The sequence below is a fragment of the Salvelinus namaycush genome, chromosome 22 (genome assembly GCF_016432855.1).
Source record: "Salvelinus namaycush isolate Seneca chromosome 22, SaNama_1.0, whole genome shotgun sequence".
In the NCBI taxonomy this organism is placed as follows: domain Eukaryota; kingdom Metazoa; phylum Chordata; class Actinopteri; order Salmoniformes; family Salmonidae; genus Salvelinus; species Salvelinus namaycush.
The window spans coordinates 24,092,583-24,236,761 of NC_052328.1; the positions used below are offsets into that span (position 1 = coordinate 24,092,583).

The 144,179-nt window shown below is 43.0% G+C and overlaps 2 protein-coding genes across 2 annotated transcripts in view; both read left to right on the plus strand.

Annotated features, from left to right (window-relative positions):
- The window catches only part of LOC120017943 (alpha-actinin-2), a 19,173-nt gene extending 12,203 nt beyond the window's left edge, over nt 1–6,970 (plus strand). The window contains exons 12-21 of the mRNA XM_038960902.1: nt 1–79; nt 1,237–1,345; nt 3,423–3,563; nt 3,901–4,083; nt 4,187–4,321; nt 4,509–4,688; nt 4,846–4,992; nt 5,727–5,792; nt 5,962–6,120; nt 6,318–6,970. The exon at nt 1–79 is cut by the window's left edge and continues 72 nt beyond it. Of these exons, the coding sequence (XP_038816830.1) occupies nt 1–79; nt 1,237–1,345; nt 3,423–3,563; nt 3,901–4,083; nt 4,187–4,321; nt 4,509–4,688; nt 4,846–4,992; nt 5,727–5,792; nt 5,962–6,120; nt 6,318–6,476 (1,358 nt within the window). The 3' untranslated portion in view covers nt 6,477–6,970. The remainder of the gene's footprint in view (nt 80–1,236; nt 1,346–3,422; nt 3,564–3,900; nt 4,084–4,186; nt 4,322–4,508; nt 4,689–4,845; nt 4,993–5,726; nt 5,793–5,961; nt 6,121–6,317) is intronic.
- A 17,820-nt stretch (nt 6,971–24,790) lies between these two features.
- Nucleotides 24,791–104,940, plus strand: LOC120017944 (ryanodine receptor 2-like). Its single transcript, XM_038960903.1, has 103 exons — nt 24,791–24,838; nt 28,464–28,583; nt 28,687–28,791; nt 28,883–28,975; nt 29,143–29,221; nt 29,381–29,493; nt 29,765–29,888; nt 30,036–30,132; nt 30,260–30,334; nt 30,609–30,765; nt 30,889–31,053; nt 31,232–31,353; nt 31,576–31,759; nt 31,909–32,044; nt 32,207–32,302; nt 32,541–32,659; nt 32,762–32,895; nt 39,707–39,948; nt 40,204–40,396; nt 40,595–40,799; nt 40,959–41,063; nt 41,228–41,331; nt 41,417–41,500; nt 41,586–41,745; nt 42,529–42,676; nt 42,876–43,084; nt 43,259–43,433; nt 43,531–43,739; nt 46,139–46,461; nt 46,606–46,720; nt 47,935–48,095; nt 48,266–48,425; nt 48,650–48,736; nt 48,954–49,180; nt 49,402–49,841; nt 49,884–50,293; nt 50,440–50,640; nt 52,552–52,657; nt 55,806–55,949; nt 56,085–56,361; nt 56,602–56,716; nt 56,809–56,941; nt 57,110–57,213; nt 57,361–57,496; nt 57,610–57,790; nt 58,096–58,204; nt 58,564–58,684; nt 58,975–59,144; nt 59,653–59,873; nt 60,059–60,149; nt 60,262–60,402; nt 60,716–60,879; nt 61,317–61,395; nt 61,589–61,675; nt 61,830–61,967; nt 62,256–62,333; nt 62,421–62,496; nt 62,780–62,903; nt 64,418–64,583; nt 64,703–64,720; nt 65,327–65,448; nt 65,671–65,720; nt 66,789–66,849; nt 67,242–67,471; nt 68,406–68,487; nt 68,708–68,838; nt 69,074–69,394; nt 69,743–69,983; nt 71,480–71,567; nt 71,651–71,743; nt 71,916–72,083; nt 73,460–73,522; nt 74,046–74,225; nt 74,388–74,497; nt 77,910–78,006; nt 80,299–80,408; nt 81,143–81,194; nt 81,319–81,360; nt 81,692–81,791; nt 81,964–82,043; nt 82,607–82,683; nt 88,219–88,292; nt 88,478–88,558; nt 88,668–88,756; nt 88,902–89,030; nt 89,398–89,502; nt 89,696–89,777; nt 89,877–91,207; nt 91,441–91,508; nt 91,716–91,848; nt 92,000–92,086; nt 92,201–92,428; nt 92,946–93,076; nt 93,382–93,424; nt 93,618–93,754; nt 95,636–95,696; nt 95,884–96,030; nt 96,136–96,270; nt 96,814–96,970; nt 97,200–97,264; nt 101,040–101,140; nt 103,899–103,950; nt 104,063–104,940. The coding sequence occupies exons 1-103, from the start codon at nt 24,791–24,793 to the stop codon at nt 104,156–104,158; spliced, it is 14,934 nt and encodes a 4,977-aa protein (XP_038816831.1). The 3' UTR covers nt 104,159–104,940.
- The last annotated feature ends 39,239 nt before the right edge of the window (nt 104,941–144,179 follow it).

A 144,179-nucleotide genomic window follows, 5' to 3' on the forward strand; every position in this document is an offset into this window, starting at 1 on the left:
AACACGAGTCGTTTGAGAGTGACCTGGCTGCTCATCAGGACAGGGTGGAGCAGATCGCTGCCATCGCACAGGAGCTCAAGTATGGATCCTTCCTTTAATCTTCAGGCTAGGCGTCCCGCTAGCGGGACAACTTCCGGTGAACCTGGAGGGCGCACAATTCAAATAAATAATCATAAAAATGATGGATATTAAACATTTAGGTACATACAAGTGTCTTATATCGGTTGAAAGCTTAAATTATTGTTAGTTTAACTGCACTGTCCGATTTACAGTAGGATTTACAGCGAAAGCATGCCATGCGATTGTTTGAGGACGGCGCCCCGCATCAAAATATTTTTCCACCGGCACAGGTTTCATAAATTCACAAATAGCGATTACATATTCACTTACTTTTTGAACATCATCCTCTGATTTGTCATCCAAAGGGTCCCAGCTATAACATGTAGTCCCTTCTTTATATCCCAAAAAGTCAGTTTAGTTGGCGCCATCGATTTGAGTAATCCACTCGTTCAACATGCCAAGATAGGAATCGGAAATCTACCCCTAACCTTTGTTTCAACAAGTCAAAATACATTTCTATTTAATCCTCAGATACCCTAAAATGTAATCAAACTATAATATTTCATACGGAAAGTAATATGTTCAATAGGAAACCAATATTAGCAGGTGCGTGTTCTCTTCATGGCGCGCTCACACACGGATTTCCAAGACTGTGTCCCTGTAGTTAAACTCAGTATTCTTACTCGTTTTGGAAGAAACAAGCCTGAAGCCTTGAACATTGAGTGCTGACACCTAGTGGAAGCCATAGGAATTGCATACTGGGAGCTAGATTTAATTATTTCCCTATACGTTCCATTGTAAGAGCATGGGCTCTCAAAAAAAAAGAATTCTGGTTGGTTTTTCTTTGGATTTTCTCCCACCATATCTATGGTGTTATAGTCGCCTACATTATTTTAACATTTCTACAAACTTCAAAGTGTCTTCTTTCCAATGGTGCCAATTATATGCATATCCTGGCTTCAGGGCCTGAGCAACAGGCAGTTTACTTTGGGCATGTCAGTCAGGCGGAAATTGAGAAAAAAGGACCCTCTAACCCTCCTAACCATCATCCCAACCAAGTCCTATTCCTAAAATCATGGCTTTGACAAGGACTACGACTGGAATTCTTCTTAAATAATACCAAACAGTCTGAAGTTGCTCTTCATTGACCTGTATGCTTCCTGTGGTGTTGTGCAGTGAGCTGGACTATTATGATGTGGCTGCTGTCAACCAGAGGTGCCAGAGAATCTGTGACCTGTGGGATCAACTTGGTACACTGACCCAGAAGAGGAGAGAGGCTCTGGAGGTGAGTGAAGGGGGTTGAAGTTTGGGACATGACATGTTATATTCCCAGCTAAGGTAAACTGGCTAAGCTGCTGTGCCAAGTGAAAAGTAAGCCAGCACAGTACAGCTTGGTAGTGTGGGAATAAGAACCAGTTCCATCAATCCAGAAGAGAGCTGAAGAGGTAAGGCCATGAATGACGTTACCTTGGGGTGGGGTGGATTGTTCACAGGACAACTTAACCCATAATAATTCTAAATCTCATGTATATTATATTGAGATAGCTACGGGTGAGATATGAATACACAGCTGATTGAGGAGGGTGGGGTAATGTGTCCACTTAGTCTACTGATGGCACATTTGCAGTGCCTTCAGAAAGTATTCACACCCCTTGACTTTTCCCACATGAAGTTGTGTTACAGCCTGAATTTAAATGATATTATATTGAGATTTATGGTCACTGGCCTAAACACACAATAACCCATAATGTCAAAGTGGAATTGTGTTTTTAGAACTGCTTACAAATAAATAAAACATGACAAGCTGTAATGTCTTGAGTCAATAAGTATTAAACCACTTTGTTGTGGCAATCCTAAATAAGTTCAGGAGTAAATCATTTTCTTATCAAGTCACATAATAAGTTGCATGAACTCGGTTTGTGTGCAATAATAGTGTTTAACAGGATTTTTGAATAACTACCTCATCTCTGTACCCCACATATTCAATTATCTGTAAGGTCCCTCAGTTGAGCAGTGAATTTCAAACACAGATTAAACCACAAAGACTAGGCCGGTTTTCCAATGTCTCGCATAGAAGGGAACCTATTGGTAGATGGTTAAAAATGTAAATAGCAGATATTGAATATCCCTTTGAGCATGGTGAAGTTATTAATTACACTTGGGATGGTGTATCAATACTCCCAGTCATTGCAAAGATACAGCCTTCCTTCCTAACTCAGTTGCCATAAGGCCAATGGTGACTGTAAAACAGTTACAGAGTTTAATGGCTGAGGATGAATCAACAATATTGTAGTAACACAATATTAACCTAATTGACAGAGGGAAAAGAAGGAAACCAGTACAGAATAAAAACATTCCAAAACATGCATCCTGTTTACAACAAGGCGCTAAAGTAATACTGCAAAAATTGTGTCAAAGCAATTCACTTTTTGTTCTGAATACAAAGTGTTATATGTTTGTAGCAAATCCAATCCAATCCATTCCTAAGTACCACTCGTTAAGGACTGGGTAGTATTTCAGGATAAAAAAGAAATGGAATAGAGATGAGCACAGGCAAAATCCTAGAGGAAAACCTGGTTCAGTCTGCTTTCCACCAGACACTGGGAGATGAATTCACCTTTCAGCAGGACAATAACCTAAAACACAAGGCCGAATCTACACTGGAGTTGCTTACCAAGAAGACAGTGAATGTTCCTGAGCGGCTGAGATACAGTTTTGACTTAAATCTACTTGAAAATCTATGGCAAGACGTGAAAATGGTTGTCTAACAATGATCGACAACACATTTGACAGAGCTTGAAGAATTTTATAAAATAATGGACAAATGTTGCAAAAGCTAGGTGTGGATGGTTCTTAGAGACTTATGTAAATTAGGTATTTCTGTATTGCATTTTCAATAAAACATGTTTTCACTTTGTCATTATGGGGTATTGTGTGTAGATGGGTGAATTCAGGCTGTAACACAACAAAATGTGGAATAAATCAAGGGGTATGAATAATTTCTGAAGGCACTGTATGTAGATATGGTTACCGGTCCAGCATCTGGCTGGCAGGATGCCCACAGTCCTTTTCCTCTGATCCACACTGGGCACTCATGACCTACAAATGTGTCAAGAAAAACAGCCAGGCCTGGGATTAGGGTGACTGACATGGGCTGCTGTCTGCCCCCTCTACCTGCCCAAAGGAAGGGGTCTAATATGGATTAGACCCCTTCCTTTGGGCAGGGAGACCACCTTGCCAATTCAGCGGTCAATTGGGTCATGTCAATGTGATGCATCCTGGGATTAGCAGTCCAAACAGGCAATGTTGATGAATTGTCAATGAGATTAATGACAAGTGTTTTTTTCTCTCCTATTTTCCAGAGGACAGAGAAGTTGCTGGAAACCATTGATCAGTTGTTCCTGGAGTTTGCCAAGAGATCAGCACCCTTCAACAACTGGATGGAAGGGGCCATGGAGGATCTGCAGGACATGTTTATTGTACACACTATCGATGAGGTTCAGGTACATCATTTTTATTTATTTAACTAGGCAAGTCAGTTAAGAACAAATTCTTATTTTCAATGACGGTCTAGGAACAGTGGGTTAACAGGCTTGTTCTGTGGCAGAACAACATATTTTGACCTTGTCAGCTTGGGGATTCGATCTTGCAACCTTTCGGTTACTAGTCCAACGCTCTAACCACTAGGCTACCTGCCACCCCATAATGCTCGCTATAAGTATTTTAATCATTCTATGGTTGTTACAACTGTTACGTCATTTTGACACAGTGCCCTTTACTTGCCATGTTTTTGTAAGTACAAGCCAACATGGCAACTTCTCCTCTCCTCCTTCCCTGCAGAGCCTGATCTCTTCCCATGAGCAGTTCAAGGCCACCCTCCCAGAGGCAGACGGAGAGAGACAGGCCGTCCTGGGGATCCACATGGAGGTGCAGAAGATCTCCCAGAGCTATGGCATCAAGGCCAACCTCATCAACCCCTACAGCACCATCACCACCGAGGAAGTCCTCGCCAAGTGGGACAGGGTAGGACCTCTAAATTCACATACGTACACTTGAGACACGGATGCATATACTCAGTGACTTTCTGTCAGGTTGATGTATGTGTTGTCGTCATGTTGCTGACCAGGTGAAGAAGCTGGTTCCCCAGAGAGAAGGCTCCCTCCAGGAAGAGCTAGCCCGGCAGCATGCTAGCGAGAGGCTGAGACGGCAGTTTGCTGTCCAGGCTAACCTCATCGGACCATGGATACAGACAAGGATGGAGGTCAGAGAGTCAGCCATCTGTTTATTGTCTAGGGCAGGGGTCTCTAACACTGTTCCTGGAGAGCTACTCTCTGGTTGTAACCTACAGGATGGTAGCTCTTCAGGAACAGGGTTGGAGAGCCCTGGTCTAGGGGTATCTTTGGAACTGGAACAAAAACCTGAATTGCTCATATGTGTGGTTCTGACAGGAGATTGGCCGCTGCTCCCTGGAGGTGGGTGGTACCCTGGAGGACCAGATGACCCAGCTGAAGCAGTTTGAGCACGTCATCGTCACCTACAAGCCCAACATCGACAAGCTGGAGGGAGACCACCAGCTCATCCAGGAGTCTCTGGTGTTTGACAACAAGCACACCAACTACACTATGGAGGTACTGCAGAGCACCACAGAGAGACGGTCTCTGCATGCAGTCTATTAAGATTAGATGTGGTCATGGGGATAATGATGATGGATGTCTTTGAGATTTCATTGGCAGCTGGTTAATCTGCCTGTCTGTGTCTATATCTGTCTTGTCATCATGGTAACAGCACATCCGTGTGGGCTGGGAGCTCCTCCTCACCACCATCGCCCGCACCATCAACGAGATCGAGACCCAGATCCTGACCCGTGATGCCAAGGGCATCAGCCAGGAACAGATGCACGAGTTCCGCTCTTCCTTCAACCACTTTGATCGGGTACAGTGCTCCTTCCGCTTCCTGTACTCCCGGTTCTCTGATTCATATATTAACATTTAACCTGAATGGCATAATGTATAGGTCTATAAAAAAAACTAAGTATTTTGATACATGTTATAGACACTTGCATGTGTGTGAGAGAGAGACACTTCTGAGTGTGACTAACACCCCCTCTAACACCTGGCCCCAGGAGAACACAGGCAAACTGCGTTGTGAGGAGTTCAAGGCCTGTCTGATCAGCCTGGGTCATGTGGGCAATGACCATCAGGTACTCAACCCTACTGACCTCTAACCTTTCATGATCCCTGACTGCCCTCTCGCTGATGACTTGGGCTTCTTCCCTCCCTTCTAGAGTAGACCACACCTGCTGCTACCTCTCATATTTTTTTAGTTGTATCGATATTTTGACAGTTGGGCTCTACAGCATGACAATGTTGGTGGCAGCAGCTTTGGCCTATTATGACAGTTCATTTAGAATTGACTACTAAAGTATTTATTGTCTCTCTCTCCATGTCTTCTAATGTTACTGTCTTTGTCACTGTGTCCATCTGTCTGGTTGTGTCTATGTGTCCATTTCTCTGTGTTAGCTTTGGCCTTCTCCCATTCCTGATCTCCACTGCTCTGCCATCCACCTTCTCTTGGTCTCCCTTCTCCTCCCTGTCCCATCCCTTCTCCTCCCTGTGCTGTGACCCACTCCCAACCTCCACCCTACGACCCTTGACCTCTGACTACAGAAGAAACACGGGGCGATGGACACTGATGACTTTAGAGCCTGTCTGATCTCCATGGGTTATGATTTGGTAGGAGTCTCAATATGCTCATGCAGAATTACAGTATGGAAACAATGCATAATAATACCAAGAGCTATTGATAATATACTGTATGTGTAATGACGCAATGACGAATAAAGATATGTGTTCTTTTCTCTGATTTCTCTCTCCCTGATCTCTGTCTCTCTTTGACTGTCAGGGTGAAGTGGAATTTGCCCGCATCATGATGCTGGTAGATCCCAGTGCCACTGGCATGGTGTCTTTCCAATCCTTTATCGATTTTATGACCAGAGAAACCACTGACACAGACACAGCCGACCAGGTCGTGGCATCCTTCAGGATCCTGGCAGCCGATAAGGTATGTGTGTGCGAGAGAAAGAGAAAGTGAATGGGAGTGTGGAAATTGAGTGGACCATGTCAATCACACAGAAGGGGTGAATTCAGTATAACAGTAAACAGGCATATTATTCTGTCAGATTAGGAAAATTTGGTAGAGCGGACTTCTCTAAATGAGCCCGTTCTCTCCCCCTACCCCTTCTCCTCCCCCCTCCACAGCCCTACATCCTGGTTGAGGAGCTGAGGAGGGAGCTCCCCCCTGATCAGGCAGAGTACTGCATCTTGAGGATGGCCCCCTACAGTGGTCCAGGGGGACCCGTGGGGGCTCTAGACTACACTGCCTTCTCCACTGCCCTCTACGGAGAGAGTGACCTCTAACTCTGCAAGATGACCCCCAAGATTGACCTTTTGACTCCAGCCAAAACTTCTGGATGAAATCCCCTTTAATCCACTGTAAAAGCAAGGATTATGATTATTTAAATGTTGGGATATCTGTTTGCTGATTTGAGAGAATAGATCTGGACTATTTTAGCAAAAGCTTGATTGAAATGACAGTAAAGTATGCCATTTAAGTATCATAATAGGTTCTATGATAGCACACTGATAACAGTGTAAGGTTATCAAGTGTGCCTCTCATACTCCATTCTAAAAAGTATTGACACACATGTTGTTTATGTCAACAAAATGTACTTGTGATATAATCATAGCACATGGTGCCTGCTCTATGCTAACTTTTCTCGCAAGTTACCCAATATAAATGAAGAACAATTTGGCTAAAGGCTATGAGTGATTGATTGAACAATACGTTACACAGTTCACACAAAATATATACATCTCAAACCCAAAGCTAAGAGCCTCTTCACACACTTACTAGACATTTTTCGTAAACATGTCGGCTACACGTTACTCAAATGTAAACCTCTGGAGGTAGTGCACAACACTCTCTCAACAGCTGCCCCCCTTGAAGCAGTGTAAACAGAATTGTCTTGTTAATTGAGCCAACACACCTACAGTATAAATGGTAATAGTAGAGCAATGTTTTTCAAACAGTTGAAATGTATAGACATTTTCCTAATATTTGAGACTGAATATTGCAGTAACAGCCAGTTACATTCTGAAACTGTTGCAGTAGCTGTCGGCTGCACTGAGCCAGGTAAAACTATGGAAGCCCATCCTCACCACCAAAAACATGTCAAATGATGGCTATGTTTTTTTTTTTTTTTTTGTAACATTGTGTGGTGATTTCAGAGGTGGCTCCACAGGTCCCAGAGTGGTGGGAGAAAATTGTTTTCCTAGGGCCCGTTTTTCATGATCTGGCAGTAGGCTAACCTAACCAACTCTGTACCCTAGTTGTAGCATTTGACATAGTAATAAATCAGCTGTACAAAAAAAAGGTTTTATATGGGCTATGATGGCATCAGATAATTTTTCTAATCAAGTCATATGTGTTTTTTAAAAGCCCCTGGAAAACTCCTGGCCCTAGGGAGGATGGAAACATTAAAACCCTTTACACAGACAAAGAAAGAACAACTGCGATTGGACAAAAACAGACAAAAAATGAACAGATCTGAGCTCGCTGTATGCAGGATTGCATCATTTAGGCCTTTGCATCTGTAATTAAAAAGATACTCATACTGAATGTCATCACTATTGTGTTGATTCATTAATTCCAGTCAATACTTGTTTTTTTTTAAAGGCATAGGTAGCCTAGCCACCCGAAGTGTGAATATAAACCAAATATGATCACATTCACATTTTCCTAAAATGTGGGATATTTTGGGCTATAAATACATGTCTTATGCTATAAAATCATGATGTTAAGTTTTCCCTGGCCAGGCCCAGATAGGATCAGAGCACAAAGGCTGTTTCTCTAGGCTACCTGCAGCTGTCGTTGTTATCTGTAGGCTACAGTTGAACAGACGAAAGCACAGACTAATTGTGCATGTTGGCAAATCACGATTCATACAATTAAATACAATTGGTGGCGTTATGGGCTTCCATATAAAACAGCTCATCACGGTAAATTATCTTATACCCACGTTTTCAGTCGCAATTATTTGCTTCTAACATGTAATGATTTGCATGATTTTTTTATCAAAATTAAGCCTGGTTTGTTGTAATACTGTAAGGTAGTCCTTCTGTACTTTTATATTCGTGTGAGAAGGTTAATCGTTTGTTTTTGATAGGCTAACGTTACACTACTTGAAGACATGCCATTATAGCAACGCCGTGACTTTGTCTTGAAGCTAAAATGTAATGAGTGTAGCCTACAGACGAGAAAATAAACGCCTTTAATTTTTGAATTATTCAAGATTGTAATATTGTAATGACCTGACTAGATCATAAATGAACAATTGTCCAGACAGAGGCTTGAGTTTGCGAATTGACGGTTTATTAAACCAACTTTACACAGGCTACTGTTCGGGCCGTAGCACACGCCAAATAAATGACAGATAACCCACAAGCCAATCGTGACCTTCTCTTGTGAAGCCCAGACGTAAGAGAGAGAACAAAGGCGAAACCTGGTCTTAACTTCCAATGCTCCATCCCCCTGCCCAACCCCCCTCCACGCCACTCCGCCAACGGCCAGGATGCCCGGCATCAGAACATTCCAGGCATTCCCGTGATTGGCAGATAGCAGGTTGATTGACATGTCGGACCCCGCGAACACTGGGTACTGGTCAGTACAACACAACCACCTACTAGCCTAACACATAACACACAGCTGTCTGTGCGGGTCGCTACACAGCCCCCCCACCACAAAGTCCCTCGTCCCCGAGGGAACAAACAAAGTCTCTGAAGCGACCCGGAGGTCTCCTTTGCCTGCGTGGCCGTGATGGTCGCAGAGTGCCCCTCTGGGAACCAGGCGATGAAGGCAGGGATATGGGGGACAAGGAAGCGGGAACGGGTAATACAGTCCGTGGCTCTGGGGAACCACGCGGTGACACAGGGGGGGAGACAGGGGGAGTGGGCTGTCTGGAGCCTTGTCTGCGGCACCTGGGGGTGGGTGCCTGGAGAATGGCATTGCCAGAGAGGGGAATTGTGGGGGTTCCTGGGGTTTGGGGAGAAGAGGCCCCTCTGTATGGGGCTAACCTGCTAACCTAGTGCGGGTCTTGTGCATACCCAGCCTCTCACACATGGTGGCGAACACACGGGACTCAAAGTTTCTGCCCTGGTCGCTGTGGATGGACTCTGCAGCTCCAAACCTGCTGAACATCCCCGCTGTCAGGGCGTCGACGATGGTCTCTGCCTCCTGGTCAGGCAGAGCATAGGCCTCGGGCCATTTTGTGAAATAGTCCATGGCCGTGAGCACCCAGCGGTTTCCACTGTCTGTGGTGGGGAACGGCCCAACTACATCCACTCCCACCCTCTCCATGGGAGCCCCCACTGGGAACTGTTGGAGCTGAGCATGAGAGCGGCCTGGGGGGCCCTTTCTCGCTGTGCAGTTGTCACAGCGGCGACAAAAGTCCTCCACATCCCTCTTGTGCTGCCCCCAGTAGAAGCCCTGACGGAGACGGCGCAGTGTTTTTGTGACCCCAAAGTGTCCAGTCCCCACCCCGCCATGAGTACTCTGGAGCACAGCCTCCCGCAATGCTTTTGGGACCACCACCTGCCACCTCTCCTCTCCCGTAGCTGACTCCTTCCATGCCCGCTGTAGCACGCCATCAGCCAGCCGCAGTCTCTCAAACTTTGACCACAACCCTTTGGTCGCGAGTGAGAGCGCTGTCACCTCTTCCCATGGTGGCCTCACCTGCGCCTCTACCCACTGTAGCACTGGCTGTAGGTCTGTGTCCCGTCCCTGCTGCTGCCGCCATTCAGCCACGTCGACAGTCTGCAGCTCACAGCAGACAGGCCCGCTCGCCCGACACACTGTGGCACAGACCCCCTCTGCACACAGCTCTCTCTCCCGTCCCTCTCTCCGTTCACAGTGGCGGCAGCCGTCTGCAGTACAGGGCCGACGGGACATGGCGTCGGCGTTGGAGTGGCGTGCCCCTGCCCTGTGCACCACCGTGAAGTCATACGGCTGAAGCTCCTCCAACCAGCGTGCCACCTGCCCCTCTGGCTCTCTGAAAGACATGAGCCACTGGAGAACAGAGTGGTCAGTCCTTACAGTAAAGGGCAGACCACCCAGGTAGTACTTGAAGTGTTTGACGGAAGCCACAACAGCCAAGAGCTCCCGCCGGGTGACACAGTAGCAGCGCTCATGTTTGTCAAATGTTTTGCTGAAGTACGCCACCACTCTCTCCCCCTCTGGCCCCACCTGGGCCAGCACCCCACCCATGCCCACATTGCTCGCGTCTGTGTCCAGGATAAAGGGCAAGGTGAGGTCAGGGGGGGCGAGCACGGGGGCCTCGATCAGTGCACGTTTGAGGGTGTTGAACGCCTCCTCACACTCCACTGTCCAAGTGAAAGCCTTGTCCTTCGACAGCAGGCGGTTCAGTGGAGCAGCAACGCTTGAGAAGCCCCGTACAAACCTCCTGTAGTACGAGGCCAGGCCCAGGAAGCTCTTCAGCTGACGCTGGTCGGTGGGGGTGGGCCAGTCTCTGACAGCCCCTACCTTGTCCTCCATGGTGCTGATCCCCTCCTTCCCCACTCGGTGGCCCAAGAAGGACACCTCTCTCCTCATGAAGTGGCACTTCTCGGGGTGGAGCTTCAGACCTGCGGCAGCCACCCTCTCCAGCACACGCCGTAGCGCCCCCAGGGCTGACTGGAAGGAGCTGCCATGGGCCAGGATGTCATCGAGGTATACCAGACACTGCTGTCTGGGGATGCCATCCAGCACCCTGTCCATCAAACGCTCAAAAGTAGCTGGAGCGTTGCACAGGCCAAAGCACAGGACCTTGAACTGCCAGTGTCCTCTGTTAGTGGAGAATGCAGTTTTGGCTCTGGCCTCTGGGGAGAGGGGCACCTGCCAGTAGCCACTGCGGAGGTCTAGTGAGGAGAACCAGGAGGACCCCCTAACCAGGTCCAGCGACTCATCGATACGTGGTATGGGGTATGAGTCCTTCCTGGTTACCTCATTCAGCCGCCTGTAGTCCGCACAGAACCTCAGCTTGCCCCCCTTCTTCGGAACCATGACGACTGGCGCCGCCCAGGGGCTGTCTGAGGGCTCAATGAAGTCTGCCCGCTGCATCTCCAACACAGCCTTGTCTGCCGCCTCCTGGCGTGCCAGCGGGATACGGCGGGGACGCATCTTGATGGGTCGATCTCATGCTGCACCAGATGAGTCTGACCCACCTCTTCCTCACTCAGCGCAAAGCTGTCTCTGAATTCAAACAGCAACTGCCACAACCGTTCCTGCTGCTCGGGGTCAAGACCAACACAGTTCCTCCCCCATATCTCCCTCACTGCAGACAGTGTCCTCTCCTCTCCCATCTGGGGTAGCTGGGCTGGGGGGGCGCGGCCTGGGCTCACAGAGGGCTGTGTCATGGAGGTAGCTGGGGGAATGTAACACACCGCCGTAGGTGACAGGGGGGCTGGGGAAAAGTCACACACAGCTGTGGGGGAGGGGGGGCAGCCATGAGTCTCTGCTGCTTTAACTGTTGGAGTAAAGGGTTTGTTGGGTTGAGTGAATGTGACATTAGGGGGGGCCATGGTGACTTCCGGCCCTCCCTGGAAGCTCAGTGTGCCCCTATTTAGGTCTAACTGGCAGCCTGTGCTCCTAAGAAAGTCCAACCCCAGGATACAAGGGTCCTGCACAGCCGCCACCCACACAGGATGACGCACAGTCCTGCCCCCTACTGTCAGAGTCATTATTCCCTTCCCTTTCATGGGTGCCAGCTCACCTGTGACTGTGCGGAGCTGCACAGTTGTAGGCTCACACTGAGTCCAACCTGGCACAATATCTGGCCTCACCAGGGTTACTGTGGACCCAGTGTCCACCAGGGCGGAGCAGGGCACCCCCTCCACAGTGACAGGGACATGACAAAAGTCCCCAACACAGGTCCGGCCCACCACAACAACAGGCTCCATCCGCTTGCTCTCGTCTGCTTCTGGGGGAAGTGGAGCCTTGCTTCCCCGTCTGTGCCGATGGGCTCCTCCTGAAGATGATGGTGGTTGGGATAGAAAGCCAGGGGTCCGCACTACCCGGTCTATGCGGACCCCGAGCCGTTTCCCTGAGCTCTGGGGGACATGGGACAATTTCGGCGCAGATGGCCTGGCTGGCCACAACCCCAGCAGACCCTGGGACCAGGGTGTGTGTTTCGTGCCGCCTGTAGCGACACAGCACGAATGAGTTCTGTCATTTCAGCCACCCATGCAGGCTTTTCCGGCTCCGGGCTGCTCTGCCCCCCAGCTCGCACAGAGGGTGTGTCTCCCTGCACCCCCACCAAAGCCCCAGCTGAAGCCCCAACCCACACCAGCTCCCTCTCCAAAGCCATCTCCAAGGCTATCTGCAATGACTCAGGATGAGCCAGCTGGGTCTGTATGCGCAGCTCCGTAGGAGAGAGCGCCTGTATGAACTGGTCCCGTGCTAGCTCGCTCTGCACGGAGGGGGGCATGTGAGCATATGCCCGCCGAGAGAGGCTCTCAATGTCATTAGCTAGCACCCGTAGAGGCTCTCCAGGCTGCCTGCGTCTATTACTCAGTTCGGAGCGCAGTAGCCCGGGCTGTACACACTGTCCATAGCGCCTCCTCAGTGCTCCCACTAAAGCACCATAATCATGTCTGTCCTCGGGGCTAATCAATATCAAACAGGCCAGAGCTTCATCCGTGAGGCATAAAGCCAACTGCAGTGCCCTTTCTTCATCCGACCACCCCCTAAAATGAGCTAACAGTTCAAACTGAGCATGAAAAGCTTCCCAATCCGCCTTACCGGAATACTTCGGGGTCTTAACAGATACGGACGCAGCCGGGAACTGGGCGCCGCCATGTTTGTTTACATCCTGAGCCCCAGATTCCTCGTCCCGCCGCGTCGACGTCACCACTTCGGCCCGCCCACCAGAATCCGCGCGAAACACAGTCGACGAGGCGCTCATGCCCGCTTCAGCCGCCATCACTCTAGCGTCCTCCCTCAAGCGGCCTCTGCGCTCCGACGCCCTGGCGATCTCCTCAGCCAGAACCTCCGACGTCCATGCACACGCACCTCCTTGGCCATAATCGTCCCCTACCTCCACCTTCACTTTCGGATTCCCTCGAAGCATTTTCAACCCCCGTTCTCACCTACGGTAGCTAGCCACATAAGTCAGCTAGCTAGCTGGCTAACTTTTATCAACGTTTTTACTTCTGACACCAATGTAATGACCTGACTAGATCATAAATGAACAATTGTCCAGACAGAGGCTTGAGTTTGCGAATTGACGGTTTATTAAACCAACTTTACACAGGCTACTGTTCGGGCCGTAGCACACGCCAAATAAATGACAGATAACCCACAAGCCAATTGTGACCTTCTCTTGTGAAGCCCAGACGTAAGAGAGAGAACAAAGGCGAAACCTGGTCTTAACTTCCAATGCTCCATCCCCCTGCCCAACCCCCCTCCACGCCACTCCGCCAACGGCCAGGATGCCCGGCATCAGAACATTCCAGGCATTCCCGTGATTGGCAGATAGCAGGTTGATTGACATGTCGGACCCCGCGAACACTGGGTACTGGTCAGTACAACACAACCACCTACTAGCCTAACACATAACACACAGCTGTCTGTGCGGGTCGCTACAATATGATTTGGTTGCATTATTCAATAGTGCAATATGTTTTACAAGAAAGGTTTCTGTCATTGTTGAATAGTTTGTGCTTACCGGCTAATGGATACCGTGATATTTAAGGTCAATTTGAGCTGCGGTCTCGGACCAAGAATGTTCCGTTGCCAGCCACAAAAAAAGGTAAGCAAAGATTATTGATATAATGACAAGACACTTGTCTCTCCTCCCTAACAATGAGAGTTTTTGTCCAGTGGCACATCGGGCTGTCTAGCTCCCGCCTATCCTTTCTTTGGATTGGTGCATACATCTAATTATTTTAATACTTAAAAAAATATTCGATGAGGGTTGTTGACGTCAACCACATGTACTCAATGGAGAGCGATGCTACGCTACTAGCTTTATTTCATGAATATGCATAGGCATCTCAAGACAACTCCAATATAAAGTGTTTTTTCTCAAAGTTACCATCACGTGTCCTACTTATCAATAGAGTAGTAACAAACTAAGCATGACGTAACTTCAATTTGATCAAATAAACCTCACTTAGCAAATAAGCCATACATTTTTTCCGACGCTCATTGACGTCCATACAAAAACTCATTGGTGGGTGAAAAAAACGCCACCTGCTGGAGGGAGACAGATTTTCAGCCGAGTTGGGCCTCTTTGCCTGCTCTCTGAGGTAAAGCAAGGATTTAATGTGAATTGAAAATTAGAATTCTCTTTGCCACACACCATTTTCTTATTTGCGGACAAAAGGAGTTTGGTCACACCAAAATGAATAGCTTTGCCTGTTTGATGATATTGCTTATTGCCTTAAACAATTCCTATCAAATTCCTACATACTTTGTATCAAACCTCAGTGGGTTTAGCCAACTGGATTTCCCAGTTGAAGATGGGGAGGGAGGAGATAATCACTGTACTAAATGTGTGACTGTTTGAGACACTGTAATGTTGACAAGAGTAGTATACTTTGCGCTTTGAAGTGAATCGATTATTCAATAAACCCTTATCACTTATGTTTATTTTACTTTACATATTAAGAGAGCACAGTTAAATACAACATTGTGTTTCTCTCTTTGGGGTAGAAGTGTGGAAACTAGACTTTTTGTAGGCCTAGACTGTAAAAGCCATATTTCCGTTTCTTACAGTTGATTAAAGTAGGCTACTGGTATAAGAAACTGAAAATTAAATTCACAATTCAAACATATGAATACAGATGTAGGATCTTAATTTGATCATCCAGTTGCAGGATAACTTTCCTGTGATGCTGGAAATGTCAAAAGTTTAAAACTTTAAATAAGCTTCCACTTTGACATTTCAGACTTGATTTTTACCTACGAAAGATGTATCAACCCCTACAAAAATGTAAATTCATTGTAATCCACATAATAAATCACATTTCCTTTTGCTGCAGGATTGTTTTCCTGCTGTAGCAGACTGGCTCAAATTAAGATCCTACATCTGTATAATCAAATAAAAATTGTCTGTAAAATCCGATGTGAATATGTCCTACATTTGATAAGATTGGCAGGGCAAGGGCTGTCAATGGTGGCATTCCTGTAGATAGGAGCTACTGTATGCTATGCAAATCAATCTAGGCCTAGATTTATGTGGTAGTGGAGTATGGGCCTGAGGGCACACACTTAGTGTGTTGTGAATTCTGTAATGAATGTATTGTAATGTTTTTTAAATTGTTTAACTGCCTTAATTTTTTACGGACCCCAGGAAGAGTAGCTGCCTTGGCAGCAGCTAATGGTGATCCATAATAAATACAAAATACAAAATACTGTATGAGTGTGATTATGAGCCCAAAGAGGGCCATCATCATCTGTGTAGTGGTGCACCATTTCCGCTACATACAAACTATTTAATGTTGCTAAATAAAGTTAGACATTAACTATAAAAATATGTGACCCACACTGAAAAACATTTTCTTCAGCGTTTATTGATGCGAATGTCGCGTACAGTCTAACGGTTGTCCTCCTCCTCTTCGGAAGAAGAGGAGGAGTAGGGATTGGACCAAAGCGCAGCGTTGTGATATGACAATTATATTTATTAAAGTAAAGACGAAACACGAAAATACTTCAACAAACTACAAAACAAATAAACGAACGTAGACAGACCTGAACTAGAGAACTTACATATACACGAAGAACTTACATATACAGACTACACAAATGAACAAACGAAACAGTCCCGTGTGGTGCACAGACACGGAAGACAACCACCCACAAACAAACAGTGTGAACAGCCTACCTTTATATGGTTCTCAATCAGAGGAAACGTTAAACACCTGTCCCTGATTGAGAACCATATAAGGCTAATTACCACTGACCTAAACATAGAAACACAAAACATAGAATGCCCACCCCAACTCACGCCCTGACCAACTAAACACATACAAAAACAAGAGAAAACAGGTCAGGAACGTGACATAACCTCCCCCTCAAGGTGCGAACTCCGGACGCACCACCAAAAGTCTAGGGGAGGGTCTGGGTGGGCATCTGTCCACGGTGGCGGCTCAGGCTCTGGGCGTGGTCCCCATCCCACCATAGTCAATCCCCGCTTTTGTAGCCTCCTTCCAATGACCACCCTCCAAATTAAACCCACCGGATTAAGGGGCAGCACCGGACTAAGGGGCAGCACCGGACTGAGGGGCAACACCGGATTGGATGGCGGATCCTGGCTGGCTGGCTCTGGCGGATCCTGGCTGGCTGGCTCTGGCAGGTCATGGCTGGATGACGGCTCTGGCTGGTCATGGCTGGATGACGGCTCTGGCTGGTCATGGCTGGATGACGGCTCTGGCTGGTCATGGCTGGCTGACGGCTCTGGCTGGTCATGGCTGGATGACGGCTCTGGCTGGTCATGGCTGGATGACGGCTCTGGCTGGTCATGGCTGGCTGACGGCTCTGGCTGGTCATGGCTGGCTGACGGCTCTGGCTGGTCATGGCTGGCTGACGGCTCTGGCTGGTCATGGCTGGCTGACGGCTCTGGCTGGTCATGGCTGGCTGACGGCTCTGGCTGGTCATGGCTGGCTGACGGCTCTGGCTGGTCATGGCTCTGGCTGGTCATGGCTCGCTGACGGCTCTGGCTGATCCTGTCTGGCGGAAGGCTCTGGCTGATCCTGTCTGGCGGAAGGCTCTGGCTGATCCTGTCTGGCGGAAGGCTCTGGCTGATCCTGTCTGGCGGAAGGCTCTAGCGGCTCCTGTCTGGCGGAAGGCTCTAGCGGCTCCTGTCTGGCGGACGGCTCTGAAGGATCATGGCAGACGGGCGGCTTTGCAGGCTCAGTACAGACGGGCGGCTTTGAAGGCTCAGTACAGACGGGCAGTTCATGCGGCGCTTGGCAGACGGACAGTTCAGACGGCGTTGGGCAGACGGGCAGTTCAGGCGCCGTTGGGCAGACGGGCAGTTCAGGCGCCGTTGGGCAGACGGGCAGTTCAGGCGCCGCTGGGCAGACGGGCAGTTCAGGCGCCGCTGGGCAGACGGGCAGTTCAGGCGCCGCTGGGCAGATGGCAGACTCTGGCCGGCTGAGACGCACTGTAGGCCTGGTGCGTGGTGCCGGAACTGGAGGTACCGGGCTAAGGACACGCACCTTCAGGCTAGTGCGGGGAACAACAACAGGGCACACTGGACTCTCAAGGCGTACTATAGGCCTGGTGCGTGGTACCGGCACTGGTGGTACCGGGCTGAGGGTACGCACATCAGGGCGAGTACGGGGAGAAGGAACAGTGCGTACAGGGCTCTGGAGACGCACAGGAGGCTTGGTGCGTGGTGCCGGAACTGGTGGTACTGGGCTGGAGACACGCACCACAGGGAGAGTGCGTGGAGGAGGAACAGGGCTCTGGAGACGCACTGGAAGCCTGGTGCGTGGTGTAGGCACTGGTGGTACTGGGCTGGAGCGGGGAGGTGGCGCCGGAAATACCGGACCGTGCAGGCGTACTGGCTCCCTTGAGCACTGAGCCTGCCCAACCTTACCTGGTTGTATGCTCCCCGTCGCCCGACCAGTGCGGGGAGGTGGAATAACCCGCACCGGGCTATGTAGGCGAACCGGGGACACCATGCGTAAGGCTGGTGCCATGTAAACCGACCCGAGGAGACGTACTGGTGGCCAGATATGTAGGGCCGGCTTCATGACATCCGGCTCAATACTCAATCTAGCCCTGCCAGTGCGGGGAGGTGGAATAACCCGCACCGGGCTATGCACACGTACAGGAGACACCATGCGCGCTACTGCGTAACACGGTGTCTGCCCGTACTCTCGCTCTCCACGGTAAGTACAGGGAGTAGGCGCAGGTCTCCTACCTGACTTCGCCACTCTCCCTCTTAGCTCCCCCCCAAGAAATTTTTGGGGTTTACTCACAGGCTTCCTACCGCGTCGTCGTGCTGCCTCCATTCGCCGGTATCCCTCCTCGCACTGCGCCAGAGAATCCCAGGCGGGCTCCGGCATTCGCCCTGGGTCGATCGCCCACCTGTCGATCTCCTCCCACGTAGTGTAGCCCAGATCCTTCTCCTGCTTCCGAGCTAGCTCCTCGAAACGCCGCCTCTCTGCTTTCGCTGCCTCCAGCTCAGCTTTGGGGGAGGAGGAGTAGGGATTGGACCAAAGCGCAGCGTTGTGATATGACATAATTATATTTATTAAAGTAAAGACGAAACACGAAAATACTTCAACAAACTACAAAACAAATAAACGAACGTAGACAGACCTGAACTAGAGAACTTACATATACACGAAGAACTTACATATACAGACTACACAAACGAACAAACGAAACAGTCCCGTGTGGTGCACAGACACAAACACGGAAGACAACCACCCACAAACAAACAGTGTGAACAGCCTACCTTTATATGGTTCTCAATCAGAGGAAACGTTAAACACCTGTCCCTGATTGAGAACCATATAAGGCTAATTACCACTGACCTAAACATAGAAACACAAAACATAGAATGCCCACCCCAACTCACGCCCTGACCAACTAAACACATACAAAAACAAGAGAAAACAGGTCAGGAACGTGACATAACCCCCCCCCTCAAGGTGCGAACTCCGGACGCACCACCAAAAGTCTGGGTGGGCATCTGTCCACGGTGGCGGCTCAGGCTCTGGGCGTGGTCCCCATCCCACCATAGTCAATCCCCGCTTTTGTAGCCTCCTTCCAATGACCACCCTCCAAATTAAACCCACCGGATTAAGGGGCAGCACCGGACTAAGGGGCAGCACCGGACTGAGGGGCAACACCGGATTGAGGGGCAACACCGGATTGAGGGGCAACACCGGATTGGATGGCGGATCCTGGCTGGCTGGCTCTGGCGGATCCTGGCTGGCTGGCTCTGGCAGGTCATGGCTGGATGACGGCTCTGGCTGGTCATGGCTGGATGACGGCTCTGGCTGGTCATGGCTGGATGACGGCTCTGGCTGGTCATGGCTGGATGACGGCTCTGGCTGGTCATGTTAACATATTAATATCTCAGACATATTCCCTGTAGCTCATTAAAATTGTTGTCAATATCTTCCTGCCTTTTGAGAAATTTTTGTTGTCAATAAAGTATTCAAGAAAAACTTTTCTTACCTGTATCTTGTCTATGTTTCCCAGGGGAGGGGTATGTTGCTTATGTGTGCATGCGCCCAGTGGAGTGCAGGTAGTAGTTTATGAATAAGCGTATACATTGTCGTGTTGCGATGGGGTGTTTACTTTGTAAGACACATATTCATTTTTTGAGTACTTTTGTGCCAACATGGCAATGTCCCACTAGGCACAAACATCAATTCAACGTCTATTCCACGTTGATTCAACGTAATTTCATTGAAATTACATGAAAACAACATTGATTCAATCATTGTGTGCCCATTGGGGTAGGACAAAAATTGTGATAACGTGGTCTAGTTACCTGACGCCACATGTTTATACAGTGTATGGGGATAGTAGGCCTATATTCCACAAGCACATGCTTTCTGACAAAGAGGAGTATTTAAATCAGTTAATTGGTTTCAGCTCTTCAGATGAGAAGGCCGGGAACAGACAGATGTATGGTACGATATGTCAAGTTTGGTCCAATTTATTTCGCTACAGGTTATTTGCAATGTCACACTGAGCCCAAGTGTCTTTCTTTGGAATACATTTTTTTTCTCCTTTAGTATTGAGCACACGAATGCAATCTGAATGACTAGAAATGTAAGTTTACATTAAGTAAAATATTGTGACTTGCTTCAGCTCTTTAAAAGTATTTTTGTGTTAGTTGAAGAAGTTTAAAATGTTTTACTCAAGTGAAGCAGTGAAATATATAGTTAAAGTTAAATATATGAAAATATCTGGTCTGATTACTTTGACAGACTACTATATCAACCTTGGTGTCTCACCTAACTATCTTAAGTTGAATCCACTAATGTAAGCTCTGCTAAATGACTAAAATGTAAAAATGTAACCTTATAATTTTTGGAGTGTTGGGCAGTTAGATCACATATTTCATCACAAGCAACTACACTCAGAATACTACACATTTAATCAAAAGGAATTAGAAAAGGGGCACTTACTCTGGTACAGTTTCATTGCCATGGCCATTCATACTGTACTGAATACTGAATATCCACTGTTAATGTGGATATATTCAATAACAACACATTTGTACTCTTTCTCTGCTGCTGATTAATTTCCTAGTATTTTTCTCACTTCCCCTATGTCAGATTGTTACAGTATTACTGCTGCTCTACTTACTGTATGGTTTGAAACTTAACGTATACATTTCTAATTATAATACACTAATTATTCTGTAATAATAACCAGCAACATACACAGTTAAATTATTCACTTTTTTTTTTTTTAAAGGTCAAACTGACACAATTATCCCAAATAAAATATCATCATGGCTGCCTCTGCATGCATGCAATACATCCTCCAGACTTATGCTGCAATCATTTCATCAGAGATTATATATCAGTCCCTCCGGGATTTTGCAGGGATTTTTGTTATATTTGCGGGCAGAAATGCTTGATTTTGCTGCTGCAATTCTGAAATTTTGCATGGCAATATGCAATGATTTTATCCAATTGTTGCGAAAATGTGCTGACGAGGGAAATAGTTTGTTGATGTGTGGCTTGATTGAACCATATATGATTGAACCATTATTTTTGTACTGCGGTGATGGGTCAGTTTTGTGCAATAATATTGAGATGATTTGACTGTTTTATGCAGAAATAGTGTAAGATTGGTAAAAATTTGCAAGCCCTCGCATTGAGATCGCAGAATCACAGAATCCTGGAGGCACTGATATATGATAATTCCGATTGATTCATACTATGACAAATCATCATTCTATGAACTCTATGGGTTTGGAGAGGCACTTCTCACTATCATGCCTGTTGGTTTGTGGTCTCTCTCTCTCTCCCTCTCTGCCTGTTTGTCTGTTCATGATAGCAACAAACAAAGTCTTAACACATGGAACACACCTTCATGACCCATAATTACTGTGATGAAGTTAAAGACCTTTAAAGCACTCAAATTATCCAGATAGTTTGCCAGGAGTGATGTGCAGGCAGTTTCCAAGAACCTTACTTACAGTCATTTGAACTTCTTTGAATAAAACTCGTGCCCTCTTTCTTTCTGTTCTTGACTGGTGGCACATTAATTAGACAGTGATTGTGCAATTAATTCTGTAGCTAGCAAGTATTATTGGCTTCAAAACATTCACTATCAGTTTTTCACACAGTCAGAACTACCCAGCGTTAGCGTTAGATGGCCATTGCTCTCTGTTCTATTGGTGAATGTGCAATCACTGGAGAACAAACTGGATGAGCTCCTGTTCGAGGCTATCCTATCAACGGGACCTGAAAAACTGTAATATATTATGTTTCTTGTGGCTGATCGAGGAAATGAATATACCAGTCAAAAGTTTGGACACACCTACTAATTCAAGGGTTTTTCTTTATTTTGACTATTGTCTACATTGTAGAATAGTAGTGAATACATCAGAACTATGAAATAACATATACATAATTATGTAGTAACCAAAAAAGTGTAAAACAAATCTAAATATATCTTATATTTGAGATTCTTCAAAGTAGCCACCCTTTGCCTTTATGACAGCTTTGCACACTCTTGGCGTTCTCTCAACCAGCTTCATGATGTAGTTACCTGGAATACATTTCAATTAACAGGTGTGCCTTGTTAAAAGATAATTTGTGGAATTTCTTTCCTTCTTAATGCGTTTGAGCTAATCAGTTGTGACGATGTCTCGCTGGTTTTGCTATGCATTGTCAAGACCGAATGGAAGACTCTGGTAAGACGAAGGGAGGAGGGGCGTGTCTCTTTGTTAACAACAGCTGGTGTGTGATCTCTAATGTTTATAAGGAAGTTTAAAGTTTTTGCTTACCTGATTTAGAATACGTCATAATAAGCTGCAGACCATACTATTTACCATGAGAATTTTCATCTATATTTTTCATAGCTGTCTGTTTAACACTACAAACTGATGCTGGCACTAAGACCACACTCAAAGAGCTTTATAGGACCATAAGCAAACAAGAAAATGTACATTCAGAGGTCGCATTTCTCATGGCCGGTGATTTTAATGCAGGGAAACTGAAATCCATTTTACTACATTTTTACAAGTATGTCACCTGGTGAACTAAACAAAACCTACAGGGGACAATGACACAACATCCCCAAAATGTCCAAAAAACGTCCTCTGGGACCAATCAGTAACTAGACAAAACTTCTAGGGGACCATGACACAACGTCTTTAGGCAACCATTTTGTGATGTGCCAGGGACGTTGTAACGACTCATTATTGCTTGCAGGGTATCGCCCGTGTCGTAGACAATCGGTTCAAATATAACGCTGACAAGAACTTGTGAAATCAATTAGGCTTTTAATACAAAGTATATCAAAGCCTGGAATGGCCCGCGGAACACACACACCACTTCCCAGCCCCGGCTCCAGCATTTATACACATACAACATATAGGTCCAACCCATATGCAAATAAGCATACTTCCCCTAATTCTTCCTGTCACCATTATCTTTTTAATTCAGTGCCTCAGTATGTTCTCTGGTATGTGTGCCCTTATTGGAATCGGCAGACTATGTGTCTCTTCTTATCATTAGTGTGTCCAGTTGCCCTAGGCGCATATTTCTCTGGTATGTGTGTCTCTTAATGAAATCAGCAGACTATATGTCTAGTGTGTCCAGTTGCCCTAGGCGCATATTTCTCTGGTATGTGTGTCTTTAGTGGAATCAGCAGACTATGTGTCTCTTCTCTTCATGTGGTCTGTTTTTTTAATGTTCAGCTGTCCTATGCCTTTATATGTTATCCATGTGTCTCATTTACTCCTACACCCGTAGCACATGTTTATAGCTATGAAATTATTTGAAAGGCTGGTCATGGTTCACATCAACACCATCATCCCAGACACCCTGGACCCCCTCCAATTCGTATACCGTCCCAACAGATCCACAGATGATGCAATCACTATTGCACTCCACATTGCCATCGCCCACCTGGACAAAAGGAATACCTATGTAACATGCTGACCAGACCGGACACGTCGCGTGCGCGAGCGTCGCAAAATAAATTTAGAAATCCATGTTATTCAATTATTGCTCCCACACTGCTCGCGCGCGCCAACGAGCGTCTGCGACGCCAAGGGCTAAATTAGAACTCATTCCTATTTCTGACGCAGATCGCGCTGCAAGTCCTGCCTCTCCCTTCTCCTCATTGGTTTATAGAAGTAGGTACCCACGTGCCATCTCCTCATTGGTTATACCCACGTGGGTGATAGAAAGACTGTTTTGCCGGTAGTCGTGGTAATACAATGAAAGTTTAGATGCGATCCCCATATAATTTAAACGATGAAAAAGCCTGGAAGGAGGAGAGATGACTAGAAATGATTCGGTTGGCTGTTTTATGTGTGGATTAATTGTCGGAGTAGAGATCCTTGTGCATTTCAGGTAAAATAACAACTCAATGTTTATATCCCAGGACAAATTAGCTAGCAACAGCAAGCTAGCTAAATAGGACAAATTAACGTTAGCTAGCAAGTGCAAGCTAACTAGCTAAATTACCATACATGTTTAATGCTTTTCGACCTGTCCCCAAATTAATGTCATTGGTTCAGAGTTTGTTTTGATATTTTAACCTGCGTGTCGTGATCGCGTTTGGTGTGGGGGGGCAAAATAAATTTATGCACGATAGCGCACGATGGCGCACGCGCGCAGCCGGTTTGGGCAAGGTGTAAGAATGCTGTTGAGCTCTCCCCGTAGATTTTGCGGTGACGTAGTGTCCCCATGAGTGACAGAACACTGAGCCAATCACTGAGCAACTAGAGAACATTACCAACTCTTACACTCTGTTTTTTCTGTTGGTTGCCCCACCACCACAGAAAGCACTGAGCTAGGCTGGAACACCTGCATTTTGAAGCTGCTTAACTCAAGAAAGCAAAAACGAGACCATATTTGTATGCGACTTTATTAACTCAAAAGTTTTTTGTATTTTTTTTTGTTTACATTGTTTGCAAACTGATATGTGACATGTATTAATTCCAAAATAACATGCAAAACAGGTAACAACAAAAAAAAAACGGTGGGGCTCAAACAGGTGAGGTCACCCTGAATGAAGGGTTGCTACTGATAACAATAAATCATTTTTACAATATTTAAAGTGGGAACTCTTGCTGTGGCAAGTCTTATTCATTAGGCCTACTCTGCACTATTCAATAAATCGTCTTGCCTCATGTGGTATATATAGGGCTACCTGTCCTATCACCTCCATTGGCTGCCTGTGAGATATTGTGCGCCTTGACAATGAGAGATGTGGGTGGCCAAACTATTGAGCAACAGTAAATTTAGCAGATTGCGCTTTTAATGCACGGAATTGCGCAGGTTGGTCGATGCACGTGCGTGGTCGTGGACAATGGTAGACTGTAGCCTATTTTTACCTGCCAAGCGCGCGCTGGGTCAAAAATGATAAAGCGCCATCCAATGAGCGTTGGTCAATCTCACAGATTATTTTTCAACTAGGCCTTCTACAGACAGTGAACTGCTTTACATATTCGGACATGGCTGAATCAGGAGAAAGCGAAGATGAAATCCAATTTCTACGTACGGTAAGTAGGCTAATGCTACGGAGTATTTAACTCTGGTGGTGGCATTTGCGGCAAAATTGGAAGAAGGTTGGGTTATGCAGGGCATCGATACGGTAGCCAGAAATTGAAACATTTACAGGTGTATAATAATCACTGGTACATTCGGCCACAATTATCAGGTGTAACGTTACATGCTTTTTTACTTGTTAACTTTTTCCCACGGTCACTCACTTGTTTGAAAACTTCTTAAACAAATAAGAAAAGCCAAACCTTTGTTTTCATGATAGAGTTTAGAGTAGAAACTGTTAATTTTTGGTCTATTTGAAAGTTACTAGGCTGTATTGAATGGCCATTACTTGTCTTTAAAACTAACTGTGTGTTGGCTACCATGACATGTTTTGTTTGCTAATGAAGCAAGAGTTCCAGAATTGTTACTCTCTATTGCTCTCCTCTCATTTGAGCGAATAACAACAACCATTTATTTCTTTTTTTTTGTCACTGACAAATTAATTGCTAACCTTTACTCCAAATTCAAACTCATTAACCTATTTTTGTAGAAATATATTAGTTTATTTATTTTTTCTGTGCAACTACTTGGGCTACAGTAAATTGAGCTTAAGCATTTGTTCTATTTTTAACTGTATTTTCAACCACAGAGAATGATGGAGGCCTATCATTCTCTGTGGTTGTGAGTCCTCTCATGGCTTGGTATCTCAGCTCTCTGATAAAGACATGTCACTAGTGGAGTGCTGGTTGATGCTGTGTGGGACAGTCACATGCTTCGGTTGACTGGTGAGGGCCGTGGTGACAGATACTGGTTCAGGCATTATGGTCTCTCAGACCATACTAAAAGTTTCTGAAACTAAGTAACTTTATGCAGTTCATTTTCAGTGTTTCCCCTATGATTTTTTTCAGCAGTGGTGGCAAAGTTGAGAGAACATTTGCCAAGGGGCTGAAAGAACATGTGCAGTTTAAAGCTAATTTCCTGCAATTCTACACATTTTGTCATGGCTTACGCGGTGTTCTTTCAGTGCCTTCAAAGTATTCCAACCCCTTGACTTTTTACACATTTTGTTGTGTTACAGCCTGAATTTAAAATAGATTAAATGGAGATTTTTTGTCACTGGCCTACACAATACCCCATAATGTCAAAGTTGAATTAGGTTTTTATAAATTTGTACAAATTCATTAAAAATGAAAAGCTGAAATGTCTTGAGTCAATAAGTATTCACCCCTTTGTTATGGCAAGCCTAAATAAGTTCATCATTAAAATGTGCTTAACAAGTCACATAATAAGTTGCATGGATTCACTCCCTGTGCAGTAATAGTGTTTAACATGATTTTTTAATTACTCCCTCATCTCTGTACCCCACATATACAATTATCTGTAACGTCTTCCAGTCGAGCAGTGAATTTCAAACAAAGATTCAACCACAAAGACCAGGGAGGTTTTCCAATTGTCACGTTCGTTCTCCTCCTCGTCTGAGGAGGTGCATGGATCGGACCAATACGCAGAGTGATATGAAAACATCTTCCCTTTTATTATATAACGAAGATGAACACGAAACGAAACACTTTTACAAACTATACAAAAAAACAACAAACGTGAAGCTACAAAACGAAAGTGCGCACACACACACGCTACTAACGTTTAGACATAGACAATTACCCACAACACCTAAAGCCTATGGCTGCCTTAAATATGGCTCCCAATCAGGGACAACAATAAACAGCTGTCTCTGATTGAGAACCAAACCAGGCAACCATAGACTTTCCTAAACACCTACACTGAACACAACCCCATACATTCTACAAAACCCCCCTAAACAATACACACACCCTAAACTAGACAAAACACACAAACATCCCCCATGTCACACCCTGACCTAACTAAACTAATAAAGAAAATCAATATAACAGAGGCCAGGGTGTGACACCAATGCCTCGCAAAGAAGGGCACCTATTGGTAGATGGGTACAAATAAAAAAGGCAGACATTGAATATACCTTTGAGCAGGGTGAAGTTATTAATTACAATTTGAATGGACTATCAATACACCCAGTCACCACAAAGAGACAGGCGTCCTTCCTAACATAGTTGCCGGAGAGGAAGGAAACTGCTCAGGGATTTCACCATGAGGCCAATGGTGACTTTAAAATGACTGTGATAGAAGAAAACTGAGGATGGATCAACAACATTGTAGTTACACCACAATATTAACCTAATTGACAGAGTGAAAAGAAGGAAGCCTGTACAGAATAAAAATATTCCAAAACATGCATCCTGTTTGCAACAAGGCACTAAAGTTATAATGCAAAAAATGTGGGAATGCAATTCACTTTTTGCCCTGAATACAAAGTTATATGTTTGGGGCAAATCCAATACAACAGATTACTGAGTACCACTCTCCATAATTTCAAGCATAGTGTTAGCTGCGTATGCTTGTAATTGTTGGGGAGTTTTTCAGGATAAAAAATAAATGGAATGGAGCTAAGCAACAGCAAAATCCTAGAGGAAAACCTGGTTCAGTCTTCTTTCCACCAGACACTGGGAAATGAATTCACCTTTCAGCAGGACAGTAACCTGAAACACAAGGCCAAATCTACATTGGAGTTGCTTACCAAGAAGACAGTGAATGTTCCTGAGTGTCTGAGTTACAGTTTTGACTTAAATCGACTTGAAAATCTGTGGCAAGACAGGAGAATGGTTGTCTAGCAATGATCAACAACCAATTTGACAGAGCTTGAAGAATTTAGAAAATAATAAATGGGCAAATGTTGCGCAATCCAGGTGTGGGAAAGCTCTAAGAGACTTAACCAGAAAAACTCACAGATGTAATCGCTGCCAAAGGTGCTTCAACAAATTATTGACTCAGGGGTGGGAATACTGTATTTCTGGTTTTAGTCATTTAAGTTTACACTGAACACATTTGACCAACTATTATATTTTTTTACAATGTTTTTTGGAGTGGTGGCAATAATTTAGAAGTGGTGGCCCGCTGCTGTTAAATTAATATGGGGAAAACTGATTTGGCTGTGGCCCTTATCTCTGTTCGTAAAGAACTTGTGATGGGCCATGTTAGCCTCTCTGCCCTGACCTGACTGACTCTGCAATGCATGATTGAGGTCAGGATCCAATTCAGACCCTTTGAAAGCTTATGGGATATTGACCTTTTTTTATTTATGGCCTGAGTGGAAATGGCATTCTTGACCTCAGCCAGCTCTGAGCCCTATTCCTTATTCAGTTAGGTCCCTAAGTGGTTCTACTGTGCAGCGGGACTGATAAAGTCCAGAGGTTGCTGATAGTAGGGTGGAATGGAGTGTGAGGCAGGGGTCAGACAACAGTGACACCTCAGTGGTGGCATCATGCCCTGGGCACTGAGAGGTGTTCCAGTCTGGCTGCTAGTCCCTCCTCTCTCCACAGTCTCTCAGCTCTCCTTATATGGCTGTGACCTGATTCCCTTGGAGTGCACTTTAAAAAGGAGTTAACCACTCACTGTTATACAATGTTGAAGTACTGTCTAAGTTCATTTTACAGCATGAAATTATTTCTGTCAGTTTCATTGAATGTTTTTCAGGTGAAAACAACTAGCTCACAATATTTATTAACAGCAATGTGGTATACTATGTGCCCCTGCCTCTGTCAGAATGATGAGGTGGTGCTGCAGTGCATCTTCACATCCCAACAGGAGCATCTGAAACTGTGCCTGGCTGCAGAGGGCTTTGGCTGCAGACTCTGCTGTCTGGAGTCCACCTCCAACTGCAAGGTATAGCTTCATCCCACAGCATGGTCTTTGGAATCAGAGAATGCCAGATCAGAGGATTGATAAGATTCTGATTAATCAGGAGTATGTGCACTGTGTTCCCCAGAATGTTCCTCCAGACCTGTCGGTGTGTTCCTTTGTGCTGGCCCAGTGTCTGTCTGTCAGAGCTCTGCAGGAGATGCTGGCTAACAGGGAGGACCAAGCAGCAGGGGTGAGCTAACAGCTTGGGTCTCATTCTAGCCTAACTATAATGGATTTCTGTGAAGTCATGGTTCATGGTTGTGTTCTAATAAGAGCTGTAGTTATGTTGTGTTGTGCAGGCTGGTCAGGGAGGTGGTCATCGCACCCTCCTCTACGGTCATGCTGTACTGCTCATACACTCCTACAGCAGGATGGTGAGCTTTCTCAACCAATCACAGTATCTGTCTGGAGAACTAAGACTTTTCATTTTGGTTGTGTAAATCCCATGAGGAAACCTGTGTGTTTGATTATGCCGTTTATTCCAGTCATAAGGGGTTGTTCAAGGTTTAAATGGACCTTTCTACGTTTTCTTCTTCTTCAGTATCTTTGCTGTTTGTCCACATCCCAGTCTTCGACAGATAAGCTAGCGTTTGATGTTGGTCTGCAGGATGATAAAACAGGTATTTCACATCATTTTAAAGATGTGTTCCAGTGCTTGGTGGAACATCAGAAAGTGCTTGTTTTGATGATGTTTAGATATCAATTCAGTAGGCCTATGAGTAGTATGCCCTTTGTTCTGGCAATCAACCACATTCCATACAAATTACCTGTGTGTCCAGGTGAGGCATGCTGGTGGACCATTCACCCTGCATCCAAGCAGAGGTCAGAGGGGGAGAAGGTCCGTGTCGGGGACGACCTCATCCTGGTCAGTGTGTCATCTGAGAGATACCTGGTGAGTGACCAGAGAAGTGCATGTAGAGATATAATGAGATGGCAGACAAGGCAGGTACCCTTCAAAGAGGAGATAAATAGCTAAAGTGCTAATGTTTGAATAAACTTCAATAGTGTCTGAAATAGACCCCAGAAAAATAGCAGCCACTTTATGGATGGTTTATTTAGAAACGGTTTCCATTATGTGAAATCCTTGTAAATCCTGATCTCTCTTGATTCTCCATAACTGTCATGATCTTGTTAAGGCTCTTGTCTTGGTTGTTTCCCTGCAGCATTTGTCCTATGGGAGTGTGATAGACAATACGAGTGAGAGTGGCAGCCTCATTGTGGACGCAGCCTTCCAGCAGACCCTCTGGAGGGTCGCCCCCATCTGTTCTGGGAGTGGAGTTGCTCAAGGCAGGTTGCCTCTTTCTGTCAATACAGAGAACACAACCTAAATGCACATTACAACCCTGCCATTTTGGGAGTGTACTGTATATTGGATATTATTACGTGTTATTTCTTGATTGTAATCCTTGACTTTCCTTTGTGTGCTAATCGTAGGGTATCTGAAGGGAGGGGACACGTTGAGGCTGCTGCATGGACACACAGACGAATGTCTGACTGTCCCATCTACAGACCAGGGGGAGGAGCTACGCAAGTAAGTCCCAGAGTCACACCCATACACACGACCAAGCATTTTGATTATTTAAATGCTCCCAATCATTCACTCATGCAAGCCTGTGCTCTCTCATCGCTCATTCTCTTGCTCTCTCTCATGTCCTTAGGGTGGTGCACTACGAGGGTGGAGCAGTGTCCAGTCATGCCCGCTCTCTCTGGAGGCTCGAGATCCTGCGTGTTGCGTAAGTCTCTCACATCTTTTTCCCATACCCTTCATACACTGATTTTCCAAATCCACCCCATAAGATGCAGGCATGTGTATCTGTGGTCGTTAAAGATACGCTCACTTGTATTTGGTCAGGTAGAGTGGTAACGGTAAGATAAGGCAAAAATAATTATATTATTTGAGTGAGGACAGCATTCCTCCCTCTCCTTACCGCTGCTGCCATAGCTCCATGCACTTACTGCATACTGACTGAGCTCTAACTGACTGAGCATAACAACTATTTCCAACAGCTGGAGTAGTAGCCACACACGCTGGGGTCAGCCATTCCGGCTCCGCCATGTCACCACAGGGAGGTACCTGAGTCTGACCGAGGAGAGAGGCCTTCACCTGGTGGACAGGGAGAGGGCTGACGTGAAGTCCACATCCTTCTGCTTCCGACCCTCCAAGGTCTGAGGTCAAATGCCAAATTCATAGTTTTTTTGCCTACCCCAAATACATAGACCAAATCTGATAACCAGCGGTGTCAATTGTTGATGGTGATCAGAATTACATTTCCACATCACTCTTTAGGAGAAGCTAGAATGTGGCCCAAAGAAGGACATTGATGGTATGGGTGCCTCAGAGATCAAGTATGGAGACTCCATGTGCTACGTCCAGCATGTGGACTCTGGTCTGTGGCTCACCTATCAAGCCATTGATGCCAAGTGTGCCCGCTTGGGAGCAGTGCAGCGCAAGGTAATATAATGTATTTTTCCAGTACTAATTTCTGCTGAACTTCATCACACTGTAGGCTTACTCAGTATTTGAGTCATTGCTTGGACATATGCGTAGCTTTTAGTTGTTTACTTTTTTTCTGTTAAATGTGTACTGTATTGTGTTTTATTGTCACATTGTCCTATGACCTTTTCTCCAGGCCATTATGCACAGTGAGGGTCACATGGATGACGGTCTGAGCCTGTCCCGTTCTCAGTGGGAGGAGTCCCACACGGCCAGACTCATCCGCAGCACCGTCCTCCTCTTCACAGGCTTCATCAGGTAGGCCATCACACAGCCCTCTAGGAACCTGGCTAACTGGGTTCCCCAAGTGAGGGATTTAGCTGAGGTAACAGTGTGATTGGTTGAGAGTGCAGAGTGTAAATGATGGAGCCATTGTGTAGTTTGTGGACATTTGGGCTCGTACTAGCAAGGCCTGGACAAAAAGTATTGGAAAATCTTGGAAATTTTCTATCTTCTCTCAATCTCCTCTCTTGTTTTTAGGAGACTTGATGGTCTCAGTCAGCGAGCGAACACCCCCTCCTTAAACCTGCCACTAGAGACAGTGGCCCTAAGTTTGCAGGATCTGATTGGCTACCTCCAGCCACCTGGGGAGGGGCTAGGACATGAGGCTAGGCAGAACAGTGTGCGAGCTCTGAAGAACAGACAGAATCTATTTCAAGAGGAGGTAATAGTGATTTCTTTAGCCTTGGGGCCCTTGAATCTATTGTCCCCAGAAGTGGCATGACAAAATACGTTTTCTGCATCTGTATGGTTCAAGGATGTTTTTGTTCGGAAATGTGCTATTTTATCTCTTGATATCTCTTTCTCTTTCAGGGGGTCATCGGTTTAGTTCTTGACTGTATTGACCGTTTACACCTATACAGCAGTGCCTCTCATTTTGCTGCAGCTGCTGGGAAGGAGGCAGGAGATGACTGGGAGAACATCCTCAACTCCTTCTATGAACTACTGGGTGAGAATGACCCACTCAGCATTAAATACTCTGTGTATAAGAACTTCATGCACTACCACCCCACATTCGACTGACTATAAAAATGATGCATGGGAAATCTGTATAGATCTACAAGTAAAAAGTCATACTTAGTTTCATCCTTTGTTTTCTATTCCCCTCCAGCTGCTCTTATCAGGGGAAATCGCAGGAACTGTGCCCAGTTCTCAGGCTCCCTGGACTGGCTGGTGAGCAGGCTGGAGGGACTGGAGGCCTCCACTGGTAAGTGCATCATTTTGGGGTTCTACTTTTACCCATGACCTCTTAGGACAAGAATGGTCCCTTTCAGAAAAACCCCATGATTTCACATGTGGAAAATCACATGATTTCACGTGAAAACATGTGTTTTTGGAACAATTCACATGTGATCACGTGAAATACATGTGGTTTTTCCGTAAAGGGGTGACACACATTAGATTTTACATGTAGATGCTGCGACTAAGTTGTGTCTGTTGTGTAGGTGTCCTGGAGGTTTTACACTGTGTCCTTGTAGAGAGTCCTGAGACTCTCAACTTTATAAGGGAAGGACACATTAAATCCATCATCTCTCTACTGGATAAGCATGGGCGGAACCACAAGGTACGTACACTCTCAGTACCTTTTCTCTGTTAAATAATTGTGTTTTATTGAAATATTAACCTGATTTCTTGACATATTAACCTGTGTATGGTTTTATCCCAGGTCCTGGATGTGCTGTGTTCTCTCTGTGTGTGTCATGGTATGGCAGTGCGTTCCAACCAGCATCTGATCTGTGATAACCTGCTACCAGAGCGAGACCTGCTTCTCCAGACTCGCCTCGTCAACCAGGTCACCAGGTACACAACCATTATTCACCCTCTGACTCACACTGACATTTCCATTCGTTAATACATACAGTTGAAGTCAGAAGTTTACATACACCTAGCCAAATACATTTAAACTCAGTTTTTCACAATTCCTGACATTTAATCCTAGTAAAAATTCCATGTCTTAGGTCAGTTAGGATCACCACTTTATTTTAAGAATGTGAAATCTCAGAAAAATAGTAGAGAGAATGATTTATCTCAGCTTTTATTTCTTTCATCACATTCCCAGTGGGTCAGAAGTTTACATACACTCAATTAGTATTTGGTACCATTGCCTTTAAATTGTTTAACTTGAGTCAAATGTTTTGGGTAGCCTTCCCACAATAAGAATTTTGGCCCATTCCTCCTGACAGAGCTGGTTTAAATGAGTCAGGTTTGTAGGCCTCCTTGCTCGCACACGCTTTTTCAGTTCTGCCCACAAATGTTCTATAGGATTAAGGTCAGGGCTTTGTAATGGCCACTCCAATACCTTGACTTTTTTATCCTTAAGCCATTTTGCCACAACTTTGGAAGTATGCTTGGGGTCATTTTCCTGTCTCATGATGCCATCTATTTTGTAAAGTGCATCAGTCCCTCCTGCAACAAAGCACCCCCACAACATGATGCTGCCACCTCCGTGCTTCACGGTTGGGATGGTGTTCTTCGGCTTGCAAGCATCCCCCTTTTTCCTCCAAACATAACGCTGGTCATTATGGCTAAACAGTTCTATTTTTGTTTCATCAGACCAGAGGACATTTCTCCAAAAGGTATGATCTTTGTCCTCATGTGCAGTTGCAAACCGTAGTCTGGCTTTTTTATGGCGGTTTTGGAGCAGTGTCTTCTTCCTTGCTGAGCGGCCTTTCAGGTTATGTCGATATAGGACTCGTTTTACTGTGGATATAGATACTTTTGTACCTGTTTCCTCCAGCATCTTCACGATGTCCTTTGCTGTTGTTCTGGGATTGATTTGCACTTTTCGCACCAAAGTACGTTCATCTCTAGGAGACAGAACGCTTCTCCTTCATGAGCGGTATGACGGCTGCGTGGTCCCATGGTGTTTATACTTGCGTACTTTGTTTGTACAGATGAACGTGGTACCTTCAGTTGTTTGGAAATTTTTCCCAAGGATGAACCAGACTTGTGGAGGTCTACAATTTTTCTTCTGAGGTATTGGTGGATTTTTTTTAATTTTCCCATGATGTCAAGCAAAGAGGCACAGAGTTTGAAGGTAGGCCTTGAAATACATCCACAGGTACACCTCCAATTGACTCAAATTATGTAAATTAGCCTATCAGAAGCTTCTAAAGCCATGACAATTATCTGGAATTTTCCAAGCTGTTTAAAGGCACAGTCAACTTAGTGCGTGTAAACTTCTGACCCACTTGAATTGTGATACTGTGAATTATAAGTGAAATAATCTGTCTGTAAACAATTGTTGGAAAAATTACTTGTGTCATGCACAAAGTAGATGTCCTAACCGACTTGCCTAAACTATAGTTTGTTAACAAGATATTTTTGGAGTGGTTGAAAAATGAGTTTTAATGACCAACCTAAGTGTATGTAAACTTCTGACTTCAACTGTACATTTTATTCCCAAGTATTGCCATTGTTATTTAAAGAGAAACAGCTTCTGTGAAAGTGTCACCAAAACACCTTAGTTCGTTACATGTAAATTGTGACTAGTAATTTGACAGGATCTCAGCTGTCAATGATTTATGGAGTTAGTGAAACCAAATCATGACATTCTGTTGATTAACCATTTATAATTCAGAAATGATAAGGGATGTTTTTGTGGTAGTAAACTACTTTTTATATTTTAATATATATATATATTTTTTTTAATTCCTTCTCACCACCCCTCTGTTTCTGTCAATTCACCATTACTTAGGAAACCACCTGGTGAAGATTTTCCCTTTCCCTTGATATTCTCGTTTTCCATTTCAACACTTGACTGCTCTTTATCTTCTGAGCTCTCAAAGGCAGATTCACGAGCAACGTCTCTGTCACTCCCACAGCTCTTTATATTTTCACCGCTCCCCTGCTTCTTCTCTCTGCTCTTAATGCTCCCACAGCACTTGTCAATCTTCCTCTCCTTAAATGTTGTCCTGCTTTGCTTGGTCCACCTATCTCCTCTCCTTCATTTTCATTACTTTTTCTCCATCCCTGCAAGGCTCAGATGCTCCCTCCATCTCTCTCACCATCACTTATTTCTCTAGAGGTCCCAGCCTCTTCTTCTCTCATCTCCTCTGCCATTTTCTCCATCTCCAACCTCCTTTTTTCTTCTTGTACCCTTTGATCGAGGGAACTCTACATCTCTTTCTGGAGATCATCCCTCTTCCTGCCCAACTCCCTCTTTATCTTCTTCTCCCTTTTTAGTTTCTCTCTCTCCATTTCTGCCCTCTGTCTCCCTGATCTCGGCAATAGTCTCCATTTCCATCATTCTCCTGTCTTCTCTCTGTCTCTTTTCCTCTACCTTCCTCTCTCGTTCTGTCACACTTTCCTCCTGTCCCACCAACTCCTTTCTCAGCTCGTCCACCATCTACAACCGTCAGGGAGCACTCACTCTCGTAGTGCTATTGCTTATATGTTTTCTAGTCTCTATAAAATTAGAATTACATTGTGATATTGCACTGGGTCATGTTGCCATAGACACTTTTATTCTACAGTTACTTTGTCAACAATCTCATGACGTCATTCTGACATAATGTTTGATAACCATGACTATAGTTCTGTGCAGCGGTGTACACGTCATACAAATATTTAAGGGATAATCAACAATGGTCTATGCGTTCTCTGGGACATAATGAATGACGTGGAGTGGAGCCAACCTTCCACGGAGTTGTATTATTTTCCAGAGAACGCATAGAGCCCAGAGTTGATTAGCCCTTTTATACCATAGCTATAATTGAACACATTTGCCACTAGCAATGTGTTCAATTGCAGGTAGAAATGTGTTCAACATCCACTGAAGTAGCTAACAAGTTTCTAGATAGTGACAGTTGTTGCCTTGGTTACCAAACAAACAGACCTGCTAGTTTAGCTAACCATCAATCAAATGGCAATAATGTTTTCAGTTTTACTTTTGCTTTCAAAAGCAGCATAGAACATGTATGAACTATAGCCATTGAATTGTGCCGTGCAAATATACTGTGCGTTATAGGGAAATAATGCACGCTCCATAATGCCTTCAAGCCAATCAGAAACGAGTATTCAACAATGCCATGTTATAAAATGATGATATTATATGGTACACATATCAGAGATGTCGTTAAAGTAATGATGACCATACCAATAAAACCAATGCCAGTGACCACATAATTACATCCTTCACCATCAAATATACAGAGAAGATGAGCATTTGATTGAAATTAGTTATCATATTTTTATGATCATTTCAATATGATAATATGAAACCACGTGGCTAAGGCAATAGAAAATGCCATCAGGAAGAGAGCAGAACTGCTGTTTTCCCGCGATTAGAAGAATTGTTGTACATTGAGTGCTTGTCAGAATGCATATTTCCCTCCCTATGGCACTCGTAACTTGAATGCACCTCGAGAGGAATATTTCTCTCATAGAACACACAACAAGCTGACTAGGTAAATAGATAAACTATTCTACAATGGGGTTGTCAGATTTATTTTATTCATTACTCGTTTTGTTTGCAGAGGAAAGGTAAATGTGGACTGTTGTAGCCACTTCAAAGTGCCTCAGCAGAAATATTAGTTAATGTTCTATATTTTTTTGCCATGGTGTCAATGATTTTGCAATGGCGCAGCGCCACAGCTAACTGACTGCAGCGGAAACACTGATTTTAGTATTATTTCATACCAGTGTTTGATAGTTAAATACTTTTTCAGTACCAAGTTAAATACTTTTTCAGTACCAACATGGAGCGTTTCGCTAAATATTTAGGAATGAGTGCTTACTCTATTACTCTTTGTTGCTCTGTACTGGATATTGCTAGGCTATGATAATCAGGATACATAGCTATCTTTATGGTTTCTGCTCTCTGTTGAAAGAACTGACAGAATGCCGTTTCAACTGATGTTCTCCTGAATTAGAATCTTCATTCTCTTGTGATGGCATGGTTCTTTCTAACATCATCAACTGTAATGTCATAATCAGTTGATATTGAGGTAGTGATTAAAACAGCTTTATGGCCAACAGTATCACATTTAAAATGTAAGAAATAACTATTTGTATTTCATCATCAATAAGACCTGGCTCAGTATACAGGAATAAGAAGTACTAGCCTACCACATTCCACTACACATCAACATTAAATCATTCTGATTTAAAAAATCTATCTAGTTTCATCTGACATGTTTTTATTTAAGCCCTCCACATCTGATTGCTTTTCGTCTTTAAAGTTTTCAATTGTTTTAATGTTTATTGAATAGGGCGCTAACAGTATCACCATTACCCCTTTATTCATCCCTCCTGAACAAAAAAACAAACAATTCCCTCTAGCAAAACAAACAAACAAAATAAGAAACAAACAAACGAATTAAACTAATATCTGTTAGACCAGTCACTATAAGACAAACAAGTGCTCCAGTGTCATAAGTCTTTTGTCCAGTTGCTGAAAGTAGTGAGGAACTTCAACAAGCATTTCTCAACGGCTGGCCATGAATTCCACCTGGCTACTCCAACCTCGGCCAACAGCTCCGCCCCCCCCGCAGCTACTCGCCCAAGCGTCCCCAGCTTCTCCTTTACCCAAATCCAGATAGCAGATGTTCTGAAAGAGCTGCAAAACCTGGACCCATACAAATCAGCTGGGCTTGACAATCTAGACCCTCTATTTCTGAAACTATCCGCCGCCATTGTCGCAACCCCTATTACCAGCCTGTTCAACCTCTCTTTCATATCGTCTGAGATCCCCAAGGATTGGAAAGCTGCCGCGGTCATCCCCCTCTTCAAAGGGGGAGACACCCTGGACCCAAACTGTTACAGACCGATATCCATCCTGCCCTGCCTATCTAAGGTCTTCGAAAGCCAAGTTAATAAACAGATCACTGACCATCTCGAATCCCACCGTACCTTCTCCGCTGTGCAGTCCGGTTTCCGAGCCGGTCACGGGTGCACCTCAGCCACGCTCAAGGTACTAAACGATATCATAACCGCCATCGATAAAAGACAGTACTGCAGACTCAGTAGCTTCGGTTTTTCTGATGACTGCCTTGCCTGGTTCACCAACTACTTTGCAGACAGAGTTCAGTGTGTCAAATCGGAGGGCATGTTGTCCAGTCCTCTGGCAGTCTCTATGGGGGTGCCACAGGGTTCAATTCTCGGGCCGACTCTTTTCTCTGTATATATCAATGATGTTGCTCTTGCTGCGGGCGATTCCCTGATCCACCTCTACGCAGACGACACCATTCTGTATACTTCTGGCCCTTCCTTGGACACTGGGCTATCTAACCTCCAAACGAGCTTCAATGCCATACAACACTCCTTCCGTGGCCTCCAACTGCTCTTAAACGCTAGTAAAACCAAATGCATGCTTTTCAACCGTTCGCTGCCTGCACCCGCCCACCCGACTAGCATCACCACCCTGGACAGTTCCGACCTAGAATATGTGGACATCTATAAATACCTAGGTGTCTGGCTAGACTGTAAACTCTCCTTCCAGACTCATATTAAACATCTCCAATCAAAAATCAAATCAAGAATCGGCTTTCTATTTCGCAACAAAGCCTCCTTCACTCACGCCGACAAACTTACCCTAGTAAAACTGACTATCCTACCGATCCTCGACTTCGGCGATGTCATCTACAAAATAGCTTCCAATACTCTACTCAGCAAACTAGATGCAGTTTATCATAGTGCCATCCGTTTTGTTACTTAAACACCTTATACCACCCACCACCTGTATGCTCTAGTCGGCTGGCCCTCGCTACATATTCGTCGCCAGACCCACTGGCTCCAGGTCATCTATAAGTCCATGCTAGGTAAAGCTCTGCCTTATCTCAGTTCACTGGTCACGATAACAACACCCACCCGTAGCACGCGCTCCAGCAGGTATATCTCACTGATCATCCCAAAAGCCAACACCTCATTTGGCCGCCTTTCCTTCCAGTTACATTTACATTTAAGTCATTTAGCAGACGCTCTTATCCAGAGCGACTTACAAATTGGTGCATTCACCTTATGATATCCAGTGGAACAACCACTTTACAATAGTGCATCTAACTCTTTTAAGGGGGGGGAGGGGGGGGTTAGAAGGATTACTTACTTATTATTATTACTTAGCCAGTTCTCTGCTGCCTGTGACTGGAACGAATTGCAAAAATCGCTGAAGTTGGAGACTTTTATTTCCCTCACCAACTTTAAACATCTGCTATCTGAGCAGCTAACCGATCGCTGCAGCTGTACATAGTCCATCTGTAAACAGCCCACCCAATTTACCTACCTCATCCCCTTACTGTTTTTATTTATTTACTTTTCTGCTCTTTTGCACACCAGTATCTCTACTTGCACATGATCATCTGATGATTTATCACTCCAGTGTTAATCTGCTAAATTGTAATTATTCGCTCCTATGGCCTATTTATTGCCTACCTCCTCATGCATTTTGCACACAATGTATATACACTCATTTTTCCCCCTACTGTGTTAATGACTTGTTTATTGTTTACTCCATGTGTAACTCTGTGTTGTTGTCTGTTCACACTGCTATGCTTTATCTTGGCCAGGTCGCAGTTGTAAATGAGAACTTGTTCTCAACTAGCCTACCTGGTTAAATAAAGGTGAAATAAAAATAAATAAATAAATAAAATCTCCCCTCTCCTCTTTACCAAAGCATGAGGCCCAACATCTTCCTGGCCCTGGGTGATGACTCGGCCCAGTACAGGAGGTGGTACTATGAGATGACTGTAGACCAGGTGGAGCCCTTCCTCACGGCTGAGCCCACTCACCTGCGTGTGGGCTGGGCCAACACTGAGGGTTACAACCCCTATCTCACGGGTGGAGAGGCCTGGGGGGGCAACGGGGTAGGAGATGACCTAAGCTCCTATGGCTTTGACGGGCTGTACCTCTGGTCAGGTGAGGGAACACTACGAGAAGGGAAGATTAATGAATGTTCGCTGGTGTTATTATGTGCTGGATAGGAGCAGTTTCATTGAAAAAGTCTTCACAATCATGAAGCAAATGCATCTGTCATTTCTGCCATGAACTTTTTGTGATTAGTTTATTATGTTTTATTACATACTCAGGTTACAGGGGAAAGCATTTCATACAGAATCTACGTCTGCCAACTATGAATGTAAAGTCTGGCACTCTATCTGTCCTGTACATCAGGCTGTGTTGGCCGGAGAGTGAGCTCTCCCTATCACCACCTTCTGAGGGAGGACGATGTGGTCAGCTGCTGCATTGACCTCGTTGCCCCCTGCATCTCCTTCCGGGTCAACGGGCAGCCGGTCCAGGGCATGCTGGAAAACTTCAACACTGACGGACTGCTCTTCCCAGTGGTCAGCTTCTCTGCTGGTGTCAAGTGAGAGTATTACCTATGTGTTGTTGGCATACTTTCCGTTCTTTCAATGCATCTACCTATATTTCTGGAGTGCTTTTCTGAAAACACAATTTCCCATTTCTCTATGAATGTGATCTGATTCTGTTTCAATGTCCAAGTAATAAATGTGTGGCTCTGTCTGATCAAATCTATCTGTCTGTCTGGACTGTGTGACCACAGGGTGCGTTTTCTGCTGGGTGGGAGACATGGAGAGTTCCGTTTCCTGCCCCCTCCAGGCTTCGCCCCGTGTTCCGAGGCTCTGCTCCCCAGGGTGAAGCTGAGGGTGGAGCCGTGTCAGGACTTCACCCAGGAGCAATACCTTCTGGGCCCCACTGTACCCCTCACCCCAGCAACCTTTACCCCTAGTCCAGTAGACATCAGCCAGGTACCAAATCCAGTAGTACTTTGACCTCTGTACTGTCTTTGCACATTTGTCCATGGCCTTTAAAGCATGTCGGTGCATACAACCTACTTTAGCTAAGTGAAAACAGACCTATCTTTCTTCCATCTTTTATCATATACCCCAACCCATGTGGTTCCTTAGGTGGTGTTGCCTGTTCAACTGGAGCATATTCGTGAGAGACTAGCAGAAAACACCCATGAGCTGTGGGTCATGGACAAGATTGACCTTGGATGGACCCATGGAGCTGTGAGTGATGCAACTACTGAATGGGTTATGGCCTTGTATCCAAATCCCTTACATACATTCCGGGTTTCTTGGTCTACTGATTGTATGGTTTCCATAGCAAGCTGCTCACAGCTGTTCATGTCAACAGTGTATATGTATTTTGACAGATGTGTATTGTGATGTAGGTTAGAGATGACAGTAAGAAGCAGGACCCCTGTCTGGTGGAGTTCTCCAGGCTCCCAGAACAGGAGCGGAACCACAGCCTTCAGATGTCCCAGGACACTCTCCGGTAAGCCTCCTCTGCCATTTACACATTCACATCAAAAGGACCTGTCAAGACACTTATTTTGTCTTTATTCTACTTCTTTGTGAAGGACTCTCGTTGCCCTTGGTTTGCATATTGGACTGGCAGATGGCCGTGCTGATGAGGGAGTGAGATACCTGAGGCTCTCCAACAAGTATGTAGCTCTACTCTTGAGACTCTTTATGAGTGAGTGTTCCTCCTGTTTTTTGTACTAAATTAACCTTTCCTCTCCTGTCTAGGTATGAGATGCCTAGTGGGTACAGACCAGCCCCGGTAGAACTGAGCCACATCATCCTGAGTCCTGCCCAGGAGGCGGTGGTGGAGCTGCTGGCTGAGAACGATCACAACGTGTGGGCCAGGGACCGGATCAGGCAGGGCTGGACCTACAGCTCACACCAGGTAGGCTTTGATACAAGGGTAGACCTAGCCAAACTACAGCAGCGGGATTAATTAAATATCTGCTTTACCAAGAGCCTTGAAATAGAAGTCCATAAAAATGTTAGCTGGTCTTTTGATAGTGGTAAGCCTGGTTTGTAGTTGTGGATGAGATGACCTTCCTGATATGTCTTGATGAAGGATTTGAAGTAGCAGACTAGTTTGGTCTGTACAGTGAGTGTACAAAACATTAAGAACACCTTCCTAATATTGAGTTGCACCACCTTTTGCCCTTAGTACAGCCTCAATTTGTCTGGGCATGGATTCTATAAGGTGTCGAAAGCAATCCACGGGGATGCTGGCCCATGTTGACTCCAATGCTTCCCACAATTGTGTCAAGTTGGCTGGATGTCCTTTGGGTGGTGGACTGTTGTTGATACACACAAGAAACTGTTATTTAAAAAACCCAGCAGCGTTGCAGTTCTTGACACACTCAAACCGGTGCGCCTGGCACCTACTACCATACCCCATTCAAAGGCACTTAAATATTTTGTTTTTCCCATTCACCCTCTGAATGGCACACATACACAATCCATGTCTCAATTGTCTCAAGGTTTGAAAATCATTCTTTAACCTGTCTCCTCCCCTTCATCTACACTGATTGAAGTGGATTTAACAAGTGACATCAATAAGGGATCATAGCTTTCTCCTGGATTCACCTGGTCAGTCTAATGTTTTGTACACTCAGTGTATGTGATAGTAATATAGCGGTAATGAGTGCTAATTCATTCTCTCTGTTTTTTCTAGGATGTGAAGGCCAAGCGGAGCCCCCACCTGGTGCCCTACAGCCTGCTGGATGAGAGGAGCAGACAATCTGGCAGAGACGGTGTGAGGGAGGCTGTGTGCACCCTGCTGGGCTACGGCTACAGTCTGGAGCCCCTGGACCAGGACAGAGGTATGGATGATTTCACGTTCCACTTTAGCAATCATTTTAATCATTATTATAATCTTGTGCACCTCTAATAATTATTCAAAGGTTATTTTAATGTGCTGTGTGGTGGAAAATTTGTCATGCTATCCCGTGTTTTACTGCTTAAACTATTGTCTCTTGTTATATGCTAGTATTTCTGTGCTGTTACTCCTTTGGATTTCAGCTGTGATGCCAGACCCATGTCACACAGCGGCTGAGAAGTTCAGGGTCTTCAGGGCAGACAAGTTGTATGCTGTGACCAGGGGGAAGTGGTACTTTGAGTTTGAGGCGGTGACGGAAGGGGACATGAGGGTAGGCTGGGCTCGTCCCCACTGCACACCGAATGGGGAACTAGGATCAGACATGCAGGCTTTTGTGTTTGACGGCTCCAAGGTGAGAAGACTGAAATGACTACTGGTGACATGCTGTCATCAATAATATTATTTAGGATACATAGATAAGCTCCCACCGTTAGAAGCGAGTCATGGATTGGACATTACACACAGCTAAGCGTGTAGCCATTGGTAAGTTTTCTTGCAATTGCTCACTTCTGTCTCTCACACACAGGCCCAGTGGTGTCACCAGGGAGGTGAGCCCCTGGGTCGGCCCTGGCAGAGTGGTGATGTGGTGGGCTGCATGGTTGACATGGGTGAATGCACCATGATGGTCACTCTCAATGGAGAGGTGCTTTTGAACGACCGCGGATCAGAGCTGGCTGCCAAGGACTTTGACATCAACCAGGGTTTGTTAATTTGGTCAATCTCTTCTACCTCATAAACACCAACTTGATGTGTTAACCTGATGGTTTTCCCTCCTTCCCCTGTTCCTGTCATTGCTAGGCTTCCTCCCTGTGTGTAGTCTCGGGGTGAACCAGAAGGCCAGGCTGAATCTGGGTCGTGACGTGGCCTCACTGTGTTACTTCACAGAGTGTGGCCTACAGGAAGGTTATAAGCCATTTGCTGTAAACATGGCCAGAGACCCAGCTCTGTGGATGAGCTGGAGACAACCACAGTTCATCCCTGTACAGACAGACCATGATAGCATACAGGTTAGTCACCACACATCCACAAGCCAACATGACCTGAACCAGGGGGTACACTACAAAGCAGGATCAATGAGTCAGCCAGCTAACTTTGGTAAACAACCAGAAATAACTATTGATTTGATTAGGGCTGACCCCATTTAGTCGACTGGTCGATTGTTTGGTCGATAGGCTGTTGGTCGACCCAGGTTTTTTTGTTGTTGAGCAGTCTAAAATATCAGTTTTTTATGGCACATGAGACACCTGTCTTATTCACGCCTGTCTCAGTGGACTTTAAAACTTCTTATGGATCAAATCCCGTTAGCGGGATCGATTTCACAACATCCGGTGAAATGGCAGAGCGCGAAATTCAAAAAAAATTATTTGAAATATTTAATTCATACATTCACAAGTGCAATACACCAAATTAAAGCTAAACTTCTTGTTGATCTAGCCACTGTGTCAGATTTCAAAAAGGCTTTACGGCGAAAGCAAACCATGCGATTATCTGAGGACAGCACCCCATCAAACAAACACATGACAATCATATTTCAACTCGCCAGGCGCGACACAAAACTCAGAAATAACGATATAATTCATGCCTTACCTTTGAAGAGCTTCTTCTGTTGGCACTCCAATATGTCCCATAAACATCACAAATGGTCCTTTTGTTCGATTAATTCCGTCGTTATATCCCCAAAAGGTCAATTTATTTGGCGCATTTGATTCAGAAAAACACTGGTTCCAACTCGCCCAGCATGACTACAAAATATCTAATAAGTTACCTGTAAACTTTGTCCAAACATTTCAAACAACTTTCCTAATCCAACTTTAAGTATTTTAAAAGTATTTAAAAAAAAATTTAAGACGGGATAAACTGTGTTCAATAGAGGATAAAATGAAAGTGGAGCGAGCTTCAGGTCACGCGCCCCAAACAAAAGAGTACACTTGGCTATACACCCAGAAAGGAAAGGGCTACTTCTTCACTACTCAAAGGAAAAACATCAACCAATTTCTAAAGACTGTTGACATCTGTTGGAAGCCATAGGAACTGCAAGCATATTTCTATTAAAACGGGCTTGACATAGGAAAACAATGGAAAACAGATTGACGTAAAAAATGTTTTTCCCCTGGATGGATTGTGCTCTGGGTTTCCCCTGCCAAATCAGTTATGTTATACTCACAGACATTATTCAAATAGTTTTAGGAACTTCAGAGTGTTTCCTATCCAAATCTACTAATGATATGCATATCCTAGCTTCTGGGCCTGAGTAGCAGGCAGTTTACTTTGGGCACGCTTTTCATCCGGACGTGAAAATACCGCCCCCTATCCCAGAGAGGTTTTAAACCTTGCGCAAATGGCCTACAGCTGTGTCTGTCTGGAGCTCACTGGAAGAGAAACTCTGAGGGCACAGAATATTTTATACAATGTTGCAAGTTTGCTAGCAGGAGCTTCAGGCCTGACCAAAGTTAATAGTTGATACAATGTTTCAAGTTCCGTGCAGACAGTCCATGCGTAGCCAATGTGATTCATAGCATGTTTATTTTTATCAGGATATTTTCAACCTGCAGGCTGCAATGTTTTTTTTTGTTGGCTTTATGTAGGCTATTTTTACATAGATGGCAATAGAAGTTACTTTTAGAATTTTGATTAACCACATGATAATGATGTTGAAATATGAAGACTATTATAAATGAAATGAAACTGTTCCACAAAAATGTTAATATAAAAGTCATAACTGGTACGCAGATCGGTAGAAATGGTAAGATAAATTGGCACTCCAAATGGAAAAGGTTGCCGTTCCCTGGTGTAGCTTATTAGGAGCGTAACAGCAGGAGCGTAACAGCAGAATCTGCAAAAGCCAGCAGCAGTGGGAGGAACAGGTTTTTTTTCTTCTGGTTAGGCTATCTTGATCTCTGGCTCCCTCGATTCATTTGTGTGTCTTAATTATTTAATCACAGTGTGCTTAAAGCATCAGACTTTCTCAGTAGCCTACATATAGTTGATTTTATTAAAACACATAGGGTTTGTCTATATAGGGAAAAATACACGTTTAAACATTTTGACCAATCGATTGGTTGAAAGAACAAATTACTCTAGGTCAACCAAGATTTTTGGGGGTTGGGGACAGCCCTAGATTTGATACCTACTTACTAAAGTTAAACTTAAATACTGTATGTGTTTGGTTTTTCAGTCAATTAGACCATGCCCATTTCAAGCTTATCTTTCTAAAAAATGTAAAGTTATTTCAGAATATTTATTCAAGTCATTGATCTTGCTTTGTAGTATACCCCTCAGTAATGTATGGGTCAATCTCTCGACTACAAGCATGTACAAGGGAGTTTAATCTTACCATTATATTTAGTAGCATAGGTCTTATTGTAGAAATGTGAGTATAATTCTATAAGTTGTCTTGTTTTACAAGGTGACAAGAATCCCTGGGTCCACTGAGAGCCCACCGTGCCTAAAGGTAACACAGAGGTCATTGGGGCCCCAGAGTTGTGGCAGTGACATGGGGTTCTACAGACTCAGTATGCCTATAGAGTGTGCTGAGGCCTTCTCCAGACCAGTAGGGGCTACTCTACCTATCAGCAGCAGTGTCTCCACAGCCAGGAAAGACCTGCAGGAGTTTGAGGTGGACTCTGACTTTGAGATGCTGCTGAAATCAGCTCATGTTTACACTGGCTCCAGGGATGAGCTTAACCACAAGGACTACAGCCATGATAAAACATCCAAACTCAAACAACGGTATGGAGAAGAGACCAGGCTATGACAAACAATACATATACTGTATAATGGTTTGGGAACATTTTCAGAGGGAAAAATGCTCGCATTTCATGGTGTTGATATGCATTTTTAAATAAAAGTAAATCTGTGTATGTGTGCTCCTAGGTTCATGTTGAAGAAACCCAAACCAGAGTTGAACAAAAGCCACTCATCTGCCCGTCTACTGCAGGAGGTTCATGCTGACAAAGATGACTATGACCATCTGGCCCAGTCCACTACGGTAATACTCTTCAACAATTTTTTACCCATTTCAGACAGAATATGTGGTATATTACCTGTACAAAAATATAAGGCAATGTTTATATGATTCCCTTTCAAACAGCCCCTTATGAACCACTTTCTTGCAGGTATACCCCTTTAATAATAATAACTTTATTTGTGTAGCGCTTTTCAATACAGGTAACAAAGTGATTCACATCATAAAATAATACAATAAAATAAAAAATACTAACAAAGAAACAAAAACAAAAGGAGAAAAAAAAGATATGTAATTAAAATCATACATTGAAATCCAGCATCTTCATAAAAGTGTCTTCAGCAGGGAGATTAAAAGAGGCACTGAATCTGCAAGCCTGATCTCCTCTGGCAGACCATTTCAAAGTCTAGGGGCCCTAATGGAAAATGACAGGTCTCCTTTAGTTTTCACACAGGCCTAGAGGTGTCACCAGGTTGGTGAGCCCCTGGGTTGGCCCTGGCATAGTGGTGAAGTGGTGGGCTATATGGTTGACATGAGAGAATGCATCATGTCATGGTTAACAGTGTCCTGGCTCGTAGGGAGATAACAGATCTGAGATTTAGGATGGAGCTAAACCAAGCCTAGCCTTAAACGTGATTAATAACATTTTAAAATATATTCTAAAAGTGACTGGTAGTATAGAGCAGCTAAAATAGGTGTGATATGGTTAAATTACCTGGTGCCTGTTAAAAGCCGAGCAGCAGCGTTTTGAACTAATTGCAGACGTTGGAGTGAGTTTTGACTGAGACAGGTATACAAAGAGTTACAGTAATCCTGGCGTGAGGAAATCAGTGACTGAGTGACTTTTATACATATCAGTGGGTAATTGGCAAATTGGGAGGGGTGGGGGGTGTTGTTAAACCATGGAGTCTGTTTGCATTTGAAATTAGGGAGGTGTTAAACAATGAAAGTGTTAATGAATTTACCTGCAGAAAGCAGAGAACCATTCACACAACCCCAATAGCTGTATTTTGGTAACCGTGTCTGTGAAAATGAAGGAATCATGACTAGGTCTTTAGGTGGGTATTATTTTTCCATGTTTTTTACCCCCTACCGCTTTCTGATGTACAAATGGTAAAAAGAAGCAGGCATGGTAAAATAGTTAGATTTTTGTCTGTGTATGGAAGGGGTAAAGATAGCAAAGTCAATCGAGGGCATTTGTTAAAGGAAAATCAGTAACTCCCTGTAATCTTCCACAGTACTATTACTCAGTGAGGGTGTTACCTGGTCAGGACCCATCCACTGTCTGGGTGGGCTGGGTCACCTCTGACTTCCACCAGCACCAGCTGACCTTTGACCTGGAAAAGATCCGCACAGTGACCGTCACCCTCGGAAATGACATGGGCAAGGTCCATGAGAGGTCGGTTCAATAAGGGACAAAGCAACATCATTTTGTGTCTACATTTTCTCTAGACATGTTTTGATCATAATGTTTAAAAAGTGTTTTACAATCACTGTATTATTATTACAATAATGCTTTCAGACTAAAGTTCGATTTTGACATTCCCACCTTGTATTTCTGTATGTCAGTGTGAAACGTAGTAACTGCTACATGGTGTGCGCCGGAGAGAGCACGGGCCTGGGGCAGAGCAGGAGGAGTGCAGGCCTGGCCATAGGCTGTCTGATAGACACCACCACTGGACTGTTAACATTCAGCTCCAACGGCATGGAGCTGGGGACCTTCTTTCAGGTAAAGTCAACTGTTAAAGGCAACTAACAATGTTGCAAAGACAATGTTGCTGTGACAAAGAGAAGAAGGCTCCGAAAGCAAATACATATTAGTCATTAGTATTTCATGTGAATTTGTGTTTTTCTCAATAGGTTGATTTATAAAGAGAAGTTCCTACCAGTTGGGATATGATAGAATGTGTCTCTGAGCTATTCTTATTAACTGACCAAACTGCTATCAACCAGGTGGAGCCCAGCACTAGGCTGTTTCCTGCAGTCTTTGCCAAGGCCAACAGCTCCAATGTGTTCCAGTTTGAGCTAGGGCGCGTAAAGGTAACCTAAATGTTTTATTCATTGGTCACACTGTGATGACTCTCTCAGTTTGTCCAATTTCAAATGTGTTGTTTACAATACTATACAATCCCCAATGCATGTCCATACTGTTTAAAAATATATACATGTATATATTACCATAATGGCCCTGCTACCGCATCCACAGGGCTACTTAACATTGTCATGAATGAAAAGCCTTGTGTTATTCTCTGTTCAGAACATGCTGCCCCTGTCAGCGGGTCTGTTCAGGAGCCAGAGGAGGAATGCTATGCCCCAGTGTCCCCCCAGGCTGCAGGTGCAGGTGCTGTCGCCCATCCTTTGGACCCGTGTACCAGACCACACCCTGAGGGTGCAGGCTGCCCACCCTGAAGACCGCCTCGGCTGGAGGGTCCAGTGCTTAGAGCCCCTGCAGGTCATGACCCTGCTCATCCCAGAGGAGAACAGGTCAGAGGTCAAAGGTCATATTTACTAATGCCTCAGAGCTTTCCAGGAGGAACGTATTGAGTCAGGAATGAATTTTCTGTCAAAGCAAAGACACATTGTAACATTGCACTTAAAAAGAAATAAAGTTGCACACTCTAAATATGCTCCCAACAATTTAATGGGTAAACCTGAGCTTTTTTTACATTGCATTTAGGTTATACTATTTATCTCTCCCCCTGTAGGTGTGTGGACATCCTGGAACTCTCTGAGTTAGGTGACCTTCTGTCTTTCCATCACCACACCCTGCTCCTCTACTCTGCCCTCTGTGCTCTGGGCAATACTCGTGTGGGCCACGCCCTCTGCAGCCACCTGGACCAATCACAGCTCCTCTATGCCATCCAGAGCCCCCGCCTCCCCGGGCCACTCCGCTCCGCCTTCTACCACCTCCTGGGCCAGGTGCACCTCAGCACCCACGCCACGGCCCGCCTCGCTATGAACCACGAGTACATCGTCCCCATGACGGAGCAGACCAGGGCCATCACCCTCTACCCCAGCCCCAGGGCTAGTCGAAGCCCCCAGTGGGTTCCCAGAATGGGCCTCAGCACCTCCCTCAGACCCCGGATGCACTTCACCTCCCCCTGCTTCATCAGAGGAGATGGCATGGGAGTCAATGGGGATACTTGTGGTGATGGCGTGGTTCCGACTGGGGAAGGCATCCATATAGACAGCCCAGAGATCCCACTGGAACTTCTGAAGGACCTGACAGGGAATATGCTGACTGAGGCTGTGTGGGCTGTGGGGCAGGGTGTGAGGGATCCTGAAGGGGGCAGCATTGAGCTGCTGCTGGTGCCCCTAATTCGGCTGTTCCACACCCTGCTGGTGATGGGGTTGTTTGGGGACGAGGATCTAGGGAAAGTGCTGACACTGATCGAGCCTGGGGTCTTCTCCCGACCTGCAGATTGTTCCCAAGAAGAGGAGCAGGAGGAGGAAGAGGAAGAGCAGGAGGATGAAAATGTGCCAGATAGTGATAGGGAAAGTGTGATGGAGAGGGAGGGGGATAAAAGGAGGAAAATTCCAAAGCTTCCAACAAAAGGACTGCTTCAGATGAAGCTACCAGAAGCTGTCAAACTTGAGGTACACTTTAGGAAGAAATACCTTGATTTTGGATATGATGTTTTCCTTTGTGGTACATGATCTGTCTTCTTTGTCAATAGAAAAATTGACTGACTTGACATGAGCTCACCCCCCTAACCTGGATGTTCCTGTCCCTCTCTGTCCAGATCTGCCACCTGTTCCAATACCTGTGTGACTGTCAGGTGCGTCACAGGGTGGAGGCGGTGGTGGCCTTCTCAGACACTTTTGTGGGGTACCTGCAGGAGAACCAGCGCTTCCGCTACAACGAGGTGATACAGGCTCTCCACATGTCTGCTGCCCTCACCGCCCGCAAGACCAAGGAGTTCCGCTCCCCGCCACAAGAACAGGTCGGGTCAGAGAGGAGACTGCTAAGGGAAATGTACACATCTGGTCTAAGTGGCTAGGATTATTGGAGGGATTAAATAACTTGAATATAAAATAGACACAGAGAGAGACTTTTTGTTCAAATCAAATCACATTTTATTTGTCACATGCGCTGAATACCGTGAAATGCTTACTTACAAGCCCTTAACCAACAATTCAGTTCAAGAAATAGAGTTAAGAAAATATTTACTAAATAAAATAAAAAGTAACACAATAAAATTACATATACAGGGGGTACCGGTACCGAGTCAATGTGTGGAGGTACAGGTTAGTTGAGGTAATTTGTACATGTAGGTAGGGGTAAAGTGACTATGCATAGATAATAAACAGTGAGGAGCAGCAGTGTAAAAACAAGGGGGGGGTGCTAATGTAAATAGTTGGGGTGGCCATTTGATTAATTGTTCAGCAGTCTTATAGCTTGGGGGTAGAAGCTGTTAAGTAGCCTTTTGGACCTAGACTTGCCGCACTTGCTGTGCGGTAGCAGAGAGAACAGTCTGACTGGGTGACTGGAGTCTGGAGTCTTTGACAAATGTTTTGGGACTTCTTCTGACACCGCCTAGTATAGAGGTCCTGGATGGCAGGAAGCTTGGCCCCAGTGATGTACTGGGCCATACGCACTACCCTCTGTAGCGCGTTACGGTCGGATGCCGAGCAGTTGCCATACCAGGCAGTGATGCAACCGGTCAGGATGCTCTCGATGGTGTAGTTGTAGAACCTTTTGAGGATCTGAGGACCCATGGAAAAGGTGTTGTTGTGCCCTCTTCGCGACTGTCTTGGTGTGTTTGGACCATGATAGTTTGTTGGTGATGTGGACACCAAGCAACTTGAAACTCTCGACCCGGTCCACTACAGGCCCCTCGATGTTAATGGGGGCCTGTTTAGCCCTCCTTTTCCTATAATCCACGATCAGCTCCTTTGTCTTGCTCACATTGAGGGAGAGGTTGTTTATCTGGCACCACACTGACAGGTCTCTGACCTCCTCCCTATAGGCTGTCTTATCGTTGTTGGTGATCAGGCCTACCACTGTTGTGTCGTCAGCAAACTTAATGATGGTGTTGGAGTCGTGCTTGGCCACGCAGTCGTGGGTGAACAGGGAGTACAGGAGGGGACTGAGCACGCACCCCTGAGTGGCTCCAGTGTTGAGGATCGGCATGGCAGGTGTGTTGTTGCCTACCCTCACCACCTGGGGGCGGCCCTTCTGGAAGTCCAGGAACCATTTGCAGAGGGAGGTGTTTAGTCCCAGGGTCCTTAGCTTATTGATGAACTTTGTGGGCACTATGGTGTTGAACACTGAGCTGTAGTCAATGAAGAGCATTCTCACATACAGTAGGTGTTCCTTTTGTCCAGGTAGGAAAGGGCAGTGTGGAGTGCGATTGAGATTGCGTTATCTGCAGATCTGTTAGAGCGGTATGTGAATTGGAGTGGGTCTAGGGTTTCCGGGATGATGGTGTTGATGTGAACCATGACCAACCTTTTCAAAGCACTTCATGGCTACTGACGTGAGTGCCACAGGGCAGTAATCATTTAGGCCGTTTACCTTCGCATTCTTGGGCACAGGGACTATGGTGGTCTGCTTGAAACATGTAGATATTACATACTCGGTCAGGGAGAGATTGAAAATGTCAGTGAAGACACTTGCCAGTCCTGGTAATCCGTCTGGCCCTGCGGCCTTGTGAATGTTGACCTGTTTAAAGGTCTTGCTCACGTCGGCTACGGAGCGCGTGATCACACAGTCGTCCAGAAGAGCTGGTGCTCTCATGCAGGGGGGCATTTGTAGTTCATAGTTGTATCTATGTCCATAAAGTGTAAAATTATATAATAAGATCTTTATCTACTGGAGCATTACTGTATCTCCTCTACTCCCATCCACGCAGATCAACATGTTACTGGGCTTCAGAGAGGAGCAGGGGGACTGTCCGTGTCCAGAGGACATCAGAGAGCAGCTGCTGGACTTCCACCAGGACCTCATGACTCACTGTGGTAGGTACCAGATCAATCTAGACTACTGTGCTTCTGTCCTCATGACTCATTGTGGTTGGTAACCAGATCAATCTAGACTACTGTACTCCTGTCCTCATGACTCACTGTGGTAGGTCATAGAGAATAACCTGAACAAGTGGGGTGTCATACAACAGCGTAAGCTTGTGTAAGAGAGCATACAGTTACTAACTTATCCTACTATGCTTTCTAGAGACTTTGAAAGGGCATGGGATGGTACCTGGAATGGTACGTCCTGGGTTTTTGTTTTTTTACATGTATTTCTCCAATGCCTTATACAATGATCTGTTGGTTGGCTTACTACAGTGGCAAGAAAAAGCATGTGAACCCTTTGGAATTACCTGGATTTCTGCATAAATTGGTCATAAAATTTGATCTGATCTTCATCTAAGTCACAACAATAGACAAAGGCAGTGTGAATAAATTATTAACACACAAATTCTTGGATTTTTCTTGTCTATATTGAATACATAATTTAAACTTTCACAGTGTAGGTTGGAAAAATTATGTGAACCCCTAGGCTAATGACTTCTCCAAAAGCTAATTGGAGTCAGGAGTCAGCTAACCTGGAGTCCAATCAATGAGACGAGATTGGAGATGTTGGTTAGAGCTGCCCTGCCCTATAAAAAACACTCACAACATTTTTGTTTGTTATTCATTTTTCTTATTCAGAAGAAGCATTGCCTGTTGTGAACCATGCCTTTAAGAAAAGAGATATCAAAAGACCTAGGATTAAGAATTGTTGACTTGCATAATGATGGAAATGGTTACAAAAGTATCTCTAAAAGCTTGATGTTCATCAGTCCACGGTAAGACAAATTATCTATAAATGGAGAAAGTTCAGCACTGTTGCTACTCTCCCTAGGAGTGACCGTCCTGCAAAGACGACTGCAAGAGCACAGTGCAGAATGCTAAATGAAGTTAAGAAGAATCCTAGAATGTCAGCTAAAGACTTACAGAAATCTCTGGGACATGCTAGCACCTCTGTTGACGAGTATACGATACGTAAAGCACTAAACAAGAATGATGATCATGGGAGGACACCACGGAAGAAGCCACTGCTGTCCAAAAAAAACATTGAGGTTCGCAAAAGAGCACCTGGATGTTCCACAGCGCTACTGGAAAAATATTCTGTGGACAGACGAAACTACAGTTGAGTTGTTTGGAAGGAACACACAACACTATGTGAGTAGAAAAAAAGGCACAGCACACCAACATCAAAACCTCATCCCAACTGTAAAGTATGGTGGCGGGAGCATCATGGTTTGGGGCTGCTTTGCTGCCGCAGGGCCTGGACAGCTTGCTATCATCGATGGAAAAATGTATTCCCAAGTTTATCAAGACATTTTGCAGGATAATGTAAGGCTATCTGTCTGGCAATTGAAGCTCAACAGAAGTTGGGTGATGCAACAGGACAATGACAAAAAACACAGAAGTAAATGAACAACAGTAGGCTTCAACAGAAGAAAATACGCCTTCTGGAGTGGCCCAGTCAGAGTCCTGATCTCAACCCGATTGAGATGATGTAGCATGACCTCAAAAGAGCGGTTAAATAACTTAACTAATACAGAGGAATGGCCCAAAATTCCTCCTGACCGTTGTGCAGGTTTGATCCACAACTACAAAAAATGTTTGGTTCACGTTATTGCTGCAAAAAGGAGGGTCAACCAGTTATTAAATCCAAAGGTTCACATACTTTTCCCACCCTGCACTGTGAATGTTTACACAGTGTGTTCAATAAAGACATGAAAACGTCTAATTGTTATTTCTTTTAATTTTCTTTTTGGGGGTGGATCAGCTTAATATTGCAGAAAGATTGTTGCTTCCATCAATGTAATTATCTGCATAATTTCCAATCCCCCATATATATATATATTACATCATTTAGCAGACGCTCTTATCCAGAGCGACTTACAAATTGGAAAGTTCATACATATTCATCCTGGTCCCCCCGTGGGAATTGAACCCTGGTCCCCCCGTGGGAATTGAACCCACAACCCTGGCGTTGCAAGCGCCATGCTCTACCAACTGAGCCACACAGGACCACGTGTAGACATACATACTTTTTTTTTGAATATACCTTTATTATTCCCCGCAAACCCTACCACCCTTCCCCCAATTGGAGTAAACTAATAAACAATAAGACTTAGGCTTCTACCTTCAGTATATACATCTTATACACATTTTACAGACACAATCTATTTTACAATAGTTATATTTTGTTTGTTTTTAGTCCTTCCTCTATTTCTGATATCCATCCAGTTCTATTTGTAACTGTGCTATTTCACAAAATTTCTGAACCTATATACATTTTACAGACCCTGTATGTTTTACATTGGTTATCTTGTTATTAGTCCCACCCTTCAGCTCCATTCAACCCCTCCCATCTATCTCAACACCATCCATTTTGGATTTCTATTTGACATGTATTTTTCAACTGTGCTGTGATGCTTGACAAAACTACTGAACCTTTCTATTCTCACAGCTTCTACAGATTGTAAATTAAAAATAAACATTTTTGCTAAAATAATTATTATATAATTGAGTGATTGACTATGACTTTTCAAATCACCCAGTATTGCTATCTGCAGCGTTAGTTCTAGGCAAATGTTGCAATTCTTCAGCCATTCCTGGACCTGTGACCAAAAACGAGCTACATATGGACAATATAAAAATAAATTATCTAATGACTCTGCCTCCTCACAGCAAAATCTGCAGAGCTGGGAAGATTGTATCCCCCATATATATAACATTCTATTGGTTACAAGAATTTAGTAATAATAATTTCAATGTAAAAATTTGAAGTTTTGAATCCGGCGTTGTTTTGCGTATCAATTCATAAACCATGTGCCATGGAATGGGTACATCGAAAATCTCTTCCCAACTATTTTGCAATTTATATGGTATGGCACAGCTGTCAGTTTTTTGGTCCTTAAATTAAATTGGTATATGTTTTTATTTATCAAACTTTTTATCACAACGAATAATTCTTTGTGTGTTATTAGTTTAAGCAGAGTGTGTTTGTCTATTGTTGTGACTTAGATGAAGATAACATTTTATGACAAATCTATGCAGAAATCCAGGTAATTCCAAAGGGTTCACATATTGTTTCTTGCCACTCTATGTGCAGGAATTGAAGTTGACCATGACACAGAGGTTGTGGAGGATTCCAATCGCTCCATCAAAGATCGTCTCTTCAGCTTGGTTGGGAGAGTAATCAGCTTGAAGAGGAGATCTGCAGATCCTGAAGAGGAAGACAGAGCACAGAATACCAGTAAGCCAAGCTCCACAACGGGGGATGGGGGGGGGGGGGGGGGGGTGGATCTTACGACACAACATTAAGGATGATTTTTTATATTGTCAAGCTAGAAGTAGGCTACTAACAGTGGTCTTTGTGTCTCCCCCATAGTGACTCTTCAGCAGCTCATCTCTGACACAGTGGTGCGCTGGGCCCAGGAGTGTGTGATAGAGAACCCAGCTCTGGTCAGGGCTATGTTCTCTCTGTTGCACCGGCAGTACGAGGGCTTGGGGGGCCAGATGGGCACTCCCCTCCACAAGGCCTACACCATCAGCCAGGTGTCAGTGGAGGACACCATGGCCTTGCTGGCCTCTCTGGTGCAGATTCGTTCTCTGCTCAGCGTCCGCATGGGCAAGGAGGAGGAGAGACTCATGATCCGGGGACTGGGGTACGAATGGAGAACTACTGCTAGTTCTCTGCTAGCTCTACTCTTGCCTCTACATAAATGCCAAGCTAACCCATGTCTTGATTCATAATACAAGCTCTGTTCTGTGGAAATGTTCAAATGTAATTGAATTTACTTCTAAAAATGTGATCGCAACATTGAGCCCAAAAACACATTCATAATATCTGTTCACCAATCTTCAGCCCTGGCGCTGAACCCCTCCATTGTTTATTTCCTGTGCAGAGACATAATGAACAATAAGGTGTTCTACCAGCACCCCAACCTGATGAGAGCTCTGGGAATGCATGAGACCGTCATGGAGGTGATGGTGAACGTCCTGGGGGAGGGAGAGTCCAAGGTGAGACTGATGTGATATGTATCGAAAAAGAATGAACGTGTCCATTGTGAGAAAAGTGAATTAAGTGTGAGTTGTTCTCTCTGCTTCTTTAGGAGATCACCTTTCCTAAGATGGTGGCCCATTGCTGTCGCTTCCTTTGTTACTTCTGTCGCATCAGTAGGCACAATCAGGGATCCATGTTCGAGCACCTCAGCTACCTGTTGGATAATAGCAGTGTTGGCCTAGGTGAGCTGTGGAAGACTATGATTACTATCAACAGTAACTTGAAATGCCATTCTCTCTGTATGTTTCCCAGTGTCAGCAACAGCAAATCAGCAACACTGTAAGCCTTATACTTATTATTCTTTTTAATTATCCCAGTGAGGATTTAAATATGTTTAGTACTCTCCTTAGCATCTCCGTCCATGCGTGGAGCAACCCCTCTGGACGTGGCCGCTGCCTCTGTGATGGACAACAACGAGCTGGCTCTGGCCCTGAGGGAACCAGACCTGGAAAAAGTGAGAAAGATCTGTCCCTCCTTCTTTATCTCCCTCAATCTTTTTTCTGTCCCTGACTGCATACAGTATGTTATCCTCTTTTGTCTGTTCAGCTCTCTCCTTTAACTTTATTCTCTCTCTCTCTCTGTCCTCTGTGTCTCTCTGTAGGTGGTGCAGTACTTGGCAGGCTGTGGTCTACAGAGTTGTCCCATGCTGGTGTCTAAAGGCTACCCTGACATTGGTTGGAACCCTGTGGAGGGGGAACGCTACCTGGACTTCCTACGCTTTGCTGTCTTTTGCAACGGTAACCTGTTACAACTGACTATACAGATACTCTAACTGTAGATGTAGTTCATGACTGATAACAGCTAGACTACAGAGTAGAAATTAGGCTAATAATCATTCGATTCCTGACAGGGGAGAGTGTGGAGGAGAATGCCTACTCGGTAGTGAGGCTGCTGATTCGCCGTCCGGAGTGTTTTGGCCCCGCCCTGCGAGGTGAGGGTGGCGATGGTCTCCTGGCAGCCATGGAGGAAGCCATCAGGATCTCAGAGGACCTGACTGGACCCTCCACGACCTACGAGTCCAACAGAACACTGTGAGTTAGAAAGGGAACACTGGAAGAACAAGTCTTTTGCCCTAGTAAACCAGTGATTTTTGGTTTTTCCTACTGGTCAGCCAGAAGATAGGCTTCCCCACACACAATTAGAAGACAAATACTATATATATATATATATATATATATACACTATATTGTGTGTACTGTAATTCTATGACCGTCCCCTCTTCAGCTTGATTCAATAAGGCATCTAGTTATGTCAACTGACCTTTAAACATGAGTAAAATCATTATGTTGCACAGCACCTGAGTCATGTAAACGCTTCTCTCTTCCCGCCCACATAGGAACGTGCTGCAGGATGAGGAGGATGACATAATCCACATGGGCCACTCCATCATGACCTTCTACTCCGCCCTCATCGACCTGCTGGGCCGCTGTGCCCCGGAGATGCACGTTAGTCTGTTTCACCTCCTGATGGGACCCTGTCAATAGTCCAATATACTAGTGCTCTAATGTAGGACTAGAAAAAGCTCCCCTGGGGCTACATTGATTGGCCATGCAGTGATTGACACTGCAGAATAATCCAAACCTTATGGGTTAATAAGCTTTATTTGTGTCTGTGTCATATGTGTACCTTTGGCAACTGTGTCATTTGTGTCATGTGTCTGTCATATGCTGCACATTACCTGACAGCTAGATCATTTGACGTTGGCTGTTTCTCTAAAGTCTTTGAAGACATTGGAATGAATGGCAAAGCTTAAGAATAAAAGACCAATAAAGCTGATCACTTTGACTTGATTATGTTTGTCCAGCTGATCCATGCTGGGAAGGGTGAGGCCATCCGTATCCGGGCCATCCTGAGGTCCCTCATCCCCATCCAGGACCTGGAGGGAGTCATCGGCATCCCCTTCCAAATCCCCTCTCTAGCAAAAGGTCAGTCCTCTGTGAGAAGTCACTATAGTCTTATGTGGTTGTCAACCCAATCTTTGCAGCTTGTACAGTACTGTTTACATTTTTTTTTACAGATACGTTTGTTCTAGTCTCATCCTCCCACTGGTGCTTTCTCTGTTATATGGTAGCAATTAGCCTGGGGTTAAGTTGGCTCAAGTTTTGAGACGGCTCGCCAAGCATGTATTACAGAACCACCATCATTTAAAATTAGCCAAAATATAATGTGGTGAAATGATTGTCCAAATCTCCTTCTGTGCTTGTCATTTATCCAGATGGCACCATAGTCGAACCAGACCCATCCACTGTGTTCTGCCCGGACCACAAGGCAGCCATGGTGCTGTTCCTGGACCGTGTGTACGGCATCGAGGACCAGAACTTCCTGCTCCACCTGTTGGAAGTGGGCTTCCTGCCAGACCTGCAGGCTGTGGCCTCTTTGGACACAGTGAGGGAGACATTGACCATACTGACACAGCACCACTGGAATGATCCACTGGACTTGAGGGACCTACAGGAATGCCCACTGGAGTGATTCACTATAACCCCATTGGAGTGTTCAGCCACTGCACATTGTGGGACACAGAGTGAGACTATCACATCACAAGGATTACCCTGTAACGCAAATGACCACCATTAATACATTCATGAGATTTGAGTTAGGGTTAGTGTTGGAGATCTAGGCTTTGTAGTGTCTACTAAAGAACACGGTGGGGCAGTGTTACCTTACTCACTGCATCTTTCCTCACTCACTCACCATTCACTCCCCCTTCCACTCATTCTTACTAGTCTTCAATGTCCTATCCCTCTCCATTTTTGAGTCTGTCAGACTTTTATGGATCAAATCCTTTTTTCTCTCTGTCTCTTTTGCCTCCCCTAGGCTAAAACTGCCCCTCTCTTTTTGGTCCTGACACTTCTGTAAACAAAATTTCACCTGGCTGCTCCTCTCCCTGCAGACTGATCTGAGTGCCACAGACATGGCCCTGGCACTGAACAGGTACCTGTGTACGGCTGTGCTGCCCCTGCTCACTAAGTGCTCCAGCCTGTTGTCTGGGACAGAGGGCCAGGGGCCGCTAGTGGATGCTCTCCTCCAGGCCGTCTACCGCCTGTCCAGGGCCCTCAGCCTCACCAAGGCCCAGAGAGACGCCATCGAGGACTGCATGCTGGCCATATGCAGGTGGGGACATGGAGGAACTAATATTATTATAGTCACTCCACACAGCTCACTTCTCTCCTCTATCACTTGCACACCTTCACACCATAAAGGCAGAACGGGAGCAGTTATTTAGAATCAGATATAATTCAAAGGGAATTGTCGGTGCATACTCTATTTCTGTGTATGTGTTCTGCTTGTGTCCTCAGTAAGCTCAGGCCGTCCATGATGCAACCTCTACTCCGACGGCTTGTTTTTGATGTGCCCCTTCTGACAAATCACACTAAAATACCACTCAAGGTTAGTTATATAATAGTAGTCACACACATACACAGGCCATGTAATGTATGTGTGTATTTGGACATATACGACATTTCTGAAGAAATTGACTTTCGCCACTCCCTCCTTCCAGCTGTTGACCAATCACTATGAGCAGAGCTGGAAGTACTACTGTCTGATTGGAGGTTTGGGGCACCTGGGCTCCGCCTCAGAGGAGGAGCTTCACCTCTGCAGGAAGCTGTTCTGGGGAGTGTTCAATGCTCTGTCCAGGAAGGTACAGTTGGACCAACTCTTCAGCCTGTCTCAAAACAACCATTTGATGTTAACAGAGCTAATGGGATGAGTGTAAGCAATAGCCTGCAATGGGAACTCCCAAAAGCCTATTTGAAGGATAAGTCATATTGTAATTGGATCCCTTCACATCTATAAACATCTATTGGATAGGGCATGGGGTTTGTTTTCAGACCAAGCGTTAATGCTACTGCCCACACTAACCCACCCAGTCTATGATTTATATTACGTATGTCTTTTCCTATGTAGCCCCAAGGCATGTGTTTGTTCATCTCCCTGTCTCCTCTCCTAAACAGCACTATGACACTGAGCTCTCCAAGCTGGCTCTGCAGTGTCTGGCAGCTGCAGCTGGAGCCCTCCCTCCTGACCACATGGACCCTGGCTGTGTAGCCTGGATTAAGAGACACCCCTCCATGGACGCACAGGGACACTTTGACCCCCAGCCTGTAGACACCTCCAAGTGAGCCTGTGGCTAGAACCTTAGTGATACCATTATTCATCTCCTCTCTTGTGGAAATGCTCTTTAAATGGATATATATATATAATAATTAAGTGGGTGCTTACATTTGTCCTATTTCACACATGTGAATTGGACATTTGCATATCTTACTTCTCCTGAGAGTGGGGTCAGAGCCAGGGATCAGCCATTATTGATGGCGACCCTGGAGCAATTAGGGTTAAGTGCCTTGCTCAAGAACACATCGACCGATTTTTCACCTAGTCGGCTTGGGGATTTGAACCAGCGACCTTTCGGTTACTGGCCCAGCGCTCCTAACTGCTAGGCTACCTGTCGCCCTCTATATATATTATAAAATATATATGTCCATTTAAAGAGCATTTTATATATTATATTGTTCTGATATGTGTTATAAAGTTATTATTTTTTCCCGTTATTAGTGTGTCAGTACCAGAGAAACTGGAATTTGTGGTGAATAAATATGCAGAACACACCCATGAGAAGTGGTCAATGGACAAGGTAACTGAGCTTTGAGTTTACTATGAGTATATTAGTTTTGAGTTTAAAATATGTACTGTACAAGAACTCTGTGGACACTGTCATTCTATGTAATGTGTGAACTGCTGTGTATGAAGAAGATTATGCTGTGTGTGTATAGGAATATCATACTGTATATGATTAATTATGTATGTTTATCTTTCCTATGTCTCAGTTTGCCAATGGCTGGGTCCATGGGGAGCTCTGTGAAAAGACCAAAGTACACCCTCTCCTGAAGCCTTACAGAGCTCTGGCTGAGAGGGTAGGTCTAAGCTACAACATACAGAGTACTGTTTGTTTTAGGATTTGATTGATATTTCGAATAAAATATCGATTTGTCTAATATTTGTCTGTCGTGAACATATTGCAGTTCAAAAGTTTTATCATCCTGCTACTGTCACATTGGTTTTCCTCAGGACAAAGAGGCGTATCGCTGGTCTGTAAAGGAGACCGTGCGAAGTATGTTGGCCTTTGGCTGGACCATAGCGAGAACTAAAGAGGGAGATGGCCTTGGCCTACTCACCTGCTCACGCCGCTTCTCCCAGGCTGGACAGGTAAAGTACTACAGTATTATAGGACCTGGATCCATAAGACCTCACACAGTACTGTTGGCATGATCTTGTTTAAGTCCTGCTCTGATATGAACCTGTTGACTTTTTTGCATTTCTTCCTTCCTTGCTTTCTTCTTTGAAACTGACCAGCTGTACTGTCCATATTGTTGTTGTAGATGTTGTTCCCATTTGTTATTGCTGTTGCTTTCATTCACACTGAATTTACTGAACTATTGCAATGGATGCATAAAAAGATGTAAATGAATGCATGTCTCTGTCTCTGAGGTTTAGCTGTCGTTTGAAGGAGCATCAACTTTCACCCCCAAGCCAATGGACATGAGCAGTGTGACACTCTCATGGGACCAGTGTGTAAGTCAGGACATAGACATACTGTATTCATATACAATTAGGATTGTTATTGACTGTATTGACTGATTGTTTTATACTTTCCTTCAGTCTGTGACTGAATTGCTGGCTGAGAACTACCATAACACCTGGTCCAGGAAGAAGAAGCAGGAAGTGGATGCTAAAGGTAGCATTTCATCACAAACCATGATGAATTAAGCTCTAACAGGGTTTTTGCCTCTACTATAGGTGATTTCGTGTACCTCTGGCAACTTGAAACCAGGCCAAAAAGTTACTCAGTGGTTCTAAAGCAAAGTGCTGTGCAGAATGATTCATCTACATAATGACTTTTCATCTCAAATAAATGCTTATGTGAAAAAGATTGGTCAATTCTCTTAAATGTGCTGGCTATCCTTTCTGAATTTCATATACGTTAATCTATTATACTTTGATCTAATTTGTTACTCCAGGGGGAGGGGGTCATTCTACGCTGGTGCCCTATGATACCCTCCCTACCAAGGAGAAAGCCAAACTGAGAGAGAAAGCCCAGGATGTCCTGAAGTTCTTCCAGCTGAACGGCTACACAGTGTGGAGGTGAGGAACTGGCTGTCAATGACTATGACAACTGATGCTAGTGGTCATTGTTCTGTAGCCCTTTACACTTGTACCTGTATACAGGTTGATAATGGCAGATTTGGACACTGTTGGAGCTAGAAACACAAGCATTTCGTTACACCTGCAATAACATCTGCTAAACACGTGTATGTGACCAATAAAATGTGATTTGATTTGATAAGCGCCTACATTGGAACACAGTGGATGTACAGTAACATGCTATACATGACATCAGAGCTCTGGGTCTGCACTTCACAGTGCTGAATGGGTTTTGACTGACAGCCGTTCTGAACTTGAGCACCGCAAGCATCGAGAAGTTGCCCCTATCCTTCCTGCTAATTGTGCAACTTTTGCAAAAATAATTGCTGTCATTTATTGTCAAAGATGAGACGTTGAGGATTATAATGCATTCCGCTTTGATGTCATACAAGCAAGCCAAACACCCGTGAATCTGAATGTGCACTTCATATTTCCATATCATAAACCTCATAATGTTTGATGTACAGTTTCAAGATGACATGACGTTATACCCTGGGTTGTTCTGACCATGAATGAGCCTATGTTTGTTGTATTGTGAAGAAAATCTCCTGCGGACCGCGCATCTGAATGCACTCATGACTCCATTCTATGCATATGAATTGCTTAGTGAAAGCCTAACACTATAAGGTCGTATTTTATAATTTAGCTATTCACGTTGGCAATAGAAGAAGCTTTCAAATTAGGCCCACCTGACCCAGATTGCAATTTATAATGGACCGTTTTTGGATTGCGTAAACAACAACACTAATTTTGTGAAGGTGGGGATGCAGAGTTATGTTCCAAAGAAAATAACTACAAGTGTTTCTGCTCTAGTTCCTCAACGGCACAGCTAGGAGTGCTAAGAAAAGCACCATATAGTTGAAGACTCTTCTTTGAGTCATAAAAGTGCAGCGAATTTACGTAGGAACTGTTCACACTTTGGAGAGGTGTGTGGCCACTTGGAAATACCAGTTAGACCTCGCACTCAAACCCTTGTCATTTTTTGGTCTTATGTTGCGCCTACCCCAAATTCTTCAAGAATATTCTTATGTTACTGAATGTATCCAGAGTATTTTCTGATTTTGTTGTCAACAAATGCAGCGAAAAGAACAGTAATGCACATGAAATCAACAGTGTAACGTTTGGATTCAGTCTTGTGTCAGGTGAACTGTTGTGTCCTCACCTTTTAGTCTAATCATTTTCCCATAATCTCCAAACTGTTACTTTTTAATTGCTACAATATGTATGCATATGCTATCCATATTGTTTCAATGTAGCCATATCCATATAGTCCAATTCCCACCAGTGTAAGGGTTTAATCATTGTCGTGCATCCTTAACCTAAAACGTTCATTAAATATCGAACTGTTATGTGCCTTACTCAGATGTATTCAGTAAACCTCTATTAGCCTCAGTGTCCAGACAATCTGTCTTCCTGACTTCTTGACGACATCACTGTGCTGCATCTCTGCACAGGGACAGAAAGGCAGCAGAGATGGACTCACCAGCCATAGCAAACCGTTTTGCCTACACTTTCCTACAGCAGCTCCTCTCATACACAGAGGAGACCCAAGAATACATGCAGGAGCTGGGTAAGGATGGTAGCCATACATCATCAGACATCTTTCCTTTTACAAGTGACGTCAGAAGTTTCACTCATCTCTTACAACACATAGCATGTAATTGGATATGTTGTGTTTTTCCTCAGAGCTTATGCAGGCAAGAGGTCAGATGCCAATAGAGGCTCCCCACCAACAGCAGGTTGACTTTTTCAGCAAGGTTTGTAAACGTAAAACCACTTTTATTTTCCAGTCCAACAACTGAGATGGGCATGTACTGTAGGTGGATGTGAAAGAACAGTTTCCACTCTGTTGTCCTGCTTGATTTGTCCCTGGCTATTATTCATTTCTTTACAACCACACACTGATATAGGCTAATTTGTTTTGTTGGGAGGTTGCCATGGGCAACTCAGTAAGTGAAAGCTATTGTGGCTCCAGGAATTGATACAGCCATTTTGGAAACCCATGTGGGCGTGTCGATTGCCATCAGACCGTTGATTAAGCCTCCCACGCTCCCTGTAAAGAGACAGAAAATAAAAGGGTCTAATTCCCACTGATGGGACCGCTGATTCATGCTGCAGCCAGCCATGTATCTCTGCAGTCTCCACACAGAGAACAATGCTAAGACATAGGAACAAATACAGCACAACAACTATGACTTTTCCATAGGAAATAACTCAAAACAGACACAATGGGTAAAAACAGGGTCAATTTACCAAACTACATTGATAAAGTGATATGAATAGTCCATATTGGTGTGCTGACACAAATAAATAGTGTGTTAGGTTTATTGGGTTAGATTTTCCTAAAAACACGTCTCCCACAGGTGGCGTTACCCCTTCTGGAGCAGTACCTGAAGAACCATCGCCTCTACTTCCTTTCCACCGCAGCCAGATCACGAGGCAACGGAGGTCATGCCTCCAATAAGGAGAAGGAGATGGTCACCAGGTATCGGTCATTAACATATTACAATAATAACATGTTAGCAGCATTTAGCTTTTAAGTGTTTTTGTCATAACTGTCTATGCACTTTAAAATGGGCATTTAAACCAACTTGGCTTTAAATGTGCCCAGGAACATAGAGGTGTCCTCTGTCTTCTCTACCTTTTACATTCTCATCATATTTCATATTCCTCTTCTCTCCATCCCTCTCTCTTGTCCCATCTTCAGCCTGTTCTGCAAATTGGGAGCTCTTGTCAGACAAAGGATCTCTCTGTTTGGTAAGGATGGTGTAAAGTTAACATGAAGCTTATTTACTCAAGATCTGTTTACATCTCATGTCCCTGTTCATGTTTTCATATTGCTACTGTTTGCGTTCATCTGCATATACAATAGAAAATGATTTGGGAAGGGTGTAACACGACTCAGGAGATGGGCGACACCTGGAGGGGGGTAGAGACTAGCACAAGACAGGTGAAACGGATCAGGGTGATGGTTTTATGTGGAATCATACTGCCCCACAGAACCCTTCCAGCCCTTCAATGGTTCTTTGCAGTTCAAAAAATGTTTCTTTCCTCTTTTAGTAATAATTATAATGTAGGGCCGGTGGCTTATTCAGATATTTTGGGGCATGTATTTTTATGCAACAATGAATGAGAGTGTCAGTTCAGTTTATCTAATCTATTGTGTTATGCTATTGCATGTTAAACATAACTATGGCCAGTGACGGTGTCTTGTGAAAGACTCACGTATGGCCTTGTGTAATTTGAGAACTGTTGACTAAGTCAGTAGTTCTCAATTCTCTCCTCAGGGACTCCCAGCTGTTCCAGAGCTAGCACACCTAATTCAACTTGTTAATACACACACCTATAAACACAACCTGTAATTGTAACTATTTAATATGGCTATTACAAAAGAATAAAAAACCTTGAATGGTTCAACAAAGAACCTTTGAGATTGAGCAAGGTTCTTTATTGAAGGTTATATAAAGAACCATAAAAATGGGTTCTATATAGCCCTAAAAAGGGTTGTAACTAGTGGAATCCTTTTTTGGTTCTTTTTTAGCACCATACATGGGTTCTTTGTAGCACCATACATGTTCCATTTAGAACCTTGAGCATGGTTCTTTATAGAACCTTCAAAAAAGGTTCCATATAGCACCAAAAAGGGTTCCGCTATGGTTACAAGCCAAATAAGCCTTATTTGGCACTATATAGAACCATTTGTTCTTAGTGTGTACAAAGACACATAACCTATCCGTCTCCACACACCTAAGCCCCAGATCCTATTAGCAGTTTATGAGATTGTGATCCCTATGATTTTGATTTCCCCTGTGTGTGTTTCCTCAGGGAGCGATGCACCTTCCATCGTCAGCTGTCTTCTCATACTGGCCCAGTCTCTTGATGTCAGGTAGATAACACCGTCTCACTGTTACCCAGATCGGCTGAGCTGTTGTCACTCAGGCACTTGATGTTATCTGATATCTGTTGGTATCGCTGTTGGTGGCAGGGCTGCATTGTAAGATTGCGATCTCAATGGAACTCACCTGCTTAGATAAAGGATTCAGTTGATAAATTAACAAATAGTGTTGCCAATAGCTAGAGGACTCATGTGTAGTAGTCTTTCTTTAGTGAGCAGATATATTTGATGAGGAAAAAGACTATATAAAAATGCTCTTCATTCATGTTTGCAAATTACACTCTTTGACATTATAAACAGTATATTGCTAATTTAGACCAGATGTTATATATGAGCCAATAATGGCATTCAATTCATTCAATAATATGGGTAACCTCCTTCAGGACTTTGATGAAGACTGCTCCAGAATCAGCCAGGGTCTCGCTACGGTCCTTCTTCGAGGCTGCAGCGGTGGACCTGGAGATGACCGTGGAGAACCTCTCTATGACCCAGAGCTGGACCCAGTCCAGAGGGGTGGCCCAGATCCTGGACTACACCAATACCACCCTGCTGCCGACTCTCACCTCCATTTTTGAACACCTCAGCCACAATCAGTATGGAGAGGACCTCTTGGGTATGTGTGGCTCTGTATCCTGGGAGGTAGAATAATATGTGTGGTGTTATTATGAGAGTTTGTCAGTTTGGGGAGGCCCTACATCAGAATAATCATTCATCCTCTCAAAGTTGAGTAAGGTATTTATGGTTACTGGTGGGATAAATGGATGTCTTGTGTATTTTCCAGGTTGATGTTTATTGGAATGAGTCTTGTGCTGGAGGCAGAACTGAGTGATTTCTACTACATAGGCCAGCTGGAAAATTGGCAATATTGTAAAAATTTATGAAAACGGAAATTAGCTTTTTGGTCTTAATTTAAGTTTAGGGTTAGGCATTAGGGTCAGCAGTGTGGTTAGGGTAAGGTTTAAAATCAGATTTTATGACTTTGTGGCTGTGCCAGCTAGTGACAACTGCAGAGCTGACTCCAGAACAAGATTCATGACGAAAAATGCTAATCTGCTGGCTGTATGAGTCACTCTCAAAACCCACAGTATCAATAGTGTAAATACAATCATCCAAGTCAATCTGTAATCACAACCTCTTGTCTTCCAACCACATTGTCCACAAGAGCCCATCTTCCATCATACCGTACATTGTCAATGTCCTCCATATGTCTGCTAGCGGGTGAGACGCCAGTGAGCAGCTGGATTTAAGACCTCTTAAATCATTCAGAGATGCCCTCCCCTCTCAGCCAGCTTCCATTCCTCATCTCATTAAATCTCAGTCATTTACATGGCGAGGTGGCACATTCTCTCTGCCAGTGATCACGATTGCTATTCACTAATTATTTATTACATTAATCAAATCTCACCCACTGTGAGCCCTCGTTGTCTCTACATATCAACTTCCCTCTAGCCTTCACACTGTAGCCACTAGCCAACACTCAGGAAGTTGTCTGGAAATCTTAAGCTTCAGAGGGATTTATACAGCGAGTCTCACCTTCTCCTTTACAGTGGACAGTGTCCAGGTGTCCTGTTATAAGATCCTCAACAGCCTCCACTCACTTGGCCTCAGCAAAAGTTTCTACGTGGAGGGGTACTTTTTGTCATTTAGCTTTGTGTGATGTAGCATTCCAGTATTTGACAGTTAATGTATATGTTTGTAAATGCTCCAGATTAATACAGTCGTAAAGTATGCACGACTTTGTACACATCAATATTCCTCTCTCTCCGTGGCTTAATATGGCTGTGTTGTCATGCACATGGTGTATTGTGTGGGAGACAGAGTGGTCAGCAATCTGTGCGTGTGTTTGTAGGCAGAGGCCGTCAGCAGGAGCGTGTCTGGCAGCGCTGTCAGGGGCTTTCCCTGTGTGTTTCCTGGAGCCAGCTCTGAATGAGGACAACCCGTACTCCATCTACAACACCATGAGCCCCAGAGAGCGAGAGGGTAACCGTACACACACCTACTACTCTGTTTAGTTACACTCTAAGAGAAAAAGTTGCTATCTAGAACCTAAAAGGGTTATTTGGCTGTCCCCATAGGGGAACCTTTTGAAGAAACCTTTTTGGTTCCAGGTAGAAGAACTCTTTTGGGTTTCTTGTAGAGCCCTTTCCACAAATAACCCTTTTTTTCTTGGAGTGTAGCTGAGGTGTTTGAATCTGTCCCTTCTCCTTTGTTTCAGATGTGGGAGTTCCGGACGAGGTGGAGGAGGTGTGTCCTCTCTTGCCATCTCTGCAGCAGCTTCTGGGGGAGGTGGAGGAGCTGGCAGGGGCAGGCTCAGGGGCACGCCAAGCCCAGTACAGCCATGTCACCGAGATCACCCTACCCTTGCTCTGCAGCTACGTGTCCCGTTGGTGGCAGCACGGTCCCGAGGGCCAGCTGGAGAGCCCGGTCTGCACCTCAGTCACCTCCCAGCATGCAAGCACACTGCTGGGCAACATCCTCCGCATCATCCACAACCACCTGGGAACAGGCCAGGGAGACTGGATGAAGCGCCTGGCAGGTAGCCCTATACTGCTCTCTTTTCCATCTGCATCTTCTGTCTACCCTAAGGATGATATATTAGTTGTCATCACAGCCCTGCACAGGATCCAGTTGTCTTCAGTCCATATGTTTGCCTCATAGCCTCAATCACTCACTATTACTCATTGTTTGTGGCACCATGAAACAGTGTTCATTTAAACACTTTCAGGCCTAATTTCCCAGTTGTTTCATCTAGACATGCCTTCCACTCATGTCATGATTGTATCAATCAGTTATCTCATTCTAAAGCACTAATTGTCAGTCTCTCTGAATAAAAGCGTCTGCTGAATGACTAAATTAATTAGACTAAATTAATCCTTCCTTTCAGTTTTCTCTCAGCCAATCATCTGCCAGGCCCACCCCCAGTTGCTGAGGAGCCACTTCCTGCCTCTGATGGAGAAACTGAAGAAGAGGGCAGAATCAGTGCTTCAGGAGGAGGAGCAGATAAAGGCTGAGGGGAGGGCCGATGCGTCTGAGGCGGAGCTACAGATTCAGGAGAAATTCATTGTGCTGGTGCGAGACCTCTACGCCTTTTACCCTGTCCTCATCCCATTCGTGGACTACAATAGGTAAGGCATCCTGCCCAGGGGATGGGGATATGGGAGGGAAAATTATAATGTTCACTGATCATTATTGAATACATAACAAACCAGTAATATATCAACATGTGACTAACAGTCAAGGTTATATTTTGACAACATGGAAAGTGGTGTTTTCTTATAATTTTTACATCTGAGATTCTGACAATATTATACTGAACAAAAATATAAACACAACATGCAACAATTTCAAAGATTTTACTGAGTTACAGTTCATGTAAGGAAATGAGTCAGTTAAAATAAATGAATTATGCCCTAATATATGGATTTCACATGACTGGAATACAGATATGCATCTACTGGTCACAGATACCTTAAAAAAAACAGGTAGGGGTGTGGATCAGAAAACCAGTCAGTATGTGGTGTGACCACCATTTGCCTCATGCAGCGCAACATCTCCTTCGCATAGAGTTAGTCAGGCTGTTTGTGGCCTGTGGAATGTTGTCCCACTCCTCTTCAATGGCTGTGCAAAGTTACGGGAACTGGAACACGCTGTCGTACACTTTGATCCAGAGCATCCCAAACATGCTCAATGGGTGACATGTCTGGTGAGTATGCAGGCCATGGAAGAACTGGGATATTTTCAGATTCCAGGAATTGTGTACAAATCCTTGTGATATGGGGCTGTGCATTATGCTGAAACATGAGGTGATGGCGGCGGATGAATGGCACAACAATGGGCCTCAGGATCGCGCCACAGTATCTCTGTGCATTCAAATTGCCATTGATAAAATGCAATTGTGTTTGTTGTCTGTAGCTTATGCCTGCACATACCATAACTCCACCGCCACCATGAGGTACTCTGTTCACATCGTTGACATCAGCAAACCCCTCGCCCACACAACGCCATACATGTGGTCTACGATTGTTAGGACGGTTGGACGTACTGCCAAATTCTCTAAAACAACGTTGGAGGCGGCTTATGGTATAGAAATTAACATTAGAGTCTCCGGCAACAGCTCTGGTGGACATTCCTGCATTCAGCACGCCAATTGCACGCTCCCTCAAAACTTGAGACATCTGTGGCATTATGCTGTGTGACAAAGCTTCACATTTTAGAGTCATTTTATTGTCCCCAGCACAAGGTGCACTTGTGCACTTGTGTCTGGATATCATAAGGTGAATGCACCAATTTGTAAGTCGCTCTGGATAAGAGCGTCTGCTAAATGACTTAAATGTAAATGTGTAATGATTTACGCTGTTTAATCAGCTTATTGATATGCTACACTTGTCAGGTGGATGGATTACCTTGGCAAAGGAGAAATGCTCACTACCAGGGATGTAAACAAATTTGTTTACAAAACTTGAGAGAAATAAGCTTTTTGTGCGTACGGAACATTTCTGGGATATTTTATTTCAGCTCATGAAACATGGAACCAACACTTTACATGTTGTGTTTATATTTTTGTTCAGTGTAGAATGTGTTGATGCATTTTGTTTACAGCTCTCACATATTGTTGTTTCAGAGCAAGTTGGCTACGGGAACCGAACCATGAGGCTGAGAAGATGTTCGGCATGGTGGCAGAGATCTTCATATTCTGGGCCAAGTCTCACGTGTGTGAAATAACAAAGATTTGGATGTTGCCTCACATCTTAATGATGTTCTCACTTGTAACCCGTCTGATTTGCTATTGCAGAACTTCAAATGGGAGGAACAGAACTATGTGGTCCAGAATGAGATCAACAACATGGCTTTCTTGGTCAATAATAACAATCACAAAATGTCCAAGGTGAGAACCTTACAGATTTGTTTCTTAACTACCACAAACAGCACTGGGTGTCCATTATGTGTGCTTTGTGGTTGCGTAAAACATATGAATAAATAATTTACATTCTAACCATGCAAAGTGAATGATTGAAGTATAAGTCAACTATGTATTTCTATTCATGGTTTTTAATGAGCAGGTGTCAGACCAGGAGAGGAGGAAGATGAAGCGGAAAGGGGATCGCTACTCCACACAGACCTCTCTCATCGTAGCCTCCCTGAAGAGATTGCTTCCTGTGGGACTGAGTGCGTGTTCCCCAGCAGACCGCGGCCTTATCACACTGGCCAAGAGCCGCTTCACTCAGGTATGGAATTTGGTATTTTATTAGGATCCCCAATAGCTGTTGCAAAAGCAGCAGCTACTCTTCCTGGGGTCCACACAAAACATGAAACATAATACAGAATGACATAATACAGAACATCAATAGACAAGAACAGCTCAGACAGAACTACATTAAAAAAAATGTGAAAGGCACACGTAGCCTACATATCAATCCTTTGTTTAATCCCAGTGGCAGGTCATTGGTAAAAATAGAAACGAGAGCTGCCCTGTGCTACACCACACTTTACATGTTTGACATTAGAGAAGCTTCTATTAAAGAAAACCCTTTGTTCTATTAGATAGATAGCATTGAATCCACGATATGGCAGAGGTTGAAAAGCCATAACACGGGCCTCCCGGGTGGCGCAGTGGTCTAGGGCACTGCATCGCAGTGCTAACTGCGCCACCAGAGTCTCTGGGTTCGCGCCCAGGCTCTGTCGCAGCCGGCCGCGACCGGGAGGTCCGTGGGGCGACGCACAATTGGCATAGCGTCGTCCGGGTTAGGGAGGGTTTGGCCGGTAGGGATATCCTTGTCTCATCGCGCTCCAGCGACTCCTGTGGCGGGCCGGGCGCAGTGCGTGCTAACCAAGGGGGCCAGGTACACGGTGTTTCCTCCGACACATTGGTGCGGCTGGCTTCCGGGTTGGAGGCGCGCTGTGTTAAGAAGCAGTTAGGATTGGTTGGGTTGTGCTTCGGAGGACGCATGGCTTTCGACCTTCGTCTCTCCCGAGCCCGTACGGGAGTTGTAACGATGAGACAAGATAGTAATTACTAGCGATTGGATACCACGAAAATTGGGGAGAAAATGGGATAAAATAAAAAAATAAAAATAAATAAATAAAAAGAAAAGCCATAACACATACGTGTTTATTCAACAACACGAGCCCGTACGGGAGTTGTAACGATGAGACAAGATAGTAATTACTAGCGATTGGATACCACGAAAATTGGGGAGAAAATGGGATAAAATAAAAAAATAAAAATAAATAAATAAAAAGAAAAGCCATAACACATACGTGTTTATTCAACAACACGTATGTGTTATGGCTTTTCAACCTCTGCCGTATTGTGGATTCAGAGCTATGTGTACTAAACACACACCGTCGTCTTTCACTGCACAGTGAACTACAATGGAATTTTTTGTTTCACCTTTATTTATACAGGTAAGTCAGTTAAGAACAAATTCTTATTTACAATGACGGCCTGTCAGGGACCGAGTGCAGCACGTAAATGACATGTCACCTGATACTGCTCAAAGATGTTTTGTCACTGTATGTCATGTAATGGCAATGTGCAAACCCCATGTTTTGTGTCTCCAATCTGCTATTGTTAATAATGACAGCTCACTGCTTTTCACAGAAGGACACAGAGGACGAGATTCGAGAGAGCATTCATAATGGCCTGCTACGTCTTCAGAGCAAAGTAATTGCAATCATAGTACATATGATTTAAACCCCATGGTTTTCCTTGTCGTACTCATAGCACACAGAATACACAGGAACCATAGGTCCAAACCATCTATTAACTTGCCCACATCTTATGTAGCTATTACAACGATTCTTATTTTGCCACTTCGATTCTCATATGACATAAATGAACTGAATATATCCATGTATAAAACACACATGATCAGCTCCAGTAATCTAACCCCACTAACTAGAACTGCCAATGATGTCTTTTGAGCATCATGTGAATTGAAAATTTCAAGTCATGCCCCCCCCGTCCTTGACTTTTCCTAAATAGTCTATTTAACACACTGATGTTGTCCTGCGGGGGGGCAGTGGATGGGGTCTTCCTGGGGCATACATTAACACTTCATTATAATTACATTTATAAAACATTTTTGCAGTGGAGCTGTTAAATGCATATATGGGAAAGACTGAATGTGTATGTGCCAAGTCCCAGCGACGCTTGTGCTAACAGTCTGCTCTCTGTGTTGTACCAGCGGGAGGCCCCAGGGGCTCGGTGGCAGGATGTCCTGTTCAGGGACTTCCCAGGCCCCACACGGGACACCTCTGACCCTCTGAGGACAGTAGAAAGGGTCCTGGACATTGCTTGCGTGCTTTACCACCTGGACCAGGTGGGCTTAGAGAATGCTGCTCTCTTACCCTATCATATGCTATTAGTAGAGCTTTTAGTAAAGCCTTGAATCACAGAAGTTAGCTACTCTCTGGCTCCCAAAGCTATTTAGACTTGGCTATGGTTGTGTAACAAAATACCTTTTGAAAAGTAGCTAAAAACGCTATTTGATTGTTATCTGAATCTGAACATTTGCCTTTGTCTGTAGGTAGAGCATCCCCAGAGGAAGAAGGCAGTGTGGCACAAGGTGTTATCCAAACAGAGGAAGAGAGCTGTGGTGGCCTGCCTTAGAATGGCTCCTCTCTACAACCTACCCAGGTATCCCAGAAACCTCAGCTAGTGGATGATTGGTGTCAGGTTTTATTACCTTTCTGAACCACCCATCCCGGTATCGGGATAATTGTCATCAGCAACGCTGAATAGCATAGCGCCACAGTCAAATAATATTGCTAAAAAATATTCATATTCATGAAATCACAAGTGCAATACTGCAAAACACAGCTTAGCCTTTTGTTAATCCACCTGTCGTCTCAGATTTTCGCTCGACAAAACATTAAGTACACTTAGCATCAGGTAACTTGGTCACGAAAATCAGAAAAGCAATCAAATTAATCATTTACCTTTGATGATCTTCGGATATTTTCACTCGGGAGACTCCCAGTTAGACAACAAATGTTCCTTTTGTTCCATAAAGATTATTTTTATATCCAAATACCTTTCGTTTTGCGCGTTATCCTCAGAAATCCACAGGAAAGAGCGGTCACGACAACGCAGACGAAAATTCCAGATAATATCCATAATGTCCACAGAAACATGTCAAACGTTTTTTATAATCAATCCTCAGGTTGTTTTTCAAATATCTATTCGATAATATATCAACCGGGAGTGTTGGTTTTTCAATAGGACCGGGATAAACAATGGCCGCCTTTCTCTGTTGCGCAAAACTCACTCTGAGAGCCCCCACCTATCCACTTACGCAATGTGATCGTTCTCGCTCATTTTTCAAAATAAAAGCCTGAAACTATGTCTAAAGGCTGTTGACACCTTAGGGAAGCCATAGAAAAAGGAATCTGGTTGATATCCCTTTAAATGGGTGATAGGGATGCATAAGAACAGAGAGGTTTCAAAAAAAGAGGCACTTCCTGATTGGATTTTCCTCAGGTTTTCGCTTGCAATATCAGTTCTGTTAAACTCACAGACAATATTTTGACAGTTTTGAAAACTTTAGAGTGTTTTCTATCCTAATCTGACAATTATATGCATATTCTAGTTTCGGGGGGTGAGAAATAGGCAGTTTCAAATGGGTATGTTTTTTAGCCAAAAACGAAAATACTGCCCCCTATACTTAAGAAGTTTTAATAGAAAAGACATGGCTGTTGATCTCATGTTTCCGATGCGTACAGGAACTGAGCACAGTTTCATTTACCAATAGACCACAGTAAACAGTGGTCCATTTGGTAAGTACAGTGAGAATATGAAACGGCAGAGCAGGATATTGTAGTAGTGTGGTGATTGGGATGCACTGTAAAACCCAGAGATGACCCACTGGGCACAAACTGTTTGAATCAACATTGTTTCAGTGTAATTTGTCAATGTATTGTGACGTGGAAACTATGTGTAAAATGCATTTGATTTGAAAAAAGTAATCAAAAGTAATCAACCCTCAACTGTTGTTTTGGTGGTGAAATTTCAACCACAAGATTGTTATCCTGGTAACCAAATTTCAACATAGACAAACCCTTTAGAAAATATGTCAGATCTTCAATGTTATATCCACTATCAGAAAAAAAACAATAGGCTGGACAGTACCTCCTACTGGACAATTGATTTACAGCTACCTTTTGGTCTCCCGTCCAGGGTTTTAACCAAGCCCAGTTTAGCTATGTTTGTCACTGGCTATTACCAATGTGCTATCGTGAGAATGATTGTAAAGAGATCTCCACTTAAGAACTAAATAGATTCATTGTTGTTATCAAAGTCATTCCAAAGAGTAGATTTAGCAGAGACAATCAAATGTGACCAGACTTTATCACTCAAATATCATCAATGATGCTATTTATGCCTACAGTATATAGCATCTGCAAAGTAATCAACAGCTATTGTTTCAATTCAACCCATAATTAAACTAAAAATAGACAATATAATAGGCCTAGTGTTTCAAGCTCTGGTTGATTTCAAATGTAATGATATTTTGTGATATTGAATTGTGTTTGGTTGTCAACGCAACCAAATATCAACATTTGAAGGAGATGTACAGTATATTTTGCTTGGATAGTTCCATCTGTGCCACTGACTTAGTCTGGCTTTAATTTCAGTTTGTCGGCAAATTAATAATTGATATGTTGGATTCACTTCTCCATCTCAACCAGAAATCTAAGCTAAACAATAGGACTAAATCAAATCAAACATGATTTAAAGTATGTTTAAGGTTTGATTTGATTTAGTCATATTCTTGATGGGATTCCAGCATATCAATTATTAAAAGTAATATTAAATTGTAATAATGAAAAGTGATATTGTGTTTGGGTGACAATGCAACCAAATATCAACATTAAAAGAGATGTATCTACTGCTTGAATAGTTCCATTTGAGCCACTGGCATAATCCCATTCTTTAACTTTTTTGAAATACCTTTTAAAAGCATATTAACTTGTTAACAAATTATATGTTGGATTCACATCTCCAACTCAACCAAAAAAGTTAAAGAATGGGATTATGCCAGTGGCTCAAATGGAATAATCCAACAATCTCTTTTAAATGTTGATATTTGATTGTGTTGTTAACCAAACAATTCAATATTACTTTGTAATACAATAAATATCCCTAAGCTAAGTCTATTTTACAAACTAATGTAACATTAGACCTTAAAATGAGTAACATCCATGGCCACATTTTGAGGTTACTGTAACTATTAATGTCTTATGTAATTATATAAAACATGAATGTTCAAGATAGCATGCATAGGTCATCGCAGGTCTCTGGAGATCTTCACAATTTCTACGTCTGTGCAGAATCTCCAACAGCATTGATCAGTTGCACCATGTACTTTTAATGTAATCTCAACCTTAATCCAGGTCATTTGGTTCTGCTATTAGTTGAAGCACAGTGATAAGACATTGATCTGTTGTGTAAATAAACAAATATATATCTGACATTGTATTTTGAACTTTCCTGTTCTTTTATATTGTTGAAAGTGCAGTGAAAGACATTTGGGTGACAACTAAACCAAAGATCTGACATTGTTTTCCATTGGAATTTTGTTGTGCTTTAAGATGGTTGAAAGCATAGTGATAACACATTGTAAATTCAACAACATTTTGGCTGTCTTCTTGAGTGGGTGAATATAGGTTGTAATCTCATTGATCAACGTCTCAACCAAATATTACCCAATTATCCACGTTGAAATGGCGTGGTGTTCTCAGTGGGAAGTCCATATAACCATACCCCTGTCAGGCAGGTTATATGAACACAGCAATGTTAGCATAGTAAAAGGCTTGTGGGTTTGTACAGTGATATAACTTCTAGATTTACATACAAGATTAACATATAAACTAGCAGCCCCAAGACAGTTCTCCACCATCTGTCCAATGTAAAGGGATCCTGAGTTAGATTAAATAAGAAGCCTTGAATTCATGAGTCTAATCACAACTCATTCCTATACGCTATTCCTTCCTGTGTCTCGATTCTCCCTCTCTCCCTCCCTCCCCCGCTTCACTTACCTCCTCTATAGGCACCGGGCTGTCAACCTCTTTCTACAGGGCTATGACAAGTCCTGGATATCTGCTGAGGATCACTCCTTTGAGGAAAAGTTGGTTGACGATTTGGCTGTAAGTGTCAGTGTGAGCATTCTCAACCGACAACAGTGTGAAAGTTTAATTCAACTCATTACTTCATCTTTGTACATCTCTTTCACACGGTCTTATTATAGCTATCCATTCATTCATGTTTTCTGGTGTTTCTGGTGTTTCATTACTACTTCATTCATTGTTTGATTGGACACATTTGCCATTGAGTTTTACCTAGTGATTATTTGTGAGGGCTCTTATATTTGGGTTGTCACTCTTACGTAAAAAAACACGTGATTTTCAACATTTAAAATCATGTTGTTTTTCTGTGAGGGAATTGTTACTCTGGGTTCAATTAGAACTTTGTTTCTCTCCATGGAAGTCGGATTGAGGGAAATAACATGGCAAAGCTCAATTCCCAGACACTTCCGGCACTCAGTGGGCTTAACAACTAAATAGAGTGCTAAAAAGGGTGTTAACTCTATCAGTCCCAAGGCCCCAGCAAAAATTGGCTTTTCATTTATCTGACTTTCATTTATCTGCATGTCCAGCCCTTATATTTAGCCTCACAATAAAGTGTTTTACCATTTTATTTTCAGGACAACCAGAGCACAAAACAATTTGACATTAACAGTTGCATTCATAAGTTTAAAGGTCCACCAAAGCAAAAAGCTAATAAAAAATGAATTTATATTAATGCTGTAAGTACAGACATGGTTTACTCAGTGGGAAATTAATATCCAACTAGTCAGGGATAACTGTGTGGAGTTTGGGGTTTGTGACAGCAACTACAGTGCATTCAGAAAGTATTCATACCCCTTGACTTATTCCACATTTTGATGTGTTACAGACGGAATTCAAATTGTATTAAATAAAACATTCTCACCCATCTACACACAATACCCCATATTGACAAAATGGTTATTGTCCTGCTGAAAGGTGAATTTGTATCCCAGTGTCTGTTGGAAAGCAGACTGAAAAAGGTTATCTAGGATTTATTCCATTTATTTTTATCCATATAAACTTCCTAGTCCTTACCGATGACAAGCATACCCATAACATGATTCACCATGCTAGAAAATATGAAGAGTGGTACTCAGTACTCAGTGTTGTGTTGGATTTGCCCCAAACACAACGCTTTGTATTCAGGATATAAAGTTCATTTCTTTTGTCACAATTCTGTAACCATTTAAAGTCATTGGCCTCATGGTGAAATCCCTAAGCGGTTTCCTTCCTCTCTGGCAACTGAGTTAGGAAGGACACTTCTATCTTTGTAGTGACTGGGTGTTATTGACACACCATCCAAAGTGTAATTAATAACTTCATGCTCAAAGAGATATTCAATGTCAGTTTTTTTTTACCCATCTACCAATAGATTCCCTTCTTTGCGAGGCATTGGAAAACCTCCCTGGTCTTTGTGGTTGAATCTGTGTTTGAAATTCACTGCTCGACTGAGGGGCCTTACAGATAATTGTATGTGTGGCGTACAGAAATTAGGTAGTCATTCAAAAATCATGTTATACACTATTGCTCACAGAGTCCATGCAACTTATTATATGACTTGTTAAGCTCATTTTACTCCTGAACTTATTTAGGCTTGCCATAACAAAGGGGATGAATACCTACTGACTCAAGACATTTCAGCTATTCATTTTTTATTAATTTATAAACATTTCTAAAAACATCATTTCACTTTGACATTATGGGTATTGTGTGTAGTTGGTCAAGTCCTAAATCACGTCAGCGTTACGGTGGGACTCATTGGGTTAAGGGATGGGTGACTGAATTTATGTATATGACATTGGGTCTGAGGGGGGGTCAGGCATGGGCGCCTATACTGTAGATAGACGGTCAGTGTGACGCACATGTACAGAGTGGGTGTTGTGGGTGTTGAGCCAAAAGGCTCCTTAACAGCTTATACCTCCAAGCCATGAGACTGCTGAACAATTAATCAAATGGCCACCCGGACTATTTGCATTGACACCCTCCCCTTTGTTTTTACACTGCTGTTTATTATCTACGCATAGTCATTTTACGCCTACCTATATGTACAAATTACCTCGACTAACCTGTACCCCCGCACACTGACTCGGTACCCCCTGAATATAGCCTCATTATTGATATTTTAGTGTGTTACTTTTTTTATTTTATTCTTTTTTACTTTAGTTGATTTAGTCAATATTTTCTTAACTCTATTTTCTTAAAACTGCATTGTTGGTTAAGGGCTTGTAAGTAAGCATTTCACAGTAAGGTCTCTACACCTGTATTCGGCGCTTGTGACAAATACAATTGTATTTGATTAGTGGTGTGTTTACGTTGCAGAGAGCTGGAAAGCAGGAGCGTTCTGAGAGAGAGGAGGAAGGAGAGGACGATGACGAACAGATTGATCCGCTCCTGCAGCTCATCACACTGTTCAGTCGGAGTGCTCTGACCGAGAGGTGTGTGTGTGTGTGCGTGTGTGTGTGTGTGTGCACATGCCAGTGTTATTCCTGTATTAAGGACAATCAGAGGTAAAACATCAGAATATTGGGCCTCCCAAGTGGGGCAGCAGTCTAAGACACTGCATCGCAGTGATTGAAGCATCACTACAGCCCGGGTTCGATCCCAGGCTGTGTCACAACCGGCTGTGACTGGGAGTCCCATAGGGCGGCGCACAATTGGCCCAGCGTCGTTCGTGTTAGGGGAGGTTTTTGCTGGGGGGGCTTTACTTGGCTCATCAAGCTCTAGCGACTCCTTGTGGCGGGCCAGGCACCTGTGGGTGTTTCCTCCGACACATTGGTGCGGCTGGCTTCTGGGTTAAGCCGAGCGGGTGTTAAGAAGCGCGGTTTTGCGTGTCATGTTTCGGAGGACGCATGACTCGACCTTCGCCTCTCCTGAGCCCGTTGGGGAGTTGCAGTGATGAGAAAAGATCTTAATTGGATATCACAAAATTGGGGAGAAAAAGGGAGTAAATAAAAAATAAACATCAGATTATTAAACTTTCTAGTTTTATTGAATTAGAAACATTTGCCTTATCTGTTTTTTATACGGGGCAATATAGTTTAATCAGCTGTGCAATGAGTCATTATCTTTTCCTATACTTAGTTGCAAAGGAAAGTTAATTGAAATGTTTATTCAAATTCTAAAGCAATTAGCCTTGCCTGCGCTGACATTTCTCTGCCACTTCCCATGTCCACAGTAAGCTTGGCGATGACAGTCTTTACATGTCCTATGCTGCCATAATGGCAAAGGTAAGACAGAGTATACAGTAGCAGTGTGTATTTCTATACTTGGGAATGTTCTTATTCATCACTGTTCATCTGAGATTCTCAACTTCTGCTCAATCCATCTTTCTGTCCAATCAAATCTCCCCAGAGTTGCTGTGGTGAAGAGGATGAGGAGGTGAAAAGCTTTGAAGTAAGTGACTCAATTCCGCCTTTCAATACAATCTCATGATGGAAATACAATCTCATTATGGAAAGATAGGCACTTACACTACAGAGGAAGAGAAGGTGAAAAGCTTTGAAGTAAGTGACTCATTTCTCTCCTATGTAGTATGTTTTTCTATATTTCATTTATTTTGATCATTTTTATCATGAGATTGTATTGGTTTATTAATGAGTTGATAATTAGTTCATTGAGTGGTCTGTTGCTTTGTTTGCAATTGGGTCATTCAGTCCAATATTGATTAACTGACTGACATCAGATTGATTTGATTATTTTGTTGGATGGATCTATGAATGATCAGGAGAAGGAGATGGAGAAACAGAAGCTGTTGTATCAGCAGGCCAGGCTGCATGACCGTGGAGCTGCTCAGATGGTCCTCCAGACTATCAGTGCTAGTAAAGGTAACCAGAGTACCAACTGTTTTTGAATGTGGCTTTTTAGATATCACTAAAGTATTCTAAGTTACCTATAATCCAAAATACAGTAATGTTTAAACATTGTAAGTAAATTGAAAAATGGCTTGATTGTTGCAATTTGTGACATTGAGTTGATGTAATTATTTATTTCACAAAGGTGACATGGGGTCCATGGTGGCCTCCACTCTGAAGCTTGGTATTTCTATTCTGAATGGAGGAAATACCACTGTTCAGCAGGTACGGGCAGTCTTTGATAACATAATTAGTTATCGGTTTTAGCTACAGATGAGGACACTTTGTTCTGAATGCTGGTTCAGGTAAACACCGTTCAGGCTAAGAATAAACTGTATTTGTTACTTTTCCACACTTTCTCCAAGCATTTTTTTCACTATATAAATGTAGGATCTTAATTTGAGCCAGTTTGTAACAGCAGGAAAATAATCCTCCAGCAATAAGAAATGTGAATTATTATGTGGATTATAATTAATGGCCATTTTTGTAGGGGTTGATACAAAAAAATGTAAGGGAAAATCTAGTCTGAAATTTCTAAATGGAAATTACAAACTTCAGAAACCTCAAATACACTACAAGTTTTACATCTCCTGCATTGCAGGACAGTTATCCTGCAACAGGGTGATCAAATTAAGATCCTGCATCTGTACTGCAAGTTACATGGCTGTTACATACATGGTACAACATCATGGTGATATTCACAACAAGAGGAATATCCTTTCTCTTTGTCATGCAATATGGTCTCCTCATCCTATATACAGCTAATTGTTTGATGTTTTGTTTCACAGAAAATGTTGGATTACCTGAAAGAGAAGAGGGACGTGGGTTTCTTCCAGAGTGTGGCAGGACTCATGCAGTCTTGTAGGTGGGTACATACGGGGCCGGCTCCAGGCATAAGTGACCTAAGCTGTTGAAGTCGAAAGTTTACATACACTTAGGTTGGAGTCATTAAAACTTGTTTTTTTTTAACCACCACACATTTCTTGTTAACAAACTATAGTTTTGGCAAGTCGGTTAGGACATCTACTTTGTGCATGACACAAGTAATTTTTCCAGCAATTGTTTACAGACAGATTATTTAACTTATAATTCACTGTATCACAATTCCAGTGGGTCAGAAGTTTACATGCACTAAGTTGACTGTGCCTTTAAACAGCTTGGAAAATTCCAGAAAATGATGTCATGGCTTTAGAAGCTTCTGATAGGCTAATTGACATCATTTGAGTCAATTGGAGGTGTACCTGTGGATGTATTTCAAGGCCTACCTTCAAACTCTGTGCCTCTTTGCTTGACATCATGGGAAAATCCAAAGAAATCAGCCAAGACCTCAGAAAAACAATTGTAGACCTCCACAAGTCTGGTTCATCCTTGGGAGCAATTTCCAAACGCCTGAAGGTACCACGTTCATCTGTACAAACAATAGTACGCAAGTATAAACACCATGGGACCACGCTGCCGTCATACTGTTCAGGAAGGAGATGCGTTCTGTCTCCTAGAGATGAACGTACTTTGGTGCGAAAAGTGCAAATCAATCCCAGAACAACAGCAAAGGACCTTGTAAGATGCTGAAGGAAACAGGTACAAAAGTATCTATATCCACAGTAAAACGAGTCCTATATCGACATAACCTGAAAGGCCACTCAGCAAGGAAGAAGCCACTGCTCCAAAACGACATAAAAAAGCCAGACTACGGTTTGCAACTGCACATGGGGATAAAGATCGTACTTTTTTGGAGAAATTTCCTCTGGTCTGTTGAAACAAAAATAGAATTGTTTGGCCATAATGACCATTGTTATGTTTGGAGGAAAAAGGGGGAGGCTTGAAAGCCGAAGAACACCATTCCAATCGTGAAACACGGGGGTGGCAGCATTATGTTGTGGGGGTGCTTTGCTGCAGGAGGGACTGGTGCACTTCACAAAATAGATGGCATCATGAGATTGGAAAATGATGTGGATATATTGAAGCAACATCTCAAGACATCAGTCAGGAAGGTAAAGCTTGGTCGCAAATGGGTCTTCCAAATGGACAATGACCCCAAGCATACTTCCAAAGTTGTGGCAAAATGGCTTAAGGACAACAAAGTCAAGGTATAGGAGTGGCCATCACAAAGCGCTGACCTCAATCCTATAGAACATTTCTGGGCAGGACTGAAAAAGTGTGTGCGACCAAGGAGGCGTACAAACCTGACTCAGTTACACCAGCTCTGTCAGGAGGTATGGGTCAAAATTCACCAAACTTATTGTGGGAAGCTTGTGGAAGGCTACCCGAAATGTTTGACCCAAGTTAAACAATTTAAAGGCAATGCTACCAAATACTAATTGAGTGTATGTAAACTTCTGACCCACTGGGAATGTGATGAATGACATAAAAGCTGAAATAAATCATTCTCTCTACTATTATTCTGACATTTCACGTTCTTAAAATCAAGTGGTGATCCTAAGTGACTTAAGACAAGGAATTTTTACTAGGATTACATGTCAGGACTTGTGAAAAACTGAGTTTAAATGTATTTGGCTAAGGTGTATGTAAACTTCTGACTTCAACTGTATATACTACTGGTCAAAAGTTTTAGAACACCTACTCATTCCAGGGTTTTTGTTGTTTTTTACTATTTTATATATTGTAGAATAATAGTGAAGATATCAAAACTATGAAATGACACATATGGAATCATGTAGTAACCAAAAAAGTGTTAAACAAATAACAACATATTTTATATTTGATATTCTTCAAATAGCCACCATTTGCCTTGATGAAAGCTTTGCACTCTTGGCATTCTCTCATCCATCTTCATGAGGTGAGGTGCATTCCATCTTCACCTGGAATGCATTTCAATTAACGGACTTGCTTTCTTAAAAGTTAATTTGTAGAATTTCTTTACTTCTTGATACGTTTGAGCCAATCAGTTTGGCTCAAATAAGCAAAGAGAAACAACAGTCCATCATTACTTTGAGACATGAAGGTCAGTCAATACGGAACATTACAAGATCTTTGAATGTTTCTTCAAGTTCAGTTGCAAAAAGGCAATGCAAATAGTCTGGGTAGCCATTTGATTAGATGTTCAGGAGTCTTATGGCTTGGGGGTAGAAGTTGTTTAGAAGCCTCTTGGACCTAGACTTGGCGCGCCGGTACCGCTTGCCGTGCGATAGCAGAGTGAACAGTCTATGACTAGGGTGGCTGGAGTCTTCGACAATTTTTAGGGCCTTCCTCTGATACTGCCTGGTATAGAGGTCCTGGATGGCAGGAAGCTTGGCCCAGGTGATGTACTGGGCCGTACGCACTACACTCTGTAGTGCCTTGTGGTCGGAGGCTGAGCAGTTGCCATACCAGGCAGTGATGCAACCCGTCAGGATGCTCTCTATGGTGCAGCTGTAAAACCTTTTGAGGATCTGAGGACCCATGACAAATATTTTCATCGTCTCCTGAGGGGGAATAGGTTTTGTCGTGCCCTCTTCACGACTGTCATGGTGTGCCTGGAAAGTTGGATCCGCCTGTAGTGTGGTTTTCCACTTTAAATTTGAGTGTGACTCCAAATCCAGACCTCCATGGGTTGATACATTTGATTTCCATTGATAATTTTTGTGTGATTTTGTTGTCAGCACATTCAACTATGTAAAGAAAAGTATTTAATAAGAATATTTCATTCATTCAGATCTAGGATGTGTTATTTTAGTGTTCCCTTTATTTTTTTGATACTACCAGTCAAAAGTTTTAGAACATTCAAAGGTTTTTCTTTATTTTGTTGCATTACAACCTGTAATTTAAATGGATTTTTATTTGGATTTCATGTAATGGACATACACAAAATAGTCCAAATTGGTGAAGTGAAGTTAAAAAAATATCTTGTTTCAAAAAATTAAAAACAAATAAAAAACAGAAAAGTGATGCGTGCATATCTATTCACCCCCTTTGCTATGAAGCCCCTAAATAAGATCTGGTGCAACCAATTACCTTCAGAAGTCACATAATTAGTTAAATAAAGTCCACCTGTGTGCAATCTAAGTGTCACATGATCTCAGTATATGTACACGTGTTCTGAAAGGCCCCAGATTCTGGGGGCACCACCAAGCAAGGGGCACCACCAAGCAAGCGGCACTATGAAGACCAAGGAGCTCTCCAAACAGGTCAGGGACAAAGTTGTGGAGAAGTACAGATCATGGTTGGGTTATAAAAAATACCTGAAACTTTGAACATCCCACAGGCACCATTAAATCCATTATTAAAACATGGAAAGAATATGGCACCACAACAAACCTGCCAAGAGAGGGCCGCCCACCAAAACTCACAGACCAGGCAAGGAGGGCATTAATCAGAGGGGCAACAAAGAGACCAAAGATAACCCTGAAGGAGCTGCAAAGCTCTACAGCGGAGATTGGCGTGTCTGCCCATAGGACCACTTTAAGCCGTACACTCCACAGAGTTGGGCTTTACGGAAGAGTGGCCAGAAAAAAGCCATTGCTTAAACAAAAAAATAAGCAAACACGTTTGGTGTTTGCCAAAAGGCGTATGGGAGACTCCCCAAACATATAGAAGAAGGTACTCTGGTCAGATGAGACTAAAATTGTGCTTTTTGGCCACCAAGGAAAGAGCTATCTGGTTCACACCCAATACCTCTCATCACACCAAGAATAACATCCCCACAGTGAAGCAGGGTGGTGGCAGCATCTTGCTGTGGGCATGTTTTTCATCGGCAGGGACTGGGAAACTGGTCAGAATTGAAGGAATGATGGATGGCGCTAAATACAGGGAAAATCTTGAGGGAAACCTGTTCAGTCTTCCAGAGATTTGAGACTGGGACGGATATTCACCTTCCAGCAGGACAATGGCCCTAAGCATACTGCTAATGCAACACTCGAGTGGTTTAAGGGGAAACATTTAAATGTCTTGGAATGGCTTAGTCAATGCCCAGACCTCAATCCAATTGAGAATCTGTGGTATTACTTAAAGATTGCTGTACACCAGCGGAACCCATCCATCTTGAAGGAGCTGGAGCAGTTTTGCCTTGAAGAATGGGCAAAAATCCCAGTGGCTAGATGTGCAAAGTTTATAGAGACATACCCCAAGAGACTTACAGCTGTAATTGCTGCAAAAGGTGGCTCTACAAAGTAGTATTGACTTTGGGGAGGTGAATAGTTATGCACGCTTAAGTTTTCAGTTTTTTTTGTCTTATTTCTTGTTTGTTTCACAATAAAAAATATTTTGCATCGCCATAAATCCATTTTAATTGCAGGTTGTAAGGCAACAAAATAGGAAGTATGCCAAGGTGGGTGAATACTTTCGCAAGCCATTGTATATACAGTGGGGCAAAAAAGTATTTAGTCAGCCACCAATTGTGCAAGTTCTCCCACTTAAAAAGATGAGAGAGTCCTGTAATTTTCATCATAGGTACACTTCAACTATGACAGACAAAATGAGGGGAAAAAATCCAGAAAATCACATTGTAGGATTTTTAATGAATTTATTTGCAAATTATGGTGGAAAATAAGTATTTGGTCACCTACAAACAAGCAAGATTTCTGGCTCTCACAGATTTCTGGCTCAAACAACTGATTGGCTCAAACGCATTAAGAAGGAAAGAAATTCCACAAATTAGCTTTTAAGAAGCCACACTTTTTACTTGAAATGCATTCCAGGTGACTACCTCATGAAGCTGGTTGAGAGAATGCCAAGAGTGTGCAAAGCTGTCATCAAGGCAAAGGGTGGCTACTTTGAAGAATCTCAAACATAAAATATATTTAGATTCTTTTAACACTTTTTTTGGTTACTACATTATTCCATATGTGTTATTTCATAGTTTTGATGTCTTCACTATTATTGTACAATGTAAAAATAAAGAAAAACCCTTGAATGAGTAGGTGTGTCCAAACTTTTGACTGATACTGTATAAATATCGTCAGTTTTTCTCTTATGTCAGCCACTGACAGTCACTCAATTAGCCATGTCAGCTAACAATTTTTTGATTTGATTGGTTGTTAGTCTTGCCAGCTATCTAAACTTGTAGTAATCAAGGCCGAAAACTGACCCGGGGCCCTGACCTCCAGGTGGCCCCCATTTGATTTGGTTAGTCATTCTCATTGAGATATCATATTAACATGGCATAAGTCATAGCGAAATGTGTAGAATTGCACAAAAAAATGCATGAAATGTGTTGTAAAATTGCAAAATGTTCTCTACGCCCCATGGCAAAATGTGTAGAACTGAAGCAAATGAACATAACATTTTCGGTGGCCACAAAAATGTTTTGCCGCAAGGTGTGGGACCCACAAAAGGCTAGGGCTGTCCCTGTGTACATGGTAACATAATCCTCAATATCATCTGTCACAGAGGCTATACTTGGTGAACATGACAGGACTGACATGCAGGCATCCCTTTACGTCTTTTGTTGTCTTTTCTGACTCAGTGTGCTGGATTTGAATGCGTTTGAGAGGCAGAACAAAGCCGAAGGATTAGGGATGGTCATCCAGGAGAGCTCAGGTACATTATGGAAATGAAAAATTCACTGACCGCTAAGATCTGACTGCTGAAGTGAGTTAAGATTGAATGTAAAGAACCTTGGCTCTGATACCGTACTCATGATCTTTCATTCTGTACATATCTATTCTCTCTCTCTCTCTCTCTCTCTCTCTCTCTCTCTCTCTCTCTCTCTCTCTCTCTCTCAGGGGAGAAGGTTATGCCTGATGAGAAGTTGACCTGTGATCTTTTTCGCTTCCTACAGCTCCTCTGTGAAGGACACAACTCAGGTGCTCACCCTTAACCGTTTTAACCAAAGTGCACTTCTCTCTGTGTGTTATGGCAGAGGCTTGTTATTGGGCTGTTAAAAACTGATTACGCTTGCAAATTGTCCCATAGATTTTCAGAATTATTTGAGAACACAAACAGGAAACAACACGACTGTGAACATCATTATATCCACTGTGGACTACCTTCTCAGAGTGCAGGTTAACAATTTGATCTACGAGACATTATCTGTATGATACATTTTGATTGATTTGGCCTGTAACCTGATTCAATATAATTTACAAGCCTTTTAAATATTTTGGTACTATCATGATTTGAATCTCTTTCCTACTAATATGTCTCCAGGAGTCGATAAGTGATTTCTACTGGTATTACTCTGGGAAGGATGTGATTGACGAACATGGCCAGCGTAACTTCTCCAAGGCCATCAATGTGGCCAAACAGGTCTTCAACTCTCTCACAGAGTACATCCAGGTTGGTTGAGCCTTAGGTGCTGATTCATCCCACTGGGCACACACTGTTGAATCAACATTGTTTCAACGTCCCTAGGTGCTGATTCATCCCACTGGGCACACACTGTTGAATCAACATTGTTTCAACGTCATTTCAAGGAAATTACGTTGAACCAATGTGGAATAGACGTTGAATTGACATCTATGCCCAGTGGGTGTCATTTTCTCCACTGAGAGGTTGACCCATTTCAAATGGTATTTCATGTATTTAACTATTGTGAATTATGTTATGTGTGTTTTTACAGTATGTGTGTTTGTCTCAGTTCTGGCTATTGACAGTTTACCCAGCTGGGAAGCTAACTGGCTCATTGTATTACTGTCCTCTCCAGGGGCCGTGTACTGGTAACCAGCAGAGTCTGGCCCACAGTCGTCTATGGGATGCAGTGGTGGGCTTTCTCCATGTCTTTGCTCACATGCAGATGAAGCTGTCTCAGGTCAGTGTGGTGTAGAACTCAAGAGGTGGAGGACCAGGGTCAATAAGACCCATGAATATTCCAGTCATGTAAAGAATGCGTGTAGAGCTTAACAAGCTTTCCCTTTTTCCCAATGGGCCGTTTCATTGTTTAGGTTTTACACTTAATCAAACTAGTTGTTACATGTTTTGTTTTGGTGTTTTGTCATTTATAGGATTCCAGCCAAATTGAAATTCTGAAAGAATTGATGGATTTGCAAAAGGACATGGTTGTTATGTTGTTGTCCATGTTAGAAGGTAAGATTCAAACTAGTTGAGTTGTTTACATGGTGAATATATTTGTGAATTGCAATAGACAAAGCTAAACTTGTGAACTCATCTCACTTTCTTCTCTAGGTAATGTGGTAAATGGAACAATTGGCAAGCAGATGGTGGACATGTTGGTGGAATCATCTAGCAATGTTGAGATGATCCTAAAGTTCTTCGACATGTTCCTCAAACTCAAAGACCTGACATCCTCTGACGCATTCAAAGAGTATGATCACGACGGCAAAGGTCGCATCTCCAAAAAGGACTTCCAGAAGGCCATGGAGGCCTACAAGCGCTACTCTCAATCCGAGACCCAGTTCCTCCTCTCCTGCACGGAGACGGATGAAAGCGAGCTCCTGGATTATGAGGCCTTCGTGGATCGCTTCCACGAGCCAGCCAAAGACATTGGCTTCAACATTGCTGTTCTCCTAACCAACCTGTCCGAGCACATGCCTCACGATTCACGTCTTGGTACCTTTCTGCAGCTTGCAGAGTGTGTTCTGAGCTACTTCCAGCCCTACCTGGGCCGTATTGAGATCCTTGGCAGTGGCAAGCGCATCGAGAGGGTCTACTTTGAGATCAGCGAGTCCAGCCGCACGCAGTGGGAGAAGCCTCAGGTCAAAGAGTCCAAGAGACAGTTCATATTTGACGTGGTCAATGAGGGCGACGGGAAAGAGAAGATGGAGATGTTTGTCAACTTCTGCGAAGACACCATCTTTGAGATGCAGCTGGCTGCCCAGATATCAGGGACAGACACTGGGGAGAGGACCGCAGGCAAAGAGGCTGAAGAAGAGGAAGAAAAAGACAGGGGGAAGAATGACGAGGAGGAGTTGGGAAGATCCAAAATGGGATTTTTCTCCATGTCCACAATATGGCTCATCGTCTTCGCTCTACCTTATGGCTTGATGATGCTGATGTCTATGCTCTCTGTGAAAAACCTGAAGAAGCATATTAAGAAGACAACTCTGAGGAATTTAGTCATGGTATTTGCTTCCTTCTTCCAGGCCATGATCATGGGTCTGGTCCACTTTGTCTGTTCTGTAGTTCGCTTCTTCTTATATGTACTGTACATTGTTTTTGTAAGTGGAGGACTCATAGAGGGGGCCAAGAAGATAAGGGTGTTCGACCTTTTTGGAGGCATCCTTGACCCCACACTCGATGAGGTCACAGGGGGGTCAGGGGGTTACAGGGAGAGGAGATACAGCACAAGGTCCTCCCGGGACGAGCTGAGGGGGCTGGGCCAGTCAACAGTTTCTTCCAGTGACACCAATGTCCTGTCAGACATTTTCGGTCTGCGAGTGAGGAGAGAAGGAGGTCAATACAGACTAATGACTCATGACTTAACAGCCAGTCTGACTGACCTGTTCAACACAGCCACTGGCCAACAATCCCCTGCTGAGCCCAATGGGAAACAACAGGTATTATTGCAGTATTTTTATGACTGTTGTCCTTCGTGAGCTAGATATGGCATGCTTGGTTTGTTGGTGCCGTAGAACCATACTGTATTTATTCCATAAAATCTTTCCCTTCAACATTTTGCTCAGTTTAGGTCGAAACCTGTTGACAGTTTGTCCAAACACTATAGTGTGTGATCGAGGTTAGTAATGTACTCTTGGGTCATGTTTAATGCATATCCTATTAATGGCTTCAGGTTGAGGGTGCCAGAGAAGAAGATGGTAAAGAAGGAGAAGAGAAAGAGTCTGAGTTGGAGAAAGCAGAGTGAGTATTTTTCAAATTCACCTTTAAAGACCTGATTACATTCTGACCGTAATCCTGACTCAGAATAACTACAGGCAAATTGAAACTAAGAAAATGACTGAATATTTTGTTGTGTTAGCGTAATTTGTTTCCATCACAGGATGGAAACAAATTAATATAATACAGTTTAGGTTGACTTTGAGCTGAAGTTTAAAACTGACTTTGCAGAAGGGAAGATTCTGAGAAGGAGGCGGCGAAGGCTAAACTGAGAGTTAGGATATGCTCCAGCAAACCTGAGGAGCCAGAGCCTCAGGAATCAGCCTTCTGGGAAATGATAACCACTCACCAGAAGAGACTGTTGGTTAGAAACTCTCTATCACACAGACATACACACACACACACACACACACACACACACACACACACACACACACACACACACACACACACACACACACACACAAACAAGTATTTTCTCCCTCCTCTGAATTTGACCATATCTCATTTCTCAGAATTACTTTGCGAGGAATTTCTACAACATGCGGATGCTGGCTTTGTTTGTTGCCTTCTCTATCAACTTCATTCTCCTTTTCTACAAGGTGAGTTACTGTGTGACTGCCAGTGCAAATATTTAAATTGACATTTCCGGCTGGTCTGTGAAATTGAATGATTGTCTCACTGTCCTTAACTGTCTCATTGTTACTGTGTCCCAGGTGTCATCACCCTCTTCTGTAACTGAGGAAGAGGAGAAGGTGGCAGTGCTTTACGACAGCTCAGGGGACCTGGATGAAGAAGGCACCTTGGTCAATGACAACACCTCAGGCATTATGCAGTTTGTCCTGGAGGAGAGCACTGGTTACATGGAGCCCTCTCTCCGCTTCCTGTCCATCGCTCACACCCTCATCTCTTTCTGCTGTATCATTGGCTACTACTGCTTGAAGGTACGACAGCTCACAGGGAACAGACAGCCAATCAGTCCACTGTGACAGTGCATACCAATGAGTGTTGCGGCAATCTACATTACATCATATTCTGTCTTTAGTTTATAGTAGCTAGTAATTAGATCCATTGAGGGCTACACATCTTTGGTTTTCCAGCACCAACTACACTCTTAGAAAAAAGGGGTCATAAAGGGTTCTTTGGCTGTCCCCATAAGAGAACACTTTTTGGTTGCAGGTAGACTCCTTTTGGGTTCCATGTAGAACCTTTTCTACAGAGGGTTCGACCTGGAATCCAAAAGGGTTTTCCTATGGGGAACGTTTTGGTTCCAGGTAGAAAAAAAGTTCAAGGGTTCTCCTGTGGGGTCAGCCGAGGTACCCTTTAAGGTTCTAGATAGCATATTTTTTCTAAGAGTGTAAGGAGCAAATGTAGTGCATTTGAAATGTGAACTTTATAAGTAATAGTGTTTTTTCTACTTACTGCATCACTTTGTTGTTTGTTGTTTGGCTGCTACTGTAGGTCCCGCTGGTTATTTTTAAGCGGGAGAAAGACGTGGCGAGGAAGATGGAGTTTGACGGCCTCTATGTCACTGAGCAGCCACCTGATGAGGACATCAAAGGCCAATGGGACAGGCTTGTCATCACCACACAGTCAGTCCTCTCATAGGGCCTTTATAGCTGCTTAATAAACCCTGTCTATCGGCTACTTTGGTTGAACTACAACACTTTAAAGTCCTACATTCCTCTGATCTACAGTTCCGTGTAGTTCAGTGAGGAGCAGGCTGAATTCTGTAATGACATACAGAACCAGTGTGTCAGTGCATCACTGTGCATGCTCAGATCTCTCTCATAGACTCTCATAGACCGTTACAACTTTTATTGTGGAACTCTTTTTGATTTATTCTACAAAACAAGAAGTTGTGTTTTATGATGCTCGATTATGTTTTTTGTTTCAGATCATTTCCCAGTAATTACTGGGATAAATTTGTGAAAAGGAAGGTAGGTACAGTAGCCCTATTCACCTCACATGATTCTCTGTGTATAGTTGCGTCAGCGTCTACACATATATCACAGCACAGTCTAGTGTAATAAAAAGAGACTGGAGATCTATGAACCATGTAATGGCTTAAGGAATTATTCTCTCTCCATAGCATTGCCGTTAAAGTCAATCACCCTCAACCTTTCTCTTCAGGTGATGGACAAGTATGGGAAGTTTTATGGTTGTGACCGCATCAGTGAGCTGCTGGGGCTGGATAAGGCTGCTCTCGACTTCAGCTCCGAGGGACAGGAGAGGAGAAGGCCCAGGAGAGAGGGAGCCTGGACTGCTCTGTGAGTGGATATGTGTGATCCCTTAAATCCATGTACTGTTTACTGTACTATACTGTTCTGTACTGTACATACCTCCTGTGTGAGGCTAGAGTCTAGGTCTATCAGTCACCAACTTACATCGCTGAACTAAGTCGGCTGTAGCCACACCCTTCACTAGCCAGGAATAGATAGACGGGTTGGTTGTTTAGCATCAAAACCGACGCGTGCATAATTGTGGGGCAAAACAGACAGGGTTGGCTTAGATTGTTGACAACATGTAAACTATATTTCGTCTCCAATGTTTATTGAAAACATAAATTTGCACAATGAGCACTTGTTGTCTCTCAAATACATTGTTTCAGTTGTTGGTTAGCTAGCTAGCAAATGTTTTGCCATATTAGCATAGATGTGATATGACTCAAAATATCTCCAAACAAGACATGGTATCAATAAGAAGATAAAACTATCTGAAACAAGCCACCTACGATTCCCCACATGGCAGCTTCTTGTCGTTGTTGCTAGCTATCTGACCGTTCAGAATCATAACACTACACGGACTTCTGCCTCAACAGTGCGCACCCATCATTTTCGTGACATTGCCAGCCAACCCATCTATAGAATCCCCACAAATGTTTGTCTCTAAATAGAATATGTCATTCAATGACAGTGTGAAAGGTACTTTACAAAGAAAACATGATCTTGTATTCAGCAGCACTTTGAGCACTATCGGCTAAAGCGACAGCACTGATGTCAGGCGTGGGTGTGTCTGTGTCTGTGTGTATCACTTACTTGAAGAAATGAGAATAAAACCGAATGTGCAGTACTTTACATTCTGAAGTGTCTTGACAGAAGGTGGCAGTAATGTGCAGTTTGAATCAGGTTGTATTGCAATAATCCAATGTGTTTTGTAAATGGTTATGACAAATTATAAAACGGGACGTGTGAGTCCTTTTGGTTACATATCTGAGTAATATGTGGTTATTCAAACTCAAGGAGTTCTATGTTCAGTACAATATACAGGTAACTGCCTAAATAAAGAAAACACTAACATAAAGGGCGTTGGGCCACCACGAGCCGCCAGAACAGCTTCAATGAACCTTGGCATATATTCTACAAGTGTCTAGAACTCTATTGGAGGTATGCGACACCATTATTTCACGAGAAATTCCATAATTTGGTGTTTTGTTGATGGTGATGAAGAACACTGTCTCAGGCGCCACTCCAGAATCTCCCATAAGTATTCAATTGGGTTGCGATCTAGTGACTGAGACATACACACACCCTTTAAACCCCTTATGCTCCTTTGAGACCCCTCTGATCTCTTCTAGCCATGGTAGCCAAAATAATGGGCAACTGGGTATTTTTATACATGACCCTAAGCATGATGGGATGTTAATTGCTTAATTAACTCAGGAACCACGTGTGTGGAAGCACCTGCTTTCAATATACTTTGTATCCCTCATTTACTCAAGTGTTCCTTTTATTATGGCAGTTACCCGCATGAAGAAAGCTAGTATAAGGGTTTGTGCTCAGGCTGGAATGAAAGGCGGCCGTTGCGTGGGAGAGAAAATATGTGTAGAGTTAATAAAGTACTCACTCTCAAAACCATGAAAAGGAATAACCCAAGGAGGCCGATATGCTCCATTCCTTTTGAATTTTTATATAGCACCTTGCACTTTCACTTTTTGTATTCTTTTGAGCATGAATTAAATCAGTGATATTATTTTTGCATTTCGGCCTCCTTGGGTTATTCCTTTTCATGGTTTTGAGAGTGAGTACTTTTTGAACTCTACAGTTACCTGTATGACTCTCTTATTTGTATTGAGGGTGTCCCCTTAACTGAAGAGACCAGACAGGGATGTATCCATGCCTAAGAAGACTGACTTGATATGTCTGTTTCAGATTAAACTCAATTGATGTCAAGTATCAGGTGTGGAAACTAGGAGTAGTGTTCACTGACAACGTAAGTAAAGCAGCCGTTTACTTTATCGTCCTACTGTGTTCTATATATGATGATGACTCATCCTTACATATGTGTTTTATAGTCATTGTTTTCCATAGATAATAATGTAGATCATATGATGATAGCTGCTATAGTGTCTGTGATGTACCCAAGCTGTCTTCCTGTCTTATCTCGTGTGTGTACACAGTCCTTCCTGTACCTGGCATGGTATATGACCATGTCTGTCCTGGGCCACTATAATAACTTCTTCTTCGCTGCTCACCTGTTGGATATTGCCATGGGCTTTAAGACCCTTAGAACCATCCTGACCTCTGTTACCCACAATGGCAAACAGGTACAGTATAGACAACTATAAAACCCTGTTGCCATGTGGGGTGGGGGGGGGTGGGGGGGGCTTTAGAGAATATTACATTTCCATAATGCTGTATATGTTTGTCAGTTGGTCCTGACTTTAGGGCTGCTGGCAGTGGTGGTGTATCTCTACACCGTGGTGGCCTTCAACTTCTTCCGCAAGTTCTACAACAAGAGTGAAGATGGAGTAGCTCTGGACATGAAATGTGACGACATGCTCACTGTGAGTTCAGCACATGTAGTAGCACATGCATGCAGACACACTGACACATAGTCTAAACTAGCCACGGAGTCTGAGAAGCCAAAGAGAAGGATTTCTGACAGTGATGCCCATAGTTGAGGTGAACATAGCCTTTGCCTTAATGCCCCTCTATATCCACCCTAGATTGATGGACACTTGGATTAAGATAACCCTCTCCAGCCTGAGCTGGGCTCTTTGTCTCACTGGGAATGAATTCTCCACTTTAATATGGTCTTGTCTGTTTTATTCCAATATGGATTTCACTGTCACTCACTCAGGACAGACAGACTTGTTATGCTTTAGAAATGCATTGCATTACAATACAATACACCAGACTTGAAGGTTCACCGGTAATGTTAGTATGGCACGTAGATATGTACATGCATGCAATATCTCAGCAACAACATGTTTGGTTAAAGAATAAGATTGCTCAACTCGTTCATAATATGAGTTGTGAATGCCCCATGGACTACCCCAGCAATGTTAAGTAGCAAAGTCAATTGGCTACTCCTCCTTGTTCTCCAGTGCTATATGTTCCACATGTATGTGGGCGTGAGAGCGGGGGGTGGCATCGGTGATGAGATTGAGGACCCGGCCGGGGACGAGTTTGAGGTGGTCAGGATCATCTTTGACATCACCTTCTTCTTCTTCGTCATCGTCATCCTCCTGGCCATCATTCAGGGTGAGACAGAATGTAGACGCTACACACACACACACACATTTTTCTCCATTGTTCACCAGTGAGTCAGATAGATTTGTCGGTCTTTATGAATATTTCATATGTGATTGAGAATAGAGCAATGCTAATGTATCGGTTTATCCCTCCAGTGTCTTAAAGTTCTCCTGTAACCTGTCAGTTAATCATGCACAAATACTTGTGACACCAACACTCAAGTCTGTGTTTCCTGTAGGTTTGATAATTGATGCCTTTGGGGAGCTCCGTGACCAGCAGGAGCAGGTGAAAGAGGACATGGAGGTGAGAAGTTTCGTGCTTTCTTTAAAGCATTCACACACACCTATGTAATTATTTGAAGAACCTACCGCACCTGTAATTCTCTCTTTCAAACATTTCCTAAAACATTATCTGTAAAAGTGACTTATCAAAGGAAGTTATCCTTACCCTACCATAGCGCACTTTTGGGTGCAGTAACAATATTGGTTTTGCCATATGGACTATCTTGAGGTCAACTCTAATCAGTGTGTAAATTGATGAGACTGTGGCTCATGTTTTAAGCGGATTCAGAGAGTGTTGTCAGAGCGTGTTATTCAATCAGTAGTCTTAATGAGGATACACTTATCTCTAATGAGATGGAGATAATTAGACCATGTTTTGAAAAAAAGGTTGTAAATTGCATATGCAGATAACCTGGGCTGTGGTTTATCAGAAAATACATATACATACATCTTTAAATTGAAGTAGATGGGAACCTTTTAGAGACAACACTCAGATGCATGTGCATGTGCACGTGCACACACCACTTTAAGGAATAATGTGTTCTGAAAGTCGGAGAGTGTATTTGCGGCATAATGAATTGATCTTGTGAAATGCAAATGTGGTCATTTCTTCATTTGATTACTAGGGCTGTCAAATGAAGAAAATAAATGTAGGCAAGTCCCGTGTGGCTCAGATGGTACAGCATGGCACTTGCAACACCAGAGTTGTGGGTTCGATTCCCATGGGGGACCAGTACAAACAAAAAAAATATGAAACTGTATCCACTCGCTACTATGTTGCTCTGGATAAGTGCGTCTCGTAAAATGTTAATTGTCAGATGGGCTATGATTAATCGCGTTGTTGAGAAGCACACTTTAACCTCAATGTCAATTTGTTTTTACATCACATTGTAGATTTTAGGTATATACAGTGCCTTCGGAAAGTATTCAGACCCCTTGACTTTTTCCACATTTTGTTACGTTAGAGCCTTGTACTAAAATTTATTAAATCGTTTTCCCCCTCATCAGTCTACACACAATACCCCATAATGATAAAGCAAAAACAGGTTTTTATAAATTTTTGTATTCAGACCCTTGACTCAGTATTTTATTGAAGCACCTTTGGCAGCAATTACAGAATCGAGTCTTCTTGGGTATGATGCTACAAGCTTGGCACACCTATATTTGGGGAGTTTCTCCCATTCTTCTCTGCAGATCCTCTAAAGCTTTGTCAAGTTGGATTGGGAGTGTCGCTGCACAGCTATTTTCAGATCTCTCCAGAGATGTTCGAACGGGCTCTGGCTGGGCCACTCAAGGACATTGAGACTTGTTCCGAAGCCACTCCTGCGTCGTCTTGGCTGTGTGCTTAGGGTCGTTGTCCTGTTGGAAGGTCTTGAACACTCTGGAGCAGGTTTTCATCAAGGATCTCTCTATACTTTGCTCTGTTCATCTCCCTCGATCCTGACTAGTCTCCCAGTCCTTGCCGCTGAAAAACATCCCCACAGCATGATGGTGCCACCACCATGCTTCACCGTAGGGATGGTGCCAGGTTTCCTCCAGACGCTACTCTTGGCATTCAGGCCAAAGAGTTTGATCTTGGTTTCATCAGAACAGAGAATCTTGTTTCTCATTGTCTGAGAGTCTTTAGGTGCCTTTTGGCAAACTCAAAACAGGCTGTCATGTGCCTTTTACTGAGGAGTGGCTTCCGTCTGGCCACTCTACCATAAAGGCCTGATTGGTGGAATGCTGCAGTGATGGTTGTCCTTCTCGAGGGTTCTCCCATCTCCACAGAGGAATTCTAGAGCTCTGTCAGAGTGACACCTCCCTGACCAAGGCCCTTCTCACCCGATTGCTCAGTTTGGCCGGGTGGCCAGCTCTAGGAAGAGCCTTGGTGGTTCCAAACTTCTTCCATTTAAACTTCTTCGGGATCAGTGTCCCTTCCACGGGACGGTTGAGCTAATGTAGGCTAATGCGATTAGCATTAGGTTGTAAGTAACAAGAACATTTCCCAGGACATAGACATATCTGATATTTGCAGAAAGCTTAAATTCTTGTTAATCTAACTGCACTGTCCAATTTACAGTAGCTATTACAGTGAAATAATACCATGCTAATGATTGAGGAGAGTGCACCATTTTGAACATGTAAATAAACATATTAGGCACATTTGGGCAGTCTTGATAGAAAATGTTGAACAAAAATGCAATGGTTCATTGGATCAATCTAAAACTTTGCACATACAGTGAGGCTAGTGGCCTAGTGGCCATCTAGTGGCCAAAATCTAAATTGCACCTGTGCTGGAATAATACATTATGGCATTTCTCTTGCATTTCAAAGATGATGGTACGAAAAAAATACAAAACAACGGTTGTTTTTTTCTTTGTATTATCTTTTACCAGATCTATTGTGTTATATTCTCATACATTCTTTTCACATTTCCACAAACTTCAAAGTGTTTCCTTTCAAAGGGTAACAAGAAAATACATATCCTTGCTTCAGGGCCTGAGCTACAGGCAGTTAGAATTGGGTATGTCATTTTAGGCGAAAATTGAAAAAATGGGCCGGATTCTTCTGGAAGGTTCTCCCATCTCCACAGTGGAACTCGGCGGGTTCTTGGCCCAGGCCCTTCTCCACTGATTGCTCAGTTTGGCCGGGTGGCCAGTACTAGGAAGAGTCTTGGTGGTTCTAAACTTCTTCCACATTCTCCATCATGCTCTGGACACTACGCTGACAGACACAGCAAACCTTCTTGCCACAGCTCGCATTGATGTGCCATCCTGGATGAGCTGCACTACCTGAGCCACTTGTGTGGGTTGTAGACTCCGTCTCATGCTACCACTAGAGTGAAAGCACCGCCAGCATTCAAAAGTGACCAAAACATCAGCTAGGAAGCATAGGAACTGAGAAGTGGTCTGTGGTCACCACCTGCAGAACCACTCCTTTATTGGGGGTGTCTTGCTAATTGCCTATAATTTCCACCTTTTGTCTATTCCATTTGCACAACAGCATGTGAAATTTATTGTCAATCAGTGTTGCTTCCTAAGTGGACAGTTTGATTTCACAGAAGTGTGATTAACTTGGAGTTACATTGTGTTGTTTAAGTGTTCCCTTTATTTTTTTGAGCAGTGTATATACAGGTGTGTGCCTTTCCAAATCATGTCCAATCAATTGAATTTACCACAGGTGGACTCTAATCCAGTTGTATAAACATCTCAAGGATGATCAATGGAAAGAGGATGCGCCTGAGCTCAATTTCGAGTCTCATAGCAAAGGGTCTGAATACTTATTTATATAAGGTATTTCTGTTATGTATTTTTAATACATTTGCAAACATTTCTAAAAACCTGTTTTTGCTTTGTCGTTATGGGGTATTGTGTGTCGATTTAATTAGGATGTTTTTTGTATTTAATCCATTTTAGAATAAGGCTGTAATGTAACAAAATGTAGAAAAATACTCTGAATACTTTCCAAAGGCACTGCAGATGATGTATTTTGGATGTTTTCAGTGTATTTTCAATTCTTTCAAAAAATTGTGCACTAAAATTACAAAAAAGTTAACTCGAGTTAACTGATTAACAGCCCTAATGATTACCCAGTCTACAATGAATGACCTTTTACAATATTACAAATTACTTCTAGAATACAGTACGCATGAAAACAACTAAAGCAGAGTTAGAATTAGGGGAATGCATTCACTATCTTTAACACAATAAGTACTTGTCGTGTTGGTTGTCTCTATGTTATTCACATGGAACAATATGCATGTGCTATAAATGTGTTATGTAAATGTGAGATACCTCTCTCTTCCTTCCCTGCAGACCAAGTGTTTCATCTGTGGAATCGGGAATGACTACTTGGACAATGTGCCCCATGGATTCGAAACACACACTCTGCAGGAACACAACCTGGCCAACTATCTGTGAGTTGATACCTGCGGTCTAGTTTCACTGATATGTAACACTTTACTTAAATAAACCTGCCATCTGTAGCCTCGTGTGCCTGACGTCTAGGCTTTGGACTAACATGCTCTCAACACTGACATCCCACAATCACAGGAATGACATGCCTGTCATACGATGATTGCTGACATATCATACCTCTGCCTTACACGACTTGTTAAGCAGAACATTTTCTTATAGTCATTTAAAAAAAACTTTTGTGTGAAATTAGGTAATTGCTTGTCATGTACTTCCATCAGATATTTTTACAGGTGTAATGTAGTTTTGTAGGCAGTAATATGACCATGATTAGGTATAGCCATTTATAAGATCTGCTCTGTGATTAGTCAATGATTGAAGGAATCATTATCATGTCCACATTTGATTGCATCTCAATTCATGTGGAGCTTCACTTGTCCAACAGGAAATGTATATAGATGTCAATATATACTATTACATTAAATGTGGTGCTCAATGCTTAAATGGCCACTCTTAGCTCTCTTCAACAGTTTATTACTAATGTCAATATTAATGACCCGTTTCATTATTTAGGGTGTTTTATTTTAGCACTATTGGTTGATATGCATCTCTAATCATGTAAGCTGAGACTTATTATTTTATTATGAGTTGGAAATCACTGACATCGTTATAATTGGCGAGTCAATTATACCGGCCTCCCCATCAAAATTAGACGATACGTCCACAATAGTTTACTAAGGCCAGCTAACATTGCATGTGGTTATGTAACAGTCGTCACTGTGCTGCTTAGCAGTATTGCTTCCTTGCTCACAATATCCTTACCAGTACTTGTGCTCACGCTAGTAATGCACGGGTTGACTCCTAAAGTTAACGTCAATCCACAGAGGCAAAAAGGACAATGTCAAAGTTTCGTTCAATAGGAGAAAGCTGTGAAATGGAAAGTTGAAAATAAAGAGAAGGGAGGGCCAGAAAAGTAATGTTTGGGAAAGATTTTGTGAAGTGGTAAAAGAGGATGATACTGTGCAAATGAATGGCGCTGATGGGTAGCCTACCCAACTTGCTAACGGCCCTCACTAATGGCCTGGCAGTCCCTCTAATCACTCTAAACACTTCATGATTGCGAAGGATTTTTTTTATTTAATCCATTTTAGAATAAGGCTATAACGTAACAACTTGGAAAAAGTCAAGGGTTCGAATACTTTCCGAAGGCACTGTACACTCTTAGAAAAAAAGGTGCTATCTAGAACCTTGTCACGCCCTGACCTTAGAGATCCTTGTTATTCTCTATGTTTGGTTAGGTCAGGGTGTGATTTGGGTGGGCATTCTATGTTCTCTATTTCTTTGTGTTTGGCCGAGTATGGTTCCCAATCAGAGGCAGCTGTCTTTCATTGTCTCTGATTGGGGATCATACTTAGGCAGCCCTTTTTCCCTCCTTCAGTGTGGGATCTTGTCTTTGTTTGAGTGCATGTAGTTTGCACGACGAAGCTTTTCGTTCGTTGTATTGTTTTTTTTCTTGGTGGAACATTTAAATAAAAGAATGTACGCCTACCACGCTGCACCTTGGTCTCCTTCCGACGACAAACGTTACAAATCTATAATGGTTATTTGGCTGTCCACATACAATAACCCTTTGAAAAACCGTTTTTGTTTCCAGGTAGAACCATTTTGGATTACATGTAAAACCATTTTCACAGAGGGTTCTACATGGAACCCAAAATAGTTTTACCTACAATTAAAAAGGGTTCTACCTGGAACCAAAAGTGGTTCTCCTATTGGGATAGCCGAATAACCATTTTGGAACCTTTTTTTCAAAGAGTGTAGAGGTGCTATCTTTTTAAGCATCATAAAAGCTGATAATATTTCAACTCCATAAAATATGCATTCAAGCCAAACTGAAACCTAATCAGAAACATGTTAGGTTTTCCTAGCTTTTTATTTCGTTACATTTGGTCAAACTGATGTCATTTGGGAATTTTGTAAAGAAAAGTTATTGCATTTTCTCCACGGTCCCTAAATGTCTTTGCTCCTCAAAAAAAGCAGAGATGACAGAACTTTACCGTTGTCAATTAGATTTAAGCATTCATTCTATCATTTCTGACATTATTCTGGTGAGCAACAGTTTATTTAGTGTTCTAGGACAACATATAATGACAGAAAGGAAGCTGCATGTATCTAATTATAGACAAATAGCCTACCAACATGTATAAACATGAACTAAATCAGACAAAAAAAATCCTGCACCCCCTGTCAATTCCCGCTGTCTCTGACTGAAGCCTACAAGGCATTTTTGTATATTAGCGGGTTAGGGTTGGGTGCGGGCTTCGGAGTTTCACTTTATCACATATAGTCGGGCGGATGGGTTATTAGCAATTGCAGGCGGTTGCAGGTGAACAAACAGCTGACCCGCGCACCACTAGCTCAAGCCTTCTGCCTCGCCAACACGTGACTGTGCTGCTTTAGAACGTACTAACTATTTGCCCACTAAAAATGATTAAATTCATTGGAGCCATTTCAAGCTGTGGGGTGAGTTTATCCGGTACGATCTGACTCCATTACACTTACTGTTATTGTGTACTGTAACTTTCAACATGTGTTTTGCTACGAATACCATACATTTTCAATAGAGTAGAATGAGATTCCATTTTTTTGTTGTGAAAGCCCTCAACCCTGTTTCCAAATCGACCATGTTCTACTGCCTGTATCAGTCACATGTTGGTAGGAGTTTCTCAATGTGTCTCTCAACCTGTTCTTTCCTGACAGATTCTTTGTGATGTACCTCATTAACAAAGATGAAACAGAACACACGGGCCAGGTAATACTGCTGATATCCACCTATTCTGTGCATCAAGTTACATGAAAGATCATGATGTAGCCTAATATATGAATTCCTGTTGCCCTTGACACTGTTGACTTGTCCTTGACAGGAATCCTACGTATGGAAAATGTACCAGGAGCGATGCTGGGAATTCTTTCCTGTCGGTGACTGTTTCCGTAAACAGTATGAAGACCAGCTCTGCTGAAGGGATGAGGGATATCTGATGTGTGTCATGTTAACATCATCATATAGGATGACACGGTGCCTTCAGAAAGTATTCACACCCCTTGACTTTTTCCACATTTTGTTGTCACAGCCCAAATGTTATATTGATTATTTTGTGTCACTGGCCTATACACACTACCCCATAATGTAGAAGTCTAATTATGTTTTCAACATTTTTACACATTAATTACAAATGAAAAGCTGAAATGTCTTGAGTCAATAAGTATTCAACCCCTTTCTTAAGGCAAGCCTAAATAAGTTCAGGAGTGAAAATGTGCTTAACAAGTCACATAGAGCGAGTCCATGGAACTTATTATGTGCAACAATAGTGTTTAACATGATTTTTGAATGACTACCTCAGCTCTGTACCAAACACATACAATAATCTGTAAGGTCCCTCAGTCGAGCAGTGAATTTCAAGCACAGATTCAACCACAAAGACCAGGGAGGTTTTCCAATGCCTCGCAAAGAAGGGCACCTATTGGTAGATGGATAAAAATGCAATAAAAAGCAGACATTGAATATCCTTTTGAGCAGGGTGAAGTCATTATTACCGTTTGGATTGTGTATCAATACACCCAGTCACAAAAAATATACAGGCATCCTTCCTAACTCATTTGCCAGAGAGGAAGGAAACCGCTCAGGGATTTCACCATGAGGCCAATGGTGACTTTAAAACAGTTACAGAATTATGGCAAGAAAATTTACTTTATGTCCAGAAAACAAAGTGTTATGTTTGGGGCAAGTCCAACATAACACATCACTGAGTACCACTCTTTATATTTTCAAGCATGTTGGTGGCTGCATCATGTTATGGGTATGCAAGGACTATGGAGTTTTTTATGATACAAATAAACGGAATAGAGCTAAGCAAAGGCAAAATCCTAGGTTTTTGTCCTGTTATTGACCTAGTTACAGTTTTGACTTAAATCTACTTAAAAGATCTATGGCAAGACCTGAAAATGGTTGTCTAGCAATGATCAACAACCAATTTGACAGCTTGAGGAATTTAAAAAATAGTAAATGGCAAATAATGCACAATCCAGGTGTGGAAAGGTCTTAGAGGCTTACCCAGAAAGATTCACAGCTGTAATCGATGCCAAAGGTGACTCAGGAGTGTGAATTCTTATGTAAATTAGATATTTCTGTATGGATTTTTCAAAACATTTGCTAACATTAAAAAAAATACATGTTTTCACTTTGTCATTATGGATTATTGTGTGTACATGTGTGAGAAAAATATATTTAATCCATTTTGAATTCAGGCTGTAACACAACAAAATGTGGAATAAGTCAAGGGGTATGAATACTTTCTGAAGGCACTTTGGAATGAGGCTCAAACTCACCTTAAATATGGTATGCACTGAAGTCAACTACTGAATATTATCAACTGGGTGGTTCGAGCCCTGAATGCTGATTGGCTGACAGCCGTGGTATATTTTTATTTAACCTTCATTTAACTAGGCAAGTCAGTTAAGAACAACTTCTTATTTACAATGACGGCCTACCAAAAGGCAAAAGGCCTCCTGTGAGGACAGTGGGCTGGGATTAAAAATTAAACAAATATAAGACAAAACACGCATCACGACAAGAGAGACAACACTACATAAAGAGAGACCTAAGACAACAACAGCATGGCAGCAATACATGACAACACAGCATGGAAGCAACACAACATGACAACAACATGGTACTGTAGCAACACAACATGGTAGCAGAAATGGTACAAACATTATTGGGCACAGACAACAGCACAAAGGGCAAGAAAGGTAGAGACAACAATACATCACGTGAAGCAGCCGCAATTGTCAGTAAGAGTGTCCGTGATTGAGTCTTTAAATGAAGAGATGGAGATAAAACTGTCCAGTTTGAGTGTTTGTTGCAGCTCGTTCCAGTCGCTAGCTGCAGCAAACTGAAAAGAGTAGCAACCCAGGGATGTGTGTGCTTTGGGGACCTTTAACAGAATGTGACTGGCAGAACAGCTGTTGTATGTGGAGGATGAGGGCTGCAGTAGGTATCTCAGATAGGGGGGAGTGAGGCCTAAGAGGGTTTTATAATAAGCATCAACCAGTGGGTCTTGCGACGGGTATACATAGATGACCAGTTCACAGAGGAGTATAGAGTGCAGTGATGTGTCCTATAGGAAACATTGGTGGAAAATCTGATGGCCGAATGGCCAAAAACATCTAGCCCTTCGAGAGCACCCTTACCTGCCGATCTATAAATTACGTCTCCGTAATCTAGCATGGGTAGGATGGTCATCTGAATCAGGGTTAGTTTGGCAGCTGGGGTGAATCAAATCAAAAAAGAGGAGCAATTACGATAGAGAAAACCAAGTCTAGATTTAACCTTACAGGGAACCCAAACTAGATGCGCGCCATAGTGCATAAATGTATTTTGTCCCCCCCCACACCGAATGCGATCACGACACGCAGGTTAAAATATCACAACAAACTACATTAATTTGGGGACAGGTCGAAAAGCATTAAACATTCATGGCAATTTAGCTAGCTAGCTTGCACTTGCTAGCTAATTTGTCCTATTTACTAGCTTGCTGTTGCTAGCTAATTTGTCCTGGGATATAAACATTGAGTTGTTATTTTACCTGAAATGCACAAGGTCCTCTACTCCGACAATTAATCCACACATAAAACGGTGAACTGAATCGTTTCTAGTCATTTCTCCTAGGCTTTTTCTTCTCTTGACTTTATATTGCGATTGGCAACTTTCATAAATTAGGTGCATTACCGCCACTGACCTCGTTCGTCTTTCAGTCACCCACGTGGGTATAACCAATCAGGTGATGGCACGTGGGTACATGCTTCTATAAGCCAATGAGGAGATGGGAGAGGCAGAACTTGCAGCGCGATCTGCGTCACAAATAGAACTGACTTCTATTTTAGCCCTTGGCAACGCAGACGCTCGTTGGCACGCGTGAGCAGTGTGGGTGCAATAATTGAATAATATAGATTTCTACATTTATTTTGCAACGTGAGTGGTGTAGTCTTCCTGTTAGCCTGCAGCTTTGATATGTGCTGATATGATATATATCAGACAGTATACCACGGGTATTTTTACTGCTCTAATTACATTGGTAACCAGTTTATAATAGCAATAAGGCACCTTGGGGGTTTGTGGTTTATGGCCAATATACCACGGCTAAGGGCTATGTCCAGGCACTCCGCGATGCGTCGTGCGTAAGAACAGCCCAAAGCTGTGGTTTATTGGCCATATACCACACCCCCTCAGGCCTTATAGCTTAATGATCTATATATTTTTTATCACACTGCATCTGTTAACAGTTTACCACTCATTTAGTAGATTTCCTATCTTCCTATGTATAATCCAGAGTGACGAATGTGGACTGTCAAATGGAGAAGGATGATATCCACGTTTATCCCTGGTCTGAAAGCATAATGTATGTGTTTTGTGTGGAGAGAATTAGTCACTTAAATACACCAGCTCTGGTTGTTCTGAGATGACTGCCCTTACAAAAAAAAAAAGGAAAAATATGTGGTTTTCGGGCACGTGTGTGAACACGTGTAAACAAATCATGGAAAAATGTTCACGTGATGAAAAAATATTTTTTAAATCTTCACATGAGTCAGACAAATGGGTTTTTTGAGTTCACATGTTATTTTTCATCACTCCCAGCTACATCTGGTTTCCCATCCAGGCACCAACCACGACCAACCCTGCTTAGCCTCAGTGGCAAACCATCAGTGGGATGCAGGGTGCTATGTTGCTGGAATGAATGTGCCAAAACCTACAACTGGAAAAAAGGCAGGAAAGGCAAAGGCCAGGGTAACATCCAAAGATAGGGAAAATTGCAGGAAAGAAGGACGTGTTTATTTTAAAATCGTGTTACCATAAAAACAATTTGACTGAAAAAAAAAAAAAATCATCCATTTAAAATGTATTTCTTCTCGCATTTCGAAATTATTTCCTTGCAATGATTTAATAAGTTTGGCTTGATATTAACAGCACAAAAGTAACTCACTCACTAGAGGATTGCACCATATAATAACACTATTACTCTTATTCAAGGTGTTTAAAGCAGCAATCCTTAATTGAAACATTAACAAAGTTGACTCCCTGCCACAGTTGTGGTAAAAAGCTGAGGGACGGGGCTGCAGAAATGCAACCCCTCTGAAATCTATAGACGACATTATGGATTACATTTAACATTTTAGTTATTTAGCAGATGCTCTTATCCAGAGCGATTTACAGTTAGTGCAGTCATCTTAAGACAGCTAGGTGGGACAAACACACATCACAGTCATAGTAAGTACACTTTTCCTCAATAAAGTAGCTGTCAGCAAAGTCTGATGGCTACTAATGGTTGAGATAAGGAGGGGTATTATTTATGATACTCTTTGAAGAGGTAGGGTTTCAGGTGATTTCGGAAGAGGGATAGGGACTGCTGTCCTGAATAAGTTGCAGGGGTTTGATGGCACAAGCTGACTGTCCATGATATCAAAACTATAATTTTAACCATGTTTTGAGGCTATGCAGTAGTTGGTTACAAACATTGCAGGAAAACAAGGTCATATTTTGGGTATTGATGGGTTACAACAGCTGAACTAAGCTCATGAGGCATTTATACGTTATATTCTTTAAGAATCAATGGGTATATATAATTTATATGTCAAAAAATGGATGTAGCAACTAAGGATTGACCCTTTAACAGGCAGTTACCGTCATACAGTAGAACTATGTCGCCATTTGAACGTGATCCATTAACCTGCTCCCCAAAAACTGTTCTGCGAATGTCCCGCAAAATCCTTCCCTTGTTCCGCATTTGGGCATTTCAGATGTGATCACCCTAATTCCACCGGTGGAACATTGCTAGTGCAACATGTTAACACTATCTTTTCTCATGCGAGGAGAATATAACATTACTTAAACTCCACGTCAAATTCGATTTTCCCTTTCACATGTGGAATTGCAAGTTCACGGGAAAAACAATCACATGTAAAAAAACAAATTAGCATTTTCATATGTGAAAAACTTTCATGTGAAAATCTCACTTTCACCAGTGGAATTGTAAATTCACATGTGAAAAACAATCACGTGAATGTTTTTCACATGTGAAACTGAATATCCGATTTTCACATGAAACCACAAATTTGAAACTGCAATTCACATATGAGGTGACAACATGTTATCCTCCTTACATGTGAAAAGGTGGTGTTAACATGTGGACTCTAAATTAAATACATGTGAAAATATAGTTTCACGTGTAAAATTTAAAACAGCTATTTCACATATAAAACTGCAAATTTACATGTAATAAATGTCACATTAATTCAAGTGCATTAACTGTACATCAGTCGTTTTTCTTCCATTCATATTTTTATAAGCGTTTTGGATGCTACTACTTGAGTATTACCAAGAAGAAGTAGCAAACAAAAGTTGTGTGAATATAAGTCTGGGAGCATGTCAAATCTTCAGTCAGTCTCCAATCTGTCCATTCAGAGCCATGTCTCTCTGGTATGCCTCTCTTACACAGAGATAAACACTTTAGCTCTCACATCTGTTCCTCTCACCCTTCTACTATCAGGCTGACTCTCCAGTCTGAACAACGTTCGGAGCGGTGCAGGGCCAAACCCTCACCATGACTGTGAAATGAATCGCCCATGCTTAACAGCATGATGGACCACTGCTTCAGAGGGCCCTAGCGCGTTCTTAGAGGCTCTAAGCGCAACAAAATGATTACAGGACCGCGGTGAGGACAGTTAACCATTAAATGCTGTGTGTAGGAGATTGGCAGGAGTGAGACAGGGTCCTGCGTGCCACCTGCATATATCGTCCTCATTATGCTGAGGTCGATTAGCAAGCAGGGTATTACTGTGGCTTTGTTTTGATTTGTCTCATAAGACCTAGCAGGAAATTAGTGTTGCTTTGTTTTACTCCAGTTGATTGAACAAAGACAGGTTGAATACGTTCCCTGTTCATCATTGTGATCTCAATGAACTCGTTCAAGGGTCTTTTCATAAAATCATAAATGGGCCTGGATTATGTTCATTGTAACAACAACAATAAAAACTCCATTGCTGGGTCCTTTGCACATAACGTGGCAATTGTTCCATTGGAAATGTGCTACTTGGGGAAAATGAATGTCTCTAACATATTGAACATAAAGGAGGCCACCCAGATTTACCTACAGTAAAACAGACTATCCCAGGGCATGGATGGTTGAGATTATCTATGGTTGTCACATCCTTCCTCGTCCAGAGCAAGGACATGAAACCCCTCTCTCATCGAAACCCTCTCCCCGTTGAAAGGTATCCCATTCCAATGTGAATGAAGAACAGATGCCCAACTTGCCTTGTGGTTCCCTCGATGAACAGAAGCTAGCTGTTGAACCAGCTGAGCAGCCTTCTAAACGATTGTTACAGGAACACAGTGTGCTGAACCTTAGACACTCGTCCTTAAACCAACCCAAATAAAACATGTTGTGTTTAGTGGCTACCGGCCACCGAGCCTTGATCAAAGGCACCCAGGACAAGATGGATGATAGGAAAGCAGACAGCAATGCTATTTCCACGTAGCAGAGCAGACGGCGCCGTTTCCCAACATCCTTAAACAGTAGTTGAGTCATGTTGAGGACAGCTGGTCCTGGCTCTGCAGTCTGCAGCACGTCTGTGCCTGGCTGCTGCAGTGGAGTATGGACTAGAGGGCCACATGTGATCAGCCTCATTACTGGGGCTAACGGAGAAGTGTGGACAGCAGCACAGCCCGGGCTATCTGATAGCAACGCCGACCACAGCCCAGTTAGTAGAGAACTGCAGCTATCTGTAGCAGCTGCCGACTACACAAGAATGGCTTATGTACAGACATACTGTATATATTGTATTAGGCAGGCACATTATACCCCATACAAAGAAGAACACCATGCAAATACTGGAGAATAGAAATAGAGTTTACATAAGGTCTCATATCTCCTTGGTGAAATCCCCACTGGGTTTTCTGTCTGACATAAACCAATAATATAGAATATAGGGTGGCAGGTAGCCTAGCGGTTAAAGGTCGCTGGTTTGAATCCCTGAGCCGACTAAGTGAAAGGTGATTAACTCTAATTCTTTAAATTGCTTTGGATAATAGAACTGAAAGCACGAAACACCACATTTAACCATGGTAAGGTGACTGGGAATATACAAACAGTGTAGTTATTCCCTCCATTAGGCAATCAAACAGGCAAATGTCAGTACAGAGACAAAGTGGAGTCGCAATTCAACGGCTCAGACATGAGACGTATGTGGCAGGGACTACAGACAAACACGGATTACAAAGGGAAAAGCACTCATGTCGTCTTCTTCCCGGACCATCTAAAAACCTTCTTCGCCCGCTTTGAGGATAATACAGTGCCACCGACGGCGGGCCCGCTCCCAAGGACAGGGATCTCTTGTTCTCAGTGGCAGATGTAAGACATTTAAGCGTGTTAACCCTCGCAAGGCTGCCGGCCCAGACGGCATCCCTAGCCGCTTTCTCAGAGCATGCGCAGACCAGCTGGTTGGAGTGTTTATGGTCATATTCAATCTCTCCCTATCCCAGTCTGCTGTCCCCACTTGCTTCAAGATGTCCACCATTGTTCCTGTTCCCAAGAAAGCAAAGGTAACTGAACTAAATGACTATCTGTTGTGCTGCAGAATGAGGACCCAAAAGCGACGTAATAGTAACAGAGTCTTTATTCCAGAATAAAACAAATAATGATTCTCCTGGATACTATCCTCTCGTCAACAGAGAGGAACGACTGGAGACGCGACCACAGACTGCAGGTCGCTTCAGGAAGGCACTGGCCGTAGCTGACATTGACACCTGCTCACACGCAGCATCTGAAGAAGGCAAAGAACACGACAGGGCGGAACAAGGACACAGGAACAGCAAACGTCAAACAAGAATCCGACAAGGACAGAAGCGGAAAACAGAGGGAGAAATAGGGACTCTAATCAGAGGGCAAAATAGGGGACAGGTGTGAAAGAGTAAATGAGGTCGTTAGGAGAATGAGAAACAGCTGGGAGCAGGAACGGAACGATAGAGAGAGAGAAAGAGGGAAAGAACCTAATAAGACCAGCAGAGGGAAGCACAGGGACAAGACATGATGAAAGACAAAACATGACACTATCGCCCCGTAGCACTCACTTCTGTCATCATGAAGTGCTTTGAGAGGCTAGTTAAGGATCATATCACCTCTACCTTACCTAACACCCTAGACCCACTTCAATTTGCATACCGCCCCAATAGATAAACAAATGATGCAATCGCCATCACACTGCACACTACCCTATCCCATATGGACAAGATCTGGACAAGATGAATACCTATGTAAGAATGCTGTTCATTGACTATACAGTAGCTCAGCCTTCAACACCATAGTACCCTCCAAGCTCATCATAAAGCTTGGGGCCCTGGGTCTCAACCCTTCCCTGTGCAACTGGGTCCTGGATCCTGACAGCCATCCCCAGGTGGTGACGGTAGGAAACAAAATCTCCACTTCGCTGATCCTCAGCACAGGGACCCCACAAGGGTGTTTGCTCAGCTCCGTCCTGTACTCCCTGTTGGCCCATGACTGCGTGACCAGATGGCACAACAGTAGTAGGCCTGATTACCAACAATGACGAGACAGCCTACAGGGAGGAGGTAAGGGCCCTGGCGGAGTGGTGCCAGGAAAATAACCTAACGCAACAGTGCCTCTTCAACCTCAGGAGGCTGAAGAAATGTGGCTTGGCCCCTAAGACCCTCACAAACTTTTACAGATGCACATTTGAGAGCATCCTGTCAGGCTGTATCACCACCTGGTACGGCAACTGCACCACCCGCAACCGCAAGGCTCTCCAGAGGGTGGTGCGGTCTGCCCAACGCATCACTGGGGGCACACTGCCTGCCCTCCATGACACCTACAGCACCCAATGTCACAGGAAGGCCAAAAATATAATCAAGGACATCAACCACCTGAGCCACGGCCTGTTCACCCCGCTACAATCCAGAAGGCGAAATCAGTACAGGTGCATCAAAGCTGGGACTGAGAGACTGAAAAACAGCTTCTATCTCAAGGCCTTCAGACTGTTAAACAGCCATCACTAGCCAGTTACCACCCGGTTACTCATCCGCGCACCTTAGAGGCTGCTGCCCTATATATATATAGACATGGACCTGTCACTTGAATAATGTTTACATACTGCTTTACTCATTACATATGTATATACTGTATTCTATTCTCCTGCATTTTAGTCAATGCCACTCCGACATTGCTCGTCCTAATATTTACATATTCTTAATTCTATTATTTTACTTTTAGATTTGTGTGTATTGTTGTGAATTGTTACGTACTGCACTGTTGGAGCTAGAAACACAAGCATTTCGCTACACCCGCAATAACATCTGCTAAATATGTGTTTGTGACCAATACAATTTGATTTGATAAGAGTGTCTGCTAAATGATTCAACTTTAAATGTAAAAATGTGACATAAAGGAAATTGTAATTATTAGAACCAGTTGTCAGGCTTCAATGTGAATGGATCCATCAACTCTGCCCAAAGGTCCAAATTATACAAAAGCATTCAGATAATGTCCGTGTGGCTGGGAGTCAGGAATATGATTTTTTTTTTTATAGTCATGAACAGATAGATGGCTGTAGAACATCTGTGTATGCATCAAGGCAAGGTAGATACTGTTGGATCACTCAAGAAATCATCCTAATACTTCTTTCTTCAGAAACACCAGCAGAATATATGAAAATATAATACCGGCCATAAATCAATAAAAGATGACAAAAGGAAAGAAATGGGTGTAAACAGCAGAGGGAAGGAATACTAAAGCCACATCTCTACCATTGCCATTCTAAGGAAGTTCAGTTGACTAATTGGGTCAGATTATTTACCATTGCCTATGTCTGTCTTTCTGTATTTATGACTCAACAAAAATATATATGAAAAACTCCTATCCCTTCAGACTAACTTGGTCTCAAATACCATGACTTGTATTTTGATGTTTTTAGTTTGCTTTCAAAGCAACACAGTACAGTACTGTTATTCGTCATACTTGAATGACTTATTATAATTCCCACCGCTACTCCTCTTACAGCAGTTTGTAACTTTCGTCATTGGGAGAAAGAGAGGAGGACCAAGGTGCAGCGTGGTAAGTATTCATTATCTCTTTTAATGAAAACGAATACTCGAACAAAAACAACAAAACACGAGAACGAAACGAAACAGTCCTGAACGGTGAAAATACAAAACACAGAACAGAAAATAATCACCCATGAAACACAGGTGGAAAAAGGCTACCTAAGTATGAGTCTCAATCAGAGACAACTAACAACACCTGCCTCTGATTGAGAACCATACCAGGCCAAACGCAAAACACAACATAGAAAAACGAACATAGACAACCCACCCAACTCACGCCCTGACCATACTAAAACAAAGACAGAACGTGACAATGTTATGCAAAACAAACCATTTCAACAAAGGTGAAGGTGCAGAGGTGCAGAGAGTTCTAATTTGAGTTGCCTATATGTTTATTTTTGCTACTCAACATTATACTTTTAAACCATTTAACATGGAGGTCGATGGTGACCAAAATAGGACATTTTTGGAACACTGCTGTTCATACACCTTTTAAGATGCACACTCCAAACCTCGTAAAAATAAATCTAAACTATTATACCTTATACAATATTCAACTTTTTGTAACTCCAAAAACTCCTATTAGTTAACATGGTGTTTCAAAACAAAACTGAATTGCCTAGCAACCCAGCAACCAGGTTTATATGAACAGGTAACTCATGTTATCAGAATCATTCACCAAGTACATTTACAAATACTCAGAATTGTACTTGGTGATATGGTGCTGCTAGTTCTAGACAACATCTAGAGACAGAATACAGGCAAAAGAGTTTAAACAAAGTTGACATACATTATATACAACTAGGCAGAGTGAGCATAGAGCTGTAAGAGAATGAGCAGATGTACAAATGTACAGTTTGTGTATGGTTGATATACAGTGGATGTACAAATTTACAGTATCAGTATGAGTATATCTAAATGCAGAGAGATGCACAGAGTTCAATGCAGTTTAGTGCAGTTATTTAGTGTACAGTTAAGAGATGCCTTGATGTGGTGTGCAGGATAGAGTGCATAGTCCTTTAGTCTCTATGGGCCAGATGGCCAGTTGGTGAGGGCCACAGCCAGGGGGAAGAAACTGTTCAGGTGGTGGGAGGTTTTGGTCATGGGTGACATGAACCGCCTGCCAGGGGTGACCAAGGTGGGAGGGGTGGCGATGATCTTTCCTGCACGGCCCTGGAGTTGTTGCAATTCTACATATTATCACATAGCTTAAGCCAGGGATATCATCAACTAGATTCAGCCGGGGTCCGTTTTCTTCTTGAGCGCTTGGTCAGGGGGCCGGAACAAATAATTTGTAGACTGCAAATTGACCGCAAGAAGCCCAAAGAGATATAATATTTGCTACCTGGGGGATATTGTATGGTATTTTTTGGTTAGAAAATGCCCATATTAATGGTTGGTGGCAGTGACTAACCATATGATGGATTGCAGTCTCTCCTTGTCCATAAGAAACCAACATGTAAATATGTAATTCATTTGGGTAAACTATCCCTCTAAAATAGGACGGTAGAAAATCCTACCTAGAAGTAGCTCTCCAAGAGGGTTGGCTGCCAAGCCCTGATCTACAGTACCTGTCAAAAAAATTGGACACACCTACTTATTCCAGGGTTTTTCTTTATTTTTACTATTTTCTACATTGTAAAATAATAGTGAAGACATCAAAACTATGTAATAACACATTTGGAATGATGTAGTAACTAAACAAATCAAAATATATTTTATATTTGAGATTCTTCAAAGTTGCCACCCTTCGCCTTGATGACAGCTTTGCACACTCTTGGCATTCTCTCAACCAGCTTCATGAGGTAGTCACTTGGACTGCATTTCAATTAAGAGGCGAGCCTTGTTAAAAGTTCATTTGTGGAATTTATTTCCTTCTTAATGCATTTGAGCCAATCAGTTGTGTTGTGACAAGGTAGGGGTGGTATACAGAAGATAGCCCTATTTGGTAAAAGACCAAGACCATATTATGGCAAGAACAGCTCAAATAAGCAAAGAGAATCGACAGTCCATCATTACTTTAAGACATGAATATCAGTCAATCTGGAAAATGTGTGCAGTTGCAAAAACCATCAAGCGCTATGATGAAACTGGCTCTCATGAGGACTGCTGCAGAGGATAAGTTCATTAGAGTTAACTGCACCTCAGATTGCAGCCCAAATAAATGCTTCACAGAGTTCAATTAACAGACACATCTCAACATCAACTGTTCAGTGGAGACTGCATGAATCAGGCCTTCGAATTGCTGTAAAGAAACTACTACTAAAGGACACCAATAATAAGAATAGACTTGCTTGGGCCAAGAAACACGATCAATGGACATTAGACTGGTAGAAATCTGTCCTTTGGTCTGATGAGTCCAAATTTGATATTTTTGGTTCCAACTGCTGTGTCATTGTGAGACGCAGAGTAGGTGAACGGACGATCTCCACATGTGTGGTTCCCACCGTAAAGCATGGAGGAGGAGGTGTGATGGTGTGGGGGTGCTTTTCTGGTGACACTGTCTGTGATGGATTTAGAGTTCAAGGCACACTTAACCAGCATGGCTACCACAGCATTCTGCAGCGATACGCCATCCCATCTGGTGTGCGCTTAGTGGGACTATCATTTGGTTTTTAACAGGACAATGACCCAATACACCTCCAGGCTGTGTAAGGGCTATTTGACCAAGTAGGAGAGCGATGGAGTGCTGCATCAGATGACCTGGCATCAACAATCACCCGACCTCAACCCAATTGAGATAGTTTGGGATGAGTTGAACCGCAGAGTGAAGGAAAAGCAGCCAAGTGCTCAGCATATGTGGGAACTCCTTCAAGACAGTTGGAAAAGTATTCCTCATGAAGCTGGTTGAGAGAATGCAGAGAGTGTGCAAAGCTGTCATCAAGGCAAAGAGTGGCTACTTTGAAGAATCTCAAATCTCAAATATATTTTTATTTGTTTAACACTTTTTTGCTTACTACATGTTTCCATATGTGTTATTTCATAGTGTTGATGCCTTCACTATATTTCTACAATTTAGATAATAGTAAAAAAATATATAGAAATCCTTGAATGAGTAGGTGTGTCCAAACTTTTGTCTGGTACTGTATTTCATTATATCATTTCACTTACTCCTTTCTTCTCTGTAAATGCCGTCATGGCTGTATTTTTACTGTAGGACTAACACGGAACCCAAATCAGCTGCGCGCGTGCGCCATCGTGCATACATTTATTTTGTCCCCTTACACCAAACGTGATCACGACACGCAGGTTAAAATATCAAAACAAACTCTGAACCAATGACATTAATTTGGGGACAGTTCGAAAAGCATTAAACATGTATGGCAATTTAGCTAGTTAGCTTGCACTCGCTAGCTAATTTGTCCTATTTAGCTAGCTTGCTGTTGCTAGCTAATTTGTCCTGGGATATAAACATTGAGTTGTTATTTTACCTGAAATGCACAAGGTCCTCTACTCCGACAATTAATCCACACATAAAACAGCTAACCGAATCGTTTCTAGTCATCTCTCCTCCTTCCAGGCTTTTTCATCTTTGAACTTATATGGTGTTCCATCTAAACTTTCATAGTATTACCACGACAACCGACGAAACAGTTCGTCTTTCAATCACCCACGTGGGTATAACCAATGAGGAGATGGTGTAAAATGTGTAAAAAGTCAAGGGGTCTGAATACTTTCCGAATGCACTGTAGTTAGGAATATATAACAATTTAGGAATATATAACTACACGTCACCATAACTACACATGCAGGCTTGACGACTCATCCGTAAAGCGCAGTTAACAGTACAGATCACACCTTAGAAAATGATGAAGCTAGATGACATTTTGCTCCAATTTGCTTCCGCTAAACAGTGGCTCGCAGCACAAAAAATATGTCCAAAGAACGTTTTGGTAATTTGGTGTCACCCCAAGGTGCATCTTCTCTAACCAACACAAACTTTGCACCTAAAGTGGCAAGAAAAAGTATGTGAACCCTTTGGAATAACCTGGATTTCTGCATAAATTGGTCATAAAATGTGATCTTATCTTCATCTAAGTCACAACAATAGACAAACACAGTCTGCTTAAACTAATAACACACAAACAATTATATGTTTTCATGTCTTTATTTTATATTTTACTAGGCAAATCAGTTAAGAACAAATTCTTATTTTCAATGACGGCCTAGGAACAGTGGGTTAACTGCCTTGTTCAGTGGCAGAGCGACAGATTTTTACCTTGTCAGCTCGGGGATTCAATTTTCACCCCCACTTTTCTCCCCAATTTCGTGGTATCCAATTGGTAGTAGTTACAGTCTTGTCTCATCGCTGCAACTCCCGTACAGACTCGGGAGAGGCGAATGTCGAGAGCCATGCGTCCTCTGAAACACAACTCAACCAAGCCGCACTGCTTCTTGACACAATGCCCAACCAACCCGGAAGCCAGTTACACCAATGTGTCGGAGGAAACACCGTACACCTGGTGACCGTGTCAGCGTGCACTGTGCCTTGCCCGCCACAGAAGTCGCTAGTGCGCGATGAGACAAGGATATCCCTACCGGCCAAACCCTCCCTAACCCGGACGATGCTGGGCCAATTGTGCACCGCCCCATGAGCCTCGCGGTCGTGGCCGGCTGCGACAGAGCCTGGGCTCGAACCCAGAATCTCTAGTGGCACAGCTAGCACTGCGATGCAGTGCCTTAGACCACTGCGCCACTCAGGAGGCCCGCATCACCCAAATTCTGTTGAGCTTCAATTCGCGGACAGATAGCCTTACATTCTCCTGCAAAATGTCTTGATAAACTTGGGAATTCATTTTTCCATCGATGATAGCAAGCTGTCAAGGCCCTAAGGCAGCCCCAAACCATGATGCTCCCTCCACCATACTTTACAGTTGGGATGAGGTTTTGATGTTGGTGTGCTGGGCCTTTTTTTCTCCACAGTGTTGTGTGTTCCTTCCAAACAACTCAACTGCAGTTTCGTCTGTCCACAGAATATTTTGCCAGAAGCGCTGTGGAACATCCAGGTGCTCTTTTGCGAACTTCAGATGTGCAGCAATGTTTTTTCTGGACAGCAGTGGCTTCTTCCGTGGTGTCCTCCCATGAACACCATTCTTGTTTAGTGTTCTACGTATCATAGACTCGTCAACAGAGATGTTAGCATGTTCCAGAGATTTCTGTAAGTCTTTAGCTGACACTCTAGGATTCTTCTTAACCTCATTGAACATTCTGCGCTGTGCTCTTGCAGTCATCTTTGCAGGATGGCCACTCCTAGGGAGAGTAGCAACAGTGCTAAACTTTCTCCATTTATAGACAATTTGTCTTACTGTGGACTGATGAACATCAAGGCTTTTAGAGTTACTTTTGTAACCCTTTCCAGCATTATGCAAGTCAACAATTCTTAATCTTAGGTGTTCTGAGATCTCTTTTGTTTGAGGCATGGTTCACATCAGGCAATGTTTATTTTGAATAGAAAACTAACATTTTGAGTGTTTTTTATAGTGCAGAGCAACTAACCAACATCTCCAATCTCGTCTCATTGATTGGACTCCAGGTTAGCTGACTCCAATTAGCTTTTGGAGAAGTCATTAGCCTAGGGGTTCACATACTTTTTCCAATCTACACTGTGAATGTTAAAATGATGTATTCAATATAGACAAGAAAAATACAAAAATTTGTGTGTTATTATTTTAAGCACACTGTGTTTGCCTATTGTTGTGACTTAGATGAAGATCAGACCAAATTTTATGACCAATTTATGCTGAAATCAAGGTAATTCCAAAGTAGTGATGTCGTCTTAGAGCCGGCTCTTGTACGTGCACTTTGGGAGCCAGCTCGCATATCAGAAGAGCTGAATCTATTCATAAAAATATTTTTAAAATGTAGATATAAATAATCAAAAGATTTAAATGAATAGAATTAACTAATTCAAAGAACGAAAAAAGAAAGAAAATAATATAGGCCTAAATGCTCAAGCTCACACACATTCGTTCTGACTGTCTGCTCAGACTAACAGCCTCACCTGTTGTTCCTGTCAATCAGACACGCAGTGTCAACCAATGAACCAAAGACGCATGAGGGAGGGCCGAGCCAACTCACTCACAGTCACACACTTAGCAGCCGAGGAGAGCGAGGACAACAGCTGGAAAATGAGTCGGAAGCACAGTAGCATTTGGATGCATTTTAGTAATGCAGACAATGTTAGAGCACAGTGTAGAATTTGCCAAAACAAAATCTCATATAAAGCCGGTTCTACGCACAACCTACACCAGCATATGCGAACTGTGCACCCAACTGTGAAGCTAGCTGTAGCTAGCTGTAGCGGAGCTTCGAGAAACTAGCGGGCCTGCTAGTGATAGTGGTGGAACCAGCACCTCCACACGTGGAGATGTATCCACTCAGTCAAGTAGGCCTACTCTGCGACCCACAGCAATGCAGTCCTTCTATGGACCAGTTTATGCCAAAGTCTATGTCTGTAGCAAAACAAGGCCAAAGTGATATTGCATTGGCTAAAATTATTGCCTCTGATTTCCAGCCATTTTGATCATGGAGGACAGAGGTTTTAGAAATTATTGGTCTAAATCCAATGTACACAATTCCAAGCAGGAAAACCCTTTCAAAATCACTTATTCCACAACTGTACGAGAGCATACAGGCTTCAGTGTGGGAAAGAGTCCAAAAAGCTACTGCAGTTTGCCTTAGCACTGACTGCTGGACATCAAGGGTAACCACTTCTTACATGTCGGTTACATGTCACTTCATTGAAGATTTTTTGATGTCTAGCTGTCTTCTGGACTACTTTGAGTTCAGCGACAGACACACCTCAGAGAACTTGGCAGAGGAACTGTTGAGAGTGGCCTGTGAATGGCAAGTAGATGGAAAAGCGACAATGCAGCTAACATAACCAAAGCCATGAAAATGTTACAATGGACCCATCATCTATGTCTTGCCCACACAATCAACCTGATTGTAAGATATACTCTGAAGGCGATGAAGCCCACTGTGGACAAAGTGAAAGCAGCTGTGGAATATTTCCACAGGAGCACAGTAGGTGCTGAAAACTAAAGTCTACACAACGCCAGATGAGGATGCCTGAGCTGAGGCCTAAACAAGACTGCACTACAAGGTGGAATTCAATGTGACAGCCTCAAAAATTATACTCTGTGTAAGGGTCTGCAGTGAATCACAGCCAGCCGCCAGAGAGAAGCAAATGTAACCACAGGACATGTGACAGAGTTGATGGACACCCTATGTTCATCAATGGACAGAAAGTTCCACAGAATGGAATATAATCACGTGCTATCAGAAGCCACTGCACTTGACCCCAGATTTAAGAAGTTAGCCTTCAGTGATGCCAGAGCAATTGATGAGGCTCTTCAAAGAATAACCTCAGCAGCAGGGAGGGACAGCCCCAGCAGTCAGCTGGCTCAGGCACCAGGGCAACAGGAAGAAGAGGGATCAGATGGAGCAGAAGCACCAGCAGTAGTGCCACAAACGTCTGCTGTTTGGATGCTGTTTGACAAGAGAGCAACTAGGGATGCAGCATGAAGGAATCCCTCAGCAGATGCCATAATGGAGGTCCGATCCTATTTGGAGGAGCCCCTCCTGCAGATCCTCTGAGCTGGTGGAAGAACAAGGCCTCTGTCTACCCACGGCTTACTAAAGTCATGACAGGAATACTCTGCATAGTGGTCACATCCGTTCCCTCTGAGAGGGTCTCCTCGAAAACGGGACAAATAATTACTGAGAAAAGAAACCGCATCAAAATTATACTCTGTGTAAGGGTCTGCAGTGAATCACAGCCAGCCGCCAGAGAGAAGCAAATGTAACCACAGGACATGTGACAGAGTTGATGGACACCCTATGTTCATCAATGGACAGAAAGTTCCACAGAATGGAATATAATCACGTGCTATCAGAAGCCACTGCACTTGACCCCAGATTTAAGAAGTTAGCCTTCAGTGATGCCAGAGCAATTGATGAGGCTCTTCAAAGAATAACCTCAGCAGCAGGGAGGGACAGCCCCAGCAGTCAGCTGGCTCAGGCACCAGGGCAACAGGAAGAAGAGGGATCAGATGGAGCAGAAGCACCAGCAGTAGTGCCACAAACGTCTGCTGTTTGGATGCTGTTTGACAAGAGAGCAACTAGGGATGCAGCATGAAGGAATCCCTCAGCAGATGCCATAATGGAGGTCCGATCCTATTTGGAGGAGCCCCTCCTGCAGATCCTCTGAGCTGGTGGAAGAACAAGGCCTCTGTCTACCCACGGCTTACTAAAGTCATGACAGGAATACTCTGCATAGTGGTCACATCCGTTCCCTCTGAGAGGGTCTTCTCGAAAACGGGACAAATAATTACTGAGAAAAGAAACCGCATCAGCCCCTCGAAAGTGAGGCAGCTTGCATTTCTGAATGCAAATCTCTCATAAAAGCAAAATATGGTCAGAATTTCTGTGTGCTGCTGGTTATAACATGGCAATAAAGAAGAGAGAAAAGATGGACCAGTTTAATGTTTTAAGTGGGGTGCTGCAGTTTTGCACATTGTTATTTATTTGTCTTTGATATGGTGAAATATTCTATTATTATGTTGTTCAGATTGTATTCGTTTTGAATTGTTACATTTATATGCACTTTGTTTATATACATTTATAAAGTTATACTTTAAATGCACATGTGTAATAGCATTCTTTTTTTTACATGTATTTCAATTTGTGGGATGCTGCAGTTTTGCAAATTGTAATTTATTTTTCTTTGATATGGTGCAATATTATATTATGCTGTTCAGATTGTATTCGTTTTGAATGGTTAGATTTATATGCACTTTGTTTATGTAACAGTATAGCTTCCGTCCCTCTCCTCGACCCTACCTGGGCACACATCTACACCTGACACCCACGAAGCATCGTTACCCATCGCTCCACAAAAGCCGCGGCCCTTGCAGAGCAAGAGGAACAACTACTTCAAGGTCTCAGAGCGAGTGATGTCACCGATTAAAACGCTATTAGCGAGCACCCCGCTAACTAGCTAGCCATTTCACATCGGTTACATTTATATACATTCAAAAGTTATACTTTAAATGCAAATGTTTAATACCATTATTTTTCATAACAAACCAAATAATTTCAAATACATTATGGTTAAGGTAGAGTATGATTTCATGTAATAATTGAATTTGAATTATTTTAACACCAATCATAGTCAAGCTATCGCAAACTGTTTGACTTGAAAAATACAAAACATATATTTTTTAAAGAGCCGTTTGGGAGCCAAAAGAGCCGGCTCTTTTTGGTGAGCTGAGTCGAACGAGCCGGCTCACGGAAAAGAGCCGGAATGCCCATCACTATTCCAAAGGGTTTACATACTTTTTCTTGCCACTGTATATATACCGGAACAGTAAATGGAAGTGTTCGAGGGCACTTGTCAAGAGGAGTGGGCAAATCAGCCATTACACGTTCAATAATTAACAATAGGCGAAAATAGACACTTATTTGATCATAACAGGCGGGGATAATGTCTCATACCACCTGTGGTCTACATATCCTTTACACATACAGTTTGTGGAAGCAGGCCTAGTGTATTCTATCATTAAATTACTAAATTATGTAACAGTAAGATATTCCCTAAAACATTGAATTAGCATTGTAGCATACATCGATCGCCTCCACTCTCGGTGCCAATTACTGTTACTATTGAAATCATGCAGCCGTTCAAATCAAATCAAATGTATTTATATAGCCCTTCTTACATCAGCTGATATCTCAAAGTGCTGTGCAGAAACCCAGCCTAAAACCCCAAACAGCAAGCAATGCAGGTGTAGAAGCACGGTGGCTAGGAAAAACTCCCTAGAAAGGCCAAAACCTAGGACGAAACCTAGAGAGGAACCAGGCTACGAGGGGAACCAGGCCAAGTTGTGGAAATTGTGGAAACAGTCAAGGGGTATGAATACTTTCCGAATGCACTGTATCTCACTATGTAAACTTCTTCCACTTCCATTAATAGTAATACTTTTAGTCAGTTGAGCAAACACACAAAATGTATTCTGAAACTTCCTTTTCTAGTTAATTTCTACCCTTCGTGTCAGCATGTGTGTCACAAAGCCTGGAGTGGTGGGTGCGGAGTCAAGCGCAGAGAGCAGAGGATAATGGGGAAACCGGACTTTATTTCGGCCTCCAATATTAACGCCCAAAACAACAGGCGAATAATCAAAAATTGTCCAACCCAACACAGGGCACAAACAGACAGGAACACTACACACACCAACCTCGACTGACAGAAAACAAGCCCGCACAAAAACAGGCGGGCCTAACAGGCTTAAATAGTCCTGAATCAAAACAAAATAAGAGACAGATGCAACCAATAAGACAAAACCAACAGAAAGGGAAAAGGGGATCGGTGGCAGCTAGTAGACCGGCGACGACGACCGCCGAGCGCCGCCCGAACAGGCAGGGGAGCCACCTTCGGTGGGAGTCGTGACAATGTGTTTGCAGTCGTTGAAGGACATGTCATTTAAGTGTGTTGACTCAAAGGTCAAGAGGTGGCTGTTTGTTCAGCCGTGTCTCATCCACATATCCTTAGACAGAAATGTCAACGAGTGTTTTCTTACTTTCTCAAACTTTCTCTAGTCTGTCAGAATCACTTGAGGTGTGCTTAATGGACTGAAGTGGAGATGTAAGATATAGAGATTCATCCCCTGATGCTCCTGGAGAGGCAGAGGCAGGCTCAATATCATGCATCCACAATGAGGCAAGTTCTCACTGTAGTCAGCCAGGTGTTACTCTATGCACTTGGGAGCTCATCACAGAAGTAGAGGAAGAAATATACAGTACTGTCAGCTAAAATGTGAGCTAGAAGTCCAGATAAAAAATGATCTTAGTTGAAATATACCTGTACTTATCTTCCTTGGTTTGATTCCCATAAGGCATTACATTGTGCTCCATCTGTTGGAAATGTCTAGCAAACATTATCACAATGATTCAAGCACTCGCGCTGGTTTGTTAACACATTTTTTTTTAAATCTTACCTTTCAATTATGGTTTTAGAATACATCAACTACATATGTCAGAATAAAATAACCATCAGACTAATGTTCAGACATTTTCAGAAAGGTCAGAAACCTTTCACTACACTACTTGAGGCTTCAAAGAGCCAATCTGGTTTTATTCTAATACCGGACCCAGCTGGGAACCTTCATCTTTAATAACTACAACTGCAGAAAATCAAACATGCCATTTCTTATCAGAAGTTCAAAGACTACAGCATTAATATTTCAATTGCACAAGGAGATGAAAAGATGGAATTCATAGGTACAGTATCAAACATTTCGTAGTAGTGAACATTTCGGTGTAGTTACATATTAAGAACATGCAGACATGCAGGTTTTTTGACGCAGTTTAAATATATACAGTAGCACCAAAATATAAAAGTTGGTGCAGGTTACAATTTGTGCAGAAAGCAAAATTCAACTTACAATGCACCCTGTCTGCACCTTGATTTCCAATGCACCTTGAAATTATAGGTAATATTGTCTCGCTAAGTTCTTTGTTGCTGTCTCTGTCTTGGGAACATTTTGCATAGGGAATAGAATGGTTTCATATCAGTGTTGCCAGTGTTTGACACAGTTCACTCTGACATACAGTACCAGTCAAAAGTTTGGACACACCTACTCATTCCAGGGTTTTACTTTATTTTTACTATTTTCTACATTGTAGAATAATAGTGAAGACATCAAAACTATGAAATAACACATATGGAATCATGTAGTAACCAAAAAAGTGTTAATAGGCGTGCCTTGTTAAAAGTTAATTTGTGGAATTTCTTTCCTTCTTAATGCGTTTGAGCCAATCAGTTGTGATGTGACAAGGTAGGGGTGGCATACAGAAGATAGCCCTATTTGGTAAAAGACCAAGTCCATATTACTGCAAGAACAGTTCAAAAAAGCTAAGAGAAATGACATCATTACATTAAGACATAAAGGTCAGTCAATCTAGAAAATTTGAAGAACTTTGAAAGTTTCTTCAAGTGCAGTCACAAAAACCATCAAGCGCTATGATGAAACTGGCTCTCATGAGGACTGCCACAGGAAAGGAAGACACAGAGTTACCTCTGCTGCAGAGAACAAGTTAATTAGACTTAACTGCACCTCAGATTACAGCCCAAATAAATGCTTCACCGAGGTCAAGTAACAGACACATCTCAACATCAACTGTTGATGAGACAGCATTCTGCAGCGATTCACAATCCCATCTGGTTTGCACCTATCATTTGTTTTTCAACAGGATAATGACCCAAAACACCTCCAGGCTGTGTAAGGCCTATTTGACCTAGAAGGAGAGTGATGGAGTGCTGCATCAGATGACCTGGCCTCCACAATCACTCGAACTCAACCAAATTGAGATGGTTTGGGATGAGTTGGACCCCACAATAAAGGAAAAGCAGCCAACATGTGCTCAGCATATGTGGGAACTCCTTCAAGACTGTTGGAAAAGCATTCCAGATAAAGCTGGTTGAGAGAATGCCAAGAGTGTGCAAAGCTGTCATCAAGGCAAAGGGTGGCTACTTTGAAGAATCTCAAATATAAAATATATTTTGATTTGTTTAACACTTGTTTAACACATGATTCCATATGTGTTATTTCATAGTTTTGATGTCTTCACTATCATTCTACAATGTAGAATAATAGTATAAATAAAGAAAACCCCTTGAATGAGTAGGTGTGTCCAAACATTTGACTGGTACTGTACAAAATCATAACTTTCTGATATCAGCTCTAATTTTCACTGCAGCAGAGCTAGAGTTTCTTGTAATGCTTCTCAGTAAACATGTATTACCATATGTGAGCAAGGGAGACAGAGGGCTCCCCACATTAGCATTTAGATTGGAGACCTCCATGCCAAGAGAAAGCCAATTAGCAATGAGGGTTTAGTAGGGAGGAAACAAAGCTAAAATGGCAGAGACCACAGAGGCGAGTTAACACCTCAACCTAGATTATCTCTATGAACCTCCACTTCTGATAGAAACCCTATGTCCATCCCCCTCTCTATTCAGGTTGGTGACCACTGTCCCCCCGTAGAACACCTTTGCCGGAGAGATGCAGAGGGTGGCAGTTGCTGGCATTAATAATTAAAATGTAAATGAGCTCACTCAAAGGTGGGCTGAAACAGTTGGGAAAATAATCTACTTTCCTGCTGCATCTGTGTTTTACATTGTCCCTGTTTTTCATGGAACTCTGTATTTCTGGTTTATCTTTGGGACTGATTGCGAGACCAATTAATTATATATGATACCTTAATCAGTCTTTTGAAATGTAATATATTGGTTTACACTGAAGGAATAATTGTGAATATTGAACATCTCAATCGTATTGTTATTGTTCATTAGTGCATGGAGCTAGACCTGATAGTGTTGTTTATGGCAAAGTTCTAAAATATACATTTTCTTGTGATCCATTCACAAATGTCAGGGCATCCGACAGATGTTACTGCTCAGTTTTTCTGTCTAGCATTTCTGACAAACATTCAGGGGTGCTTAGAGGGGAAAAGCTGAGGGAGAAAGAGCTGAGAGATTGAATATGTGTCGAGAGAATATAGGGAGGCAAAGATTGTTGGATTTTGTCAAAAAGGTGCAAAAGTGCAGTAAATATGAATCACTTTATTTGTCAGTTGCATTAATTTAAAAAATAACTACTTTTGCCAAACAACTCTCAAAATTGACCTCATGGCCTTTATTTCAAAATAAAGCTTTTCCCAAGAATAACTGCAGTTCCATGTGTTCAAAACATGAGCACTTGTGGTAGCATATAGCCTAGGCTACTAAGCACAAACTGGTAACATACTACAAGGTAAATGTTGCGCTATATTATGTTACTAGTTTGTGTTTAGTAGCTTAGGTTATATGCTACCACAAGTACTCCCGTTGTGAACACATAGAATGCTATTCTGTTCTTTTGAAATACATTTTCTTAGGTTTCTAATGTTTCTAAAGACCTGCCAAATGAAATAATAATGGATTTCTTTGTGATAGATTTAACACTTATTTACTTGAATTGTGGTGTTTTTTGCAGTTTTTATTTTTACATATAGTCTACAGTTACATAAAGTAATACAATGCTATTCAGTTACATAAAGTAATAGAAATGTATTCTTTGAAATATTACCTAATGTTACCTAAAACCTTCTTAAACACAACCAAAGTTGTATGAAATGTATTAGACTGTTAGAAGGTTGACGTCAAAATGACAGGTCATTGGCTCAGAACGGCATGGCACGAAGCCCGGCTTTTGTAGTGTTACATTTTGAAGTGACAAAGGCTTTTTATGTTCACCTGCAATATAAAGCACTCTCGTGCACCAAACATCCAGGCAGCCAATGTACTGTGTGCCTGAGTGGCTCTGGCATTTGCAGACTAGCAGATCCTCAATCACTGTCCAAACATATTGAGATCGGGAAAGGTCGCAACATAGCAAGAATGCAGTAACTTGGCTAGCCTAATGGCCTGAATGATGAGCAAGACATCTCTACTTCTTTCTTTCTCCCTCTCCCCACTATCTCGCTCTCTCTCTCACTCTCTCTCTCTGTGTCTTTCTGCCTCTCCCTCTCTCTCTGTCTCTCATAAATTTGAATTTTAATCTAAATACAGTCATCTAGTCCGTGTGAAGGTTTTAGCTCAAACCTAAAAACCTAAAATGATAGACCTTTCTGATTATTTACTCAGTTTGAAAAGCACCTTAATCCCAACACAATTTTACAGAATTAATTTATGTTGGTAAATTTCTCTGAGTACACATTTCTCTGAGAAATTGACTGCAGTAAAAAATCCCTTCGATGGGCAGTAGATTGCAAAACGATACAGGTATTAAAGTATTAAGGTCCAATCGATAGAGCTATAACAAATATCAGTGGGATAAGCCGAGATCATCAGCCTCCCATCAAAGCTTCCTGAGAGTGAGAGAGACAGAATGAGTGACAGGAGAGACCTGGATGTAATGTAATAATATCTCTGCTGCTGCTAGCCTACAGTTAAGACAATAGGACATGCAGAAGATGTTAGGTCTCTGCTCTCTCCCTTTTGTCACATTTTCCAGTTGAAGCCTTGTGTGTACAGTTGATTTAGATTTCTATAGAGTAGCACAGGGCGGCAGAGGTCCTGAGAACTGCTCGAGCCTGATCTGGACTACGTTGTTTCACCAGGCCTGTGAGCATGTGATTAACCTACATCGATACATGGCACCGGTCACCCTAGCCTGGCTGTGCTTGGATCTGCTTGGTTTCGGGGTCAGGAGGGAGAATGCCTGGGTGAAGATGGAGGTGTGATTTTGACTGGATGAATGGTGACAGCCGATATACTGCATGCTTGAAACTGGCTGTTAGTTATTACCTGATTTAACCCAGTGATTGTAAGGAAAGCGGCCGTTCATCACCTTATCTTGCTCCCTCAGGTGAGCCACTGAGACAGTGCACACTCTTAGAAAAAAGGGTTCCAACAGGGTTCTTCAGATGTCCCCATAGGAGAACCATTTTTGGTTCCAGGTAGAACCCTTTTGGGTTCCATATAGAACCCTCTGTAGAAAGGGTTCTATATGGAACCCAAAAGGTTTCTCCTATGAGGACAGCAGAAGAACCCTTTACCTTTATTCTTTTCTATGAGTGTAGGCTGGTCTTTTTGGTGCATTTCATGTTGCAAAGTCCAGTGAAACTGAGTAGAACAAACTTCGCTGCTTGATTCTGAACAGTTGTACAAAGAGCTCCAGCCTCAAACCAACAAACCTAAACCCAGCAGGAGACTCTATACTTCAGCAACTGTATTTTTTGATAAATCCTTTATACTGAAATATGAAATACCAAGCTCTATTGACATAAAAAACTGCACATCTTTCAATTCTGCTACCTTTTATCCTGTAGCCATTGGCTCTAAATACCTGATATGCTTGAGAACAGAAAATCAAAGGGTAAACAAGCTTCAATATGTTCCCTCATAAAAGACGGAAATTATGACTGGAATTTGTTTTGCCACTGTCAATGCCATGAAGGCCTCTCAGACCCAAGGGAAGTTCATGCTGGAGGTTATCCTGATTAATCTGATCGGCCATGGGCCGGCCGGCCGCTAGCCACAGATACTAATCCTTTACATTCTCCTCAGGTGTCAGAGTTCAGTCAACCTGACAGTATCAGTCAACCTGACAGAGTTCAGTCAACCTGACAGAGTTCAGTCAAAAGGACGTTGTGACATTTGGGATTACTCCTTGTCATTCAAAGTCTTTGATCTAAAATGGCATTGCCATCCACAGCCTGGCCCTCTATCCACAGCCTGGCCCTCTATCCACAGCCTGGCCCTCTAGCCACAGCCTGGCCCTCTAGCCACAGCCTGGCCCTCTATCCACAGCCTGGCGCTCTATCCACAGCCTGGCGCTCTATCCACAGCCTGGCCCTCTATCCACAGCCTGGCCCTCTATCCACAGCCTGGCCCTCTATCCACAGCCTGGCCCTCTAGCCACAGCCTGGCCCTCTATCCACAGCCTGGCCCTCTAGCCACAGCCTGGCCCTCTAGCCATTCCCTGCCTATCTGCCTCTCCTTTCATCTCCAGCACTTGGCTCCTGGTTTTTGAATCAGTCCTTTATTGTATTACATTTCAAGCTGACTGTAAAAAGTACCTATAGTTGAAGTCGGAAGTTTACATACACTGAGGTTGGAGTCATTGAAACTCGTTTTTCAACCACTCCACAAATTTCTTGTTAACAAACTATAGATTTGGCAAGTCGGTTAGGACATCTACTATGTGCATGACACAAGTCATTTTTTCAATAATTGTTTACAGACAGATTATTTAACTTATAATTCACTGTTTCACAATTCCAGTGGGTCAGACGTTTACATACACTAAGTTGACTGTACCTTTAAACAGCTTGGAAAATTTCAGAAAATGATGCCATGGCTTTAGAAGCTTCTGATAGGCTAATTGACATAATTTGAGTCAATTGGAGGTGTACCTGTGGATGTATTTCAAGGCCTACCTTCAAACTCAGTGCCTCTTTGCTTGACATCATGGGAAAATCAAAAGAAATCAGCCAAGACCTCAGAAAAAAATTGTAGACCTCCACAAGTCTGGTTCATCCTTGAGAGCAATTTCCAAACGCCTGAAGGTACCACGTTCATCTGTACAAACAATAGCACGCAAGTATAAACACCATGGGACCACGCAGCCTTCATACCGCTCAGGAAGGAGCGGTATGGAGAATTCTCTCCACTATTATTCTGACATTTCACATTCTTAAAATAAAGTGGTGATCCTAACTGACCTAAGACAGGGAATTTTTACTAGGATTAAATGTCAGGAATTGTGAAAAACTGAGTTTAAATGTACTTGGCTAAGGTGTATGTAAACTTCTGACTTCAACTGTATATTGACAAATTAAATTCTTTGAAGGGTATACATCCCATATATTTTGTACCCACCCTCTGGCAGCTACTTGTTTACCTTCAAAATAAATACTCTAGTTCCTCACATTGAGCACAAAGTCACTGTCACACTTGACTTACATTTTTGGCACAGAGCAACAACTCTTCTTTGCAGAGAGCCTGCAAATCAAATTTGCCACCTGATTACATTGACTACGTCTGGCTCTTGATTTCCTTTTTGATTATATTCAGTTCATTATTCTACCGGCCGTATACCAGAGCAATTATGCTTCCATGTTTATTATCCTAGCGTGTTTTCACTGTGATTATCTTGTAATCACTGTTACATCGACAACTATGGGGTCAATACGGAGGAAATTAGACGCATCTGAATTTGACCTTTCAGAGAAAATGTATGTGTTTATTTTTTGTTACCTCTAGACACTCCTCTATCCCTCCTACTTCCTTATCGTTCTTATCCTCACATCACACAACCTCTCAGGCCATGGACTGATTACTGCAGTCTGTCAACTTACTACTGGTTGAAATTCCAGCAATTCTATACCACTGCTGTGTCCTTGAGAATGAAGAAAGCCCACTATCTGTTTTGTTAGGCATCCCGCTGTAAAGCTGGGTAATGTCATCAATGTACACCATGTATGGTCTGCAGCATGTCTTTTCCAATAATCTTTAGTTTTTCGAAGAAAACAAGCAGGATACATACCACTGAAGTGAGAGAGCAGATTAACATCAAAGTCTATCCCCTCTCGGCTCATCTCATATAATCCTCCTGTGGCCAAGGATATAATATTAGTCTATTAGTCTATAGGTTAGAGGTCACCTGTTTTAAGCCAGGGGTTGGTCCCTACCTCCCACACATCACTGATATAATCTTTAGAGACTTTTGCAGTTGGAAGGAGCAACTGTGATCATCCTTAACATTTTTTATTCATGTTAACGACCTTCTTCTTCAATGACCATGGTCCAATATCCATAACGCCAAACGTCTGTCACTTAACAGCAAAGGAAATTACTACTTGTGAGTTAATGGATGTATTCCTGAAACAGTATGTGTACAAGATATATGATTAAAGGGTTAAATACGTTAAATTACAGTGTAATAAAGATGTCTCGCTCTACATGTTTTAAATAATTTGCAGAGATTGACTACACTGTAGAAATTGCTGCTAATTACAAGACTGTGATACTCATAATTCTGTGTTTACCAAATGTAATTTATCAATTACAGCAGAAACGATCCAGCAAGCAGTTTTAATCACTTACCATGAGAACAACCTTTTGAGTATGATAAGCATGTGTGATTCCCCTGCAAAAATGCTGCTGAACATTACTGTTCCTTTCCCTTTCATCCAACAGTGAGGAGTCTGAAGGGTCCTCTAGCAACAGCTGGATGCAGGTAGGACCAGATAAGGGGAGCAATTGTAACATTCCTTTAGATAAGAATGTGTTTAGTCAGATTAATGTTTGCAAGAAATGAAAACCTGCTGAGCATGACTGTACTTTCCCTCCAACAGTGAGGAGTCAGAAGAGTCCTCTAGCCACAGTTGGCCTCAGGCAGGGCCAAACAAGGGGAGAGACTGCAAATATCTGATGGTAGGGTGCTGGGACACTGCTCCTGCTGAATTCCCTTGGCTCTAGAGATTAGGGGGTGTTTGGAGGAGCCCACATTTGGTATTCTGGTCACATCTCTGCCCCCAGCTAGAAGAGTCTTACCCACCCGCGGATGCTCAAGGGCCAGTGTTGCCTGTCACCCCGGTGCAGATCTGTGAGATTCTAGATGAAGGACTAAAGATTGTGTATCTACCTGTCAAATATCCACTTCCTTTCAGTAATGCAGCTGCTGGAGTACTCTAGTACTGTATAAAAGGTTGAATAGATGGATAAAGCGGTGGATGGATGGATGGAGTGTTATTAGTAGTGAGTGATGTAGCAGTGGTGACTACAGTAGTAGTATTAGTATTGACTGCAGTACAGTATTAGTATTAGTACTGACTGCAGTACAGTAGTAGTATTATGATTGGCTGCAGTACAGTAGTAGTATTAGTACTGACCACAGTACAGTAGTAGCAGTTGTAGTAGTATTAACTACATTACAGTAGTAGTATTGGTACTGACTGCAGTACAGTAGTAGTATTAGTATTGACTGCAGTATAGTAGTAGCATTAGTATTGACTGCAGTACAGTAGTAGGCTAGTAGTATTTGAAGGACAATGGAAGTATGCTTAAAAAAACAATAAAAATACACGTTGTTAGGTCCATCATCATTCATCGTGTGTTTTCAGCAGGTGTCCTCGTTCTAGAGCCAGGTGTCCTCGTTCTAGAGCCAGGTGTCCTCGTTCTAGAGCCAGGTGTCCTCGTTCTAGAGCCAGGTGTCCTCGTTCTAGAGCCAGGTGTCCTCGTTCTAGAGCCAGGTGCCCTCGTTCTAGAGCCAGGTGCCCTCGTTCTAGAGCCAGGTGTCCTCGTTCTAGAGCCAGGTGTCCTCGTTCTAGAGCCAGGTGTCCTCGTTCTAGAGCCAGGTGTCCTCGTTCTAGAGCCAGGTGCCCTCGTCCAGCTGCAGGTGTATTCTAAAACTTTATTCTAGTATGGATAGATGGATGGATGGAGGTATTAAATGATAAAAGGAATGAACAAATATATTTTTATGATGGAATAAAATATTTTAATGTTTTTACAAACACACACACACACAATTATAAATTGTGAGGTGAAGATAATTGTTCACCCAACAGGGTTGTCCTTCATATGTGGTTTCACCAGTTGTCATCGTTCTGGAGCCAGGTGCCCTCGTCCAGCACATTTCCGTGCTCTCCAGTAATGAACCACCTGGCTTTGTAGCGTTGGTCTCCTCTGTCTTCCCCGAGGTCCCACACCTCCATAAACAGTATCTCTTCAGGCTCTTCCAAGCAGTCAGAAGTCAGGCCAAATTTCTGGAGATCGATAATCTAGATAATCTAGGAGTCTAGGTACTGGTCCAGGGCGGAGCTGAGGTGATTGGTTTGTGAATTCGACTGAGGCTGGTATTGCCTATTGAGGCCTGTCAGGTTATTCATAACCCCCAGACAATGGCACACAAAGAATACATTTTTTCCCCTTGCTTTCTTCATTGTCAAAAAGAAAAGAAGAATTATTGCTTCCAAAATGTAGAATTGGAACTAACAAACACGGTTGCATGGTAAAGGTCAACATTCCAAGTCAAGTATCCTTTGTGACATCGATATGATGAGAATGAGAATTAGATGATCACATCACGTTCTAATGTAATAATTCTCATAATCTCTCAGTTTCGATTTATTGGTTTATTCGGATCCCCATCAGCTTTTGCAGAGGCAGCAGCTACTTTTTCTGAGGTCCACAAAAACACAAAACATGACAACAAGACACTGATACACAAGTGACACAAATGTAAAATACAACAATATACAAACAAAACAACAACAAAATAGTACAAACATTACAACAACAAAAATAATGTGTGTGTCTGATATTGTTACCCTAAAGCTGATACCCCACATATGATGTTATTGCTCTTGTATAACTTTAGAGGAGAGTATACTCTTTACTCTCCCCTCTATCTCTCTCACACATACTATTATAAGTCGTGGGGTGCAGATATTCTGGATTTATACCAGTGGCGGTCAGTGCCATTTCAGATGAGACAGGACGATTTGTTTTTCATGAGCATGGCCTTATTTCTATTACAGCATATCAGATGACAGTCATTCATATTCCATTCACCTAGTTCAATGCAACAGCGATAGGTGTAGGCTACTACATGATACTCTAATTTTCCCTATACCCATCATGAGGTTGCTACAACCTAGCCTACTGTATGAATGAAAGTTTACAATGTAGGTGCACGCAGGTTGAGAGACAAATTTGATATGACAGACATGGACAGACAGTGACATTCAATACTGCCTTGCACACTCTTGCCTGCATCTAGCTGATAGTGGATGTAATCATTAGTCTAACAGTTGCAAACGAGATTTTCTATTGGACAAATTCAGGTATGTTTATCCCCGTTTTGTTCGCTTTGCTTCTGTTTAAGAAACATTTTTCAACAGAATCGACGGAATGAATACACCCCTGATCACGCATAAACACAGTTCACAGTTTCATAACAGCCACGTTGTATTCCTTCTCGCATCTACGTTATGCGCTCTCCTCCACTCACCTTTTCCCTTCACTTGTGAACTTCAATGCACAACACCTCAGCTGTATGTGACCAGGCGTAAAAAACTTTACAAGGCAAACCGCTACACACAGCCTACATTGTTGTCACCATATTAGCTAAAGTAACGTCATAGTCAGCATAGCTAATGGAACTAACGCATTAGTAAAACCTCCACAATCATGCAGTAATGTTACACCAGCGGGCCCCGGTGGCAATAAATTAGTAAAACCAAAAGCTACCCTTGACTTGGAAGAGTTCCAGTGTTGTGTTGGATAGTCATAGCCAGCTAGCTAACATAGCATCCCACTCTTTGAGCAGGGTGTTAGGATAAACTAGCTAGCTGCATTTGCTAGCTAAGTAAGTGAAACTGAAAATGAAAAAAAATGATACTCTCTCTCTCTATTTCACTCTTGCTTCTCCTTCATTTAGGAATAAATTCATTTGTTCAAAACTGTTCAACTATTTTCTTTCTGTCTCTTTGAGTCAACTACTCACCACATGCACTGTAGTGCTAGGTAGCTGTAGCTTATGCTTTCAGTACTAGATTAATTCTCTTATCCTTTGATTGGGTGGACAACATGTCAGTTCATGCTGCAATAGCTCTGATAGGTTGGAGGACATCCTCCAGAAGTTGTCATAATTACTGTGTAAGTCAAGGGAAGGGGGTGAAAACAATGAGCCTCCTAGGTTTTGTATTGAAGTCAATGTACTCAGAGGAGGACAGAAGCTAGCTGTCCTCCGGTTACACCATGGTGCTACACTACAGAGTGCTGTTGAGCCTACTGTAGACATTCTTTGCAAAATAGTGTGTTTTAATAAATGTTTTGGTGACATGATTATATTTAGTATAGTTTTATCTAAGAAGGTTAACTTTTTAAATGTTTAACATTTTACATTTTTACGAAATTCACAGAGGAGGATGGTCCTCCCCTTCCTCCTCTGAGGAGCCTCCATTGATTTATACTTATTCTCTACTCAGTGGTCCAGACATCCTCATTACCTCCATCACAAAAGCTACTCTACACTGAGTATACAAAACATTAGGAACACCTGCTCTTTCCATGACATAGACTGACCAGGTGAATCCAGGTGAAAGCTATGATCCCTTATTGATGTCACTTGTTAAATCCACTTCAATCAGTGTAGATGAAGTGGAAGAGACAGATTAAAGAAGGATTTTTAAGCCTTGAGACAATTCAGACATGGATTGTGTATGTGTGCCATTCAGAGGGTGAATGGGCAAGACAAAATATTTAAGTGCCTTTGAACGGGGTATGGTAGTAGGTGCCAGGCGCACCGATTTGAGTGTGTCAAGAACTGCAACACTGCTGGGTTTTTCACTCTCAACAGTTTCCTGTGTGTATCCAGAATGGTCCACCACCCAAAGGACAACCAGCCAACTTGACACAACTGTGGAAAGTATTGAAGTCAACATGGGCCAGCATCCCTGTGCAACGCTTTCGACGCCTTGCAGTCTATGCCCGACGAATTGAGGCTGTTCTGAGAGCAAAAGGGGGTGCAACTCAATATTAGGTGTTCCTAATATTTAGTATACTCAGTGTATTTTCTCTCTCTCCCATTGGTCTGCCTTTCTTTCGCTCTCTCTCTCTCTCTCTCTCTCTCTCTCTCTTTCTCTCTCTTTCTCTCTCTTTCTCTCTCTTTCTCTCAATATTCTCTGTGTGGATGAGCAGCATACAGGAAATTGGCAGAGCACCGAGAGGCATCTGATCCTTCAGCTAAATTGACCTTTGCCCCTTGGGTCCAGCAGTCTACCAGTCTAACAACTCCAGTATCAAATTGGGATCAAGTGTTCCAGCCTCTCTATCAGCTTACCTGGATTCTGTTGGAAGACATTAAAGGAGTGAAGTAGAGGTTTATTTTATGTCTTACCGAGGACATCGTATTGACATGCTGTCTGTTACTTAACTGAGGGAATACCAAAATGCTGGTTTAATTGTCCCAGTAAATTGGACTTAATTTCTGAGGCACAACTGCATTATTGTGATTGGCACAGTAGAAGATGAGAATTCAAACCCTCTGCTTCTCTAATTGGGTCCCCAACAAAACCAATTTCGATAGTGTGGTGCACGTCTCACAGATGAAGCCGGCTTCCGCCTGTCTGTTTTCTTAATGTTGTATATTTCATGTTAACAAAATACAACACCCTCTGAGTATACCCCAGCTTAGCTGTTTGATTTTGATATCAACACTTGCCAGGAACTTTATAATTGTTTTATTTTATTTATTTGGCTCAACCCTCCTTCCCACTCAAAGCATGTTGAGAAAAGGTTCATTTAAACCAAAATAGATCATTAGGATCTCACACTGCAACCCCATAGATGTAAACAACACCATTGAACAGTTTCAGAACTAAGCTCAGAATTCAAAACTAATTATTTTTTATTTAACTAGGCAAGTTAGTTAAGAACACATTCTTATTTACAATGACGGCCTACCCCAGCCAAACCCTAACAACGCTGGGCCAATTGTGCGCCGCCCTATGGGACTCCCAATCATGGCCGGTTGTGATACAGCCTAGAATCAAACCAGGGTCTGTAGTGACGCCTCTAGCACTGAGATGCAGTGCCTTAGACCGCTGCGCCACTCGAAAGCCCTTAACCAATAAGTTAAACTCTGTGACTGATCTGTGATTTTCTAAACCTAATTAGGGTGAATCATAAACAAGTACTCTGAGTGTACAAAACACTAGGAACACCTGCTCTTTCCATGACAGACTTACCAGGTGAATAAAGGTGAAAGCTATGGTCCACCACCCAAAGGACATCCACCCAAAGGACGCATTGGAGTCAACATGGGCCTGCATCCTGTGGAAAGCTTTCGACACCTTGTAGTCCATGCACCGATGAATTGAGGCTGTACTAAGGGCAAAAGGGGGTGCAACTCAATATTAGGAAGGTGTTTATCTCCCAGCTTAAAGGAGATTTTTGGTTGTTGGTTGTCAAACCTGAAGTGTTATTAACACAAGTAAGAAAGTGATTGAAGGACAGAGGAAGCTGGAGACACCCTAAGACCATTATCTAAAACCTTATCTGTGTGGGTTCCCAACAAATCTGTATATATGGCTGACCGTTTTCTATCAATGCTCTGGGATGTCGATGCAAGTTCCTCCTAGCATGGCTTGAGTGGCTAATTGTGTTCTTGTCCAATCAGCAAGCTGACCTGACCTGCCGTACACTCTCCTCTCAGTATGTGGCTAATGAAAAATGTGTGAATTTGTGAACATATCTGACAGAAAGGAATGTCCCTCATGATCCAATGTGGTGTGTGTATGTGTTCATGCATGCTTCCTGTTGGCAGTCTCTGTCCCGGATGTAATTTTCACCTGAGGCGGCTGCCAGTCTTAGCCCTGTAGTGTTGGCACCACCTTAGCAGAGCACTGTGTGCCAGACCTAATGAAGACACACAGATGTGCTGGTAAACAAATAATCCACTGGCACAATGGCACTGCCACACACATCTACCACCATTCAGGAAGACAGCCAGGGGACTTAAAAAATTCCCCAACTTTGCTCAGAGAGAGAGAGAGAGAGGGGGGAGAGAGAGAGGTCATGAGCAGATGAGCTTCTGCATTTTTCTGCAGTTCTTAGAAAAAGATAGATTTAGAGTTAGATAAACTTTTTATCAGCAAGGATTTTTCAGCAAGGACATATACAGGATACAACCCTCCACAACATAACCTTCACTCCAAATCAAAACTCAAAACCTACAACCTGATTTTGGACAGAATTACAGAATTACCTAGAAGGCTTACAACTACCAAAGATTATTATTCCCAAGCTATACAGCAAATGCTCTGTCAAACAAACAGAGGGGGTGTTACCTATGGGTGGAAACTCAGGATACTAGACAACAAGGACTCTGAGTCAGCTAATATACATCTCTATAAGTCTGGAACAGTATTGGTACAGGGAAACTGCAAACAGTTTCACCTGGACTTTCACCTAATCATAGAAATAGCTCAGCAGGAGAAGCTCTCCCTTGAGAAAAATACCCCCACTCTGAACGGGTCAGATCAGACCTCTTCATTACATAAACCCAAGAGACGAGCAACTCCAAGCGGAAAGTCAACCTCCGAACACAGAGTACTACTCCTTCATTGAAATGAAGGATAAATTCACCCAGCTGGAGGTAAGGCAGGTAGAGCTGGAACAGCAGGTGATTACACTCCAGTCAGCATAGACCCAGACAACAGTTCAGCACAACAACACCCCCTTAACTAGACCTGGAGAGCTGGAGGTGGAGAGACACATATCTGCACTCTGGACTGTAGTGAGACAACATCTACAGGAGAAAGAGCAGGAGCAGGAGAAGAACAGAGCACTAGAGGAGAGGTTCAGACTGCTGGAGGAGAGGGTGAGGGGGATGCTGTGTGACAGAGAACAACCCATTAGAAAGGTGGCCACCCCCACAGAGAAGCCAGCATAACAGCCAACCTCAGCTCCCGACAAAAGTCTCGACACCACAGGAGAACAGTCCACCCCAGACCCTGACCATAGCGCCAACAACTCAGCGGGACAGACAAATGAAGAAGCCCAAGCCCAGGTGATCCAATCCCCTCTGCGCAGCCCCATTGTCAGCCACCAAGATAGCCCTCCTGACAACCCCCCCCCCCCCCACCCACTGAGGACATACACAAGACACAGATTGTACTCCTTATGGACTCAAGAGGGAAATATATACAATAAAAAATAAAAAATTCCCAAACATAGAGTGTCTAAACTCTCAGCGCGCCCTAGACCTTCTGTCTGAGGACAAACTAGGATCACCCAGCCACATAATAATACACACAGGCACAAACGACCTGAGAGCACAGCAGGAAAGGGTGGCCACAGCACTCAAGGGAGTGATTGAAGAAGCTTCTTCTACTTTCCCCAACGCACAAGTGGTTATCTCCACCCTGCTACCATGAAAAGACTTCCACATCAATAGACACCCCGCCCAGACCAGCGAGATGCTCTCCCAGACATACGGGACACCCTCCCCCCCCCCCCCCCCCCCGAGGACCCACGCTGAGAGAACCTACATTCAGACCACAACACCACCAGCCCCCTCAGATCAGACCTATGCCCCTCCTGCCCATCCCATGCCCCCCACTCCCGCAAAGAGGGCCTCAACATGGAAGTCACACATACGCTGAGGCCGTGAGTGGGCAAACAAACCCAACCCCCACTCTTACACTAGCCCAAGCCAATGGAATGTACAAGATGCTCAGCAGGCTCTGCTCGCATTTTTTTTTTTCTAAGGGGCTTAATATTGCGGAAAGATTGTTGCTTCCATCAATGTGTGATTTCCTTTCCGGTCCATAGAGGTATTTAAGACCGTATTAAAATCTCCCACCATAATAATAGAGTCTAGTGTTGCTTGTAGAGTTGATAAATTCTTATATATATTTTCAAAGAAGCTTGGATCATCATTATTTGGACCGTATAAGTTAATAATCCATATCTGTTTATTGTCCAATAACATATTTAAAATAAGCCATCTACCTTGATCATCTGTTTGGAAAATTTGCACATTTGGATCAAAATTACTGTTAATTAAAACCATCACCCCTTTTGAATTTCTTTGCCCATGGGAGAAATATATTTTGCCTCCCCAGTCCTTTTTCCACATAACTTCATCTAAAATTGTTGAATGAGTTTCCTGTAAACAATAGATATTATACTCCTTCTCTTTTAGCCAGGTAAATACTGATCATCTTTTCTTATTATCTGCTAAGCCATTACAATTGTAACTGGCTATACTTATTTCACCACTTACCATAATAAGACACAACTTTCAATTCTATTTATCAAAATATATATTTGTAAACGTACCATTAAAAAGTAACATGATGATTGAGTGTCTATGTAGCTGTACCATGATATTTGCATTGCTACTAAGTAAACCTCCAATTGGTCCCCACTATTCTACTGGCTAGAAGCCCTCCTCATCCCGAGTTGGGTTGTCATCCCAATGCCCGGCAGACCACCCCCGACCCCTCGTATCCCATAGCCCTGAAGAGACTGGGATCCATCCTTCGAAAAGAGCACAGAGTGCCATTTACAGAACAGAAGTAGATCAACCGCCAAATGCATTTCCATCGCCCTCACCTCAATATGTATTATATATAGCCATCAATTAACTATTCATATTTGTAGTAATGTAGGCAATTTATGCAAAGGATTTTACCTCTCACCAGTATGCCCATTACCAAAATTACATTATTGCAAGCAATTATTATATTTGCAAACAATTATTGTGAATCATCCTATATTGTCCCTAACATCTTTTACTCCTTCGCAACAGTTGTGGGATACACAGGTACACCCACACACTCAAACACACTCAACCCTTTCCCCCCACACAACCATAGGCTCACATTCTCAACAGTTGCACCATCCCAGAGCCCAACTCAAGAAAGGTCTTGATTTACGAATGCATATACAGTTGCAGCTGTATGAGAAGGCCTGCAAGACTGTGCAAAAAAAAATTATGGGCAGAAATTGAGAGGTTTTATTAACCATTTTCCCTGAAACACCCACAACACGGTCCCCCGTACTGACCATATCCCCAAGCATCTCCATGCAGCAGTCAGACTTTTGTTTTTGTGCCACCAGGGCCACCAGGCTCTGCTCACACTTACTGGCCTGAGGCCAAACCACCAACAAATGACCAACAACAATGGACACTTTATGGAACACAAAGCCTTCACTATCTCATCCTGGAATATCTAAGGCCTGAGGTCATCTGCTTTTGGCCTAAAGAGCAGGAACCTGGACTTCATCAAATAAATCGGAAATACAGACATTGTCATCCTACAAGAAACATGGTATAGATGAGACGGACCCACTGGTTGCCCTCTAAGTTACAGAGAGCTGGTAGTCCCATCCACCAAACTACCAGGTGTGAAACAGGGAAGGGACTCAGGGGGTATGCTAATTTGGTATAGAGCAGACCTAACTCACTCTATGAAATTAATCAAACCAGGAACATTTTACATTTGGATAGAAATTCAACCTATATCCCCCCACTAGAATCCCCATACTTTAATGAAGACCGCTTCCCCATCCTGGAGGGGGAAATCAATCATTTCCAGGCCCAGGGACATGTACTAGTCTGTGGCGACCTAAATGCCAGAACCGGACAAGAATCTGACACCCTCAGCACACAGGGGGACAAACACCTGCCTGGAGGTAACAGCATTTCCTCCCACATATGCCCCCCTAGGCACAACTATGACAACATAACCAACAAAAACGGGTCTCAGCTCCTGCAGCTCTGTCGTACGCTAAGAATGTACATAGTCAATGGTAGGCTTCGAGGGGACTCCTATGGTAGGTACACCTATAGCTCATCTCTTGGCTGTAGTACTGTAGACTACTTCATCACTAACCTCAACCCAGAGTCTCTCAGAGCATTCACAGTCAGCCCACTGACACCCCTATCAGATCACAGCAAAATCACAGTCTACTTGAACAGAGTAATACACAATCATGAGGCATCAAAGCCAAAGAAACTGAGTAATATTAAGAAATGCTATAGATGGAAGGAATGTAGTGTGAAAACCTACCAAAAAACAATTAGGCAACAACAAATTCAATCCCTTTTAGACAAATTCCTTGACAAAACGTTCCACTGTAATAGTGAAGGTGTAAACTTGGCAGTAGAAAATCTAACAGTATATTTGACCTCCCAGCTTCCTTCCTCAAATCTAAAAATGTAAAACAGAAAACCGAAGAAAAAGAACAACAATGACAAATGGTTTGATGAAGAATGCAAAAACGCAAGAAAGAAATTGAGAAACCTGTCCAACCAAAAACATAGAGACCCAGAAAACCTGAATCTACGCCTTCCCTATGGTGAATCACTAAAACAATACAGAAATACACTACGGAAAAAGGAAGGAACAGCACTTTTGAAATCAACTCAATGTAATTGAAGAATCCATAGACTCTAACCACTTCTGGGAAAATTGGAAAACACTAAACTAACAACAACACAGAGAATTAAATCATAACCGCCATCGATAAAAGACAGGACTGTGCAGCCGTCTTCATCGACCTGGCCAAGGCTTTCGACTCTGTCAATCACCGTACTCTTATCGGCAGACTCAACAGCCTTGGTTTCTCTAATGACTGCCTCGCCTGGTTCACTATCTATTTCTCAGATAGAGTTCAGTGTGTCAAATCGGAGGACCTGTTATCCAGACCTCTGGCAGTCTCTATGGGGGTGTCACAGGGTTCAATTCTCGGGCCGACTCTTTTCTCTGTATATATCAATGATGTTGTTCTTGCTGTGGGTCAT

Bases quoted from the DNA above. Each gene is read 5' to 3' on its own strand.
- LOC120017944 (XM_038960903.1), top strand. From the start codon at position 24,791: ATGGCTGAATCAGGAGAAAGCGAAGATGAAATCCAATTTCTACGTACG. The intron at 68,839-69,073 runs GTAACCGTACAC...CCTTTGTTTCAG, and splicing joins GAGCCCCAGAGAGCGAGAGG to ATGTGGGAGTTCCGGACGAG. The intron at 96,031-96,135 runs GTACAGTATAGA...TATGTTTGTCAG, and splicing joins TTACCCACAATGGCAAACAG to TTGGTCCTGACTTTAGGGCT.